Raw genomic sequence first — 144179 nt, 5'->3', positions numbered from 1 at the left:
TGTTTCGTATTTATAATAAATATGCATCATTGTCAGGGGGTAAAATAAATATGAGGAAATGCGAAGCATTAAATTTAGGACGCAGTGCAATAACATTACCAGGAAACATTAAACAGACCGAGCATATGCAAATATTAGGCATAAAATTTTCTACAAGTGGTGTTTCACCTCACACGTGGCGAGACATTATCAGCTCTATTAAAGCACAGTCGGAAGCAGTGACTGCGTCGCCACTACCACTAGCAGAAAGGGCTTTCTTTATTAAGAATGGTATTCTGCAGTAAACTGTGGTTTGCTGCAAGTGTGGCTCTTCCGCCGTCCCTAACAGTACGCATAGTAAACAAACTTATTTTCTCATGGTTCTGGCTAAACAAGACGCAATACGTAGCACAACAATTTTTGCGTATGCCGAAAGCCAGCGGAGGATGGAGCTTGCCGTGTATAGTTACATTTGGTAGACTGCTGTGCACTAAGAGTACATGTGACCTACTTGATGATGATGAGTACCCAGGTAGGCCACTTCTCCTTTATTGGCTGGGTCATTACCGTCGAACGCTTATGCCTAAAAGTTCAGGCAGCTTGCTTCCGACAGCGCTAACGCCAGCAGCGCAGTGTGCGGCGGCTGCGCGCTTACAAAGCCAGCTTGTGCAAGTAAGGAATACAAAATGGCGTACGACACCAGTTTCAAGGCTTTGTGAAATGTTGTGTGAGACGGCTGTGCCTCCAGGAGCTACTCCAAAAACATGGACAGCCGTTTCTTCACCTGATTTGCCTTCTAAAGTGAAGGATTTTCATTGGCAATTTCAGTGGGGCATTCTACCTACGAGAGACAGGCTTGAACGCTGGGATATGGTAGCGAATGATAAATGTATACATTGCGCACAAACAGAGACCAACACGCATGTAGTAAAGGAGTGCGGTGTAGCGCGCACCTTCTGGAAGCTGGTTGGAAGATTATTTGGAATATCCATCGTGCGGCCACCACGGCAGCGAGATCGGTTTGCGAGACTCGTCTACTGCAGCGTTAGCTACGTTTTGTGGTGCTTCCGCAACATTGCAGAACGATCCCGGCAGCCAAATAGAGCAATGTATCCCAGAGTGCGCAAACTACGGGTGATAATATGGGGTCATCTTGAAGAACAGCTCTCCAAGCTCGGTGAAACCGAGTTTCTTCGCCGCTGGTCTACGCGGTACCTAACCGTGTCTCGAGGCAAAGTTTTGCTACAGCCAGAATAATGCTCAAATTTTGTTTGTCTGAGTAGAAACTGTACTTGTGTGTGCTTCGGGTGTCATCCATGAATCCGAGGCTGACTTTTATGATTTTGCATGTACACTGTCGTAGTGTTTTTGATGTGTGGCAAGGTCAATGTCAAGCAGACGCAATTTACTATTTTGTTTGCTCATCTGTTTTGTTTACATCAAGTACGATGTATTGCATGTGTGGTACGTTATATTGTTCTCTACGTTTATACAACAGTTGTACGCGTGCCTATGGGTGAATAAATTTCCTTGTCAGCTGCATGTACTTGTGAATAAGCAAGTGTTACACGTTTGGAAGTGTTACAAGTTTGCAAAACGTGAAGCCTTCCAGCTGTAGAAGAAGACGACGAAGCTCTCATCCGGTAATGCAAGCCTTCTTGCAGGCTAACCTGGTTCATGTCCTGCCGGAATTGCTGGTGTCCTCAAATTCAATTTATAGGCCTTGTTTATGGAGGTTTATGCGTGAAGTTTATTTTTCTGTTTCTTTTCGGACTGTTCGTTTTTCTAAAGATTATTTGTTCACTGTGTCACGAAAAAATCTTTACAAAGATTTAATATCGATGTTCTTCCCGCCGCCGTTTTATCGATCAGTATACATCACATTACGAAGACATGATGTACTTGCAAGAGTGCGCAAAATGCCAGCTCCCCCTTCTACAAAAAACCTTGTTTTTTTTTAAATTTGCACACTGAAACCTCGCCCGTTAGAACATGACTTCAAAAAAAAAAAACAATATTTGGTTGCGTCAATTAACTGTCACCTCTGTGACTTGCCTGAAACCATTGAACACTGTTTTAATGATTGTAAAAATGCCATTTTATTCTGAGATGTCCTCCATAGAAATTTGCAAAATTCTTTTGATCTAACTTCTAACGCTATCCGATATCTTGTTGCTCCGTGTAATGATGTACCCTTCTAATTTTTTTTTTTTTTTTTTTTTGCACTGAAAGACCTGCATAGCCTATGGAAAACTCGTACACAAGACCGCAATGCACAAAGAACAATTTTCTCAAGATTTCATTTCGCTCAAATGATTACGCACTTAAAGGACATTTACGAAAAACAAGAATGTCAGCCGGATTGGTAGACACTTTTGATTAGGTGTTTGACTTCACCTTTCAAGTTTTGCCAAATTGCAATCTTCTGTTGTAAACAGCCCGGCAACTACACGCTCAAGAAGCTCAATTTTGGATAAAGTAGAGCTTAAGGAATTTACTTTGTGTAACTTTATTAGAGGCTAAGCAATTTTAGAATTCTGGTTTTATTTTTGCCCATTTTGCGGGAAGGTACTGCGAAGCTACGTTTAAAACTTAAAGTTACATGAATGAAATTTTGTGTCCTAAATGGAAATTCCTTGCTCTACTTTATCCAAAATTTAGCTTCCTTGAGCATTGTTGCCGGGCTTACAACAGAATGACGATTTTCACCTTGTGCTCTATATTTCTGCTACAATAGTTCCTATACATGAGACAGATCATTTCATTCATTGTAATAAATGCCACAACTTTATATCCTAGTAAAAGAGCCGCCACGGTTACTCCAAGAGTCCAAAAAAAGGTGTTTGAGGTGTTGCTTTGTGTGAGGCTTTATTTATATCTACTGCCTGTAATTGTTGACCTGTGATTGCTTATGACCACCTTGTGCTCATATTTCTGTAAATAGTTCCTATACATAGATCATTTCATTCATTGTAATAAATGCCAAGTTTCCAAAAAAAAAGCAGCCGTGGATTCACGGAGGCGTGCTCGTCTCGCGCCGCGAAGGCCCGGGTTCGATTCCCACCGAGATTTACTTTTTTTTTCAAAGCCACTAGTTTACTTTGTTTACAGGAACCTCAATGAGAAATGCGACGTAAAGCCGAGCATTTTTATACGTTTTCTTACTCTTTGCGGCGTCGGCCATTTTTCGTCAAAGCACAGTTTTGCCAAGGTCACCGCCAAGGGCACCGTCAACATAACCACTTAAGGCTTTCGCCTTAAATGTAACTTCATATACTATTGTACTATTTTCCACTTGAAGTGTTCTTGGCTTTCTCGTTTTCCTTTTCCCTTTATAGCCTTCACTTCCTTTTTTAACACGAAAGCGTTCTCTGCCAACTATCAGGGAAAGTTTGTCCCATGTAGTGCGCACGTCCCGCTATCATCATCATGCAAACCTCCTGGCATTCCAGCTGCCGAAGCGACAACCGGCGAATAATTGTGACATTTGATTTTTGTGCGTTTCTACGCTGCCATTTTAAACAATATAATAAAAGGCGTACGCCGCAAACGAAGATATTAAATTCTGTTGTTCATATCTCGTGAAGAGGTGAAAAGTAAATCGAATATTTAAGCAAACTAAGGCGATGGTCGGGCACAACTGTGAGGACTTTGTTTGAATGTGTGAATTAAGAATATTTATTAAGTTTCGCTCCATTGCATGAACGGTCTGCTGTTGCTCTTATCCAAAATGCATTTATGAATAAGTAACAAAGCCGTACACATTTCATTTTCGTGTTGTAACCAATTTTCAAGAAAGTGAGAACGTCACGTAGTACTACTCCTACCTTTTGGTAATGCAATGTACGTATGTCTGAGTAGAGCGCAAAATTATGTGTGTAGCGGTTAATGCATTTGTTGGTAGTACTTTGTAAGTTTATGTATAATAAATTTCGACGAAACCATCAAACTTGATAGGAACCTTTGCCAGGAAAACAACTGCAAAAAAAATGTTTCTTTTTCTAACCGCTCTTTATGAGAAATAAAGCGACCTGTTTAGAAAAAGAACTGACCAACTCTTCAAAAAAATTTTAAAATGGCGCAAACATGCAGAAAAACGTAATCTATATTAGCCAATTCATTCGTTTTCCATAATAACCAACATTTTTACGCCGCATCTAAGAATAATATATAGTTTCGAAAAAAAAAACATTTTCACCCTGCAGATTAAACCAACTAATGTTGTATTTTAGTGGATAATTAAACGAAGTTAGCATGTCCCCTTCTCCAAAAACACCTCATCGCAAAAAAAAATCCAAATGTACTGTGCATTCCGCATCACTGAAAACCTGGGTAACGAAATAAATATATAAGGGTAAGAACGCTCTTTAAAATAGTCCGACATCATTCCGCGGTCGTTTAACCTGGGAAAGACAAAGCACGAACATCTTATTTACAGCAGAAAATTATGACAAGACGCACGTTAAGTGTTAAATATGACTCATCGTTCTGCTTTTCTCGACCTCATTAGGGCAATTGCGAAACTTTCGCACGCGTAAGGTATACGCTGGTCAAGTGTCTGTCCCGAGAAACCGAAAAGCGCTGCCGAGCTGTGCCGGAACTACTTGGCGCAGTAACAGGTGTGCAAGAACTCCATCCAACAACTCCATTGTGTATTCGCCTCATTGCCAAAGACAAAATTAATGAGCGACTGCACTCTGTGAAGGTAGATGACCAGCGACGCAGATGTGACACACATTTTCGAACAGAGGCACGAACATGTTGTTACGGCGAAAGAGGTTTAAAATATATTTACGGGGATATTTACAATGCGGCCACTGGCATACAAAACATACAAGATGGCAAAAACCAATCCGCGCGACATCAGAGAGCGTCGTCGTCTTCCGTAGTGTCCTCAGCTTCGTCTCGAGTAGCACTTGGTAACATGACCCCGGAGGCGAAGGCTGGGGTCAAGTTAATCCCCTTGAGCTTGTGTGGGCCAAGGTCAAAAATGGCATCGCTGAGGACAACAGGGACTTCAAGCTGTCCACGGTCAACGCCATTTTGAGGGAGAAAATGAAGCATGTAACGGCGGAAGACTGGAGGAAGAGCATTCAGCACGTGATGGACTTGGGGGCAAAGTTCAGACTTGGCACGTCTGGGAGTGAGCACATTCAACTTATCATCATCCAGCTGGGTGAAGATGACACTGAAGAAGGCGACTCCAACTGTGAGCTGTCTGGCATTGAGCCACTCGACGAAGCATAACGGCTTCTTATTAACGAAAGAACAGCCCTTATTGCGGCTACCAAAATTTTGCCGGTGGGTTCGCAACAGCCAACCATCCATTCCGTGACCTTTAAAATAAATAAGGATAGGAATAAACTTTATATGTCCAACGGTTATGGCTGTTGGTGCCCGGGGCTAGGCTGCCAGGGGTCCATCGGCGGAGAAAAATCTTCCGAGATCCTCGGCAATAGCCCTGGCCCGCTGGACGGCCACTCCTGGTCCTCGGTTGCCTCGCTGAGGAGGGTGGCTTGCCATCTCTCAGCGAGGCGCCCCGCTTCATAGGGTCCTGCTGTTGTCTTCAGAGGGTCCTGCTTGGTGCTTCTTGCTCATGGCGTGGACATTCCCAAAGCATATGGGCCATATTAGCCCGTTCGTGCTCGCACCAGGGGCAGCCGGGTGATGGGTGCCGCGCAGGCCACAGGCGGTGCAGGTGGTAGGGGTTGGTGAAAGTGCCTGTCTGCAACCACCTCAGGTCGACTGCGTGGGACCTGTCCAGCCACCCGTGGGGTTGTGGATATTTCTTACGTTCTTTCTTGTAGTGACCAAGAACCTCTCGGTACGAGGCCGGAAACTCCTCTTCTTTCTTCTTTCTGGGGTTTTACGTGCTAAAACCAGTTATGATTATGAGGCACGCCGTAGTGGAGGGCTCCGGATTGTTTCGGACCACCTGGAGTTCTTTAACATGCACTACAATGCAAGCACATGGGCGTTTTTGCATTTCGCCTCCATCGAAATGCGGCCGCCGGGGCCGGGATTCGATCCCGCGACCTCGTGATCAGCAGCGCAACGCCTTGGCTGACTGAGCCACCCCGGCGGTTCTCGGCCTTTTGGGCTAAGATCAAATTTAGTGCCGGAAACTGCTCGATATCGCGGTTGGCGTCCCCGTGGCCCCCAGCTCCGCCCGCCGCGATTTGGGTTGTGTTGGTAACTCCTCCGTTGGGGTCCCGTCCCGCACAACGGCGGCGGCTGCCCTCTGGGGGATCGCGTCGCGGCGGCTAAGCTGCCTCGCGACGAGATGGGCGCGCTTGTTGTGGTTGGGCGGGATGCCGATGCGTCTTCGGTCGTTGGTATTGTTGTCTGTACTGTCGTTGTTGTCGGGAATAAATAAGCAGTTCCATTTATGGCATATTCCTTATAATAGAGGCTCAATTCTGATAAGCAACGTCCTGCACACATCGTGCTCGATTTAAGAAGTCGCATAGAAACACATTTAAATGATGGCGTATCTGAATTGACACACTATTGTTAACTCTGAGTATCGTTGGCGGGCTCAAAATGCTCATTCGGGCAGCCACCGTCGAGTTTAACGCGCCCCATAGTCAAATAGCAGAAGTCAGAGCACGCTTTACGGTTCTGTTAGCAGTCTGCACTGGAAATCACAGTCATGTCATAGCCAGTGCTGGTGAAATAGCAGAACAGTCAACACGAAACTGACAGCCACTGTTAGCAGCTTGCACGCCAAAACACATTCATGTGGTTGCATTGTTTATTTTGTTATCTGGCTCACACAAGTAATGCAATTAAGAGAACAAATATAAAACATCATTAGCTTAGTGAGGCCCCAAATGCTCATTCTGGCAGCCACCGTCGAGTTTGACGCGCCCCATAGTGAAATAGCAGTAGTCGGAGCACGCTTTATGGCTCCGTTAGCAGTCGGCATGCACTGAAAATTGAAGTGTTGTCATAGCCAATTTTCAATATTATTGCGATAACAATTATATGGACACTCAAAAGCAGATTTCTGCCGTCGCCGTCGCCGTCGCCGTCGCCGTGAGGTTCCGTATGACGTCATTTGGAGATGAAATCGTCGCCGCGCGCCGAACGCTGTATGTGCGAGTGAAAGGGCGCGAGGGGCGCGTCTTTCACGGGGAGTGAACGCGCGGCGGAGAACGAACGCGCGTTCTGCGCCGTGCTCGCTTAAGGGCTGCAGAAGTAGGCGTCTCTTTTCTCCTTTACAATCACCATATATGTAGAGCAAACGCGCCTTCTTCAGACGCGCGAGATGCCGTGGGGGAGGGGGAGGGAAGGGAGGCGACGTTTAGCTGCGGTACCAAGTGCCTATTTATATCAGAGGCTCCAGCAACAGTCACCAACGCCGCACGCATTTTGAGCTAACGCGGGCAAAACGCCGATGGCGTCGACAACAGTTCTGCGTGTTGTTGCTACCAAAGCCGCTCACCTTACTTCGTATGACATTGCTGTGTTGCTATCGCATTCATTGCTTCGCCCTTAGGGCGAAACTGTGACATTTTATTAATCTGACTCGGGCAAGTAACGCGAATGCAAGCAGAATTATTAACGTGATTAACTTTGCATGCATTTTTTGTCATATTTACGTACCGGAAAAATGCTCAGCAATGTTGAACGTGTTTTAGTGAGTCACTTTGTTCCTTGCAAGCCGTAGGCAAAGTGACGGACAGATTCAGACAGTGATATGGGTGAAGTAATAAATGGTGAAAGTTGCAAGAGCTCTCACAGCACTGCTTTGCTGGACTCCTTTCACTAGAAAACTGCGTTTGTAATGATGCAAACGTCAAGACCGGAAATGATACCCCACTGGCATCCATAAACTGGATGCCCGCGTGGATGATGCTGAGAACCGGTCAAGGCGAAATAATTTGATTTTTTATGGCCTCCCCGATCCATCTGCATCAGAGCCATCAAGCGAATCAGAAAAAATTATCTTGCGCCACTGCTCGGATCATCTGAAAGTATCGCTTGACCCTAAGGAAATAGAGCGAGCGCATCGTATTGGTCGGTATTCCCCTGATCGCAAGCGCCCAATTATAGTTAAATTTGTATTCTTTAAAACAAAGGAAGCTGTCCTTTCTAATGGCCGTAATTTTAAAGGCACTGACTTCAGCGTTGCCGAAGATTTTTCGCCGGCTGTTAGGAATGCCCGTAAACACCTTGTCGCCTTCGCAAAAGCTAAGTCTGTGCCATTTTCCCTGCGTTTCAAAACGCTATTCATAGGTTCCAAGCGCTACGTATATGATGAAGCTTCGCAGACGATTAAAGAAGTATAGCAACCACTACGTAACCAAAAAATAAATCGACGCCCCGGAATAGCAGTTGTATCACGTACTTCTATCTCAGTAATCTATACTAACATACGAAGCTTCATTGCAAAACGCGACCACGTGTCTAATCTTGTACTAACATCTAGAAGCAACGTGCTGGTACTCACGGAAACCTGGCTTAGTGACCATATTTCAGACTCGGAAGTGCTGGCTGATTTACCGAATTTTAACGTGTTTCGGAAGGATCGCACGACAACACGAGGAGGAGGTGTCCTTATAGCTGTCAGCCAACAATTATCGTGTTCTGTTGTTGGCGTCACATCCGACTTGGAAATCCTTTTCATTCATTGTCACGCCGCTCCACAATCAGTTCTTTTGGGCGTTTGCTATAGATCCCCTCGCAGTAGCCCAGATTTTGCCTGTCAACTTAGTAATGTACTCTGCCAACTAACTTTTCAGTACCCCAAAGCCGACCTCCTCCTCTTCGGAGACTTTAACTTTCCAGATATCGATTGGCGCAATATAGCTCCGTCTTTAGTAAATCAAACAGAAGCAGGAAATTTCCTTGATGTTTGTTTTAATTTTAACCTTGCTCAACTTGTATCTGAACCAACGCGAGTCACACAAGACACAGCTAACGTATTAGACCTAATACTAACAACTCGACCAGACAGTTTATCATCAATTACCTATCTGAATGAAATTAGCGACCATAAGGTTATTCACGCTTCCTTTCACTTTGCGCCAATTCCACGCCAGAAACTTAAAAAGACAATACATCTTTTTAACAAAGGCAACTACGAGGCTATACGCGATAATCTTTACGACTTCTTTATTTCATTCGAGGCATGCTTTAAAAAACACGATATCCATACTAACTGGCAAAGGTTCAAAGAAAAAATAAATGATCTAGCTGACAGGTTCATTCCAAAGATAACGTTTCGAACGCAACTTCAGAAGCCATGGTTCACCAATTCTTTGAAGAGACTTGAAAATAGAAAAAAACGTTTGTACCGTGCAGCAAACGGCAGGACAAGCACATGCGCCTGGAATAAATACTACGCAGCGGAACGCGCATATTTATCAGCTATTCGGGAGGCAAAACGGTCATTCTTTCACGAAGATCTACCAAACATGCTGGTTACTAATCCAAGAAAGTTCTGGCAGGTGATCAATCCTCGGGGAATAAGCAGTATTGCGTTAGTCAACGAGAACGGTGAAACGGTCGACGATGATGAATGTGCTAATCTTTTTAATACAGCTTTTGTGTCAGTCTTCTCCCATGAACCTAGCTTGTCATTTCCCTCTACAGTTAACGACTCAACTAATGTGATGTCGTCAGTAACCTTCTTTGCCGATGGTATTTTGTCTCTAATTGACAATCTTAAACTAACATCCTCAGCCGGAGTAGATAACATAAACTCAAAAGTGTTAAAAAATACTAAAGATATCAGTGCTGCTTATTTGTGCTTGCTGTTCTCGCAGTCACTCTCAACTGGCATCATACCACATGACTGGAAGGTGGGGAGGGTTGTTCCCATCTACAAATCAGGTGACAAGAACTCTCCACTTAACTATCGCCCCATCTCACTAACAAGCATACCTTGCAAAATCATGGAACATGTCATTTATACAGAAATTATGAAATTTTTAGACGTAGGAAACTTTTTTCATTTTTCACAGCACGGATTTCGAAAGGGATTTTCCTGCGAAACGCAATTGGCAGTTTTCCTTCATGATCTTCACACTAATCTAGACACTAACCAGCAGACAGATGCAGTATTTCTAGACTTCGCGAAAGCATTCGATAAGGTACCACATCAACGACTATTACTAAAACTATCTCTGGCGAACGTGCACCCCGATATATTGCGATGGATTGAAGCCTTCCTTAGTAACCGCTCACAGTTTGTCCTTATTAACAACAGCCCATCTGTTTCCCTACCGGTAACTTCTGGGGTTCCACAAGGATCTGTCCTCGGGCCTCTCCTCTTCTTAATATATATTAACGACTTACCTTTGCATGTATCCTGCAATATTCGCATGTTTGCAGATGACTGCGTCGTTTACCAAACAATTACTAACATGTCTGATCAAATCTCCCTTCAGGAGGATATTAACCGCTTGCAACAATGGTGCGATTGCTGGTTAATGACACTTAACCCAAATAAATGTAAAGTAGTGGTATTCTCCCGCCGACGTAACCCACTAGCTTACCCATACACAATAAATAACATAGACGTAGAAACTGCGCAGTCTTACAAATACCTTGGTGTTACCCTTACTAATGACTTGACTTGGAGCGCTCACATTACTAACGTCATATCATCTTCTAATAAATCTCTTGGTTTTTTAAAACGAAACCTAAAGCAAGCGCCCAAGCATGTGAAATTGCTAGCCTATAAAAACTTAATCAGACCTAAACTCGAATATGCATGTGCCGTATGGAGCCCTCATCAAGCATATCTAATCAACGCACTTGAATCGGTGCAAAACCGTGCCATAAGGTTCATCCATTCAACGTATTCCTATGATGTCAGCGTGTCGTCATTGAAAAAAGAATCCGGTTTGGTCCCACTCGCTAATCGTCGTCGCATCTCAACTCTCTCTCTTTTTCATAAGTTTTATCATACTTCACTTAATCAACCGCCATACATTATTCCCGCTGCCCGTATATCACATCGCACTCGGCACGCGTACCAAGTTGGCCGCCCTCGCACTCACACTACCACTTTTTCAGGCTCATTCTTTTTTCGCGCAGCAACAGATTGGAACAACCTGCCCCACCAAATTGCCGCCATAACCTGTGCACCTACATTCATGCAAAAACTAACAGACCATTTTTTAGAATAAAAAAAAATGTACGGGATCTATGCTATCTATCTGTGTACTAGACGGAATTATGTACCTAATTTTCACATGTGTTGTATTTAAAACTTGTACTCCGTTTTCCTTAAACTTATGTATAATAAATATATGTACGCCCACCCCTTATGTAATGCCCCTCTGGGGCTTTTAAGGTAATAAAATGAAATGAAATGAAACTACACAATGTTATATATGTGTACCACCACATGTGACGGGCAGCGAAACCATCTGTTTATTAAGACTGAATGTAACAACATAGCAAGCTGCTGTTTCACAATATGGCACCTTTTCATGTGCACTTCTGGCAAGCTGCCGTATGCACTGATGATGCATAAACACATTAAAAGGGGTAAGAGACGAAGTAACTGTGCAAGCCACGTGATGCTTTTAACATTTTGTATCTGTCAATGTTTCTGTTGTCACAGCTGATAAAACTTTCTTTGATGCAAGTTGGTTAATCACGTTGCGGCAACAGCACAAGAAGCAAGGTCAGAATAGTAGGAGAAAACAAAGCAAGGTGGCAGACTGAGGAGGCAAGGTAGACAAGAGAGAATAGCTTTAATGACATCGAAGAGATCAGCCCTGCTATTCACAGGACTTGGTGCTTTGAATGAGACGAGTTAATGGAATTGTCGAAAGTCGTGGCTGCAGCATGCTTACAAGAACAAATGTAAAAATAAAAGGATAGAAATAGGAACAAATACATACACGCACGGAAGAACTCACATATTCACACACATGAACACAAACGCGAGCGCGAAAACTAAGATCTAAAATACAAAAAAGGGCAAAATAACAAATATACACAAACACACAAGAAAACATGCACACACATTTAACGCAGACGCGAGTAGAACTATTAGGAGTCAGTTCGCAAGCAGCTGTGCCTACTTTGTCGTACTTTTTTTTTTTCAATGTACATATTGGCTCTGTTGCCTTCACTGTCATAGAATTTTTTAGTAGCGCCATATCACGACAATCGAAAAGCAGCGCAAAGCTGTGTTGTGGGATAGCAAGTCGAGCGCTGGCAGCACAACTTATGCGCGATTGTGTCACAGCAGGCATTCTACAGCTGGCGCGTGCAGTGAGCGAAGAGTTCTAAGCCACACAGCGACGCGAATTCATGCCAAGCTCCCTTTGTAACGGCACCAGTGTATCAGTCATAATTTTATATTAGCACTGAGGCTGACATTAAGGAAACAAACACTGCTCCCAAACGCCTGACCGTTAATAATTCAATGACATTCGCTCAAGCAGCGCGTGTTAGTAACTGATTGTTAGCATTGGTGGAAAGCAATCAATCGACGGTGCTATACACAACACTCGAACGACGCTGCTAGACGCTCGGCTACCTTATCACACTGCTGCCAACGATCGGTCGTTTGCACGCTGAGCTGGCAGCAACGAATCTTTGCGTTGGAGATTGCTTTCACAGATCTTTTCTGTTGAGAAACTCGCAGGTTGGTTTCATCCGCACGCGCTTTTCTCATTTATCCTGATAATGGTTTTGCTCCATCACTTCGCCACGTCCGACGAGAAACGCAGGGGCACAGTACACAAACACACCCGCCGCTCACAGTAGGCACCAGACTTTGGCGAACTCTCGTCGTCGTAACTTCACTTGGGAGCAAAACAAAACACCATGGAACAAACACGCACGATGTTTGTTTGCAGCGCTATGTCGCCGCGGGATCCTGGTTCCAGATGAAGCGCAGCGCAGCGTCACCGATGTTCGCTGCAATCTTTCTTCGCCGGCTTACGGCTCAGAACAAACGCACGCGGCACAAATTGTGCATCTTAAGCTCACAATAATATGTCCGGCGTGACAGACGCCCAAAAACAATTCGAATTCACTCTGACGAAGGGAGACGCACACAGCTGACGCGACTCGGCCCCGTTCGAAGTGAGGGCGGCCATATTAGGCATGTTGTCCGTCGGCGGGGTCACCGGCCGTCCGGCTCATGACGTCACCTGAAGTGCGCGCCTATTGGTGGAGGCTCGTGTGCATCCGCCTTTGAGGGGCAAATGCCGCTGTCTTCTAATGTTGTACCCGACTATAGGCTATAGAGCCACGCTTGCAGAACGTGCATTTATGCGAACAAAGATGGTTGAAAAAAAATGCAAAGTTTTTTTTTTTTTTCAACCTCCTTGATGTGAACCATATGATTGCGTTCGAGCGTCGTCGTCTTCGTCCACAGCTGGCGCGTTCGTACGCTCGTCTTCTGCGAGGTGAAGAGGTTTTGCGTAGGGTGCCTACATGCAACGCCGTTTTAGGGTGGTGACAGCCTTTGCAAGGGTACTTGCCGCCGCCAGCTAAATTGGCGGGTTAATTGTGGGGACCAAAATGGCGAAAGACCAGCCGATAGACCACACTTCCCGCAACGCTTGGTGACGTCAAATTAATTAACTTCTTTTAATAAACTTTGGCCTCAGCAGCCAGAGACAAATGGCGCGTCTGAGCGCCGTACCCGGCACGTCTACGTTTTATTTAAACAGACTAGTAAGGACAGTCTTTATTACAGCACACTTAGAAAATCACCCTTTAAATATTATGTACAACTGGAAGGCAACGACAATGCTTAATGCAGTTCACATTCTTGGCGTGAGATAATCCTACCACGAGCACGCCATCGTGCCTTATAACTTGTTGCTTTATATGTGTCGCAGGACGTGCAATAGAAAAGTAAGTTTGATGTGTTCAAATAAAAGGAAAAGGCAACTAGTATATTAAAGATGTATGCAGGTTTCTTGTGCACACTGGTGGAACACTAAATTAAAGAAATTTAATAGTTCACGTGCCAACATGAGTACATCAGAGCGTGACAAAAAAAGGCAGAAAGACTGAGGACAAAAATGGCTTCCCACCAAATTTGGCGGTAAATAGCAGTCAGAATTTTGGTGTTGTCACCACTCTAAAACGGCGCTGCATGTAGGCACCCTAGTTTTGCGCGCTATGAGAGCGAGAGAGAGAGACGCATTCACGGAGGGGGTCTCCTGGAACGCGGTGTCGGTGTTGCAAGCTGCGCTATGCAACACGCAGTGACGGCCTTAAGTCCGACACGCGCGAAAAGAAATTATCATCATCATGACTAATAAGATGAAAAGTTCGCGCACTTCCGGAAAATGCTGGGCTACGATCGCCCAGCTTCGCTGTTTCAAGCACTGCACGGCCGATTGCAGAGTCAAGCGGTTTTAACACGAAAGTGTTCTTTGCCAACTAGTAGCAGTAGTGGTTTATTAAGGAAAATGGAAAGTCTGTCTCATGTAGTACGTCCCTCCTGCGATCATCATCATCATACAAATTTCCTGGCATTCCAGCTGCAGAAGCGACGACCGGCGAATAATTGTGACATTTGCCTTTTGTGCGTTTCTACGCTGCCATTTTAAACACTATAATAAAAGGCGTACGCCGCAAACCAAGATATTAAACTTTGTTGTTCATATTTCATGAAGAGGTGAAAAGTACATCGAATATTTAAAGCAAACTAAAATGACTGCCCGGCACAACTGTGAGGATTTTGTTTGCATGTGTGAATTAAGAATATTTATTAAGTTCGGCTCCATGGCAGTAGGAACGTACGGTGTCTCTTATGCACGTGTATTTATGAATAAGCAACAAAGCCGGACACGTTTCATTTTCGTGTTGTAACCAATTTTCAAGAAAGTGAGAACGTCACGTAGTACTACTCCTACCTTTCATTTATTGGTAGTACTTTGTAAGTTTACGTATAATGAATTTCGACGGCCCCATCAAACTTGATATGAACCTTTGCCAGGAAAACAACTGCAAAAAAAATGTTTCCCTTTCTAACCGCTCTTTATGAGAAATAAAGCAACCTCCCGCGATCATCATCATGCAAATTTCCTGGCAATCCAGCTGCAGATGCGACGACCGGCAAATAATTGTGACTTGCCTTTTGTGCGTTTCTGCACTGCCATTTTCAGCAATATAATAAATGGCGCACGCGGCAAACGAAGAGATTCATTTGCCGTGGAAATGTGAAAAGTATATCGAATATTTAAAGCAAACTAAAACGATTGCCCAGCATAACTGTGAGGGTTTTGCTTGGTAGTGTGAATAAAGAATTTCCTATTAAATTTGGCTCCGAAGCAGCCGTCGGATATGCTGCAACTCTAATGAATGTATTGGTGAGTAAGTAGCAAACCCGTACGCGTTATGGGGTTTTACGTGCCAGAAAACAAGGTGGGGTGATGAAGTTAGGAAATTTGCAGGCGGAAGTAGGAATCAGCTAGCGCAAGACAGGGGCAATTGGAGATCGCCTTCGTCCGGCAGTGGACATAAATATAGGCTGATGATGATGACGTGCCAAAACCACGCTCTGATTATGAGGCACGCCGTATAGTGGCGGACTCCGGAATAATTTGGACTCCCCGGGGTTCTTCAACGTGCACCTAGATCTACGTACACGGGTGTTTTCGCATTTCGCCTCCGTCGAAATGCTGCCGCAGTAGCCGGGATTCAATCCCGCGACCCCATGCTTATCAGGCCCGACACCATGGCCACTAAGGAACCACGGCGGGGAAATTCTCAAATCGAATACTAATGGAATAGCCAAGACAATTCAATTAGTTTTCGAGATTTCCAATATTCGCACGCCCTTGGCTTATCACGTTCTTAATATACAATTTGGCCATAAAATCCAATGCTGAGACGTGATTATATCTCCGGGCGGCCTTCGGGGCGTCGGGAAAATACACCAGAGCGATAACGGTTGTTACGTCACTATGTGGCCGGCATTAACCGTGAAGAACGAGAGGGAGGCGGTGGTGAATGCTGCTGGGGGAATGATCAAGAAGAAAACCACGTGACGGTGGCGTTCTGACAAAAGAGAAATCGGGATCACGACGGCTGCCTCGCCACCGAAGCGTGGAGAATTTTGGGAGCCCACAAAAGGTGGCGGGCGTGCGGGCGGGCCATGTGACCGCATCTCCGAGCTTGCACGTGCGCTTCTTTTCGTTTCTGGCACGCACGTGGGAAAGGAAAGGGGGGGGGGGGGGGGGGGGGGGGGCAAATGGACTGTCGAATAGTAGGAGCAGAACAAGATTCGTCGCGGTGCACTTGTATTCACGGTGAGACGTCGTTTTACGTATTTTGGTTCTTGCGATTCTAGTACCGCATTTTCTCGCTTTCAAGTACGCGCCCATCACTGACGGCGTTTCATGCTTTGATTGATAAACCGTTTGCTAAGCGTTATAACGTAGCGATAGTGTGTAAATCTACGAAGATTTGCAGACTGACTTCAAACGACACTTCATTCACAGCTTTTAAAATTTTGACCACAAAGGTCGTACGACTTCCACTGTGTTCTGTTCTGGACATACCACCCCTAAACTCCTGCATTTTCCCCCTGAATATAATGTATTATTGCGACAGCAATTATACCGACTCTAAATTTGGCACTTCGGATCCGGAGTTAACGACACCGAGACATGACACAGACGCGTTGCAGAAAGTCCACATTGGAAATACTGGACAATAAATGTCGTCCTTTCATAGACGAAGTAATTTGTGGAGATGGCTCATTGTTACGTGACTCAGCCATTGTCAGACAAAGATATGACCGACTTTTTTGTCGTTATTTACATTTCAACTTGGTTTTAATGTTCAAGGCATTAATATAGTTCCTGCTTCGGCCATGTTCTGGACCTGCACTATTGTATTAATTAATTAATTAATTAATTAATTAATTAATTAATTAATTAATAATTATAAATTCGCGCAGCACTGTCAGCGACGAACGAGAGATAAGGAAATAATGAGGAAACTTGTTAATTTGACGTCACCCGTGGTGTGTGGCAATTATTTCCTTTGTCTCCATCCCTTAGTTATTTTGTCCCTAGACACTCTTCTACGTGCTGTATTTTCATGCTCCAGCTTAAGAGGTTTTTCTCTAACTGGGGCTGTATTCTGAAACGATCCCCTTCGGCGGTAGTATCGCCTCGGCGACAGTGGTGCCGTCAGGCGCGCGCTGATTGGCTGGTTGAGCGAAATTGGATGACGTCGTGCTCAACCAGCCAATCAGCTTATCAAATTTTGCTGAAACAGCCAACCAGCGCGCCGTTGGCCAAGGAGATAGTATCGCCGAGATGGATCGTTTCAGAATACGACTCCTGAACACTAGTAATATTTCTGCCGATGCAGAAGACATAACTAAATGAGTGAACCTAATTGCCTGGCGCATCGTGGACGCGGTAACTAGCCGTCTGTCGAGGCAAAATTTTCCTACAGCCAGAATGATGCCCAAAACTTTCCCCGAGTAGTGTCTTTGCACTTGTATGGTGCCTCGAGTGTGATTTGTGAATTCTAGGCTGACAATCTTTTAAAATGCGTACGCAATTTAATATAGGCACTATCAAACAAAAGCATGTGCGTAGCGTTCTTTGTAGCAAGACTTAAACGGTCGATCATTACGCGGACAATGGCAAGTCGGATCACAACACTTGTAAATACATACCTATGGAAAAACGAACCACCACCAGTCAGAAAAAAAAATTATTTCGGTTATCTATAAACAAGGAACGACTAAGCCTGCGTAGTTTCGAATATATTTCGGGTATGCTAGTCATTAATACATGAAAGATAATTAGACACCGCAATTTTTTTAAGGAGAGATCTAGTAGCATATTGGCAGTATAAGCACGCTCCGGAAATACTTCGACACCAAGCAACACAAGGGACCTCACACAGAAAGCCATCGACATTCTAGAAAATTATAAGAAGCATGAAAAACGTGATAAATAGGTAATACGTAGATAAACAAGATTTTCGCATGCAAAAGATGAACGCACAAGAAGAATAAAAAACGTATAAAAAGTAACTGTCAGTCTGGTTTAGGATACCGATGCCGCAAGAAGTCAAATATTTCGAATGAAAAAGACGATGGGAAGATCTCCCTACAAAAGAGAGGCTATTCAACTTAGGCATAACTCCCAACAAAACATACCCGAACTGCCACCATAAATAAACAGCTAAACGTGTACTCTTCCAATACAACTGAGCCCGCCTAGATGGAGAATAGTGCGTCGGATCTTTAAAGTAAAGTTCAACATCAATAACATAAGTAAACATTTTTTTTTTCGAACGATTGGTTGCTCTTATCCCAACGTTTGTTACTTGGAAAAGGAGGAACATACATAGAAGAAGTAAGTAAACAGCCCAATAGAGCAGCGTTCCCCGCTTTGAAAAAGTTATGCTTCTACTATCGGAATTTCTTTCAAATGAATTAGAATAAGACGATGATATTGTTACGCGAACGAAGGATTAAGTACAGGAGACTATTTACAAGTATATTTGCAAAAGATAGCTGCAGCGCTGGCCAGATCAGCCGATAGCTCGAGAGCCCAGAGCAGTTCGTCTTCTTCGTCGAGGCGCCCGCGCGCATCGTCCAGAAGAAACACGCAATATGCATGTAGCATAATCCCCGGCGGCAGAAGCACCGTCTCGGTGCGTCTAAATATCAGTGCGAACAGGATGGTATAGTACGGTTTTAGGCGTGCTACATGCACAACGTCAGTGGAAGGCGGTGCAGACGAGGCACGGGTACTGACTGGGGCGATTTCATACGTAACTGGAGTCACGGCACCCAGCACTCGATATGGGCCTGTGTACCGAGACAATATGTCACCGTCGAAATCGGAAAGGAGATTCGAAAATCAGCTGCAATGCCACCAGCTCCTCCAGATAGTTCATTAGCAAGACTGTTATGCTGAGAACGCCGCAGGTCCTTCTCAAGCCTATGTATTTAGCTCTAGCAGCTCATTTATTTTGCTACAGCGATGGTTAGCTGCTTTGATACAGCCTTGTACGTTCCTCGTCTTTAGGAGCAGAATAGGGAATTACGTTCCGCCTCCTCGCGGTCTACGTTGATCCCACATCGTCAACGCCATGTTGACAACGCTGGCAAAGGCCAATGTCAGCAGCGCTTCGAGCCAATGTTGGTCCCTACTTCCTCTGTTACTCGGAGCTCTTTGCAGAGTCGACGCAATCAGACGCAACGTACCCTGGACGTCCCATGCAAGACAGGAAGATAAATCTTCGAAATGTTCACATTTCTCGGGATTTTGATCCTTCAAAAGCTGAACTACCGAAGTCATTACCGGAGACCCGGAGATGCTGGCGATTAAGTCACAAACAAAACAAAAAAAATACTGTTCAGGAATAAGCCCGGTTATATATCCTGGTTAAGCAACGTGGTAGGCTTAACACAGCTACAGGGTTCATGTGTGAGATCTGTGGTGTGGTTCCGTGCGCAAAAGCAGCCGTTGTGCCCTAGAAATAGAGTTCTGTTATGTAGAACACTATATCGCAAAAGTGAAACTCTACCAGCTGCTGCCTCTAGCAGTTGATCCCTACTCACAACTTCCCTGCAGAACCCTGTCCGAAATCTCATAGTATGTAGAGCTACAGAGAATTCTACCTTACACATATATATGGTTATGTATAGAGCTTTGGCACTGCAGTCGCCAAGGTGTATACAGTCTCTGCCGAGGCAACCGCAGGTGGGACCCGAAAAAAAAAAAAAGAAACACCAGGGCTACCGAGAGACGGAATCCATACTTCGTGCTTCCGATATGTCCACACTCTCTTATGCGAAGTTATCGACGAACGGAAGTTGCCAGGCGGACATAAGTGTGTGACAAGCGCGTAGGAGTTCCTGGAAAGAGCATTGGCCCACGCCATCGTTTCGTACTAAGTGAGGCCAATATGCGGCGGAAATCGTTAGAAATACATGAGCTCTATTACTACATGGCAAGGGTTCGCTAGCAAAGTCCACTGCGGCTTCTTGGACCGTTACTGTTGATTCGATTGTGTTCGCGTCAGTACCTTCACAGCACTTTTTTTAGAGCAGTTATGAGTTGTACGCTCACTAATAATTAATTTTAACGCAGAATTCCAGAATTCAGTGTGCAAACGTAAATCACGAAACGTTCAATTGCGTGTGCTGTTAAATCTATGGATGATGTTTGGGAAAGCAATTTTGGACACGCGAAATTAATTTTGGGTATTTACAGAAACAGATAATTTAATGCATAAGCATTCCTTGGCGAAGACCCCAGCAAAATCTGTCCGTCCCGTGACGCCTTATATATCCAAATAAATGCATAATTGGTCAAGTTAACTCATGTAATCGTTATAATAGCGTAATGGTAGATGATTGCTAGCGTAAAAAAAAAGAAAACTGGTTACGGCGTCGTCGCCACGTCAAGGTCGTACAAAAAAGGAAAATAAAATAAAAAGTTGTGGTGTGGCAAAAAAAAAAAACGGTAGTGACGGCGTTTCGGCTCAGTTGATACCATATATCTGCAAAATAAATGCATAATTAGTCAAGTTCACTCATGTAATCGTTATAGTGGTGTAATCGAAGATGATTGGTAGCAATGGGTAGACATGCATAAGCTAGCTAAATAAGTAAGCAAAGGCGAAGTAGTAGCCGAGCCAACAAATGCTTGCGCATTAGGACGGAGAGGGGGGAGGCTGGGGCTGACTGACCCTGTCAGTTCCAGGAGCCGCCAGTCTGCACTTGTAACCAAGTAGAAAAAAAAATGTTTTTACTCCTAACGTGTCGCGATTTACAAGAAAAGTGCAGTACAGTTGCCTGACTAAATGGCTACCGGTACGCACAGAGGTACTGTGAAGGGTTAGGGCCTACAACAGAACTAGAACCACGACAAAAACAAAACCGCCTTTATGTTTATGACAATGAAACAGAACACAAAAAGAACAATGTACAAACTAACTGTCAGGCATTATAAAGAAGAAATCTGGTCTATCTGTTGTTATTCATGTGCATGCAATAGAAAAAAAAAAGTAAAAGTCGGAACATTTAAAGCCGTTCCGACTGGGTCAAGTGGGAATACGAGTCGTTTACACAAAAGTCGAGCCTGTTCAGCTAAATTTGGGATGGTTGGCAACCTTAACTGAGAGACAGACTGAAAATTGTCGCGCGCTACACATCGAACTTATGTGCTGTTTCAAGGCGATTAGCATTCTTATCGTACTTAGCAATCTTGTCTCTTGCAATCTTGCAACTTCAGCGTCCGTCCGTCCGTCTGTCTGTGCTCGGATAAATAACTTGCTGCTGGCTGCTATTTGAACTATATACAGTTCTGCCTTTCATTTAATGTTTTCTCTCTCTCTCTCTCTCTCTCTCTCTCTCTCTCTCTCTCTATGGTCACTGGGTAAGTACCATGTGCTTGAACATACACTTTACACTCCATAATTACGTAACACAAACATAACGATTAAAATATCGAGCAATAATGAATTTCTCATCGCCAAATTACACATGCACGAGCACTTGAATGCTAATCACATTGAAGTGGATAATCGTCACCATTCACATTTAATTCTATTTATCCCTTTCCTTAGCGCAGGGTAGCCGGCTGGTCTATACAGTTTCTAACTTCCGCCTTCCTCGCATTATTTCCTCTTTTTTTTCTCTTCCACATTAAATTTACAATACAATATTGTAAGGCATCCGATGGCTCGCACATTGAACGCCTGGAGTACTCGATAGCGCCGAAGATTTTGTGCAGAGGGCCTTTCTCATCAACGTAGGAAAAACTAAAAAAAAAACACGCTGCAGAAGAAAGCGACGACCGACTTGACGCATTCATAATGCACGTTGCGTGCAGACGTCGCCGCAGCTTTCGTGTAACATCGTCACGAACGCGGGGAGAAAAAGAAACGCGCAAGGTCAGGTTCACGCGACACCAAAGAACGTTTCCTTTGTTTTTCTTTTTCTGTTCATCGCGTGAATCCACGTGTCCCGCGAAAAAAAAAAAAAAAAAAGTCCCTAAGAGTCGCACGCAGATCCCTTTTTGCTGAAGCTCTCGATAGATGTACTACATACGTACACACGTGTACATACGTAAACTGCGTAAATGCGCGCCGAAGTGGTGGCTCCACTCTGATGGCGTGATGGAAGAGCAAGACTATACGTAGATTTACAAACTTGTCCCAAGTGTCGGTGTTGCGAAGCTTTCAGCAGCAAACGCGTTTCCGCAGTTGTCACTTCTTAACTTCGAAAGCTTAGGCGAAGTTTGGCAACTAAGCAGGCCACTTCTCTCGGCACCCTTAGGTGAGAAAATATATATACGCTAAGAAGGGTTTCCGTCCGTTTCGCGAACCTCCCTCCACCTGGCGGTCTCCCGGCGAACTGATTATAGTCATATTCTGTGTCCCCGTGCTTCGAGTTGTCGATCAATGTCCCATCGTTCTGCGATCTACTACAGCTTCCCAGTTAGCTCCGGCGGCAGAGTGACCGGCCCGGAAAGGCGTTGGTCCTGCGTTCGATCCGCGGACCTGGATAAATTTTTCTTTAACTTCGAAGCATTCTTTCGAAGAAACCTGTACTGGGTTTCCTTTGTAGCCTTGTGTTACAGCCGAATGGATGACAGTTTTTCCCTTTAAAACAGAATAGAATAGGTCACAGTACACTACGAAACACGCATATATACAGACTACGTCAAGGCTCCTTCTATGTCACCGGCATGGTGAAGACCTAGTATCTCAACCACGGGGCTGATTTCCCGGAATGGACTATTTTCAAACAGCAGCTTAGGCAGATTTTTGGCACCCTGGCGGTTCATTCCGCCCTCGCAAAAAAAAAAAAAAGACCCCCGACGCTCGCGATCAACACCTCGACGAGTCTTATACCTCGTACATCGAGGACGTCCTTGCTCTTTGTCGCCTCTTGAACGCCGCCATGTCCGAATCTGACAGAATTCACCACATCCTTATGGGTATTGGCGCCATCGCCTTCAACGCACTCGCAATCGAGAACCCGGCTACCGTCGCTGATATCGTCGGTACGTGTCAGCGCTTTGACGAACTCGAAACTATACGTTTGCAGCCGGATCGATTGGAAAACCATCTCTGTGTCGATCTTTCGTTGCGTGCGATGATCCGCGCAACAATACGAGAAGAGCTGCAGTCGTTTGTCGTCTCAGTACTTCCGGTCACTACTCAATCTTCAGGCACCACTATGCGCGGCGTCGTCAAGGAGGAGTTAGCGTCAATGACTGGTACTGCGCGCCCAAATACTCCAGCCCCTAGCCCTCTGCCGACATACGTGCAGGTTGCTACCGTGTCTCCAGGCATTGTCCAATCGATGCCTCCTGGGCCTTCGTCGGCCCACCTGGTCGCGCTCCCTTATAGCGCAACGAGCCAAGCCTACTATCCACCCTGGCGTCCATCTCGTCCAGTCTGCTACTACAGTCGAGCGCCTCTACAACGAAATGACCTGTATAGCGAATGAATATTTATATCCCGGTTCTGGTGTGAGCTGTGCGTCCTTTACAACGAAGTGGCCTGTATAACGAATTATTTCGGAGGCCCGAGCCCTTCGTCATAAAGGCGTTCGACTGTATGGGGGATATCGCGGCCATATTTCACGTTTCTGCCGCAGGTGGCAACAAGACGATCGTCGTAGTTCCGACATGTATACTAACGGGATGAGTTTTCTGCTGGGACCACTTATTAGAGATTACTGCAACCTGACTGCAGTCGTGGCGTCGAGTCCTCTGCAAATTGTGGAATGTCTGACTGAAGGCCGTGCCAACTGCTCTTTGTATTTCTCTTTGCTACAGCACAGAGCACACAAATCAGCATGATGTTGTTGCCCGCCGACCACCGCTTCTACCACTTCCTGCCAGACACAGATGAACGAAACAAGAATAAAGAAAAAGTACACGGACCTAACGATGGGAACGTGAAAAGCCTCATAAGAAACACGTCCGAGATTACATTATACCAAGACACGAACGGAAATAGCCGACACAAGCGCAGTCTTGAGGCATGATAAATGACCTGTCGTCTTCTGACGCTCTGCCCGCACCTCAGCGCGACGACCCAGTCGCTAGGCTTCAGCGGCCGTGTGGTTTACCGAGATGCACACGTGAGGTCACGAGCGACTCGCGCCTCTCATAATGACGTCTGTGTTGACCGACTCCCGAACGCATCAGTGTATAGTATGAGAATCTCTCGGCTCGCTTCATATCACGCGCCAGCAGGCGCGAAGTCCGCATCCAATCCAGAACAAGAGACAAAATCACGAAAGTCGAATCCAAGGGTACCGACCGCCTTCCAGACGATGAGCTATACTGGATGCCAAACCGTGCTTCAACGTATGCCTGTTCCGGAGTCGTGTTGCAAAGAACGGTTGTATAAGTCAATGCGTGTTGCGTGTTTGTGCGTGTCTCTATTCGGAAGGCAAGCAATCCGGAACGCTCCGTGAGCAGACGACGCGACGTCGCCGTCGTCTGCTCAGTGGCGCGGGTCCACAGCAATGGCGGCTGCGGAGGAGCGGGCTCCGGGGAGGCCGTACAATGGCGGTCGCACGTCCGGGACACCGCCGCAAGCGGACTGGAACAGCGCCTGTCCTTTCTTCGCGCCAGCCCGGTTGAATCCGTGCACACACATACTGACACGCTCCCCTTCTGTGTGCGAGGCGTGCGCACGATGCCCTACAATACCGAGCGACGCCTTTCTTGCTGTTTTTTTTTTTTTTTTTTCTCTGACCCTGACCAGAAGACGGTGCAGACGCACACTCATCTGCCAGGCCTACCGGCGGCGGTGGTGGCGTAGCGATCAACCCGGCGGGCTCCGTGGTGCGCGACTAGAGGACGCGTGGAAGACGTCGCACCCCACACGGCGTTAAGATCGGGTAACAGATAGGACCACTGCTGAAGCAACACGTTGCGGTGCTCGGATGGACCCAGTGCGCTGAGCTGGACTTAGCCGCGAGGGAATCGCCGCACACGTTGTGTCCTTTCATATTTTGTTCAAGGTGAGTGTTCAAAGTGTTTCGTTATACTTTCTTCGGTCGATCGATGTTCTTTTCAACGCAGCTCTTCGGCCTGGTTGTTCTATGTCGTTCGCCCATACCTCGTTGACCGCTAAGACCGTGCCACTAGCTTTATTTCTATAAAGAACTCACCGGTAATATAACGTGGGAAATCGACGCCGAGTTTGGCTCGGAAGATAATTTTCCGTGCGTTCGGTTAGCAGTATGTTGACGTCCTTGTTCGAGAAGATCTTCCTGTTCGGCGAAGCACTGAATCTGATATGTGTCATAATAATCCGCAATAAGCTTGATGCAAAAGTACTTGATGCGATGGTAAAAAAAGGGAAAAAAAGAAGTCTAGCGATTTACGTACGTGCTAAACCTATGGTATGATTATGAGGCCACCGTAGTGGGGGGACCGGACTAATTGTCACGACCCGGCCGGGGTTCTTTAACGTGCACGTAAATCTAAGTACATGAACGGTCTTTTTTTTTTTTTTTGCCTTTCGTCCCCGTCTAAATACGGTCGCCGCAGCTGGGATCGAACTCACTACCTCGGGCTTTAGCAGCTAATCGCTACCAAGCTACCGCGGCGAATAAAGGTCGAAGTAACACAGCTGACTAACGCTGCTTATCAAGCCTTTTATGGCTTTATTTTGAAACGTTCTTAAATAACAATGACAAACTAACGCTGCTTATCAAGCTTCTTATGACTTTATTTTGAAACATTCTTAAGTAACAATGACACGGAATCCGCATTGCCGGCTTACTACATGTTGACGTCGGCTTGATTGACCTCAGCGCGTCGGCTGTTTGACTTCGTGCAGTAACCACACTGTTATCGCTGCTGATGCGCTTGACTTCTTTGGTCAGTACACTAATCAGATGTGGTACGTTTAAACCGACATTACAGAGCGTTGATCGAGCAGCGCAAAACGAACCGGGCCCGACGTGCGGCTATCATACACTGTCTATGTAGACGACGCATCAAACAAAGCTGCCCTCCCCCTTTCCACCACCCCAAAACTCCCAGACGTGATCTTTGCAATATGATGCTGCCAATATGATGTTTTTATTACTATAGCAGTCATAGGCGCATTTATACGCTACCGTCGCCTTTATCGTGCTGCACCGCTGACGGCGCATGCGCGGCTAGTGCGCGGCGATCTCGGAGGCTATGAAGCTAGCATAGAGTTTCCTACAACAGTTACCAGATGGAACTCTGGCGCTTCGATCGTTCAGCCACCCTGGGAATGACGATTAGTACACGGATTGGGTCTAATGTTCGGGCTTGTGGCTTCAGACGGTCTTGTGGCTTTATTTACGACGCTTTATCCGGTTTCAGTGGCCTAAGTTCCAAAGCAATCTATACTTTTTTTCTAAATTCGGAAGGCAACAATACTCTGCGGACATGCATAATCGCGAATAACTGCTGCGGTTCCGCTTGTCAAGGGGGCAAATCGAAACGCGCCAAGAGTATCAAAGCGCATGGCTTGCCCGCGGGGAAATCCTTGAGGTTGTTTTACATATGCCACTTCTCGACGCAGGCGGCGTTATGGTTTCGATGTCTGGCTTCGGTGCTAGAGTTCCTCTGCTCGAATGCGGCCATAGGACAGTTTTATAGATTTTTATAATCATTTATAAGGCAGCACATTACTGAAAAAGTAATCAGTTTGCAAAGGCGTGAAGCCGTTTCAAGCCAGAAAGACGAAGTTTATGCCAATCCATGTACTAACCACCATTATTATGTTGGCTTAACAGCATGAGAATGGCTGACAGCAGCTGAGCTGCTGTTCGTATGCTGCGTAAGCTCTGGTCAGAGCAGTAAACGCCAAGCTAACGTTATCTAACATTTCACTGGGTAGTACTGACTACCTAGTAATGCTTCCCGTCGGTCTGATCTCGGCCACCGTCGAGGCGCGACTGCGTGCAACGCCACTGGTGGCGCTCATCATCGCGCCAGCATTCTGAGACGCCTGGTAGCGGCCAGGACGCTGTTTCTCCGACACAGCAGAAGTTGCCTTGCATGCGCTGCTCACGCGAACATATCGCAGGAGGCCAATAGGGCCCTAACCCAATCACCCCTCTGCAACCAGTTTATTAAATGTTTTTCACCACCACCACCACCACGACACCGTCCGAGGAGTTTAAGCGCAACGCTAAACCATGGGTCCTAGCCATGGGTCCTGGCCATGGGTCCTCTGCTATCGCTGTCACTGCTTCACCATTTCGGCAAAAATACTTTTTAGCTTAACATTTTCTTTAACGTACTTCAGGAAATTACTCTCAAACTCGTTATGATAAAGAGAACACGCAGTAAGTGAAGTAGTGCTCCGCCGCTTTGTTATTGTTTGCGGTTATAGCAAGTTTAAAATAAATTTTGAATGCAAAGTCCGAACGATTGCAAAATAACTATGTAGGGTGGTTATGTTGAGTAGCCTGAGGCATTGAGCACGCAGATATGGGAGACATATAAATGGTGTTCAAAGAAATCGCCGCCCAAGCACTCCGTACAGATGGTTAACCAGCGAAGCTGAAACGTGCGGCCCCGGTGTTTATCACTGGGTTAATCCCGACGGTTCATTGAAGTCTTTCTTAATTATTCGTTACGTCTTTGTGTTTCTTAATGAGGTTACACGCACGCAATCCGCCATTGTCGCCCATTGCGGCTTGCGATTCTTCCAAATTAAATCTGTCCGTCACGGAAGACAATGGATGGCTCAACCCCCTTAAGCAATGGCTCATACCCCCGTAAACGCGGCCTCCCCATTAGGACGACAGAAGAGGAAGAGGAGTAAAATTTTACGCTGGAATGATGAGCGGCAACCGAGTCAGCTGTGGAAGACGACGACGACGCTCGAGCCATTGCTGATGATGATAGTTTCTGCGCACATCGGACGGACGGATTTTGGTTTCGCCTAGCCATATACAGCTTCGCTGTAATCATATTGCTGGAAGAAAAGTGGAAGAGCTTAGTACGAAGTAGTTGATTAAATTAAACAAGTTAAATTAAATTAAACAAGAACGATTGATTAAATTCTAAGGTTTTATGTTCCAAAACCCAGACACGATTATGAGGAACGTGTTAGGAGGGTGACTCGGGAATAATGGTAGCCGCCTGGCCTTCTTTCACGCGCACCTAATTCAAAATACACGAGTGGTGTTTTTTTTTATTATTATTATTATTTAACCCCCATCGAAATTTGGCCGCGGCTCAGATGAAACCCGCGACAAAGTGACCTTGAGTGATGGCGATGGTGGCGCGTGCTACCAACTCCAGAGAGACTAGCAAAACGGGGTGGGGTGTTGTGCCATGTTCACGCTGCCTTTATATTTGTCAGCAATCAAAAAGCAGAGTGGCACGATCTGCTTGAACTTGTAGTTGCACGTTCACTCTGGACGCTTATCCACCGCATGTTGAGCGTATCTTGCGTATAAGCGTTGCAAGCTCGATTCCACCCGCGACACCAGCGCCGATCGCTCCCCTAGCGGACAGATTCGAACGTAGACGGTCATGTCCTGTCTCGTCGGAGCAATTTCCCGTCCGTATTGCTGTTTGTTGCGTTTCACGTTGGGAAGTGCTACCTACGTCGGTATAACGTAAAACTATTCCAATCTGTTTTTTTTTTATTCCAAATCGGTCATTAGCACTCATTGATAGGTCAGAATAGTTCGGGTCCAGCTTATATCGGCGGACGCCACGCCCATGTGGACGGAGTTCAAGCCATACTGACCTATCACGTAGGGCCGATTTGGAATAAAAACAGACTGGGATAGTTTTACGTTATACCAGCCGTACTCATCCCCCAAGCCTAGCATGTTGCTGTTTCGTTCAGTGCTAAAACAGATATGAGAATACGAAACGCCGAAAATCTGCAGATAGACGAGCACGCAATTACCCGAAGAGTCAAATTGCGTATTTCTCTTTTCGCGTGTTTTGCTTTCATCCGTGCGGATGCGTTAAATTGAGTGACCTTTGCGTGTTCAGCGAGAAAGCTTTGTAATCATTGTTACGTACAAGCGCGATGTACTACGTCTGCTCAGTGCTGGCCCAATTCAGGATGAAGCGGATTGAATGACGATATGCTGGAGAACATTAATCGTGGTTACGTCCACAGTGCAGTGTTCTTGAACCACTGTAAGTGTGATAGCGTGTTTTGTCTGCAATGTAAATTGCAAGAGCATGGATATTTTCCGTGATCTGTGTCTGTGGTCTCTGAGGCGGCGGCGTCTCATAACAACGACAGAAGTATAGCAGTATAAACGATTAGCTATTGCGCGTACCTCGAGTGTAGTGCGTCGTTAATCACATAATCTGGTCCATTGTCATGCGACACCGCGCGATGAAAGGGTGGGCGTCGTAATTTTTACTGCGAAGCATTTCTTTTAAAGGGTCCTTGAAACGATGTTGTCGATTTTGTACAAACGTACTGAGGCGTTAGGGTACGTCCTTCTTGTCATTAAGTTACACATTTAAGCGCTCCGCGTACGTAAAGCATGCAATTTATTATGAGGTTTTAAAAATGTACATCGCTATCGATCGCAGCGGCGCCGCTGCCCTCAGTTTTCAGCAGCGCCGTCCTCTGCTATAGCGGGGCCACGTGACGTCAGTCGGGCGAGCCATCCGATTGGTTACCCAAGTTATATTATCGGTAATTTTTCCAACTTTACGGTGAACAAATGTTGGTCGTAATAGTTGGAGTATTGTTTAACTCATTTCGCTAAAAAATGTAACAAAAAATTGCCCGCCAGTCCACCCTGTGAAGGTGGTTGGAAATCGAAGCTTTTTACGCCACTCTCACGGTGACTGCGGCGCACTTGATATTTCACACACTACAACGTAACTTTAACCACGGCCTTTATTATTATTTACTTCACAACAATGTTCACTACTGCTTTATGATCGGTGTGATATACACTCAAATTTTCAGTTTTCACTGTAGTTACATTCTTTGCCAAGGTTAAATCAACGCACGTTCCGCGAATAGTGGTTGGTTGTTTTGCATTGGTGAAGCACACGAGTGCTAACTCTTTCCGTGGTCTACCCATAGTGGGGTAGTCTAGAAAATGAACCGAAGCAGTTACTAGGCTGGAAGGGTTTCGAATGACGTCAACCCTCTTTCAAGCAGCTGCATAAGCTTTGCAACAGCTGCAATCTAATCTTACGGACCGCGCCGAGCCTGTTTCCGTTGTTTTCCCGCAGCCCTTATCACCCATCATGTTGGCTCATCACTTTGAAGCTTGTTTTTGTGGTTTTTCTTGCGAAAACGAGTGCTTAGTTGTACGCTGAATGCCTGAACTCAAGTAAGCTATACTGCTATACCTGCAATTGTTAGCGGTTCGTCGGGATCGTTTTTCGATTACAACGACGGACACGACAGAACCCTTGGCTGGTAGAGGTACAAAGCTTCGCTTTAAAAGAGAATGCACAGCGACAATTTATCAGTATACACTCAAGCACTTCCGGCACACAGCAAGTGCCGTTAGCCTGTGTTACGTGTTCAGGGTTGGCGCGAGCTGCACGGTCAGAGTTGGTCTCGAGGTTTCTTATCGCGAACACCACGAATCGCCCTTGTTGCATTGTGGGCTGCAAATCTAGCTATACTGGCGAAATGTCAAGCTGCGACATCGTCTGCAAGGCAACAGGCGAGAGGAGCGGCTGCAGCGCATCGGGCTGTCGGTATCCTATCGGTGGCAGAATCTACGTGTACACGGCCGTCACTTCACGCCGGAGGATTGCTACCACAATACTGTACACGTGCAACGATTGGGCACTGCGAAAGAACGCTCCCAACGCCCGCTGCTTGAAGAGCTCTCGCGGAGGACCGCGGCCAGGCGGCTAGCGGATAGGTCGAAGAGGCTTCGCGGGCTGGCTCCAAGACACCGGAAGTAGACGACACGACGTCACATGATGACACAGAGCCAGTGAAGGTAGTGAAGGCGGAGCTTAGTCCCGATCGCTGGGCGAACGAGTTGAGGAGGAAAATCGCGGCTATTGGAGGAGGGTAACTTGTAATCGCCCGTAGTTCCCTTGATATGAGACGCTTCACCTAAATTGTGCGAATGAACGTTGTACTGTAGCGGTTCCCTACGCGCCTACAAGATTTGTCCAAACCGTTCCTTCAATCATACCAGGCACGTTGCTTAAGTAGGCAGATGTGTGTCTATCCTCATTTCGAGCCTCTTAGGTAAAAGAAAAAAAAAAGTCAGGCCAATAATTCCTAACGGGAATTATCCTAAATGTGCGAAGCTTGTGCTCGTCGGTACGACTAACCTGTAAAATAATTTACACCCTTAAAAGTGAAAAATGGTGCAAATTTACACTTTTAAAGGTGTTTACAGTGTACAGTACTGCCGTTGGTTGCGCGCCTCTTTACCTAGTGGCTTGGGCGCAAATTACTTGCACAAATTACTTGCACACATATCACAGTGCCACGCACATCACATGACACCACTTGCGCATGCGTAGCGCCGCCACCTGCTGTCTTCGAGACTGTCGCGCCAGCGCGACTTTGACCATAAGCAGGGCACAGGGTCCCGTAATGCGACCCCGCGACATCGTATTACGGCTAAATGTACTTTGGCACACTATAGGAACACTTATAGCGTGTCTTTGCACCCATATCTGGCTCCTAGGCCGCACACTCTTCACCTGAAGCCCATTTTTGTTGTAATGAGAGTTTTAATTCGTTCGACAGAAAGCCCATTAGCACCCACTGTACTAGAACTAGTATACTTGGTTTCGCATCCCTACCTCTTGAACAGCCGAATATTTCCTTTTGTTTGTTACCGTTTCTTGTACCCAGAGGGCGCGCACATACATCCTAACACGGTGTAAAATCTACTGTTTCATCCATGTGTAACAATTTCGCGCCCAATTCCAGCAAAACCTTTCCAGCAACGAACTATGCTGATTACTCGCTTTTCGTTTATTTCTCCTTGCCTGTTTTATACAGGTATACTTGCGCTGTGTTTTTTTACGGTGTTTAGTGCATATGTTAGGAGTGTTAGATACAAACGCTCGAATCTGCGGCTTTGTTTCAAAGAACGGGACGCGCATTCAAAGTTTGATCTACTAGATATAGCACACTGGGCGTTAGCAGTTACAAATCGGCGCTTTCTTTTTTCAGGTGTGTACCAGCATGAATAGAGTTGTTCTTCAAAAGAAAGTAATTTTGTTGTTTGCGGGAACCTCTGGATGGAGTTGGGAGTGCAGAAAACACAGAATAGGACATTTCTATCGTGATTGTTTAGCCAGAACCTGCTGAAGATACGGGTAAGCAGGAAGGCGACGACGAGGACATCGATACTTTCTCCGTGAACGACGTCTGCGGTTATTGTAGGTTAGCAAAGCTTGCAGCAATCTTCCACGAAAATTGTTTCATCGCAATAGCGTTATTGAGGACACCTTAGCCGCACTCAGGTGTCATTGATGCCGTGCTTATTAGGTATCGCTACTATGTGTGTTTGGATGCTCAATGGTGGATGGTCACGGTCGCTACCGCGAAAAAAAAAATCAAAAAGCTGCTGCGATGCAGACCTTGTCACGCCCAAGCATAATGGAGATGTGAGAAGAGCACGGCCACTTTGCGACTCGAAAAAAAAAAGGGACCTTCCAGAAATTTCGTACAAGGAGGCAGTAGCGCAATGACAAGTGGATTGGCCATTGAATCTCCATGCGCCCAGTGTACTAGATGTAGTACGCCACTGCAACTTGAGAATGAATAAATATTTCTCGGTAATTTTTTGAAGACATCATATTTGTATTACTCTTGCATTATTCACCAATTTCCATCAAAATCGCATCGGCTGTTTTTTTTTTCTCTGGTTATAATGGGTTAACGAGAGCACTCTGGAACGCGAAACTTGCCTATGGCATTCCTCATGACGTATATTTTATATACTAGGCCCGTTTTGGCAACTCTTGGCATGCTAAAGTGGTTCTTTTGAGGCTGACCGAAAGCTTTTGAGCTGACCGATAACTTTGTTAAAGCTAAATGCTTTAAAAAAATGTTATCTGAACAAATGACGACACGAACGCTGCGAGTAAACCGCCAGGGCGGCTCAGTTGCTGTACGACGTTGCGCAGCTGAGCTCGAGGTCGCGGGTTCGCCTCGACCGCGGCGGCCGCATTCCGATGCGCGCAGAAGGCAAGAACGTTCATGTATCGGTGTCTCGGGTGCACGCTAAAGAACCCCTATATAGGTGGACAAAATTAATCCAGAGTTATCCAATACTGCATACCTTATATCCCACTGTGCCATGTCATTACGTCAGACCCCACAATTTATTCGTTTTTAACTTTCCGAGTCACGATGACTACTAAGCACCCCGGAAAAATACAAGTACTCAGCTGCGAACTATAACTTTAAATGACTCTTGTACACAGAAACGTTTGAGTGCATGTGATCTATATAGTATATAATTGCTACTTATACGTGCAACCTCAGAACTCAAAGATGCATAAAAATAAATTGTGATTACATGCACATGATCATGAATACGTGTATAGGTTGTGTATACAATAGATTATGTAGCAGAGGCAATTTATGTATTAATGCAGTGAGGCAGTGAGGTGGCGTATCTCACATTACATCATGGGCACATCGAAGCATGCACACACAGATATCGCGACTGTGCTGGGGTGCACTTTGAAGACAAGGACAGAGTACTATAATGCACACCGGTAAACATATATGGGAGCTCTTTTCGCAAGTGACATTTATTGAGACTTATTGATGCATGATCGTACAGCCACGTGACGCATCCTACCAACTTACTGACACGTTAGGAAGCATATTTGTTTTTCCGACAACAAAGTTAAATGATGTCGTCTTCGCGTTTTCTCAGCAATTTCCTCCAGAGAACGGAGACAGTCATTCCGAGAAGATTCGCGTCTAACTCTTCGTCTTGCGCATCATTACAGTGCCTACACATTTCGGTAGAACAACTCATCAGAGCAATAGGAAACTGGACAAAGGCTTCGCAGGAAGTATCCATCGGCTTATACCAGCATTCCCAATGTTGACACCAAATAGCGAGGTTGTTTTCTGTATAAAAATGCACTGTCGGCCATATAGGCAAGCCATAAAAAAAATTAAATGCATGTGTCTTGAGCAAAACATGATACGAAATTTTACATGCTGACTTCGCACCAATTCTTTCCCAAGCGAAGCTTGTATACGCTAGCCTGCGCCGGCGATGTAACTCTAAAAAAAAAAAAAAAAAAAAAACTACTCTCAGAGCTGCACAGGTGGTCGGCACGCGCTCGTGCCACTGCTCCTGCGTTCGTCGTCGTCTGCTTCCACAGCTGGCTGCGTTGCCGCTATTCATTGCAGCGCAGAATTTCTCTTCTCTTCTGTCATAATGTAGGGGGGGGGGGCGCATTTACGGGGGTATGAGCCATTAGTTAAGGGGGTGTGAGCCATTCATTGTCTTACATAACGGACAGATTTAATTTTGAAGAAATTTCACGGAAATCCATCCAGAATGAACGCGCTCCGAAAAGGGCTCATCGTCGACGTACCGATTCTAGCTTGAGGGCTTCCGAAGCCCGCGGGCGAAACGTCAGCGAAGAGCCGCCGACCCCGAGATGCGGGAGCGCGACGTTGAGGCCAAACTTCAGCGTCGTCTAGCCCTCCTGGAACCCGACAAAGGTGGTGCACGCCTCGGCAACGCTAGCGCCAACTTCCTCGGTGCGACGGCCAGGTTTCAACGCGACCTTCTCAACCGGTACTTCGGAGCCAGCTGCGTGTGACCGGTTGTGGTTCGAGCGCAACGTGGTACTCATCAGCGCAATTCGTTTGGAGGAACGCCGAAGAAACGCACGACAAGCTTCGCTTACCCCCATTTCCTCCGACAGGGGAAGCGCTACTAATTTTTTTCAAGAATACTTACTGACACTTCTTACTTCATTCAACAAAACTGTCAGCCCTTCCACTGGGGCGGAGACGGAAGACCAGCGAAGCTGTACTATGGTGGGAATTATGTATTTCCAATTATGACTATTAAGATGTGATGGTGTAATTGGTTATCTGAACGCATAAAGAATGAGAAATATACATGTTCCGGTGGTTTTCATTTATTTGGTGACCACAGGGACCATGGCCTTATGGTGGCTATGGTACACCGCCACAGGGTGTACGGCAAAGGTTGGCGCACGTTCTTCATAAACACGTCACCAACGCCGCCGCCGTCGACAACAGGTCTGCGCGTTGCTGGTGCTGCTACATGTCCAAGTTTATGCAGCTCCTCAAAATTTTGAGAATGACAGCCCATAAACAAATGTCATGAAACAACACCGGCAGCGCATGCCGTTTGTGTTAAATATTCTCAGACTGAAATATTAAAAGTGCGAAACAAAAAATGCTCGAGCCAATGAGAGTTTTTTTTTTTTTTTCTACACGCGGACAGACCATCGGAGACTGGGCCCTTAACAGCTTCGCTGCAAAACTTATTGAAACGTCTTCGTTGCAACAGCAGTAGACCCCGTCATCTCTACATATATAGCTCGCGATATCCAAGCCCGCAAATTATCACTCGAGTTTCGAGAATCAAACTATACAGTTCAGTAGGGACGACAACAAGAGGCCTAAAGTCCGGCCACTCAGAAGCAAGCGAGCAAGCGGCGTCACCGTCGTGACGCCCATCGCGAGACGACGCCACTCCAACGTAGTCGCAGGATCCTGAATTTTTTTTTAGCACAATATCTGTTTACGTGCCTTTGGGACTGCAATATTCTACAAAATAAATTTAAAGGGTCGACGTTGAAGCTCAAGGACCGCCTTATCGCACAAGTGCTTTAAGATCTTCTAGCGCTATAAAAAAAATATTTGGCAACAATCTGCAAGGACAAGTTGGGCATTCACACTGGTTGCAGCGGGTGGGATGCGGGCAGCGCAATTGTAGCTCTGACCAACGTTTATAGATACTTTTTCGAAAAAATTTGCCGCGTATCTGCGTGCTTCGCTGCAAATGTCGTCGAAAGACGATAGTCTTCTGCCGGCCGTACTGCATGAGTGCTGGTCTGATACGCGGCCACCCGTGATGCTGTTCTGGTACCATTTCCGTCCTGGCATGAAGGTTTGTTTGAACAGATTTCATTTTACCGCATTATTTCATCAAGCGGCCATTTATGTTTTGCCCTGCCTCAGACAGCGCTTCCTTTATGTTACAGTCTACTAGTAGTACACTGTATTTATGTTGAATCGGCCGCATCTGGCTGGCATTGATAAAATTGAGGAGGCGTTGCGTGAGACATGGACGCCATCTGGCAATACATCGGGAAACATGAGCTTGTGCAGAGGGTTTCCTTCCTCCATGGCAGAGGGCGCTCGTCGGCGCGCAGTCGGGGAACGTCGTTCGTCGGCGCGCATAGCATGACATTTTCAGCGCAGCTTAAGAAACTAAGGTCTTTAGAGTTACGTATCTATGTATTTTCTATTAAAGGAACACACCTCCTAATACTTACCTAGTGATGTTGCGCCTCAGATATGCGTAATATTTACTTTGTGATCGATAACGTTCACAAGTATGAACAGCCGTACCAGTTTAAGTAGTGTGGGCGGTAAGCAAGTGGTCCAACTTTGGCCGGGTGGCTGAATTGGGTGACAGACAGACAAACAGACAGGCAGACAGACAGACCGACCGACCAAATTTTCAGCGTTTAAGTTCCCCAAGAAAGACTATCGTCTTTAAAAGTATCTATAAACGTTGGCTCTGACTGTATACTGCATTCCTGAGCAAACTTCATCGCCACTGAACAACAATGATACACTATTGGGGGCGAGCTCCCCCACTGGAAAAGCTGCCTCCACCGTCGGCGTGACGGGGTGAGGGATCACGTAGACACAGCGGCCGCGTCGTCTGCTTCGGAAGCGCCGAAGCGAGCTGAAAACGAAAGTTTAATCCCAATTGCGCTACGGTTCTAAATAAGTGAGGATGTTTTCCCACTTCGGGTGTCTGCTTTACAACACTTGAAAGCACTATAATAGGTAGTGGCTGCCTTTGAAGGCGTCCGACATGGTATATGGGCTATTGCTCGGTACCGCAGTGCCGGACGCGTACGCAGCGGAGCCCGGTGTCAGCCTTCACACGTCCCCTCAGGCCAAGAAGCTGCGTGTAGCTTGGATTGCGAGACTTAGAACCGGCAAGCAGCCGTCGGCTACAACTCGGGTGCGTAGCAAGCACTTCTGCGAAGAAGATTTTTGCTACGGCGTTGGGGCTGCGATGTTCGATAGCAGAAAGAGCGCACTGAGAAGCTCGCCCGCGCGCGCTGCCGGGTTAATGTCATGAAGATTTGGTCTTTGAACTTGTTGATGCTAGATACTGGCAAGTTCACCGGAATGGAAAGGGAACGCTAAAAAGCACATTCAAAAAAGGCATGGCATATGCTTTGGGTTAGCACCAAACAACAAATGTGCTGGATTAAGAAAAGGGGAGCAGTGGGAATTCTTCGTTGAGAAGACCGATAAACGTGCAGTGCGATGCAACTTGAAAAAAACTGATATTTAAAACTTCCAAGAACTTAGAAAGAAAAAATTTAATCGTTGCGACGGCACATCACAAGTCGCCGTAGGCGTCGAAGTCTCAGTTATAACGAAATTTATTTTGGACAGCTCTGATAGTGTCCACGCAACAACAGTTACTTGTGTACTGTGAAATGTTCATATGCTGCGGCCTAAAGCTCACGGCACGGTGCGAAAACGCGCCCGCGGCGAAAGCGAAGCATTGTGCGCGGACATGCATGCACACACGCAGTCGGTCGCCGCAAACCCGTGCGATCACTGCATTGAGTCTTCATTCTGTTATGCTCCATTTGGTTATACAGACAGCACACTATAAGAACATATTTCACATAGTCTGCTCTCAGCGATTGCCTACCTTTCACGCAAAAAGCTCGGTTCGGGGGACTCCATCACGGCGACCGCGCGCAATGGGCGTTCACTGTACGTATTCGGTAAAGAGATAGCGTCTGTAAACCATTCTGTGCTTTCTGTTTGCCCAAGATTATTATTTTGACAGCAAGAAGCTTCCCTCGTTTGGAAAGTACTTACAGAAATGTCCAGGAGGGCTCCCGCGTGGTGTTTTTATTGAGCGCCGACAGCCAAACATATATCAGGAGCGCGCCGCGTTATCCCTCATACTACAATGCCTAGAATATATTCTAGGCACTGTATACTCATACTACGCAAGCGAGGCGCTTCCAACAGATGGCGACTCCGTAACTTGTCGCCCCCAGTACTGGCGGACAACTTTCTGTAGCAATGAAGGGAAAGCTACGGAGGCAAAGCGCGCACAAGTGAGAGCGCTTCTGAAGAGAGTCCCGCGTTTTAATCCGCGTTGGTTTAGGCTGGGGAAGAGAAAACATAAAAGCTTATTAGCAACAGTTAAATAAGACAGAACACACCACTAAGTGCTAAAAGTTTACTTATTTTGCGGCTTTCCCCTTCCGCGTCTGGGCAAACGCGAAACCGTCGCACGTGCAAGCTGCGTCGATTTTAGCGTCTCTTCCGAGCAACCAAAAGCACTGTCAAACGCTGCCGGACTACTTGGCGCGGTAACACATGTGCAGCATCCACGCGCCCGTAGCTTTCCCTTCATTGCCGCAGAAAGTTGTCCGCGACTATAGTCTCGATGATTATTTTCTCCCAGCGACAGAGAGAGTCGTTGTGGAGTTCTAAAGAACCTGATCGCCAACTACCAAGGCGCTGGTACAGGGCTTAAAGTCTCCCTCCAATGAAAGGGGGGGGGGGGGGGGGGGGGTTCATTCCTTGATCACATGACATAACCTTTCTGGAGCTCTCCGAACGTTTCTAATTGCAGCCGACGTACTCCGGATCCTTCGTTGCGGCTGCAAGTGCCTGTCCCTCGGGGATGCAACATTGCTCTGTCGTGCATCGCTTGGTGTGGAAATTGCGAAAGGTTATTATTAAGGCCAAAGCCTTCGGGGTGTCTATGTTGGCGGTGCCCTTGGGAGTAACTGCGTCGTGACTAAAAATGGCCGACGCCGCAAAGAATGCTCGGATTGGCGTCACATTTCTCAGGGAGGTTCCTGTAAGCAAAGTAACTTAGTGGCTTAAAAAGGAAATTTGGTACATTTCGGTCTGACTGGGAATTGAACCCGGGCCTCCGGAGTGCGATACAAGCACTCTTCCCTGAAGCCGCGGCTGCTCTTTTTTTTTTTCTTTATTGCATGGAATTATTACTATTTTTATGCGAAAATTAGTTACGTTACATTTATACACACATGAAAAACAAATGCACACACGCTAGGCAGTCCAATGAAAGTTCAAAAATCAGGCAAACAGACACAAGCGTCCAGATACGAAATCCACTGAGGAACGGGATCAAAGGTTGCAATCGCACTACGCACTTGAGCTGCCTTTTCTCGAAAGATAGACCTTGTCGAGCGAGGTGGCTCGGCATGTCTGTCGATCGTTCGGCTTCTCCATAATGAATACAGACCTAATAACATGAACAAATCGTATGGTGCATTACTGATTGTCTTTTTGAAAGGAAGGAACCGGATACCTTAAGATGTCAGAGGAAATCCTTTTTTTTATAGTTCTTTGTAAAATGTCCCAAAAATAAAATGCGTCACGACACAGAATAAAGCAATGTTCTATTGTCTCAGGTTGGTTGCAAAGTCTACAGTTTGTATTCCAAGGTACATATAATGCTTTTTCATGAAGTCATGTTTTAAGTGGCAGGCTGGTAGAGTGCAGCTTAAAGAAGAATGTTCTCGTTGCTGGCATTAAACACATTCTACGGACACGGCAAAGAACGTCTTGACCAGGCACAGATACGGCTTTCGATACCTAGGGACAAAGAAAAGGTTATTTACAAGTGCTATATTTAGCGACGTTCGATGAACTCTAAATAAATATTCTAGCGTGAATCTGACTTTTAAAATGAAATAGTGTCGACGAGTTCTTTAAGAAAGCCCCATAACGGCAGTTCTTGAGCAGAGTTTGTCGTGACAAAAAGCAAAGGGAGGTGTGAAGCAAGACGTGTTCTATTTACCGCAAAGAAGGAAATGATGACGGAAGTTTTTAAGGTAAGATAATCACATGACTAACTGTCGCACAAACAAATGCACAAGACCGAGACCACCCTCCTCAAGTGAAAGAAAAAGATTGTCCCTTCTGGTGGCTTCCCATGATGAACGCCAAATGAAACATGCAAATATTCTATGAAATGCCTGAACGTGGATGCGAGAGCAGTGCGAGACCTGCAGAACATAAAGAAGCTGAGAAGCAAGAAATATATTGCATGCCTTAGCTCTTGCAAAAATGGAAAGGTCACGTCCCTGCCAGGTTGTCACCTTTCGGCGGATAGTGGTCATCGCGGAGGTCCAATAAGGTCCACTATTACGGAAGTTGTCGAGAGGCACACCAATATATTGCAGTTTCCAACTGATTCCGACGAATATCCGAGAGCACAGCGGGAGTGAGAGCCCACATGCCTAGCCAAAACTCCCTACTCCACTGCGGCTGCTCCATGGTTCTGGCTTACTAAAGTTCGGCCTATAGTGCGTGCGTGCTTGCACACGTCACGTCGCAGCGATCTCGCTGACTAAATGTGTGGCCTAGTGCGTGCACTAACATGCTGCCCTTTAGGTATACTACGTTAAGTGTCCCTATACGCGGCGTTCAGGAGGTCGCGTTAGTGCCACACGTGCACTTCCTATTGGGGCTCGTTATGTCTTACAAAGAAGTCTAACCCCGATTGTATAACTCCATGTATTACCAAACGTGCAGCAGACTTTCGCCTTCTTGTGTTACAAGAGTGTAACACCAGGTCAACTTTTTATCGTCTTGGCATGCCCGACAGCCTGGCGTGCGACTCCCGTGGGGGCGAGCAAACCATTAGATACTTGTGTATATCTGTCCTCGATGCGACGTCCCAACGCCTCTCTCTCTCTCCCGACAATTTTAAACCGGCTTGACTCGAGACCAATTTTCCGAGTCAGAGATACTCGGACCGTGGCCACATCCTGTCGCTAGCACAAAACGTTATTCGGGCACATTAGTGCACTCGTTCAAGTGCACCGGTCTGAGTGGCCGTTTATAATTGCCCTGTGTTGCACTCTCTCCCTTTTTTCCTCTCTTCATTCCGCCCCTTTCCCTTACCATCAGTGTAGGGTAGCAAACCGGACGCTCGTCTCGTTGACCTCCCTGCCAAATTTCGACTGCTTGCTTACTTCCTCTCTCTCTCGTGGACTAGAACTTTCATTTTAAAGCACACAAAAAAAATATGAGGTGGGGCAAATTTCATGTCATTACTCGTTTTAAAAAAAAGAACACGCGCAACAACTTACGGCAGACACCGGCGGCGACAATTCCACGGGACATACCCAAGCCAATCACGAGGCCAGCACGGCGCCGTAAAGCGTACTAATTACTTGACCGTCGGATTTCCCAATCGAAGTGGGTGGACGCACAAACTGCGGCTAATGACCATTTCTCTTTCCTTTTCTTCTTTGTTTTTTTTTCAGCGCGCTTTGCGGTAATTTACATTTACCGAGTATGTATCTACGTTTAGTGCGACGGATTCAAACGCACGCGCGCATACGTATAGTATAACTGAACAAGTAACTTAGGCGCAATAAAAAACACAGACACAAGAAAAGAAGACAAAGACAAGCGCTTGTCGTTGTCTCCCTTTCTTGTGTCTCTGTTTTTTTTATTATTATTATTATTGCGATAAGTTACTTGATCAGTTATGGAAAATCAACTAGCCCAACAATTAACTATTCTAGAACAGGTATAACGACAGTTCCGTCACAGCTGTTAGGCGCAGGAGCTATATCGTCTCAGTATACAGCAGCCATAAAACGCTTTAGCGTCGAAAACGAACGAATTAAAAAGATGGGGCTGTGTGAGAGTTGTGATTCGGGAACTCAAACTACATACGTTTAACCCAACACACACAAATGCGCGCAACACCGCGTCTTCCGCACCGTACGGGGCCACTCAGCTGTCAAAGTAATTGCCAGCGCACGCCCCGCCGAACTCATCACCGGCGGCCACAGAGAACAACGCTGCAACATAAAGAAGCATAAATAAACCACACACACACACAAAAAAAAATGAGGACAGCGGTCCGCACCACGTGGGAAGGGACAGACGGCGTTGCGCACGGGTTTGAGCCCCAGCAGCAGCAGCAGCAGCCCCGGCACCGAGGCTGGGCCCAGGGGAGGCTACTGGGTCACTGTCGCTCGGGCGTGGTCATTCTCCTCTCCCGCCCTTTCGCTCAGTACGCGTGCGACGCGTCCGGTCACGCGAATGGACTATACGTCGTCGAGGCCACGGCGCGGTTAAGGTCGCTGACGTTCCGCGCTACTTGGCGCCGTGGCTTCTTCTTTCCACGTGCGTATACATTTTACGCGCGTGCGACGGCTGTACTGCGCCCCGTTTAGCGTAGTGTGTGTGGCTGCCGCCGCAGCGCTGCCGTCGTCGTCTGCTTCGGCGTCGTCTGCTACCCTTGGCCCGTTTGCTCGGTCGCCCATCCCCTTCGCGTTAAATCCGGCGCTTCAGGCGCGAGCACGAACGGTAATTGTGTGTCTTGCGCTTTATTATCCTCGACTTCATCATTTGTTTTTGTTTTGTTTTTCATTGAGTGTTCTTGCTCCGCAAGTCCGAGACGACCCCTTTCGTTTGATTTCGTTTCTTGCGCGAGCGTGTGTGTTCGCAATTAAGTTGCGCGAATACTTTTTGCCATAACGTGCAAGTGAGAGTGACATCAATGTTATGTTAGAATGTATTTCGTATCTAGCGTTGGTGCGTTTTACGATGCCTTGTACAAAGCGAGGTTGGTGGTTCGATTCACGGCGGCCGCTTTTCCGCGAATATGAAGTGCAAGAACGCTCCTATACTTAGATTTAGGTCAAAGTGACTACTTCTTCTTGGGAAGTTGTATAGGTGCCTGACGAACATTGGTCTTGGGCGCCTCCTTCGTATGTCACTTTTCGCACCCAAAAACAACGTTTAAATGTTCTTCCTTGTCTTTTTTTTTTTTTTTTCCTGCCGGATCCCTCCAACGCGTCGTCTCTCAAAGCCATGGTGCTGGCTTTAGGACGTTAAACCCCATGCGTCAATCAAATACAGTCGAACCCGGATGTATCGAACTCGAAGGAGATTCGCGAAATAGTTCGATTTATCAATAATCCGATATATAAAAAATTTATACAAAAAATTTGGGGGGATTTTACGGCTATTCGTTATACACGATAATTCGTTATATCCGTGTTCGATATATCATGGTTAGACTGTAAAGCATGCGGTGTCGCCGGACGAGTGGAACGCAGATGCGACCCAACCGAAAGCGCCTAAACAAGCACTCTCGCCATGCGTATGCACACAAACATGGGCGCATGCATAGTGAACGCTTCAAGGTGCAGTCGAGAACATAAGTCTAGAGACCACGGCATCAGCGAAACAAAAATTGAATTTCTCCTAGCACACAGCCGTGCAACGTCACATTGACGCTGCATGACGCTAGTCAAACTGGTGCACGTAGGCAGTGTACCACTTGATTTCAGCCTTTATGCCTACGCTGCAAAGAAAAGAAAGAAAAAAAAAACATGTAGCGGCACCTCTGGTCCCCAAACTTTTGCTCTCGACTGCACACTGAAGAATGACGCGATATCACATTGAAGTGATAAAATAGTATGTAAAAGCTTTCGTATTCCTTCACATGGCGATAAGACCCTCCGGGGTGGCTCAGTCAGCTGAGGCGTTCCGCTGCTGAGCGCGAGATCGCGGGATCGAATCCCGGCCGCGGCGGCCGCATTCCGATGGAGGCGAAATGCAAAAACGCTCGTGTGCTTGCGTTATAGTGCACGTTAAAAAACCCCAGGTGGTCAAAATTCATCCGGAGCCCTCCACTACAGCGTGCCGCATAATCAGAACCGGTTTTGGCACGTAAAACCCCCGAAATAATAAGAATGATTTACTAGTACTAAAGAAAACCAGGGCCAGGCAACTTCCTTGCTTTTTTGTGTGCGCGTGCGTTACAAATATACAGAGTTTCCTAGAATTATTACTCAGGCGCGCGATTCAATTCTGCTACCATGAGAATGCATAATAGGCATAGCACATCGATCTGCCTGATCATCGTGCTTGCGCCTTGAGACGGTCTGGTGGATTTATTTATTTACGCTGTATCTTTCTAAATCTACAAGCAACAATATATATTTCTAAAGAGATCGATACGATACCTGTCTGCGCGCATGCACAATACCTGCGAATTGTTGCACTTATAAAAGAAATATTTTGTTAAAAAGTGATCAACTTGAAAAGTCACAAGGCCGTTTGAAGCCACGCAGAAAGGACGAGGTTAATTGGGCAAATCCACGCACGGCATATCATTGACACGTCGGCTGAACCACTAAACTTGCCGGTTCCCGTTCTAACTCTTAACTTTCGCAGAAAACTTTATGCCCATAGGCTCGCACCGTGATCCTCAAGCTTGCATAGACTTCTTTTACTATCCGGCAATTTCGAAAAACCATGGAGCAAGGAGGGACCGTCAAGTGTTGATTTTGAAGCCTATAACCATGCCAAAACTGCAAAGAAAAGGCTCACGGGAAATGGGCCCTCACCACGTGGCAGGCGAGTGGAAATTTCTAGCCGCCGATTGCGCGCAGAGTATGACGGGGAAGTGGACTTATGGCCACCATAGTAGAGCGGGGAGCTAGGACCGATTGTGACGAGGGTGTCATTGAGGACTATACCACGAACCAAGCAATGCTTTGTACAGTCCGGTAATCATGGACATCCTATTTCCCAAGATACAACGCGCAGATGGGCCCCAAAGGCATGGGCGGCGTCAAAGGAAGTTGTCTTGCCGAGGATATATAGCTACCTGACCTCGTGCTCGCTCATTTTGTATTCGGATAGCAATTATACGGACGCTTGAAGCGCATTCACGCCGTCGGCGTCGCCGTGCTGTACAGCTATCGACGGCTCATGCGCCGCTCGAACGCGGACGGTTAGAGCGTCTCCAGATACGCGGAGTGCGATTGGCTGCAAAAACGACGACGCGCAGTGGACGCATGCGCCGTCCATGCTGCGCTCAATTGGCTCGGCGGCCAATTTTAATCACGGGGTTTTACGTGCCAAAACCACCATCTGATTATGAGGCACGCCGTAGTGGGGGAGACTCCTGATTAATTTGGACCACCTATAGGGTTCTTCAACGTGCACCTAAATCTAAGTACACGGGCATTTTTTCTGCATTTCGCCCCCGTCGAAATGCGGCCGCCGTGGCCGGGATTCGATCCGGCGACCTCGTGCTTAGCAGCCCAACACCACAGCCACTGAGCAACCACGGCGGGTCCGACGTTCAGCCTTCTGCTGTTGGCATGAGCGTTGCACGCAGGTCACTGTGCGCATATTAGCATTCCTGCTGAGCTGCTGCGTCACTGGCCTTAGCAGTACGGGACGTAAACGTCAAGCTGCCGTCATCTAATATCTCACTGCGCGCTGAGTAACGCCGACGGCTTCCCGTCGGTCTCGCCTCTTGCACCATCCAGATGCGACGCCTGCAACGCCGCGGGCGGCGACCTCATCGCGACAGCGTCGTGAGACGCCTGTTATCTGCCAGGGCGCTGTTTCTTCTGCACGGCTAAGAGTTGGCTCGCTGTGCTGCGTCGCGCCAACATGTCGCACCCGCTTGGAGTTTTTTTTTTATTATTATTATTTTTAATTTCGAAAGCGGGCCCCTTATGCATAATATAAAGCAAATAAAAAATACACGAACAGACTTGACTCATGCAAAAAATTAAGAAGTGAACGACGATACAGTCCATGAATCCAACGTTCAAGGTCGGGTGGGCGATATAGAACACAGTCCGAAGCGCAGCGCTATAAACCTCCGTATTTGTGCACTGAAACGAAGACAGAGGTTTCTGCTCCAGGCTCGACAAGCGTGACAACCGTCCCCGTACGCAAAGTCAGTACTCCTGAACCCTGGTCACAGTTGATGTCAGCCCGAGTCTCTCTAAAAGCATCGGGACAGCTTGAAAAACTATGACAGCTTTCAAATGCATTCTTTGTGTTATGCGGACAGATTCTCTTAATACATTTTCTTTTATTAACATTTCTACCCTCCCCTCATCTACCAGTACAGCTACAGAAGACAACCAAACAGTTCATCTGGTTCACCTTTCTGCTTTTAATCTCTTCATCTCTCTCTCTCTCTCTCTCTCTCTCTCTCTCTCTCTCTCTCTCTCTCTGAACCTCACAATTGTAGCTGTCAACGCTTCGCCATCCGGGCGAAATAGACAATTTTTTTTTCCTTCCTCCGTGAGAAAAATTAACATTCTCATTCTTTTGCGAGCAAGGTCGACAGAAAATACGCGGGGAAACGCAACGCCCTATAAACAACTTTCTTTCGACATCTCTTTTCAGTCACCCCAGCTCCATTCGTTCATCATGGCCGCCTCACTCTGGGCTACTTCGCTCGTCTTACTGAGTACCTGCTGCTGCTGGACGCTGGCGTCCGGCGGCTCCTCCGCCATGGTGGGCCTCCTGGCAACGTCCCGGTCGCTGAACCCGAGCTCGCGGCACAGTAACAACACCGGAAGCAGCGTCCCCGCCAAAGTTGGCGTCACTTCCGCTTCCTGGAGCTTCCCCATAACCAGCAGCTTCCTGCCGTCGTCGGCGCCGCCCTACTCGACGACCGCCTCACCGTCCAGCTACCTCAAGAACCACGCGACGAGCTACTCCATTCCTTCGGTCCACGCTGGAAGCAAGAACCGTGAGTTCTTGCTTGGCGCATAAGGAATCTGTAGTGAAATACCGCCTGGTCGGTACACCCAGTAAAGTATTATTTTACCCTTATGGGTGCTGGTATGTCATCCCATAGTTGTAGAATCGTTGAGTTTGGCCTTACACCCAGACTTAGGCTTTATGGGGTTCGTGAAACCATAGCTGGCTTAAATATTAATTTGCGGGGTTAAAATTCTCGAAGGTTTAGACGACCCGTGTACGTGAAGCTCAAGAAATGGCTGCGGCTTAGCTCTTGCTAACCCTGGATATGCAAAGCGAAAGCTTGGTTTAGCCTGATTAAGTATTGGTTTCACTTGGTTAACCTTTGATTTAGCTGTAATTACTATACTTATGTATACACTCATCGTTAAGCCAGGTATAAATTATAAGCCGACAAGTCCAAGCGTTTTGCGAGCCGAACGGCTCGCTCTTCCTCAGTCTCCGGCGCTAGCTTCGCGCGCTTGGCATTTCGGACCCTCTCCAGTCAAGCAATTCGCCGGGCGATATCCGCGGGGTGGTCAGACGCCGGTCAGACGCCGGTGGAGCTCGGCGCGGCGAGTCACGTGATGCGTTGCAAAGCTACGGTGCAGCTGCGGTCAAATGAAGGTCAAATTGCTGTCGACGGCGAAACTCGGTTCGACTAGATTAGTAAAGCTGTCGTTTTAAAAACGAGCCAAAGGATTCGTAGGAAAATGGAAGATTTCAATTGGTCAACAGTGGGCGAAGGAGGGAAACTGAGCGGAGGCAACGTTCCGGGGAAAAAAAAAAAAAGAAAGTACTTGGGCACGTAAGTTTCCTTGTCGATGCACTGGCTGCACACTGAGTATTCTTTTGTTGGCCATATATTTGGCCATTCTTTTGTTGACCATATATGGAGAAGCACGGTACCGGAGGAAGTCTCTCGCATACAGAGGGAAAGCGCGACGCTGCGGTGCCGTTCTATCAATGGGAATAGGGCGAGCGTCATGTCATACAGCGAACATCTACTTCGAATAGCTAGCGGATGTGTTGAATAAGCAGACGTATTTAGCATTAATGACATCTAGTAAGTGTGCTTAGTACGTCCCTGGGCGTCACCTCGCACTTCCGGCGTCCTGTGGATATTCCTTAATTTGCACATAGACTGCGGTATATACTGCACGGACATGTCAGTACCTTTTGGACAGTGTTTGCTATAGTCGGATACAACTTAAGGTAAAGTCTGCAGTGAAGCCCCGCCCCCGCTCTCATAACCGCCAACCACTGTTCCTCCGCGAGGCTGCAAATAGTTCGTACTTCAAACTTTCTGTTACCTAAATAAGGCGGTAACCACAAAAATAAAATTACAAGCGCGTAATTTTTTCACTCGTCTATTATAATGGAATCTACAAGAATGACAAGTACAGTCGTATCAAGTACGATGCCATTTTGAAAAGGTCTCGTGAGGACGATTTTGTTTGCTCCTGTGATTGGCTGGCGGAGTAAGACAAGCCCGCGCGGTCCGTGTGCCTTTGTTGCTAAGTGCTGTTTTTTTTTTTTAAGTTGTATTCTACTATAGAGTTAATATTACATTGTAGGGATTACGGTCGTAGCAGTAGGCTATAAATAGCTTGCACATGACGTCACGGACGCAGCTTCTCACCGTGGTGGTCCTCCAATGTGGCGCCTGAGATGACATCAGCGTATCGTATTCACGGCCGCGGGTAACTTGCTTCCACGAAGTAGCGGAAGCTTAGGAGAGGCTCCTGCCCTATACCGGCTGTATTGGAGAGTGTTGGAGCTGCGCGAGACGCCGACAGACGCAGCTGCTCACCGTGCTGGTTCACTAACATGGCGCCCTAGGATAAACGGCAGTGCAAGCCTTACGATAATTGCAACGTCTTTCATTGCGAGCAGTGCAGGAAGTGAACGTAGTCTATTTGAGAGTTTTTGCTAGTCCGTAAATGTGTTAGCGGTTCCGGAATACCGTGTTACCTGAGAGGTGTGCGGAAGTAACTACACTGGTAGTAGCATCTTGCGACGCTAAGTTTAACCGGAGAGCCCGCAAAGATAATACTGCAGCGACTTACCATATAGTCTACTTAACTGCTGGTGTAAAGCGTTGGTAACGACATAGTCGCTAACCGTGCAGTCCATTTGACGTGGAACATCTTTCAGTTCGGCCAGCATAGGAGGTCGCTCGTTAAAACCGCGTGTAAAGAAAACGCGTAATACTAGTATCGCTTGCATATTTGCAACCGTACTATACATGCGCCTTACTTTGGTATCGTTGTGTATAGAGGAAAGAAGCCATTCCTCGATCATGCTTGTATCGCGCGCACAGATGGCGCAGTTGTCGCGCCACGCATGACGCAATAGGAGCTAAATTTAGCCTCTCGCTCGCCGTTCAGAAAGGCATAGATCCGCACGCAGTACGTTTGTCGGTCCGAGCGTGAGTGGTCGTGTTTGAGAGAGAGAGAGAGAGAGCTCTGTCACAGTAGCTATAATCCATCAAACTCAAATATGCGCTCATCTGGAGAAAAAGACTTACAAGAGTGCAATTTGTTGCAGAGCTCTGACGGTTGCTCGGCAACGAGACCTCCATGTTCAACGCGTATAGGGCCCACAAATGGCGTGAACAGTCTCGGGCAGCGAGACGGAGGGATGCAAATTCACTCTCATCACATTTGACCATGGTGGGCCCACTACGAATAGGGAACGAGCCTGATTGCAAGATTAGACCGTATACGAACTAGCTCTATCATAAGTTCAGCACGCAAGCTTTGTAATGCATGAATAAATGCCATTGCTGCATTTGTTTGCATTATTTATGTACCCTAGTGCATATACATACACCCTCAGCAGCACGGAGAAGACATTTCACGTACACAGCTGAAGCTGCCTCCCCGATACAGCCTATCCGATTTTTTTCCCCCTTTCAACGATAACCATCATGCGATCCGAAAATTCTTAAAACGCGTTGTAATGCGTTACACCAACCGTCGCAGTTCATTACCGGTTAAATCTTTACCGGCGATCTAAATCCATTGTGGGCTGTTCATTTTTGATAGATCCCCGAAACGGCACACGTGCCGTATCGAACTAATCGAACACCTTTCTTAATATTGTTCTAGGAAGCACGCAAGATACAGTGCAAGCTTGAGCTGTATAGGCAAGACGGCTTCAGATTATAAATTAATCATATTAGAAGACATATTTCTAGCTCTCTTCTTTTTTCCTTGTGAACCCCGCCATTGACCCCTGCTTAGGCCACTGAGCCATCCTTTTCATTAAAGTTCTTTCTCTCTCTCTAGCTCTCTCGAGAAAAATTGAAAGACCAAATTTCTGAGTGATTTATTATTCAATGTGCGGGCCGAAAAAGTTCCAGTAGTATTCTTTAAGTTCGACCATGGAGTTGGGCGCGCTCAGGATGTTTCATGTGTCTTTGAAGCCACGAATGAGTAGTGGGACGTGATTGGGATATTTCGGGTGAGAGAAATGTGTATTCTAATGTGTTCAAATTATATTCCGAAGCCGTCACGCCCCAGCTCATCTTTTTACGGCAATTTGCTTGTTTCCTTAGAAAATTATTTTGAAAAAACTTCAGCTAGTTCAATATGGCACTTGCGCCAGGCAGAGGGCCTAGAAAAAGGACAAGGCCATACTCGGTTTAGGTAGTTCGCAAGTTTTCACACTTTCCGTGTTGGACTGGACTGGAAAAACTTTATTTAGGTCCTGCAGGACGCGCTTAGGGCGTAGCTGGCGTCTAATACGTAGGGACCGACAGGGAATACCTGGCGGCCGCTTCGTGGGCCTGCAGGACGGCCCATTGCTGGTCGGCGAGAAGCGAGCTTCTGAGGGACTCCTCCCACTTGTCCGAGGTAGAGTCAGGATGAGCGTTTCTACACTCCCAGGGCATGTGTGCGAGTGTCGCCGTGTATCCGCACGAGGGGCACATGTCGCTGGGGTACGAGTCAGGATAGAGAACGTGGAGTTTGGCGGGGTTTGGGTACGTGTCTGTTTGTAATAAGCGTAGGGTTAGCGCCTGCGGTCTGTTAAGTTTGGGGTGTGGGGGCGGAAAGATGCGGCGTCCAAGGTAGAAGTGTTTTGTGATTTCATTGTACGTAATGGGTGCGTCCCTGGTGGTCTCTATCTCGGCGAGGTGGGGTTGCCCTGGGACGGCGCGGTCAGTAAGCGCACGCGTTCCGTCGTGGGCGATCTCTTTGAGGTTTGACGCGGCACCCGGCACCCGGCCGAGATCAGTAGATTAGTAGAGAGCTATACGGAGTAAGGATAGTAGTTTTATCAGCTATATAGGAGGGTTGCACTCTACGTCATCCGCTTGGAGCGCTAGCGGCGTCTGCAGTTGCCGCCATGTTTGAGGTCGGCATCCCGTCTGCCCTTTCGCGACGGCGAGCGGTTGTGTCCATGGTATGTCTCGACGGGCAAAACAATGATATTTAGTGCTCATGCGCATGACCTCCGGGGTCCGGAGAAAATTCGTTATGAGCAGAAAGTTCATCTTTGCGGCGGCGTTGGCCCATATGACTACGACGGCAACAACGAAGCAGTGTGCGACGCGAACCTTCTTCAACGTGTGGAGTTCGCGGACATAAAAGACTACCTCTTTCACGGCGCCAGTTTCGTGACCAGGGACGAACTAAAGGCCTACAAATTGATGGAGCTCCACAACTATGTTACAAGTGGATGGGTGCAACAGCCACGGGTGAGGGACCTCGGAGACGCCCGCCGCGTCGTCGTCCGTATCAGTTTCGGCCATTGCGTACGAAGTGCGTCCTGCGAAACGCAACCAGCAGCGATGTCACTGCTAATATGCTTAGCGGACTCGTTTCTCAACCAACCAGCGACGTAGCCCGCGCTCGTCTACCGATGCGTAAACAGTCGGTAACACGCTGCAGCTTTACACAGCACCTACATAGAGCAATACCGCTCCGTCAAATCTTGCGTATGTTCTGCAAACTTAACCAAAATAAAGTATTTGCCACACAAGCTATAGTGATTTATCGAACTGTCCAAGTCTGGAGTTGTTACTTTAACTGCTAATGGCGTTAAAGCGACTGTTTCGTGAGCAGCGCAACCCGCGACGTAGCGCACGCCCGTCTCCAGCTGCGTAAACAAATGTATGAAACACGCCGCGAAAGCTATAGCGTTTCACGGCAGCTTAAAGAAAAAGCCGACCGCTTTGATATTGCTGGAAAACCTACCGGAAAGGAAGTGTTTACCGCGTACGCGGTAATGGATTGCAGAGTTGTCCATGTCTCTCCGATTCATACGCCGGAGCCACTCCGATCTTTGTCGCTCTGTGACCTCTTTCGTATGCTTGCATTGATTGACGATGACTTTTGGGATGCAGAAAAAATTGTCGCAGTTTCACCCGAAAGGCGAAGCATCAATTGCGATAGCAGATTAGTAGAGAGCTATACGGAGTAAGGATAGTAGTTGTATCAGCTGTATAAACTAGGACATGCAGCAGCACCAGCAACGCGCAGAACTGTTGTCGACGCCGTCGGCGTTTTGCCCGCGTTCGCACGGAACGCGCGCGACGTTTTTATATAAATACGTATTTGGTGCCGCAGGTAAACGTCGCCTCCCCTCCCTCCCTCCCGTCCCCTCACAGTCTTTCGCGCGATGGCAAAAGTCGCGTTTGCTCTCTATATATGGAAAGGAGGAAAGAGACGCTTAATTCTGCAGCCCTTCAGGGAGCACGGCGCAGAACGCGCGTTTGCTCTCCGACGTGCGTTCGCTCCCCGTGAAAGCGCGCCTCCCTCGCGCCCTTTCACTCGCACATACAGCGTCCGATTTGGCGCTGAGCCGTGCTCCCTCAAGGGCTGCAGAAGATAGCGCCAACCTTTCCCTTTCCCTCAAGAACCACTTATCATCGGCGACGATTTCATCGCCGTTGACGTCATACGGAACCTCACGGTGACGGCAGAAATCCGCTTTTTAGAGTGTTCATATAATTGCAATCGCAATAAAACAACTTTGACACTTCGTATCCGGAGTGAATGATATCGAAGAACTTTGGCACTTTGTATCCGGAGTTAATGAGATCGAAAACGTGGGCAGCTTGCACTAGTGGTGCAAGGCTGGAGTAAACAGCTGAGCTGGTGATTGACCTAGCTTTTCTTCCAGCTTTTATTAGGCTTGGCTAAGTTTTGCTAGGAAATGCTTAGTGCTGCTAGGCACGGTATTACGAATCGGCTCGCCGCCGACGCGCAGATTCTCGCTTGGCCGCGCGACGCGCTTCAAGATGAGCAGCTTCTTCGGGTGTCCGGATCTTCTTTGGTCGTCCCATGTAAAGGGTACATGCACTCGCCACAGAGTCAACGACAGTTCTGCCGCCGTCGCAGCGGCTCCGAGCTTTATCTCCCCGGTGACGTCACGGCCAAGCTGCGCCTCCACACTTGCCAGGGTGTGGCTGGTCGAAACGTGCCAAGCCGATGCCAGAGGTGCCTGCTGCAGTCACCGCGCGCGTACGGCGCGAACGCGGTGAAACGCGGCCTGCGTCGGCAGCAGCTCTGCACGTTGCCTCGTTGGTGCTGCTACAATTTATTTCTCTCTCTGTGTCTGACTCTCATTTTCTCTTTCCCTCTCCCGAGTATTGCACGCGCCGCGCGCATGATCTCCTTCCCTCTCCTTAACGTCCCATGTCAAGGCAACATGTGCACGGCACGGAGAGGAGGCGAAGCACACGCCGCTCCGCGAGGTGGTTGCTAGGCAACCCAGGTGACTCATCGCTCAGCGATGTTTTGCGGCTCGCGGCACAACTTACGGTCGGCTTAAACAGCTCCGCTGTTAAAAACAACTTTGCCACTTCGTATCCGGAGTTAGACACCTAAAAACAACTTAGCCACTTTGTATCCGGAGTTAATTACATTAAAAAGAACTTTGGAACTTCGTATCCGGAGTTAATGGCATCGAGACTCGACATGGCCGTGTTGCGCAAAGTTCGCATTGGAAATATACAATCAGAATATCGTCCTGTTACAGGGGAGGTCATTCGACGAGATGGCTTATTATCCGCACGTGACACAGTCATCGTTTGACAAGAGTTTCGAACGCCTATTGTCTGTTTGCACCGGAGCTTAGCTGTAATGTTCAAGACCTTTATTATCGCATCCTGGCTCTTTGGGGTACGTTTTTAGTAACGCCAAATCTACAACATAATCTTCTTTGTGGCTCAGTGACCACACAAGAGGTTCGAGCAGCACTGTCAGCGATGAATAAGAGATGAGCGCCCCGACCTGATGGATTAATGGCAGGATTTTGCTCTTCGTTCTTTGAGATACTAGGGGATTATCTAAGAGCACTTTTAACAGCCGAGCTGTTTAAGCCGACCGTCAGTCCGTAACGCGTTAATAAAAAAATGGCGACGGCGGCTTAGCTCAGCTAACCATGGATATGCAAAGCGAAAGCTTCGTTTAGCCTGGCTAAGTCATGGGTTTCACCACTTCGTTAACCTTTGACTTAGCTGGAATTATTATACTTAGGTATACGCTCATCGTTAAGTCAGGCATAAATTATAAGCCGACAAGTCCAAGCGTTTTGCGAGCCGAACGGCTCGCCCTTCCTCAGTCTCTGACGCTAGCTTCTGCTTCTTCTTTTGGGGGTTTTACGTGCCAAAACCAGTTCTGATTATGAAGCACGCCGTAGTGGAGGCCTCCGGATTAATTCTGACCACCAGAGGTTCTATAACGTGCACTACAACGCAAGCACACGGGCGTTTTGCATTTCGCCTTCATCGACATGCGGCCGCCGCGGCGGGATCGACGCTAGCTTCGCAAGCTTGGCATTCCGGACGCTCTCTAGTGAAGCAGCTCGCCGGGCGATATCCGCGGGGTGGTCAGAAGCCGCTTACGAAAGCCTCCCGCGCAACGCTCAGAGAAGATGGCCCAGCCTCACCCTCATCCTTGGCGAGCGCGGCGTTCCTTTTAGCCAGGCGCGCGGCGAGTCCCGTGACAGCGACCCAGCTGCGGAGAGCGCATGCACCAAACCGGAGGCGGTGGCGGAGCTTGGCGCAACGAGTCACGTGATGCGTTGCCAAGGCGACGGCGCAGCTTCGGTCAAATGAAGGTGAAATTACTGGCGACGGCGAAGGTTGATCAGCTCGACTAGGTTATTAAAGCTTTCGCTTTAAAAACCTCGCTGAACGAGGACGTCATCGCGCGTTGCCTAGCAACCATCTCGCGGAGCGGCGTGTGCTTCCCCATAGCCTCCTCTATATATATATATATATATATATATATATATATATATATATATATATATATATATGTTATAGAGGAGGCTATGGCTTCACTCTCCTCTCCGTGCCGCGCACATGTTGCCTTGACATGGGACGTTAAGGAGAAGGAAAGAGAGCATGCGCGGGGCGCGCGCTGTGCTGGGGAAAGAGAAAGAGAAAATGAGAGCAAGAGTGAGAAAGAAATTGTAGCAGCACGAACGAGGCAACGCGCGGAGCTGCTGCCAACGCCGTCCGCGTTTCCCGTTTCCCCGCGTTCGCGTCGAAAGCGCGCGGTGACTGCAGCAGGCGCCTCTAGGCTGTTTCACATGGCGCGATTGGGGCGAAAAAAATCGTTCTGTCGCGCACGTCACAGAGCGATTTTCGCTGAGAGCTTTCACATGCGTCTGTGACAGCGCGATTTCCGTCGCAGCGACGCCGAAGGTCGCCCCCTGCTCACGAAGCACCCAAGCCTGCATCGCTAAATAAAAACAACGTGAAAACTAGTCACATAATAAAATGTTCTTCTTATTATTTGAAAATAGAATGAGTACACTATTTTTTAATGTTTAAATGCGTTGAGCCTTTACGATCGCTTAGTCTGCAACCGCGGCGAGTGAAACGCTGCACAACACAGCAAGTATGAGCGTGCGGCTAGTGCGGCGCGGTTTCGTTTAGTACCCCGTTGTTGCGGTAATATATCGAAGCCACAACTCTTCTCCTGGAGGAGTATATGCTTCTGCAGAAGAAGCGACCATTGAGTGTGTAAGCACCTGGCACAATTTGTAGCGATAAAGAGGTTCACGACGGTGACGATCAAGTGGGTACTTGCCGTATGTTGAAGGCGGCGTCTGCTCCTGACCTGGATTGCGTGCAGCTTCTCATTTTAAACAAATTGTGCGAGCTAGAGAAAACAAAAATTGTACATGAAGCTCCTGAGCCACAGGCGCTGGTGGATACGCTCTGTTAAAACATCATTGAAACTGGTGCGCGATATTGCTCCGCTGAGCTTCCAACACGCGGTAAAACAGGAAAGCGCCTATTTCGACGGCGCTTGCTGTTACGTCACGTTGCTCCGCCCACATCGCGCCGATCGCTGCGACTCAGCGACGGAAATTCCAACATGTTGGAATCCCGTCGCGGAGAGCCCGCGGCGTCGCGGCGGTCGCTGAGCGACGGAATTCGCTGTATCGCTGTGTGAAAATCGCTCCATGTGAAACGGCCTTCTGGCGGCCACTTGGCAGGCTTCGACCAGCCACGCCCCGGCAATTGTGGAAGCGCAGCGTGGTCGTGACGTCACCGGGGAGATAAAGCTCGGAGCCGCCGCGACGGCGGCACAACTCTCGTTGACTCTGTGGCTAGTACACGTAGCCTTGACATGGAACGACCAAAGAAGATCCGGACACCCGAAGAAGAAGTCGCTCATCTTGAAGCAAGTCGCGCGGCCAAACGAGAATCTGCGCGTCGGCGGGGCAGCCGATTCGGAATACCACGCCAACCAGCCACTTAGCATTTACTAGCAAAACTTAGCCAGGCCTAGTAAAACCTGGAAGAAGCAAGGTCGATCACCAGCTCCGCTGTTTACTCCAGCCTTGCACCACTAATGCAAGCTCCCCACGTTTTCTAACATTGTTGGCACTTTTTGTCATTTGTTGAAGGTGTAACAGTGTTGTCCTTTAAGGAAGGCCGCATCGTTCTTGTCCGGAACGTTAATTCCCCACATGGCGACCCTAATTCATGGCGTCCCATAACACTTCTTAATACGAACTACAAACTTCTTGGTACTATTCCAACTAGACGTTTAAGAATTTTTTTTCTTTTTCAGAATTTATTAAGCCCTTACCAAACAGCTGCTGTACCAGGATGAAGAATATTGACATCGCTCTCTCTCACTCCAGGCATCTTTGCCTATGCTAGCTCGAAGTGGCGTCTCTGTATTGGTTGATCCATCCGATGCTTTCGATAGCGTTGAGCATAACTACCTTTATTCTTTAGCGTTGCAGTGTCTTGATCTCCCAGTCGAAATCATTAATAATATAAAATATTTGTAGTAGGAAATCACTAGTGAATTTATTTTAAATGGTGAAATTTGTTGTAACTTTGACGCCACCCGTTGTGTGCGGCAGGGATACACTTTTGTCTCCATCCCTTATTTATTTTGTCACCTGACCCTCTTCTACGTACGTGCAGTAGCTTCATGGCACACGGGGTTTTCCACTAACTGGACGAGACACTTAATGTGTTTGCCTATGCAGACGACATCTCCTTGTTCCTTCGTGACTGCTGCAGTTTCGAACACTCTCTTTTTTAATATTCAATGACTACAGAGTTATCTCAGGCGCCGTGCTCAATTCATTTAAGAGTTTAGCTTAGCGGTCTGGGGCTTTCCGTGACACACTATCAGGAGAAGTCCCCTTTGCTGGCAGAGCGAAACATTCTTGGTATTATATTTGAACCAACCGGCGTATCACCGCGAGCTTGGAATGAGGCCATTTAGCGTGACAAAAAAGAGCTTTTCGGAATATAACGAAAATGAACTAAGTACAAAATCATTTGTGGCTAAAACGTGTGTTGCGGCTTACGCGATTTATGTCGCGTGAATTTCTGTCATGCCTAGAAAATTTGCTGTTACGTTGGCCTCTTTAACAGGAATAATCTTATAGCATGGGAAACCAGCCCTTGTTTTGAAGACCTGGTCTCTGCTTGGCTCCTAAACTTGGAGGCTTGAGCATGCCATCGCGGTAGATAGGCGTGTACTCGGTGTTCATTTCTGCTAAAAACTGTTCCTTATCTAGTATCGTATCAGACATATCTTGGAAGATTTCTACTGATGTATTGGCTTAGTACGGCTGGCTCATTTTTTTTTTTTTTTTTACCATACCGTAACCTAGGCCCATTTGCTCAGCGTCCGTCAGCTTATTACAATGTGGCGGCCAATTTTAGGCGTCCTTTAACACAGCAGTTCCCAGATTTAGATATTTCAGCAGCACTTGTTGCTCGTATTGGTGGAAACGTATCTTCCTTTGGGCTGGACAATACGGCAACGCCTTCACTGTCAACCAGAGAAACGGGTGATCTTAGTACGAGGTCGTTTACCACGCGAGCCAAGTGATTTTGAGTGACGGCGCAGACGTGGCACGTGCTAAATAGATTAGCAAGATGGGGCGTTGTGCCTAAAGTCCCTGGAAACTTAGTTTCCCCCTCTTCGTGCTGCCCCCTACCGTCGGTTACCAGAAACACAAAAGCATTATCTGCGCGAATGTGTAGTTGCAAGTACACTTTGGACACTTATCTATCCCATTTTCAGTGTGCGTACAGATGCTTGCAGAGGGAGGACGCGCTCGTTGTTTGAAAGGTTGGTACTTGGAGCCGCAATGTTCGCTTAACGGCGGCGCCGCGTTCCTTCGCTGCAATCAGCGATAAGCCACAACGAGCAATAATCCTATCCTCAAACGCATTACAATTCAAATCTGGAGTTACCTAGAGGAACAGTTGGTTGTTGATGGCGAGGAACGTTTGCTAGGTCGCATGGTCAAATAAAATCTTAACTGTATTGAATGAAGCGGTGCACTTAAGACATGTTCTTTACTATAATATAATGGTAGTTACTTCTTTATATATATATATATATATACACTTTAAGCCACTGAGTTTTCGTTAACTGTAAGGTCTATGATGCGTCCATATTAGGAACTGTGTTTAATGTCTGCAGACAGGTCCAAGTGCTTAAGTGCAGCGTTTTCGTGTCTTAAGGTTACCTTAATTTTCTTTGCACTTGAATATTGTTATAAGTGGGTTCGACTGTAACTAAAGATAGCGCTTGATTAACTGTCCTAATTGTTCTATTTAGTACACGTTAAAATAGTACACGTGAATCCGAGCCGTACTGCAGCCATTTCTCATTCGTATAGACATACTAGGACCATAGCACCATGCTTCGAATATCCGTCCCTAAAATCTGCTAAAAATGAATTCGAGTTCCGGTTAATGTTGTCCAGAACTGATTGACGCACGCTTTTAGGAAACTGCAACTGGATCGCCAACGTGTTTTGCAGCACATCTTCCGGTCGTACATTTCGAAACTGACGCTTGTCGTACTTCTGCTGAGCAAACATGACTTCACTACTGCTCTTCTTCAACTTCGCAATGGAGAGGTGTGCCTTAACGTGAACAATTAAACAGTTAATTACTAGATATTTTGAATTATCTGACTGTATCAGGTAATTACCGCCTGTTCTTGAAATTCAATTCAATTATATTTATTACACGTAGTATAAGTACATTTATGTGCACTTGTAAAATCTGTACAGTGCTATCTGTTACCTGCAATTTTTTAGAAACATATTGTTCGAACTAAAAAAGCAAGTGGTATGTAAGATTTTGTTCGTAAAATATAAGCACTCAAGCTAGCGTACATACGGAAATGCATCTGAACGCTTGTCGTGAACGCGCCAAAGGAAAGGCAACGAGTGTCTAGAGCACGTTCACGCTAGCGCCATTTAGATTAACCACCGTATTCAGAAATGCCACTTAGCTTGAAGCCCATGCTTGACTTGATTTAAAGGACGCCTGGCGTGAACATGCCCTGGACATTCATGCGTTTGCTTCGGCGCGTTCACAATAGGCGTCACTTAAGTCAAGCACGGACTTGAAGCGAAGTTGCATTTCTGAATACGGGGGTAAGTCAAGCATGGGTCTCAAGTTCAGGGCCGCGATTTTGTAGCGAGGCATTATGACTTATTCCACTCTAGTCTTATCATACACTACTCACGGCCGGCTGATCCCGTTGATAACGCGAGCGGACCGTCGCTCCAACCACTGACAAAGCGCGAAAAGGCATTATTACCGGAAAGGCATCGCTACAAAACACCGGCCCAGATGCTATTGTCTAGCCGCTTCCGCTGTCCTCATTAAGGCCACATTATGTACCATAATGTACCACATTATGGCGTATAACATCCGTACACCCCCCCCCCTCCTCCTTTATTTACAGCCCCGCACAAGTTGAGCTCTGCAAACTTGGTCTACACCGGCTCGGCGAGCAGCCAGGCCGCCTACGCCGCCGCCGCTTACTACGCCACCTCATCGACGTCCACCACAACCACTACGACGACGACGCCGCGACCATTTGCGTACAACCTGCCGTACAGCCCCATCGATTACTACTTCGACAAGAACACCGCAAGTGGCGGCAAATCGTCGGCATTCAAGCACGGGACGACTTCGACGTCGTCCTTCAAGCAGCCGTCAGGCGGCGGCGGTGGCTACTACACCTCCGACGACTACGAAGACGAAAACGAGGACGCGGAGGAAGCCCACAGGGACCGGTACCTGACCAGGAACGACGCGCTCAAGGCGGACTACGACTCGGCCGAAACGTCGCCGCCCACGTACGTCAAGACGAAGTACGGCTACACCTCGCTAAACCCGCTGCTGATGGCCAGCGAAAGTTCAAAGGTCTCATCGGGCCTTCACCGCGGAGACATGGACAAGGGTGCCGCCGACGGCGGCGGCAGCGGAGGAGGCAGCCGGCTGGGAGACAAGGACGTCGGAGACAAAGGGTACGCGACGGCGTCCAGCGACCACTACGACTACAAGGGGGGCTTCGTGGCGGCCGACTACGCGGACGACTTCGGCTTCCCGGACCTGGACCACCATCTGCCGTACCTGCACCGGCGCAAGCACCACAGCGGCAAGGGACCGCTGGCGCTGCTCCTGGGGCTGCTGCCGCTAGGGCTACTCATGGCGGCGCTCGTTCCCAGCGTCATCAACCTTCCGGTGGCCGCGGTCGGAGCCGTTGGCCCGGCGGGAAGGAGGCGCAGGGAAGCCGCGGGGCCCGCTTACCGGAACCCGATCCTCGACTCCATCGCGAAGTTCGGCGTGAACAGTCTCGAAGACCCTCACTGTCTGCAGCGCATCTTCTGCGAGGTGACGGCGCAGGGCAAGGCGCCGGAGTCCCTGCCGGTCCAGAAGGTCTTCTACACGCTGTCCACACTGTAAGTGCTCAGGGGAAAATGGTGTCTGTACGCCTAGCTCACCGTCACCTCCTATATAACAAACGGTCTGCGCGCTCTGAGCCATGACGTTATGCGGAAAGGCTGATAGCAGGGGCCGGAAGCTCCCTATACCTCCCTTGTAGACTCTCTTGGGACACTCGGTCCCATGCCGTTAGGGACTTTAGTCGAGCCGATACGCGGTGGCAGCGCCGCTTCCACCGCTAGCGGTTGCCGGATATCCTACTGTAAACAATTCACAAATAAAGAATGCCTCCATGACGTCACTGATGAAGTCAGAAGGTAGAGGGAGAGGGCGCGCAGCTGGGAAGAGGAGGGTTGCTGCGGAAGCCCTCCTTTCTCACTTTGCATGCAAGTGGGCTGTGTTCGTGGTTTCTTGCAGGTCCGCTGGCCGCGTGGCAACATATATAATATTGGCCAAATCATGAAGCAGAACCCGCTGAAGTGTGTCGCGTTTAGGAAGCGCTTTCTTTATGCCGCGTTTACCTTGCAAGTTTCTATGCATATTTTAAGTCACTAAGGCATCGCGCGTACACACCAGCGCCAAGCAGTTATAACGATAAATATTTATACAGCAAACCGTTGCTAACTACCAATATTCGCTGTTGAAATGTTGCATTTCGTCATTTCGTGAAAGTAGCCGCTTTGAAATTTCGAACTTTTGGTCACGTTTAGGGCTGTGGTTCAACTAGTACGCGGTATACAAGCGGGCTAGCAAAAAGAAAATCGATTCCTGGCACCATCGTTCGTTAATTTTGTTCGTGTGTTGTGAAGTGGATCAACTATAAAGCTGGCCAATTTCTCAGTCAGCCAATACTGATACTGGGGTCTTTACGTGCCAAAACCAGTTCTGATTATGAGGCACGCCGTAGTGGAGGGCTCCGGATTAATTTTGACCACCTGGGGTTCTTTAACGTGCACTACAACGCAAGCACACGGGCGTTTTTGCATTTTGCCTCCATCGAAATGCGGCCGCCGCGGCCGGGATTCGATCCCGCGATCTCGTGCTCAGCAGCGCAACGCCTTATAGCTGACTAAGCCACCGCGGCGAGTAGTCAGCCAATACTCAAGACAAGTAAAAGACATATCGTACTGGAAAAAGACTGGCGTCCACGCAGTGAGGAAGTGTTAATCTACAGAAGCAATTTTCATTCACAAGAGAAATTTGTACATAATGAGCGAACAAAGATTCCAGAATATCCAAACCAATGCGAAAATTATTAACCACCACGGCTGCGTCTTTCTTTCTTTCTTTTCTTTTCTTTTTTTTTAAACCTTGGCTGTACATGTCGGCATAGAGTGAAAAAAAATGTATAGCCCAAAAAACACGCGCTCAAGCCCTTCATTGCAAGTATTTCACCGGCAGCAGATCGGCTGCCGTCATGACGAATGAGTGGAGCGACACTTCTCTTACGTCAGTCCACTCAGGCTTGCACAGAACTGGTTTACTCATGCAAAATGAATACCTGCTCAGAAAATAGAGTGAAATACTTGTGCTTACCTGTGGTCATTAAGAAACCTGAAAGAACTTCGCAGAACTGGAAATCCCGGTGTTAATACACCACGCAGCCACACAACACATGCGATGCCGCGACTTAGCCATCTTCGTCTAAAGCTTCGTTGGCCTGGTTTTCCGTTCCTTGCACGATTTGACAAGTTTACCTGTCTTATATTTCCCATCTTCATACTTGACATGACAACGGAAGCAGGTGAATGAGCGCGATCCAACTTGTGATATCGCTGAGCGAGTGGCAAGGGTGAGCGGAGGCAAGCTCGACGGACGCACGAAGACAATCACTTCCCGCGCTTCGCCCGACATAAAATTCGCAAAAAGAATTTTTTTTTTTTTTTTAAGTAACTTAGGATGTCCGGCAACCGCTAGGAGCGCGCATATTCCTTGAAACCGAAACTAGCACTCGCCTTCCGGGGGCTGCAGATAATCTCTACGTTTCCATTGACGAGAGTCCCGCACGCTTCTTCTTCTTTATTTTTTTTTTATCAAAAGCGCAGTTTTCTAATGGGGCTCAACCGCCTTTCTAGGTGACGTCACAGTCGGAGCGATAGCATTCAAACGCCTAGTAATGACTTCCAAACTTGCGCATCGCGTGGTATTGACGTCATCTAGAAAGAAGGCAGCCCGTACAAAAACAGCTAGTACACCGATAACGCTCTGCGTGTGAACACATTGTTCCTTTTTACAAAGCATGGCATATGGTACGCGTGTAGTTGGAGCATCAATCTTCGCGGATATGACGACACTTTACGTGGCGTGCAAGTCAGGACGTGTTCTCGGATGAAACTATGCAGCTAAATGTATTTTGCGCATCATCTTTTTCTTAGGCGAACAGGTGAACAAGTCGGCTCGACCGGGGCTAAACGAGTATATGCAGCAGGGATGGTTTTAAGGGTCGGACAAGATGACTGCCTGACGAGGAACCGCCGAAAGGCAATCTGCTCGTGCTTCGATAGACGTGCAGTGACGTCAGAACTGTTAACAACAAGGTGTGAAAGGTTGAAAGCTGGCCATTCTAGGCTAACGTCGCCTTTACCTCTTCGCTGAAGCCTATAGAAGCGATAATGATTTATGTTCTACATGCGATTCCAGTTTCGAAAACATGTCATGCGTCTTGTCGGAAATGTACTTATAAAGACGTACTCTATGACGTCACACTAAACCTATTTAGATTGGCTAAAGCAATGAAACCTTACTCTAGCCTCGTGAAAAGTCTGCTTGTTCGTCTCGGCGCTCGGGCCAAGTTTGTATCGGATGTTTCGACCAGCGTCATCAGGAAGCATCATTTTACCAGCCGGGGTGGCTGAGTCAGCTAAGGTGTTGCGCTGTTGAGCATGAGGTCGCGGGATTGAATCCCGGCCTTGGCGGTCGCATTTCGGTGGAGCCGCAATGCAAAAACGCTCGTGTGCTTGCGTTGTAGTGCACGTTGAAGACCACCGGTTGTCAAAATTAATCCGGATCCCTCCACTACGGCTTTCCTCGTAATCAGAACTGGTTTTGACACACAAAACCCTAGAAAGAGGAAGAAGGACACATCAGTTTATAAACATGTCCCAACTAAATGTCAAGAATTTTTTTTTAATACGGAGCGCTGAACGGCGATCACTGAATGTTGATGGGCGTTGCCAATGGTAGTAATAGTGTACTTCTTTGCAGTTTGCACCAATGATTATTTGAAGTTTAATCAGCTAACTTACTTAATTAGCTTTGTCAGTGCAAAAGTTGTGGAGATATGACCGACAACAACCTTTAAAGCAACTTAGGTGTTGTGCGGTCCTTCTTTTAACAGCGAAGCTGTTTAAGGCCAGCCGTAATTTGTGGTTCGTATCTAGAAACGATGAAGGAATAAGAGAAAGAAACTTTCTTGCCGAGGCGGAATTCGAACACGCGTACCCCCGGTCCCAAGGCGAGCGTCGTAACCACTAGGAATGCAGCCACGCTTGCAGAACAGGCATTTATGCGAACCATATGATTGCGTTCGAGCGCCGTCGTCTTCGTCCACAGCTGGCGCGTTCGTACGCTCTCGTGCTCTGCGAGGTGAAGAGATTTTGCGCGCTATGAGAGCGAGAGAGAGACGCATGTCACCTGTGCGGCGAGTTAGCTACGTTCAGTCACATCCTCTGGGACTGCGAAGAGGATCCCCCTCCACCCGCTCTCCTGGCCTCTCCCTCACCTTCATCGTGGGAGGAAGTGCTGCTTAGCTCCAGTCCGGACGTACAACTCCGAGCCGTGGAGCGAGCCGAAGAGGTCGCCGTCACGCATCGCCTGGCGGCCATCTGGCCTTCCTGAGGAGCCCATGAACTAGCTCCCCACTCTGACGAATAAAGTTCTCTCTCTCTCTCTTCACGGAGCGCGTCTGCTGGAACGCGGTGTCGGCATTGCAACGCGGTGTCGGTGTTGCAAGCTGCCCTCTGCAACGCGCAGTGACGGCCGTAAGTCCGAGACGCTTGAAAATAAATTATCATCATCATGAGTAATAAGGTGAAAAGTTTGCGCGCTCTTCCGGAAAATGCGGGGCTACGATCGCCCAGCTTCGCTGTTTCAAGCGTTGCGCGGCCGAATGCAAGGTTCACTGTAGCAAGGTTAAGCGTTTTTTCTATTTTTCACCGAACAAAGAAAAGCCGGAGCAATTTGGAAAGGTGACGTGTCAACGCGTCAGCGCGCCATTGATTAAAGCGTTCTTCAAACGTAAACCTTGTAAAATAGGAGCCTATGAAAGAGCGGCCGCGCTTTCCCCCGGCGCGCAAGCAGCTTTCGGCACGCATCTTCTGTAGTTATGTAACGTGAAGCCCTGGTTCTGAACATGCGTAAGATGCACAGTTTCAGTTTATTCGTAAAAAATAAAAGTTACAAGATGCGTCTATATAGACGAGGATTCCGCAGAGCATAGCGATATCGAAAACGCGACCCTCGGTTAGAAATTACAACAAAATTTATAATTGCTAAAGGTCAGCAGTACTTATACATCACAGAAGTACATCAGCAGAATGAACTAATGAAATATAGAACACATCAAAAGTCAATGCTAAAAAAAATCAATTGTCGCAGTTTCACCCGAAAGCGAAGCATCAATTGTGATAGCAAATTAGTAGAGAGCTATACGGAGTAAGGATAGTAGTTTTATCAGCTGTATAAACTTGGACATGCAGCAGCACCAGCAATGCGCAGAACTGTTGTCGATGCCGTCGGCGTTTTGCCGCTTAATTCTGCAACCCTTCAGGGAGCACGGCGCAGAACGCGCGTTTGCTCTCCGACGTGCGTTCGCTCCCCGTGAAAGCGCGCGTCCCTCGCGCCCTTTCACTCGCATATGCAGCGTCCGGAGCGCGGCGACGATTTCATCGCCGTTGACGTCCTACGGAACCTCACGGAGACGCCGACGGCAGAAATCCGCTTTGGAGTGCCCATATAATTGCTATCGCAATAAAATGTCCGACGATTACGATATTCCCTAATGCGAAATTTGAGCGCAGCTGTATAGTATTTTCATTTCGTGATATATTGAGAAGAACTTGAGACCGAAATCACCGCACCGGCTGGCAGTGGGCCAGTGTCGTTAGCGCCTTCGTAGAGGGAGGATCAGTATGGGAACGCTGGCACGAGGAGCGGCATCGGAGCCAGCTGTGGAAGACGACCACGAAGGCGCGAGCAGTGGCACAAGCGCGTTCGCGCGGTTAAGCCGAGGGGCACCGAAGCCTAACCCAGGAACGGGCGCCTGAGAGCTGCCCTCTAAAGAGTCATCAGACAACGTTATACTGCAATACAGTAGAAATATAAGAAACAATGGAAGTGGCAAAAAAGTATACAGTTTTTTTTAGATGCAGACAAACAAATATAATAAGAGCAAACAAACAAAAGCTGCTGGCGTACGTAGTGTAAAAAAATCGAAAAAAAGAGAAGAAAAAAAATTACTCCATCTCCCGCTAAAGGGAACCATGTGTGGATGCGAAGCAGCGGGGAGATGGTTAGCTTGAGCGGGAGATGGTTTCGCGACCGAGCGCTCATCGCGGCGCTGCACAGGAGAGAGAATGAGGCGCGCGCGCTCTGTCATTTTCATACTGCAGAACTACCGTGGCGCCCCCAGCGGAGTATGCAGCTGTCGCACCACCTGTCGAGCGCGCCGCTCCGTATTCCTAGAAGAGAGAAAGGGGGAGCGTAGGAGAGGAGAGGGGACGCGCATGCGCTGTGGGGGTGTGGCACGCGGGCGCCGCTCCGTAGAGTATTCCTTGAGAGATGGGGGGAGCGTAGGAGAGGAGAGAGGGGGAAGGGGACGCGCATGCGCTGTAGGGGTGTGTGACGCGGGACAACAGACAGAGCCGCCGGCAAGAAATGCTTCGCATTTAAAAACAGACGACGAGATTTACGTTTGACACCGCTGCTATCGCTGGCGCACCTGCCGTGGTTGCTTAGTGGCTATACGGTGTTGGGCCAAGGTCGATCCACATAGGTCGCGAAGCTTCGGGCGAAAAGCGGTTCAAAACCAATTGTCACCGACATCAGCAAGGGTGGTTATGGGAGCAGCGATTGAAGCGCGACTATGTTTGGAGGGAATAAACACTGGGAAAGAAAAAAAAGCGTTTTTAAATTAAAGCGAGACGCAGTTAGATTCATTCAACGAAAATAATATTCCTAATTCATTTTATATACGCATGGCGAGAAAAGATACAACTGTATTTTTCTAGATCATTATCAATAAATACCTTTTCTTCAGGTTCCACCAGCGCCCATCGATAGTGGCGGGCGTTGACGCCGCTATCACTTGCAATGCCATGCAACTCTTGGAGTGCGTGGAAAGGCGCGCTCGTAAAGTTCACCTGTTACAATACGCACCCCTCACATTCTGTGTTGTTTTGCATGTCGACGTTTGTCTGAATTAGGTGACGCGGGTAGTTTTATTGTTTCTTAAACTGTGCAGTCAAAAGTAGTGAGTTGCGACCGTCAGATACTTGTTTACTTTAGTTGTTTTCGTGCAACAGCGCTGGCCGACGGGCTTGGCGTCCGACGAAAGGACGAACACGCCCAATACGTTCGTCGGCCTCCAAAGAAAGTACGTTCTGTGCAGCGATGCGATTTCGACACCCGTACGGCTGATCTTTTCCGGCATCGCTTTTCACGCTGAAAACTCGGAACGCTCATGAAGTCGAATGGCGGGGCAATTGAATATACAGCTCTAATGGCAGGCCTCCAAAAACAAATTTCGCGCCTATGAGAACAAAAATGACGTCACTTCTGTTTTTGACGGACATGACGTCAAATTATTTTTTCTTCCACCGGAAGTGTTCCCTCCGCACACAGATGGCGCTAAGCCCCATGAACCGCCGGTAAGCAACCATGTTTTGAACGTATGGGCTTCTATGGAAGCTTCGCTACCAGATGTATTTACCTTGGTTGGGCTGCTAAGCACGAGGTAGTGGGATCGAATCCCGGCCACGGCGGCTGCATTTCGATGGAGGCGACGTGCGAAAACACCCGTGTACTTAGATTTAGGCGCACGTTAACGAACTCCGGTGCTCAAAATTATTCCGGAGTCACTACGGCGTGCCTCATAATCAGATCGCGGTTTTGGCACGTACATAATTTCATTTTTATCACTGGCGCGCGGACGCGTCGTCAAGTGGCATATTTTTAAATATCGCGCGGGATTTCTTGCTGGAATGAATGCATGCACAAAACCTATAGGTTGCTTGAAATGCCGTTATGGGCCATTTCTCGCCATTTTGACCGGTTATAGGGAAGCTACAGTTGTAAATTAGATAATTACAAGACTTCTACTCTGCCAACAACCGCGCTCGTCGCTCCGCCCGCACCGTCTCTTATCTCCCCACGGCTCTGACCTTTATGCGCCGTGCATTCGCCGCTCAGTTTCCGTTGAAGCGATAGACCGCACGTACCTTCGCCGCTGCGGCGTATGCGCTTGCTGCCAGCCATATATGTGGTATGAAGAACTTTATTTGGGTCCTGAGGAATCAGTCTGGGACTGATGCGGGCCGCTCCCACGTCGGGACAGAGAGGCCGAGCCCCTCTGCCGCCAAACGGGACAGCCCCGAGTTGGTCCGCTAGCACTTCACTATGCAGCATGCGCTGCCACCACCATAGCCTCCTATATATATATAGGAGGCTATGTGCCAGCGTTTTGACAGTCGTTGTCTGCAGTCATTCAGTGTGATCTATTCATGTTTGTGCGCGTTCACACCACGCTTGTTCATTCAGTTAGTAATAGTCGGGCCACATTTTCCAACGCACGCTACACATGCAATGCTGCCCGGATCGGCAGTGCAGCGCTACAGGTGTGTCCCTTCGCACGCGCTGCCCACGGGAAGCGCTTCTCATCAACACCACCGTTTCACACGCGCCTTCTCGTGGTCATCGAGTCTCTCTTCATGTCGGTCTACTTACGCCGCAGAACACCTGCTTACTTAATCAGCTCATGTTTACTACAATTCATATTGCTACCAAAGCCGCTCACCTTACTTCGTATGACATTGCTGTGTTGCTATCGCATTCATTGCTTCGCCCTTAGGGCGAAACTGTGACATTTTTTTTATAGGTGAAGATGGACTCGATTGCATTCTAACGGAATAAAAAAACTGAACGTAGCGTTTCGAGAGCGTTCACGGAAACCACCCTGTGATCAAAATACGAACAATTATTTTGAAATATGTGACGTCACGCTGACGTACGAGCGCTGGAGTGTACGCGCGAAATTTAAAACAAAAATGAAACATTGACATTCACTTTATCGTGTAATAGTCAACTAATTACCGCGCAATTAATGAAAATGATGCTTTGATAGATACGCGCGTGTGTTCCTTTATTTTGACGCGCTATGGCCGATTAGGGTTGTGATGTTGCGCAATATGTAAGCCAAAGTAAATGTTTTCGTCTGCTCTCGCGTGCCTCCTAACTATATGCGCGCACGTACTTTACAGGACGAAAAATAAGGGAAAAAAATCACACAGCGCTTTCTAACGAGCCAGCCGTCAACTCACAGTTTATGTGCAATCCTCTTTACAGAGTCAACGACCTGTGGGCCGAGAGGCTGGGCCTCAAGGTCCTGTTCGGCGCAGTCAAGAAGGGACAGTGCGACGTGTTCCGGTGTAAAGCGGCAAAACCGACCAAGCAGGGAAAGCGCAGGAGCAGCAAGTTGAAAAACAAGGGCGGCACGTTGAAGGCTTCCAAGGAATAAAACGTGTGGTTACGACTTACTTTGGGAGTTGCGTCACTTTTAAGGCACCCGGCGCAGCTACAGTGGCTTAATTTTTCGCATGTATACGCAGCTATCTGCACTCGCGCACATTTAAGGACGAAGGTTCACTTTTCGGGGGCAGCGACCCCGCTTGTATACGCTGTTCACGATGGTTCTTCCACGTTCATCGTTCCAGCAGCCACACGTGAATGAACAATGCCCCCCGTGAGTAATAATCCCCAAATTCGAGAGTCTACAGGGATGATAAAGTTACTAACAAAGCGAATCAATATAGCCACTAGCTTCCCGCCGTTCGAGCGGCAAGGTCTTTTATGCGGTCCTGTCGTAATCCCTCTCGTGACGCGTAGCTTGTGTCATGTGACCATCTCCAAAACGCTTCTAAATATGCTCTCACCTTCTTGTGTATATGGTGGTTAGAAGGCATGTTGAGCGGAAACCCGACTGAAGCCAAACGAGTCGGCCCAACACGTGATCGTCACGTCAGAGTGCGCGGTAGGTTTTAGTGCTAGCTTTCTGCAGTCAGAGCATGGAGGTAGGAAAAAGTTAGGAGGGAGCATCGCGCAACGCGATGGAAGCCAAACGTGTCGGCCCAACACGTGATAGTCACGTCAGAACGCGCGGTAAATTTTAGGGTTCCCGCTCTGCATGCAGCGCTGCAGCAGGGCCCCCTAAATGCACACGAACAAGCGCGAATTGATTAAAGACCTACGGGCACCAAGCGTCTAGGCAAATCTCGATTCTTGCTCCGTGATCTCGACGCAAGAGGTCACGTATTGGGCCGACACTGAGCAAAGCGGTAGCAAACGGACTGGCGTCAGGGAGCGTTCGCTGGCCAAGGCTGGCTGCGTGACGTAATGCTCCCTCTTGGTTTTTAAGGCGAAAGCCTGAGATCTTTGTTTCAAGGTCGCGCCGTGAGGTACAGAAAGTCACCTGACCCAAGGAAGGCCAGAAACGAAGCAAAGCATGTCCAGCCGTGTATAAGAGATTATTAATGATTAGCAAAGTTAATTAACGATTGATTAATAATTAGACCATGATCCTAAATGTGGAATAATTAGGATTATGGTGCATCAAGGTGGATTAAGGTGCATTAGGGTGGATTAAGGAGGATTAGGGTGGATTAAGGTCGATTGAGGTTTAAGGAGGATGAAGGTGTAGAAAGGAGGATTAAGGTGGATTACGGTGAATTACAGTAGGCTTTACAAGGCTTTCGCCTTCGCGTCTTTTAAGCAATAGATAAGCACAGCTGGGAATTTTTCCCTTCATGAGTCAGAGGCACGACAAGTCTATACTCGGTAACTCTACCCCTGTGTAGCTTCCAGCGTGCTAACGGAGACAAAAGGCGAGAGAAAGCCGTGCATTGGTGCGGTATTTACCTCTAACTCCGCTTATACTTGAACGGTTCGAAAAATATTGCGGCAGGAGATTCGTGGGGCTACGTCCTTTTTAATAGTGAGGTCACTGTGTTTCAGAGTCAATTTAAATTTGGCAGACATGGTGCACTTAAGTTAATTTACTTACTAGCACCTTAGTTTTCGCAAGACGCATCCACTTGAAAAGAATTTCCAGGATGACACCAGTTTCAAGATATTATTTTCCAAAGTGGGGGACGAAATACAAGGGCGTTCCAGTTACTTTTGTGCTTCATTGTATACAACAGCATTTTGGTAAACAAGTCGAACAACAGTGCATTTTTACGGCGAGTTCTGATGGCGCATATCTCCAAACTGGTGCCATCCTGGAAATTCATTCCAAATGTATGCGTCTTGCAAACTCACCGGCTACAATTTGTAAATTGCAATATGTGCCATAAAGTAATTAACCAAGAAGTTAATTAGTGATTTTTTCAATTGGTTAAATATGTGTTTCGATTTCTCGTGCTACTAATATCCGCCTCATCGAATAACCCAGCTCAACGATAAGAATTATGCTACCTGCCACAGGCGATTTCTAAAAATTCCGTAAAACGTGTACTTAAAATTGAACACCCTTTGTATGTACAGACACCAGTAGCGCACCCAGGTTCTCTGCCAGGGGGGGTTGACAGTTTGCCAATACCATCTAAACAGCACTAATTTCGATTTCTTCACTGGAAATTGTAAAAGAAAATGCGCTTTTTGCGAGTGTGCAGACGATTTCGCGTCTTACATCTTAGTTGCAGCACTCAAATGCGTAAGGAAAGAAAAGGGGTTAAACAAAGGGGGGGGGGGGTTAAGTCGGCCTCAGGGGGGGGGTTACAACCCCCGAATTACCCCCCCCCCCCCCGGTCGATGCGCCACTTGACACACACTGTACAGGAGCACATACACTAGCCGCATTCACTCGGCCTGCGCAGCCGAGCGTTCATGCGGCCCGCACTCCGAGTGTTGGAGGTCACGCGACCTGCCGCGGGTGCCAGGGCGAAAGGCGAGCAGAGAAGGCTGGCGGCTATAATGTGCGCTTGCATGCGCATCTCGGATAAAGTTAACTTTTCTCTTGGAGGCGCAGCACAGTTGAAATGGTGAAAAAAGCGGCAGCACAGAAAGTTCACTTTGAGACAAGCATGTGAGCTCCCTGCTGCCGGCTTGGTGCGTTTTTAGGCGCACGACACCATGCCTGTTTGTACGTGAATGTTAACAGCAATTTATACTGCCCACAAAACTACTAGCCTTCGCGTAAGAGGTCTAGTACGTCGCTACATCACTGACCAAGCTTCGCCTTTTGCGCGAAACTGCGACCTTCTTTTTCTTTTTGTATTTTGTGCAAATATTCGACATTTTTTATTGCTGGCTTCTATGCCAATCTTGTGCACCGCTAAAACACGAGTAGTCTTGTTCATTTCAGGCAGAGTTATCTTTCAAGGCATTCTCATGAGTTCAGCCCTTATATGGAGACAAAGACGAGAGCGAATGAGAGAAAAAGAAAGTTTTTTTTTTTATTATTGTAGACAACTGAGAGCAACTAGGAGCAAAAAAAAAAGTGCACCTCACTTATGACGTGCCTCAGCATGTGTAGAGCCACTAGAACGAGGAAGATTTACCCGAGGAGCTCCTATCTAAATACAAACACATGGTAATGGAGAAATGGTTTTGCTCAGCTTCCGCTGCACTGAATTTGATTATGTTCATTAGCTACCTCATACACCCAATCTGTCCGCTTCAGATGACCTAATAGATGCTGTTAACAGAAGTGCGATATCTGTTTTTGGTGCAAAGTTACAGGTTAGCAAATTTTTGTGCCTCTGTGCTTATCATGTATCAATTTGAGGCAATTTTGTGCATTTTAGTAACTATGGAGAGAGAAATCGGCGCTCCACTCAACCCTTAACTCAAAATTCTGCTTCCTACAGTCGGCAGAGTGCAGCTTTTCTCAGCACATTTCATCCAAATCGAAATGCATCCACTTGCTCATTCAATCCTGCACCCGCATGGCTCGGTGTCAATGAACAGCGCAGCTCAATTTCCTTGTTACACAGAAATGTCACAGCGAAAGATCCGCCTTGCTGGGCTACCGAGCTCAGTCGTTACATTAAGCAACTGGATCCTTTTAAAGTGACTTCTGCCCACCGGTGAGCCATGTATGACAGCTTGCTGCTCTACCTTTCTTATACAGGGTGTCACAACTATCATACACCAAGATTTAAAAATATGCATATGCCACGTAGCTGGACAGAACCAAGGCAATTTTGTTTGCCGTGGCTTGGAGATACTCAGGTTATTTTTTGCATTCTGCCTAACAACATAATTAGTCTTAATTAATTAATCACCTTCTCGAATATAATACATAATTCAATATAGTGTCAATGAGAAAATTGTAGAGCAACATGAAAAACTCCCGATACAGCTTTCTGTTGCTCAATACGTGCTTTTCCGAGTGTGAAAAAAGCCTGTGAATACACGCTAAGTGCCTCGAGCGGACAGTTGCGCGGGAATTTTGAGTGTATTCGCAGGCTTCTTTGATGCTCGGAAAAACACTTTCATGTAGCACATGAACGGTTTACCAGAGTACCGGGTACAACAGTTAATAAGCGTTTTGCTCTCTCATTCAAGTCAATCTAGCGGTAATTTATTGATATCATTTCTGCATTTGACATGTATTTGTATAGGGAAATGGAGTTGGCCCCGCGGTAAATTTCCCCCTCTTATCATATGCTTGTGGTACAAGACATGCACATCTCAATAGGAAAAAATAAAATTACCGTGTTACACAGCTGGGCGGAATGTCAAGTTTATGAGCGAGAAATACATGCATATTGCTTGCCGGCAGCCTCTCTTGCGACCAACTGCTACAAGTAAGCATATATGCTGGATGTATAAAAAGGGGTTCAAAAATAGTCTACCGTTTTGCACCAGAAGCTGGCAGATCAACAGGAAATACTGATGCCGGTGACAAATGCCACTTATGACGCTTCACACACACTCGCACCTAAAATGCAAGCAGAGCCGAAATATCTCGCATACATTCAACACCACTAAGCAAAGTGGACCGATTTGCTGTATTTTCAGGGCGTATAAGGCAGTCACCAAAATTCAAGAAATTCAAGATGCACGCAAGAGGCTTGCGTTGCGTTTGCACACGCAAGTCGCTTAGGTTTTAGCAAAACCCAAGGGTTCTTGGGTACGTGAGGTGCAGGAAACTTGAAAAAGTCCGTCAACCTATGGCAGAATACCAGAACACTGGAGATATTAAGAGATTTTTAGCACGTCCGGTATTTGGGTAAACGCAAATTGACTGTTCAGTGACTGTTTACTGGTTCAGTGAAGGTGCACATGAACGGTCTGCATGGTGCCAGCCAGCTCGTGGTGCAGAGCTCAATCAGACAAACACAGAGCTAATATTGCAGTAACCAAGTGTATCCTATTTCGCTTCTGGTGTAAATTTTCGGTAGCGGGGTAATCGGTGTTGCTGCCAAAAATTTACACCAGCAGCACAGCAAAATAACTTGGTTATGCAATATTAGCTGTCATTGTCTGGTTGAGCTCTGCGCACCAGGTGGCTGCACCAGTGCAGGCTAGGCTGCTCACCGTTTTTGCCTCCGCCCCTCCGGTAAAACGCCCAGTCCACCTGCGTTTACCAGAGTACTGGATAATCTAAAACTCTCTATTGAAGGCAGCAACAGTGCTGGTGGCACCTCCTTCTGTGTTTTGAACACGAGCTATGAATGTTATAGCGTTGCGTCATTGTTCTCACGGGAATAAATAAATTCACTGCATGCTAATGACTGTTGCTACTGACACCACTGAACTAGCAGATAGGTAGCAAATTATTGTTGCCTCAGAGATCGACTAGCACATGCCTGATCTCGGAGTCTATGTTCTCTGCATTTTGGTTGGCTTCGATGTCACAAGATGGCACCACCAGTGCTGCAGCACATGTCTCTCTGTTGTCCCGGTATTCCATAAACTGCAATTTGTTTATAGATAGGCTAAGCACCTTTTTTCCCCTTTCCAAGCACTTAGTGTACAGATTATGTACCAGGGAGGGTTATGCGAGAGAAAACGTGGTATATTCCCAATACATCAGTGGGCACATAGATACCATTTTGGCAAAATGAGAATGGTGCAAATCAACTACTTATGTGAACGACAGATCTTGTGTTCGAGAGCGGCAGATAGTGAAAGACATTTCCTATATGCTAATAATGCTGGACGGCCTATATGCCAAAACTCTGCAACGTGTTCTGCTAATTGCATTTACTTGAAGCCCATTTAACTTAGATTATGTTTTACTAGCGGCGTGCGACACCAACACAGGCAACATACTCGGGGGTCAACCAGGGAGAGAAACAGCTTTCACTCATCACTCGTCCAACTACAAATAGATACAGAACACAGTATTGCATACTTTGTTACAAGTGTTTTTCAAAGCACACAGCATCTTACTGGATTACATTTTTCTAAATAGTGCTACAGATGTCCAAAATAGAAGGGCAGGGTTATCTAAAAATGTGGCCCATTTTAAAACCCGTACACTACTAGTCTGGTAAAGCTCACCCTAGCAAAAACTCGCTTCACTGCAAGACAGTTTTGTGGCTATGAAAAAAAAAAAGAAAGTAACAAGAATGCAAAACTACTAGGTTATTGCTAGGAGTACATGGACATACAAAGTTTAGAATATGAATGAAATTATTCTATCTCTGATTGATGTGTTCAATTCAGGAACTTCACATTCCATTACTTTGAATATTCAATCACGGCTTAATATTATGTGGTTACTACGATCATCCGAATCAAAAAAGACCCATGTAGTCTTGCCATCAAAAGCTTGCAGGGTGTGCAATTCATGAAAAGACAATCTCTTGGCTTAGACACATAGCCTGCAGTTCAGAATTGGTGTCTGCTGCAGTACCGTATGACTAATGCTGTGTTCCACTAACTTAACGCTGAATGCAGGAAGTGAGCGGATATTTTTGTCTTTTTGTGAAACCCATGCCTTGCAAACATTTAACTCCGACTGCACCTGGTCAACTGACAACTTTGCATAGCTATCTGAAGCAAACCAAGAGTTGCCAGAACTTTTCACTTAATGCTCACTTTCACACAGCCCAGATGAAGTCACTTCTGAATAGCAGTGCATGGATTGAAGGTAACAAATAAATTTTTTCCCTTAAGTTTCTTTTTCTACCTTTACAAGTAGAAAGATACTTAGAATTTTGATCATTATTTGAAGCCCACAATTTCTAAATACTTGTATTCGATTTAAACACTTCGCTATTCGAAAAACTCAAGTTATTTCATGCGTTCAAAAAACATCGCAGAATGTACATCACTATAGCCGTTCAGAAATCTACAGCTATGTTATCACACTCAAAAAAAAATACAAAGAATAAAGGCAAATGAGACCCTTATCTTACGACAAAGGCTTTCCCAAATGCTACACTTGCATGCTTGAACCATTTTTCTAATTTCCGCACACCTAAGTGTAGCTCGTCTTATCATAAGAACAACAACAGAGTGAGTGATTGTAACAAAGCACAACTTTCACAACATTTCTAACGTTCAACCAAAACAGCCTTTGAAGCAAAAGCACCGCTATTCTATCACAGTACTGGTTCTCGAAAACAGAGCTACCACTCAGGTGTGGGAACAATGAGGTGTTTCCTAAGGCAGCAAGCAATATAACAGAAGTGTACACTTAGCATCTGACTACAAGTTTTAAGAATTGGAAAGTTTGTGGCTGTTGCGTAATGGCTAGTATTGTGTAACCAGAAGTTTACTTTTTCCCAGTGTTGATATAATGAACACGGACCATATTTGTTGTCTAAAAATGGATTTACTGCCTGAAATGAGCAGTACCCATAAAAATTACCGAGTACTTATGCTACATTGTTACGGCGATTGCTGCCACATCTACTCGGTGTCCAACTTGCTGGGCAGCATTACGGAAGCTACGCAGTGCAGGCATAAAAACGTATCACAGTGGGCGTTACATTTCAAGACGATACAGGTCCGTGACACCACCTGCTCTGCATTTTTGGCAGAGCACATTAAAAAAACACAAAGACAGGAGAAACAACAAGCGCAGAATACTATCTTCTGTCTTGCCTTTATCAATATCTGTTGGCATGTTAAAAGTAATGGACTACCAACACCGCCCTACCCTTTATGCATTCTTGTATTAAATGTTCATATAGTACTGTGGCTATATGGAGTTATTGCTATGTGGAGCCCTATAAATACTGTCACATTGTTCTGTTTCCAATACATGATTCACAATTTTTTAGACCGAGTGCAGGCAATTTAGTGTAGAAACTGTGGGAATGCAGGTTGTGGAAATGTATTGCTGCACGTTTTGCTGTCTTTTAAATCTGTGATGCCATACTACGACATAAATCCTTTATATCTTTCTTCAGATAACGAGGCATACAGGTAATATTATGTTGAACCATAGGTTTATATAATTTTTTTACGTATAATTTTATGCTATTGTATGCAAGTAGTGCAAACAGTCAATCCAGTTTGCCTGTAGTATGAAACCAACTACACTCATAGGGAACCATCAAACAGTAGTAACTCTTAGTACAATGTTGTTGCTTAGCTACGCAACTTCTGAAGGTGTCTGTATGTTCAATTTGCCTTCAAAGTTTGGCAATTTAAAACAATGTGATGACAAATTAAATTCAGCTTGAAATAAGATCCCACAGAAGTCGCCACGTCTTCATCCCTGTGACATCCCCCAGCATGCATCGCGAACATGTTGTATATTTTCATGCAATCAATGAAATTCGCTTGATAAGGTTTGCTGACACAATGCAAGAGTGCAATATTTGCCATAAAATCTTGCTTTCTCAGTACGAACACCTACTGTTTACAAGTTCTCATAAAAACTGTAGGCACTTGTCATTTGTGTAAAGGGCTAAATTAACAATATGTGTATACGCACTTGCTCTCTTACTCGACGATTTGCTCTATGATAAAAACTTTACATCAAGATCTCTACAAAAGCCATTATATCAGGCAGGCTACTTATGTTTTCCCGTCTACGCTTACGTACGTACAGCGCACTGTTAAGCTACAGGATTTGGGACTTCGAGGCACAAAGCGAAAAAAGGGGTGAGCAATACTTCACTGTCTTTTCTCAAGTCAGCATCGAATGCCGCTGCATCGAATTCAAATCAGCATCGAAACATTTCACACCAACATTCCTGTGAACGGCAAGCTGTTTAGGCAGTCAACATTAACTTAGCATTTGAGCATGCGAAATTCAGCTTAGCTGTTCTCAACTCCCTCACGTAAATGTGGTGTAAATGCAGGCATATTCCAATGAGACGACGACAAAGAAAGAGCAACAAACAAAAACAAAACGGCACATTTCAGTCCTAGGACTCCACAATCACATCTACTTCATTGTATCGGTGCGTAAAAAATAAATAACTGTGCAACACACCCCCGCTTCACCTAGAAAAGTTCATGGGGCCTAGAAAACAGAGGAAAGCATTCACAAAAATATGTGACATAAAAATACTCAAGAAAATATAAAACACGCACCTTTTAAGGCTACATAGTATATACCGAAAACACAAGTAGTTCATCTAACCGCATCCTCCGTATAAAGAAAAACGAGGAAGTGGCCATGCCAGAAGTACACTCCAGCCACTAAACACGGAGATAAGGCCTAACAAAGTTCAAAATGTGAGCCTTACAGAATATATACATGGCCCACACATTAAGACCCCTACTGCGATGTCACGTACTAAGGCTTGATGCAAAACGCAGTTTGCCTTGCAGCACACATGTGTAGAGTTCACATGCTTCAATGCAAGTGCTACAGTTGGTGTCAGAAGTTTCTGGGGCGCCAGGACCTGAGTAAAACTCGACAACAAATTTCCCCAGCCTGAGGCACAAAGCAAGGACTTCCAAGGCTACCTGTGCCAGTGTTTTACTGGCTGCGAGATAAACCTGGAGTTAGATTTGGCTTTCCCTTGAGACCTGCGTCCCACAAACTTTTGACGCCGACTGTACATCACCCCACTTGCGCACGCTATTGCAGCAGCATCATTTCAAAGTATTGCGCATTAATGCCGCTAATAATAATGCCAGCGGTGAAAACGGAAGGAAAAAAAAAAACGGAGCATAAAGCTAATTTCTGCGGGAAACGATGACTCGTAGAAATGCCCAAGAAGTTTGCGGGATGTTCTAGTGAGGGTGTCAAACAAGCTCCCATCCGTCCATGTCGGCGTCGGTCTTTTCGGCAGAAGCGGAGAGCCCTAACGTATCCATTTCGTTGATGCGAGATGGCAGCTCGCAGGTGGATAGCTGCAGTGCCGAGCCATCGGCGGCAACGGCCCAGAGCCTGTCGTCGACGGACACTGCACACAACAGAATTGGCGACGTCAGGCAAGCTAACACTATCACAAAACAAAAGTTACGAAAATCGGAAAAGAATTGCCGCCCCTTCAAGAGTAGCAGAAGGCTACAAAAGAAAAACATGCGTGGCTTGTTTTCTGGCCGTGCCCGATTCCTGAACCAGGACGAATTTTTCTTTAAATGCAAAGCTTCTTTTCTTTCACAGAAATCCTTGTAGGTTTCCTCTGTAGCTCAATGCTACAGCTACTATTATTTGATGACCTACAATCATATAATGACCTACCTAGACACAAAGAAACTGCTCTTCGAAAACTACCGTGGTTTCAGAATAATCGATGGTGTTTAACTCAGTTATATAATCTAATTACTGAACTTCATAAGTCTCTTTATGCTGATGCCATATTCATTGACTTTGCCAAAGTATTCAACAGAGTGCCTCATCAGTGTTTAATTTTCAAAGTTGGAAATCCATACCTAGATGCAAAATTCAATGTGCTGGAACCACGAATTCCTCACAAACAGAGTTCAAACAGTTAAAATAGGTGAATCTGAATTTAAGCTATCCAAAGTTTTATCGGGAGTGTCTCAGGGACCAGAGTATTGGATCCCCTCCTCTTCTTAATATATATTAATTACTTAGCGTCTGAACTAACCTCTTCCGTTCTGCTTTTTGATGATGATACAAAGATCTATGTAATGATAATACTATATACAACAGTACTGCAGTAGACTTTAATGAAGCTAAGAAAGTGGTGCCATTTATGGCAAATGGATATTAACACTGACAAAACAAAACATGCTAAATTTTGCACAGTCCACAGCCAACCTGTTAAATGCTACTCAGTAAGTGGGTTAGGTTTAGCGGCAGCCATGGCACTTGCTCGGCAGCACTGGGCAGAAGTGAGCCACTTGCATTGTAGTGCTCTCCGTAGCTGGCGAGGCATCAGTGCAGCACACGGTAGCGGGAAGCTTGCGGCTAGTGTTTTAAATTATGGGGTTTTACGTGCCAAAACCACAATCTGATTATGAGGCGCACCGTAGTGGGGTACTCAGGGAAATTTGGACCACCTGGGGTTCTCTAACGTACACCTAAATCCAAGTACACGGGTATTTTCGCATTTCACCCCCATTGAAATGTGGCCGCAGTGGCCACAGCTAGTGTTTTAACGCAAAAGCATTAAGGGCCTCGTGTCGCAGAAAATCCAGCGTCAGCATCCTAGCCGGCCTAGGCGTCCCGTCCCGTAAGCGAAAAATATTCTATATGGCTCTAAAGTTCTTCTTCTATCACTAAAGTTGCTCATACCTTGTCTTACATTCTTTACAAAGTTATTCCTTGGAATTTTTAAAATGACAGCCCACAAACAAATGTCATGAAACAAAACACCGACAGCACATGCCTTTTATGTCTTCTCAGACTGAAATATTAAAAGTGCGAAACAGAAGATCGGCCCACGCAAGAGGCCGTGTTTCTACCAGAAAGCTCGCCTTTGTGCATAGCGTTCGTCGCCAGTGTTTTCCGGTGCACATTTCAGTTACATAAGCTGCAGTTGCCAGGAAGCGTGAGAAGCAGTTAGGGACCTTTGAATGCTATCGCGTTCCACTCTTAAAGACGAAGCTTAAGCGTCCTCTGAATTTTATTTCCAGCATTTTTCGTTCCTTTTCTTCTTGGTGCAGATACCCAGTAGCCAGATTTGATTGTTATAACCAATAATGCGGCATTGGAAGCTTGTAGTATGCGCTTTATTTTACCATAGAACACCCATGAAAGTTTGTCACGGTGCCGCAGCTACTCATTGTTATATCCAATATATCGTCAAAACCGATAGTTGTATAAGTGGGTTCAATTCTACTTCTTTCTGTCTAAATAAAATGTTTTATGTCTGTCCCCTCCGTTATTCATTCCTTAAATAAAAATACATTTCTGCACATTTTGCAAGTGCCCAAAAATAGTTGCATGCAGCAAACTTCCGCTAGCATGCGTTGCTGCTGAAAAGTGCATTGTATATGCACCATTTGGACAATACCTGGCCAAAATTTTGGATGTTGTAGCCGATACTCCGTTAAAGCCAGGTCAGTTAAAAGCAGAATTTGTTGCATCAATAATATAGGCAGACCAAACTTAGTGAGAAGAATGTTTGTTGTATGTTGTATGCTGATCCATTGTAACGGGCATGGACTGTGTCAGTTTAATGAAAATTTTTGGGAATTCATGCGGAATGCTCATCAATTAACTCTGTAAAAATAATGTGATAACATGCGGACTTAGTGGAGAGCACATGGAAATGCTTCAACCGGAAGGCAGAATCAAGAGATGGAAATTTTCATTAAGCCAGGTTCCAATTCTCGTCCCAATTTTTTACTACAATTTGACATCACGTGAGAACAAGTGTTAATGGAGACCGCAGCGAAACAGGTGGCTTACCAGCCAGACACGCAGCATGGCCCGGTATCCTCTTCCAGTAGTCGCCAACAAAGTTGGTGTTGCAGATGTTGAAGCGCCGAAAGATTTCACCCGACGGTGTCAGCGCCCAGACAGCCTTCTCGCTGACACAGAGCTGGCGCGCCTGGACGCCCGGAACTTCTACCCAGCTGGTGCCAATGTGGAGCTCGGGGTAGATGCCCTCGCGGACGTAGACGTGCTTGCGGTTATCCAGCGCCCACACCATGTAGTTTCGGGGACCCACGTACACCTGGAAGGCCGGTGGAATGCACTCAACTGACACCAGAAATGCACAACGCTGGAGCAAAGATGCAGGACAACATATGCAAGGAGGAACAAAAGGACAGGCGTGGTCACCCATAACGTACAGCCTAAATTTATGGACACGAAACTGGCAACACAACAACACTGCAGCCAGCCATGGCTGGGATAACGTGACAATCTTATTTCGATCTTTTTCCTTTTCATGCTTCATCAGGGGTGCGAGCTCTGCTCTGCCTACGTTATCGTCCTGATCGGCCAGTCGTAAGAAAGGAATAGAATTTAGCAAAATCGATCACTGTGTTATAACGACCCACACGTCATGTTGCCTCCTTTGTGTACTGTCTGTAAATTGAAGCTGTACACTACAGTAATCATGAACCAAATTAGCTCAAAAGGCACCGTCGTTGGACACACAGAGACCCGTACAATCAGTCCGTGTTTTGTGCCGGTCCCTGGGTGTCCCTTAGTGCGCCCTAGTCAATGTTGCACTGCATCTCTTATTCAGCGCAATGGACCAACTAGCCTAGAAACGAGTCTTATTAAATGCAGAACCATCAAGCACCTTTTCCCACCACAGGCAGTTAGTATTCCAAGGCCAAGTTGGTTAAGAAAGGAAAAAGCAGGTGTTAGCAATGAAATATGGTTAGCCTAGCAGGCTGAAAGTTGAAGCGACAAACATTAATGGCAACTGTTGTCAAATATGGCAATTTCTTGATTTTGCTCTGAAGGAATGCGTATAACGAAAGAATTGTAATCGAGTACTAAGGGGCATTCTATGAATGCAGCTAGTACTAAGTAGCGACATCCCTAGCAGCAACAAACACGACCAATGCTCACCAATGCCATAAATTTCAACCTACATTGTCACCCCCTTCCTATGCTAATTGTGGTGGAACGCTGCCATTAATTATAGCGCTGTGTTCACTTTGACGTTACGGTTAAGCTAACATTACAGATTACAGTTCTCCAGTTTAACTTTACATATGAGCTGATCAAAGCAATGACACGAGACAGGAACACGCAATGCCCTTGTGTGTTTCTGTCCTAAAGCGCCCGTTTCCAAAAGTAGTAAATCCATTATAATTTCTTTGAGTTGCTGCTTTATGCAGATTAGAATCAACAACTGATCTTCTGGAACACTCTTGGCCATATTGCTCAGAAGCAATATTTCACTCTACAAAAGCTTTTGTTTCTAACAAAAAGAAAAAGAAAAAAAATTGCAGCAGTATATCTCTCCTCCAAAATTCATAAGTGCTCACAATTGGAGTTATGAGAAGAAAAAGAAAGAGAAAAAAAAGAGCGAGAACTACAAATTATATGAAAAATAAAACTAAAATAAAAGAACTCAAACAGCACTAGTTTCATGTAGTAAATACTGTTGTGTGGAAACACTCATACAGATATATTTATCAACAGACATGTTGTACTGGCTAAAAGGCAACAGCCAGCACTAGCTCAAACAAAATCGTTGTATTTTCAGACTCAACCTTTTCATCCGCAATGAAACTGGCCTGTAGCCAGTGGCGCACCGACGAGGGGGGGGGGGGGGTTCAGGTGTTGTAACCCCCCCCCCCCCCCTGAGGCCGAGTTAACACCCCCCCCACGCGTCCAGCCACACCAGTCCAATGTGTACCTTCAGCGCTCTGTTCACATTGTCATTCCAATTCAGGAGGTGGCTTGAGGTCGAATTTTCCTGATTAACAGAAACACTCTATCACTGTCTTGTATTTATTCATTCACTCTTAAATTACTTTGAGTAAAACGCTGAAGAAATAAACATCGTCATCATCCTTGGTGTCATTATTATAATTATTAGGCATTTTATTTGCTGTTGGATTCCTCTGGCTAAAGCAAGGAAATTGCATATTATGCAAAGTGCTTGCTTCCCCCCCCCCCTCCCCACACAAAAATTTAACTCCCCCCCCCCCTGGCAGATATCCTGAGTGCGCTACTGCCTGTAGCAATACATTTATTAAGAAAATAGTTTTACAGCAAGTTTCCCTTTGAACACAGTAAAGTACGTCGATGACATGATGAAAGCACAACACAAATTTCCACAGTTCGAGCGACTTATCTTCATCAACAGAAAAGGCTAATGCTATTCTTGGTGCAACTTTAAGAATGCAACAATCGGTACTCTTTTGTAGCTGATCAACCAATGCTCTACACTGCATGTGCAAGCCTTTGTCTGCAGAGAAAGAATAGGTAGACATGCGACCAAGCTCCCTCCAGACGAACCCGAGAGATGTCAGCAGCATGCGACCTCAAAGAAGGGGGTTAGAGAAGTCAACACATGCGGAAGAACGTTCGTGTGACGCCCAACATACCTTGGTGAGGTGGGGCTTCAGAAACCTTGAAATCTCAAAAGGCAACGAAAAGGGGTTTTCTGATGCAGACTTCGGTGACCGGACGACGAAACAGAAACAAACATGGCCAGTGTAAGCAACTTGAAAACTGCTTTATGTCCCTCTCACAGCACATTTAGTTTATTTATTCACTTGATTCTGACAAAAACCTGACATTTTACTATTGGCATGGCGGTATGGACAGACAAATAAATAAATAAGAAATAAAGCAAAACAATACTATGGGACAAGACAAGACGATTGCAGCTGCACCAGATGGGAGGAACGACGACAACAAAACAGTAGAAGCAAAAATTATAATAAAGGGCTGCTGAAGTGGAACATACATCCTGTACACATTTATCAATGCGTATTCAAAAACGGTGTATCCTTTTCATGTTACTGACGTAGGGCTTTATTCCTTAATGTTCCTTATTCCTCCTTTCCATTATGAGATTGCTATATTTTTTGCACATGAGGAAATCTAAATTTTGTTTCACTCACGTCAAACAAGTTTTATTCCCTGCATTCATCTTAAAACTTCATTCCCCGCCACTTCGGCCTGTTTTGGAAAAACAGTGGCCCCGTTCAGAGTCCCCTCAAGCTACTGTTGTAGTAGTAGCTCTTTGTTCTTGTCGAAGTATTCACTCTTTTCTTTGTAAAGAGGAAGGAATACTAAATAAAGGAATCTGAATTTCTGATGCACTTTTCACTCTTTTTGCTCTTTCCAATGTAATATACATTGTGAAAACTACCTACACTGCGTGCAACTAATGTTCCTGCTTACTAAAAAATTATCATTTGTCGCAGACAACTGCAAACACACACGTACCCAAATCCAGTGATCTTTCGTCTATGTTACCCAGATCTTTATTCGACGGATAAATGTAGGGCGTGCGATGCCAGGGCCACCCTGGGACACATGCTATGGGAATGCTCGAGTTTAAACGACGAAATACACAGGAACCACGAGGAGGCAGTCTCTAACCGCAGGGCGCGCTGGGAGGCAGCTCTGCTAAGCTCCGCATTAGAAGATCAACTCTGGGCCTGTCCAGCGAGCCGAGGAAGCCGCCCGAGCCCAAGGGCTCGCGGCCGAAGCCTAGGCCCGCCCCGAATTAACTTTGCAGGACCCTCAATAAAGTTGTTAATTCAATTCAATTCAATTGTCGCTATTGCTGAGTTGCCAATTAGTAAGTGTTACACTTGATATTGTGAATACATACAAACAGAAGGTCCGCTTGGCAGTTACATAATTCCCAAACCTCCTCCTGTACCAATACTGCTGCAAATAAAATAAAAATATATACAGCAGACTTCCAAAAATGAAGACAAGAGGACCTTAATACTTTCTTAGTCTTATCAGAACTTCACAGGTTTCACAGGATCTATGCAAATGACCCTAAACTACCTAGCTTATCACAGAACTTGCCTTCCCATAGCTCATCCTACAAATTGTAGATGTTTGGGCTCGTTGGTTTAGCGTTTATGATAACCTAGCACACAGACACATAGATGGACAGAAATAGGGACAACAAACAAATGCTAACTACCAACAAAGATAGCAGCAATAACTACCAGCCTTCGGTGGTAGTTGGCGCTAGTGTGTCTCTTTTTTCGGTCGGTATGGGCGTCTCTTCGCCACGATTTATCATAACCATCCTAAAGAGAGTCCACAGTCAGCAGAAGCTATATACATAGACACATTCAATCTGACATCACGAAGGCTTTACGACATCATCGATAACTGCCCCAAAGCTACACACAGCAAATGCAGTCGGTACAGGTCCACTCACCGAGGATATGAACGGTGACTCCTCCTGGTAACCCGACTCGATTGGCACCCAGGCCGGTGGCAACGTACGGGGAGCCGGCGGCCGCAGGGAGCCAATGCGCATGTAAACTGTACCTTTGGTGTCGCAGGCCCACACCGTCTCATAGCTGCAGCTGAGGTGCGTCAGCTGGACATCACCTGCGTCAGTTGAGTGGACACCGTATTGTCAGCGTGGCGGGCATCCGAGTCAACCACGCTGCTGAAAGAAGAGGACAGCCAGGCGAACGGCCATCGCGAACGTCAGTCAGCACACTACAGTCGGCACACCACACATGCTCTTCTATGAAGAGCGCAGATGTGAGGTCCATGTATCAGTGACACCCTGTTGCATTCCTTCTTCTTTCTTCTTTCTGGGGTTTTACGTGCCAAAACCAGTTCTGATTATGAGGCACGCCGTAGTGGAGGGCTCCGCATTAATTTTGACCACCTCTTTAATGTGCACTACAATGCAAGCACACGGGCGTTTTTGCATTTCGCCTCCATCGAAATGCGGCCGCCGCGGCCGGGATTCGATCCCGCGATCTCGTGCTCAGTAGCGTTGCATTCCATCCACTGTGCTGTAGATTTTTTCTCAAGGTAGGCTATGCAATGTGTAGAACATAAGTTTCCTAAAAAAACTTACTGAAGGGTATTCAAGCCCTGTGATTGCTCAATTGCCTTGGGAATGAGGGGTAGTACCGTATTTACTCGATTGTAAGTTTTTTTCCAGATTTTTGCTACCTGAAGTTGATCCTAGCGTTACAATTGAATACCGAAATTCAAGTTGTCTAAAAAGTGCAATGATGCACCCAATTCTAATCAACGAGTGAAATGTGCGAGTGAAAGTGCGTGAGGGACGCGCGTTTTCACAGAGAGCGAACGCACGGCGAAGAGCAAACGCGACATCTCGGTCGCACGAAAGGCCGTGGTGGCATGGGAGGGAGGGAGGGAGAGGAGGCAATGGATGCATATCTTGCATCCGGGCACAAGGGGAACTGGCGACTCCCACGCGAAAGGAGGAAAGCGGGAAGGCAGCGCGGAAGGAAGGGGGCTTCTACTCTGCCACCAACTGTGTACTTGTACTTTGCGCGACTGAGGGCTGTCGCGCGCACCGTATCTTGAAAGCGATCTCCACACGGCTTTGACCTTTGTATGTGCTGTGCTTTCGCCGCTCAGTTTTCGTTGAAGCAATAGACCGCACGAACCTTCGCTCGTTGCTGCTGGCACGCTTGCTCATGCCAGCGTTTTGACAGTGGTTGTCTGCGGCCATCTAGTGTGATCTATTCATGTTTGCTTGTGCGCGCTAACACCATGCTTGTTAACTCAGTTAGTAAGCGAATGTGTCCAAGTTTATACAGCCGATAAATCTACTATCCTTACTCCGTATAGACAATTAATGCTTCGCCTTTCTGGCGAAAACTGCAACTTGCTTATGCATCCGGTGGTCTCGCGTTAGCTTTAGCATTTTTTTTTGTGTGTGTGTTTGCTGGATGCAAGAAAAAGTCACCCCTCGCATTACTTATGCTGGTTTTATCTTTTCTTGATAGACACAATGAAAAGTCGCCCCTCGTGTCACAATCGCAGGTAGCGTTACAATCGAGTAGATGCGGTATGCGGATTTGTCTAACTCTTCATGCCATATGGCATCAGATGTTTTTACGGTGATATTCATCACGCTTTATCTTTTGAAAGTTATAAGAAACTGCATGTTTCTAAACGCATGAAGGCAATAAGTTTTGGCACACAAGTTCAATTATTGCAAATTGTTGCAGTTGCAATGCAATATTTTGTGCAATATAATCAATTTGCAAAGTCACAAGACCGTCTAAAGCCAAAAGGATGAACTTCAGGCAAATCCATGTACTGGCCAACATTCTCATGCATGCTGGCTGAATCGACATGCAGCTCCCATAGTCATTAGTGCCAGAGTTCCTTCTTGTAATTTCTAAAACCCTATCGTGTAGAACACATACTCAACCTCAACATATGCAACAAAATTCTGGTGACAACACCTTTTAAATTTAAAGTCAGTTCTCATAGTCCACCGGTCTGTTGTGATTCTGAAAAGCTACTTGCTTGATCAGGTTACAAAGGCACATGCATGGATCAGCACAATAGACTTTCCAGTGCTCAGATAAAAGCGTTTTATGTTTTCCTAAACACATAGATACATGTCTTATATCACATGGTGGTCAATCACAGTTCGCTTTTCCTCCAAGATAGCGGCAGTCATCTGGTGGCATTTGAAATGTTTCAAGTTCGGTTTTTGTCATCGATGACGATGCAGCCAGTGCATCCCATAAAAAGCACTAATTTTCGCCAAAACCAGCGGCAACAAAATTATTACACTCCTAACACGTGGTGTCGCCTGCATCTGGCTTTAAGTTACACCACACCATTTTAGCTTCCTGTTCCTGGTTTAACTTTGAAAAGTGACTGAAAGCCGTTGCCTACAGGGCATGTGGACAAATAGGTTCAAAGAGGTTAATTTTGTACCCAGCTGCGAGGTGTCCAGCGGGATCCAGGTGTCGCCCATTGGTTGGTGGTGGGTCTGTCCGGTGCGCACCATCACGTCGCCGTTGGTTGTGAGCACCCAGAGCGACTCCGGCGAGGGTGCGATGCAGCTGAGCGACGTGCCACGGGGCAGACCCACGGTGTACCACTTGCGCAGACGTGGAGACAGTGCCGCCAGCTGGCCACCCGTCTGCAGGCCCCACACGACGCCTGGGGGCACACACGAAGTGATGCAAAAATATCAGCAAACCAGCAGAAAGACAACACCCACTAAGCTTGCAGAAAGCTTTGTGGCAGTCATTGATCCGTATTTGATCCGTATTTGATCCTTATTCGATCCGTATTGATCGGTATGCGATCCGTATGCGATCAGATAATTTACTATTAGAAATTGTCAAATATTTGTTTCTGTTAAAAGATAAGGCATTAGAACACTTACTGGAGTCTCGACAGAGAGAAGTTGATGCAATTGAGGACTGGTACGACTGATTCTACTGTAGGGGAGTCGCAGTTGTTGAACACAGACACCAGCTTCTGAGCGAACGTACATGGGAGATTACTTCCGCTGAATAATTTTTATTCAGTCAAGAAGCATGCCAACCTTTAAGGCAGGCTATGCACAAATTGGTTGTGTTGATTGAGGCGAAGCAATTCATGAGTTCACCAGTACTGCCACACTTACATCCCTTTAAGACAGCGTGCATTGCTGTAGCATTGAGATTCTCTCCTTCAACAAACGCAACATTCCATGTGCATCTGGTTATCTGATCTGCTGTTTCCTTGTTTCATCACTGTCATGGTGAACCAGACAGCTGAAAGCAGTTGTTGCTCATTTGCAAGCTCCTCAGCTGTGAATGGCATTACACGAACGTATCAAATAATGTATATATGGGCCCAATTCTTTTACCAATAGCACTTCAGACGCAAACATTAAAATTGACGTTGTTCAGAATCGAGAAAATATTCTGTATTCGAAGGCCATTTTTCTCGAATGTTCGTATTCGATTCGATTTGAAAATTTCCCTATACGAACACTCCTACAACGTACACACAAACATCTTCACATTCCACTCCCATTGAAATTTAGCTGCCAGGGATGGCACTTGAAACCGAAACCTTGTGCGCAGTTGCCGAGTACCACAACCACTAAGTCATCGTGGCAAGTGATATGAAATGAGGCAACACAAGTGTCTCACCCTCATCCTTGAAGACCCCACCAGCAGCGATGTCCGTCCATTTGGTCCCCGAGTGCAAGAGATTCACATGTGCCTTCTCCCAAATGTAGCCTGCATGAAAAAACAGCGAAAAAAAAAACATTGTCGAACAGCTGGTCTTGATGAAAATAATGTGGTGCTGATGCTGAAGCATTTACCTCGGACTAACAAAATCCATCTTGCTAACTAAAATGAACGTGAACATTTCAGCTAATGCCACGCTTATGTGTGAATTGGTGCTAGACAAAGCTTTCTTTGATGTTTGCGCAATTGTTGTGCAAATGCAATGCTATTGAGGGAAATGTTTGTACAAAATGACACATGAAATGAAAATTTACGAAAACGTAATCCTAATGATCATCACTTGTCTTGATGAAACTTATGTGGTGCTGAAGCATTTATTTCTGCCTAACAAAATGCATTTATAGTTTGCTTACTAAAATGAACATGAAAAATTCAGCTAATATCAAGCTTATGTGTTAATCAGTGTCAAACTAAGCTTTCTTTCAGGTTAGCACAATTATCAACGCAAATGTTACACAACAATATTGATGGAAACATTTGAACCAAATGACACATGGAATTTAAATTTATGCAAATGTAACGCTAATGATACAAATGCAATGCAATGTTTATTTAAACTTAACATGGTCACACAAATGTAGCATAATGACGCAGATGTTCCAAATCAGGTGAAGCCTCCATTCCAATGCAACACAAATACGCATTAAGTGCACACATTTTCTTTACGTTATGCATGTTAGAAAATGTCAGTGTTCGTAATCGGAGACGCAAGTTAAAAGGGCCCCGTTTCATATGGTCGCACAGGCGTCGTGTCAGGACTGTATGGGCTGCTCTGAGCGAATTCGTGCCTCTCATATTCTCCAATCTTTTCTTGTCCTTTGGTGTTTGTAGGTGGCTTGGCGCAACAATGAGAAGCAGAACTAGCATAAAGAAATACGAGACGTAATTAGAGACGTTCATAGTCTTGATTCTTCTGCTGAACGCCTGTTGGATCGCAGGTATACCCAGTGCGCACATGCCCATGCGCCCATACCCAGAGACCCAAGTTGTCTACTCGGCAAGACAGCACCCAGAAAGTGGCAGGATTCGGCAAAGAAAACTTCTCTTCAAAAGTCAGATCAGGAGTCTGCTAATTATCAGTGGCATGCGAATATTCGAAAATTCGAATGATTCGAGTCAATTAGAGTTCAATTCAATTCGAAAGATGCTTTCACTACTTTAAATATTCGAAGCCACAAAAATTGCTGTTGTCGGTGTTTTTAAGTCAGCTTCGCCGCAGTACAGCCGTGTTATGCAGCGAAGCGTACGGAATGTATTGCAGCGAAGCATACTTGCCGTGCAGCCAAGCATATCAAAAGTAAGAAAGCGGGCACTGTCATGGGGTCCCTGCTGGTGCTTATTGCTACCCCGCACTTTCAGCTGAATCACCCATGCTGTGCTGCCTCTCCATGCAACTGGACAACATCAGCCACCAGGTGGAAACCTCTGTGCCTAAAAACATGGTTTCCATACCAAACATTTGACCAAGTAGCGAGCTTGCAATGTTTTTAGACCCTCATTCTAAAGTAGTTGATTACCACCAGGATGCTTCAATGGCAAAGCGGATTGAAAACATGGCTTTAGAAGGAGCAACGAAAATTTCGACACCAGCAAACCCAGATATGTCCTCAACAATGACAGCTTCTGAAGAGGCTCCTTCCATATCAGCACTGTGGAAAGACTTTCATATGCTCATCAACCAGCAGCAATTTTCACTTCGATGTGGCAGCAATTTTCATTACCGCAAGTACAGGTTTAAAGATATGTGCATGATGAAATTTTGGGCGGGAAAGAAGGTCCGTCTGAGTGGTGGTGTAAAAACGGTGCCCACTGTTGGCTTGGTTTGTAAAGAGATATCTGCCGGCACTAGGAATTAGTGCGTCCACTGAGCGGCTCTTTTCGATGTCTGAAGGAACTGCGACATGCAGGAGGGTGTCGCTGCTCCCCGAACATGTCGAACATCTTTCCTTTACAACCATTGTGGCCTAATGGTTAGAGCACTGGGCTACTATATTGAGGCACAGAGGTTTAATCACACCATCAGGCACGTAATAAATTTTTTTAACGCCTAAGCATTTCTATGACTACCCAACGAGAAAACCCGTTTGTCTGTCCGTTGTCCGCCTGTCCGCACGCACCACGATCGCTTTTAAGCTAGGGCCCGCAGCAGCGAGTGAATTGACCTTCGTGCTTCCTCTAGCTTCAAGGCAAACTAAGCAGCGAGAACACAGCACACACGAAGCTATCAGCACTCAGCACACTCTGTCCACATCGCTTGGGCCCACGCGACCACAACATACACAGCCGCCGCCGGAGTACGGTTGATCACGGTTCATAATGGTTTGACGCAGATGGATAAGGCGCTAAAGAGCGATAACGGCTTATGATGATCGGAACGTCATCAGCGCACCTGGCGATCGCCACTTGCAGTAGTATACTTGCGTCATCAATTTACCTTGCGCTGCCATCTGCAGCAGTTCGTGTTGCCGTAGCGCTGTCGTTTATATTGGTCGGATAAAGTTTCATAACAGTGATAATGACACCGGGCTGCGTTGAGATGAGAGAGTGACACTATGCTTACACATACTTACACAACTCCCAGAGGAGTTCCTGCGTGAATTTTTTTTAATGTGAGCTTATCGGCAAGACATCTGCAACACCCAGCAGCCACAATCAGAAAAAGACGAATAGGGGTTGCAAACAAAGCTTCACTTCAAAATCGAGCTCCTTGGCTCCCCTCGATTTTTCTTGCTCATTGCTCTGGCTATAAAAGTTTTTGGGTGACAGTATGCACATGGCTACAATTTACCTGTGATGTTTCGCCGACAAGAGTTGAGATGAGAGGACATGCTCTCACAGAACCAGACGCCATGCTTCCCGGCCACCAGGTGCCACTTGCCCTTGCTGAGGACCTTGTGCGAAATTGAACTGAGGTTCTTCTGCATCTTGGCCAGAGGTGGCGACACCTGGTAGACAAACTCGTTCAAGTCCACCTGAAAGTACAAACACGGAGCAAAAATAAAAATTATGCTCAACGCCTTTTGGATATTAACTGCTTCACGTCAGGGGCTCCCATCTAAATACATAGGAACAGACAATTTTTCTCTCGCCACCAACTGTGCCAAATTCGATGAGGTTTGATGCATTTAAGGAAAAGGTAGAATCTACACATTTTATGAAGCAGATTTTCTTGAAATTCTTGCTTGAGAATAATTTCTTTTAAATTGCTGAATATCACAAAACCTTAAAAAGTTTACAACTCTATCACTGAGCAATAGAAGACAATATTGCAATCTGCACCGATTGAGACACCTGAAGCGGACAAAATTGACTTATTATACACCAATCTACAATATATATCACTAATTTGCCAGTACAACTTTTGCAAAACCCTCATAAACATTGTAGAAATTTCAGGCAAGTCGTTTACTCAATATATAATTTCTCCACTTTAGAAGCACCTACAGATGTAGTTCTTTTTCATTTGTTTTTCGTGCAGAGATATGAATTTGTAAGCATTGTGCTTTAATTTTTTATTATTATATTATAGCAATCTTTATTTAAAATTAAAGTCCTAAAATGAAAATTCACCTTCCTATGTCTACGTGAATCAGCTTTCTCTCTAATTGCAACAAATTTTTACTGAAATTAGTCCAACAGTAGTCTAATAAAAGCATTTCTGCACTTCACGCACATGTGCATAGGGAAAGCAGAGTTGACCCAGAGGTAAGGCTTCTGAAAATATATTTTAGCCGAAAGAAAAACAGTTTCATGCAGAAATTAGCAAAAGTACACCAAATTTTAGAAACAAAGAAAATGCTATACCCTACTTGTAACGAAGTCACATCTAACACGAAAATGCAGTGAAACCTCAATATATACGCCTTGCAAACTGACCGGCTACAATTAATAAATTGCAATGCATGCCGTAAAGTAATTAATGAGAAAGCTAATTAGTGATATTTTTAAATTAGTACAATATGTGTTTCGATTTCTCGTGCAAGTAGTCTCTGCCTCGTTGAATAATCCAGCTCAAGGACTAGAATTGTGTTGTCTGCAAGCGGCGAGCTTTAAAAATTTCGGCAAACTTAGAAGTGCTCACCCCGTATATAAAGCAGGTCCAACGAAATTTTAGATTTCCTCCACGAAATTTGATAATTCTTTATATCCGCGTTCACTATATCCAGGTGTGACTGCATTAGGGCTTGATCGCAATTCATACGAGCAGTAACATATTGCAGACAAGGAAAAAATGAAGTAACAGTGCATATCATAGTGCAAAGTGTAGTGCTGAGTGTGTCTCGTAGCTTCTGTTTCGTCCTTGTCTGCACAAAGCACTACATTTACTGCCCATAATGAATAAAACTGAGACAAAGAAAGACGTGTAAAAGTCGTCTAATCACCTGCCACCACTCCTTGTTGTAGCCACACGGGACGCTGTTCTTGAGGTTCGTCTTAAAAAACACGCTTCCCTCGCTGTCAATCAACCAGCCGGTGCTGTTGTAGCCCAGTGAAATGCAGGCAGGGCTTCCCTTCGAAGGCAGGCTATATCAGAGAAACACACATGCCCAGTCAGAAAAAAAAAAAAGGGTTGAAAAGACTTGGAACAGAATTGAGTTTAATTAAATTGTTTGTCATGACAATGACAATGCAATATTTTGACAATACAGTAGACATCCGCCTATTCGACTCCGGTTAATTCGATCCCGTCTGAAGGTACTGGCCGGCGACCATGCATTTCTATGGGCCCAAACTTTTGTTATTTCGATCCTAGAATTGGCCTTTGCCAGATAATTCGAATTTGACCAGTCAGCACGCACGTGCCTGACCCCTATGGTGACCTCAATAGCAACCCCTTTAGTGGCAGCATCTGCCTTGGCATTGCTTAGAGGACAGTGAATGCGTTGAAATCGTGTCAAATCTCCCGTCGAAAACACCTATTCTCGGCCTGCCCTAGGAAGGTTTTCAAGCAATAACTGTAGCTCACAATTTGTCATTACGGTATTTATCCAATTCTAACCCAAGCCATTATTTTTTTCAAGAAAATTGGGTCCAAAATAGTCTGCGCTGTGCAATCAGACACGATACCAAAACCGACTTGGCAACACTTATGTGCTTAACCGCACAACACGAATGTATTGGGATGAAGCGTACTTTAAATATTGTGAGGCGAAAAGACTTTAGAAACCTGGCCACCATTGTGCAACACATCTTAGACACTTTCCTATTTTTCTTGCTGAAAAATCGAGTGCGCGTTAGCTTTCGACTTAGTTTAGGACGTTTAATGTCATGTCTTAGTTAGTTTCCCCTTTGAACACAAAGAAAGCGGTCGTGCGTTTGATTCCGGGGCGTGCTTGAATCGGGAAAATGTTGCCAAATGAATCAGCGCTGTGTTTCGGACTTTTTTCTGTTATCTTAATTAATCGACCCACTGGATAATTCGATCAATTTCGATCCTGTTAGGGTCGAATTAACGGAAGTCGACCTGTACATGAGGGCATGATTGTCATGCTGCTGAGGCAAAAGGTGAGGACACGAGTCACCTGACGGCGTCTAGCACCACATCCATTTGTACACAGGCAGCGGAAAAGTAACAGAATATTGGCAAGAGTGCAGCATCACACAGGACAGATTTTAGCATAAAAACAAGATAATATATGTTTCATAATAGCATATATGCTATTACAGGAAGGCCATGCACTAAACATATAACTATGCCTAAAGACAGCACACTACTGCGTTTTAATTTGGTGTGCAACGATTAGTGCTCAATTACACGCATGCATTTTTTGATAGATGGTGACAAGCGACAGTAGCGAGCAACAGGTTTGGCCGTTGCGCAGGGAAATCCGTTGCCATCGGTGGTTTTTAGCAACCAAGAAAATCTTGCTTGCTGCCTGGAAGTCCACACGGTGGCTCCCGCCAGTTATAATGATTGCCGAACAACATGTCAGCAACCAGGCCGCCCACTTTCAATCGAAATTTCGCTGCTTGCTCTCCACCGTGACGGCAAAAAATAAATGGTAAAATCAGCCATCGCTTAGTATCATCTCATGCCTGACGACAATGTATTTGCCACATTTTGCCCATATTATTGAGACTAGCTGTTTGCTTTAACGCTGTTAGGCCCACAACATCATCGGGAGCCATGAAATTGTTTCACTTTCCACCTGTGAGACAGCACCACATGATTTAATGCTGGTAATGTGGGACGCTTTTTTAGTGGCAATAACGGAATAATAAAACTAGATCTAGCACCCTCCGGTTTAAGAGTTGGTCTCATGTCACAACTGCATATTTTTTTATGGCCGTAGAATCACACTTAATCAGGTATCAGGTATCATTAGAAATTTGTCGCTACTTCTTCCGATGTTGCATCCATGTGGTTGCCGCACAGTGACGAAGCAGCATGACAGCATTCGCCCTTCACGTCACTTGTCGCCGTCACTTGAATACTGTCGCATGCCTGTGGGCTGCCTCTCAAAAAGCAGAATGCTGGTTTTGGCGTGTTACGGTCACTTGAAGGCAAATGGCAAGCAGGACTCACGGTATGTCGACCCAGCTTGTGCCTTGGGGTACCTGCGGCGAGATGCCGATGCGCGCGAGGAGCGTGTCCTGTGTCGTGAGCACCCAGACGACGTCGTCATAGCAGGTGACTTGTTGCACTTTGAACAGGCAGCTGACGCCGTAGAACGTCACGGGCTTCCCTTGAATCATCACATCAGGACACATGAACACGTCGCCTGAACTGGTCACATACCTGCACGACCGAAAAAAAAAAATTTTTTTTAATTGTCGAACAAACAATTCCAGTAGTACTTGCACCATAAAGGATAGTTCGGCCAGTTAGTGACCAATCATTTACAAAAGGGGCATATTCGAAAGGGCAGAAAAGGGGATGTGAGAGAAGGAGCCATAATATACACAATGCAACCACTGCCCTTGCAACTTGGCTCAAATTATAATTAAAGCCGTATAATTGCTACCACAACAAAGCACATCCCTCACCAGGCTGTCGCCTCGGTGACACTGACGCTGACCACATTCATGGCGACCTCGTCCCAGCCCATGGCGAGGGGCTCGTTGCTCAAGGGCGAGCGCGCTGCGTACAGCTTCTCCTTGTAGATGGCCCACAGCACACCGCCCGACGGGGACAGTGCCACCCGGTTCATGGGGCGCGACCCGCTTCGCCACGTGAACTCGCGTCCCATGAGCCGAGAGTAGTACACATTGTCTCGGCTGTCGACGCAGCAAAGGTACCCGTTGCACGCAGCTAACGACACCACGGGGCCTGGGCCTTTGACCTGAAGCAGAGTGAGTGGTGAGAGCAGAAAAGTTCAATTGCAGAGCTGAAAGGTCTTAAAGTGCACAGTAAGTTTTTGCATTTTGCCCAGGTCAGAATGCGGCTGCTGCAGTTCATATCGACCCCATGACCTCACGCCCAGCGGCACAACACTATAGCCACTGAGCTATCGTAGCAGGTTTGAGCAAAGATAGTGAAGATAAAAGTTTGGTTTAGCTGGAGTCAGCATAGACCTATTTGAACAAGATGTCAGTAATGTTTCTGTGTAGAGTCACAGTGCAGAACAGTGCAAGGTTTGCGGCACTCTCTCTGTGCGCGCCGTCCAGTCATCACCATTGACAGGCGCGCATTTCCGGTTTGATTGCGCTGTGCGATGATGTACCCCCTATACTGCGATACTTTTGTTTCTATTCTACTTCTCTTTTATTTGAAAATGAGAAAAGGTGACGGCGCAGTAATGATGACAGAGCAAACTGTACTAATAGAAACAAAAATATCTCAATATAGGGGAAGCATCATCGCGCAGCGCTGTCAAACCGGATGTCAATGGTGATGACTGGACGGCACGCACACACTATACCTTCAGTTATGCTTCGGCCACGCGCTCCGCTGTTCGCGTTTCTTTCCATTGCAATAATACCTCCATGTGCAAGCAGGGGCCTTGTTTTTCTTGCTACTAGCATCTTTGCCAGTACAGTCAAACCTCAGTGAAACGGAGCTGCATCCAACATGGTGATTCCGTTGGCATCCATTAATTTGACCTTGACAGGCCGACGAAACTGATCGAATTATCCGGTGGGTCGAATCAAACAAGATGCAGAAAAAAAGATGCCACAACACACCACTGATTAATTTGACAGCACTTGCCCTGTTATAACACGCCCCCGAATCAAACGCATGCCCACTTTCTATGTGTCCAAGTAGAAAACTAAAATAGAAATGACATTAAAGCTTCTAAAGAAAGTAGAACTCTAATGCAAGCCCGACTTTTGGCGAGAAAAATGGGCAACGGTCTAATACTTGTTGCACATAGAGGCATAGCAATAATAAGCATAGCATAGCAATAATAAGCACAAATAAAGCATAGTACTATACCAAATTTTACATTTGGTTTGATATACCTGAAACTTAATTATATTTGTGTTTGTTATATCGGGGTTTGGCTGTACTATACCATTCATGTTACGTGCAAGTCAGATGGCACCGAGAAATGACCATCTGACAAGTGTTTTCATGAGAAAACTTGAAACAAGACACAATATGCTGCGACAAAGCTGGCTCTAACAGAAGATCTTTGTTTTGACATCAAACTTCTGATATTATATACATGTACCACATAAAGGATGAAGAGGGCGCAAAACCCGACTCAGCTCCTACTGCCTATGAATAGAAAGCCCATAAGATTACAGGCAAAATTTTGATGCTAGCAGCAATGATGTCTACACATCACCTCACAGCATGTTTCAAGATAGTATTTGCAGCGAGCAAGTTATGAAACTTACCTGGGCCCAGTGAAAGTCGTAGCGGGGAAAGCGTGGCTCCACAATACCATGAAACACGACATCGGGCACAGATGACTCCACTGACTCAGACGAATCGCTCGCAGTCTTTGTTCTTGCTGTAAATGTCCTCGATAGACAGTTCTGGCTCTGAATCTGGACTGTCCTCGGGATCCGGATTGCTGTTGGCACCGTCTTCTGCACTGACATCGGCGCTGGCTTCGAGACCAGTTTCTGCAGCTCCACTCGACACCGAAGCTGGGGACGGAGACAGATTGAGGGCGTCACTAGGCGCCAACGTACTGCTGCTGCCTACGGGAATGTCCAGTGGCTGGCTAGCGTCCGATTCGTCGTGGCGCTGGCGCTGCTTCAGCTGGCCGTAACGACTGAGAATGTGAGAGACGAGCTCGTTCTCCGAGGCGCTGTACGGTGGCGGGCACTCGGACTTTTTGTTTTCCTTGTTCAACATGCTCTGGCCTAAGGGTGAAGTGCCGCTGGGGCTGGCAAAGACCTCGTCGTACGTGGGGACAGGAGACGGACGTTCATCTGATGATGTCGGCAAGACCAGTGTAGGCGTACTTTGTGCTGCACTCGTAGATGAACCTGCAACAGAAAGAGTGAGACCACAAGTGAGTGATGAAGTCGATAAGTGATGACCTATTGTTGTGTATGCACAGGTTGGCAATGCAGTGTGCCATTGCAGGAGGCTCCAAATTAATAATAACTATCAAGGGTTCTCTATATTAAGAGGACTTGCTGAGCGGCTGGTTGGTGCATACTTGATATAGTAAGTGGAAACAGAAACACACCACCACATTTTGAATATGTCATGGTGTATCACCAAGACTTAGCCAAGACTTTTGCTTTTCACATTTTTATTAGCACACATTTTATTAACTTCTATGGCACGCCGCGCAATAGGAGTGAATGCACTAATCTTTCGCACCGCCGCGTGTAGCCGCCCAGCATGGCACGGCTAGCGTGCGCTGAATAGCGTGCAAGAGAGAGGTCAGTGGAGACGTGCGATAGTGAACTGCTACGTGCACAGGCGCGCAGCTACGCATGGCGGTGAGTGAGCCTCTTCTATTATCAGTTCCCGACAGTCCCGAACTGCTTGGGACTGCTGTCCGGCATTCGATTTTCTCGAACTCCTTCGGAAGCTCCGCCCACCAGTCCGAGAGCAGCCAGAATCGCGTTCGTTTTTCATGGACCGGAAGTCGTTGACTGTCCGCGGACTCTTGGAGCTGTCAGCAGATTTTTACTCGCACAATTGCAAGCAGCTAGCAGACGACGGCTGTCTTGAAAAGATGCGTGCGGTGTTTGACGCCATGTTCTGAAAGATGCCGTGTGCTTCTGCGTAGGTTACGCATTTCAGGTGGCAAAAACTGTGCACTCAGCTATCGCATCTTTTACAATGGTGCTTTGTGTGCCATCATGCGAGTTTTTCACAAGCGGTCTAATTGCTGCAGCTTTAGTCTTCGTGTTCTTTAAGAGAGAAGCACAGCGATCAAGTGCACATGCTTGCCTTTCTTGATGTGCTTCACGAAATATGCTATGCTCAGTGCTGTATGCATAGTAAACAGGTAGATTTCGCTTTTCAGTTTAGTGAAACTGGTGTGCGAGGAAGCATATGGTGTGCGGGGAAGCGAAAGAGAGGGGGGGGGGGGGGGGGGGTTTGTACTCTGGTAGCAACTGTGTAGTTGGCGCGGCGGTGCGCGCCGTATCTTGACAGCGGTCTGCAGATGCGACAAATTCGGGGCTGGCCGACTCGCGGTCAGCTTGCCGCCGCTTGCGTTGCCGCTCCATCCTTCTCGCACGGCGCTCGGGACTTGATCACGAGAAGAACCCGGCACCTCGATAGCGCGCACAGAACACGTAGCAATTACATCAACCAGCACGCTTCGCGTGGCCATAACATCGAATCTGATTTTGACGGCAGTTTTCCCGGGGGGGAATGTACATAAGTCGCACCGTTCTACAAGACGCACCAATGAAACATTCAGAAAAATACCGTGTCTTATACACCGGAAAGTACGGTACTTCGTTATATCCCGTTTCGTTACAACGAGGTTCGAGTGTAGTCGCTTTCGAATCGAATATTGAATAGAATATTGACACGTGTACTTATTTATCCTTTCCTCTGGGACTGTATTTCACTCACTAACAAAGTTATCGCTCAGCGCAAGATGCGCCTGCACGATTGGAACTTACTCGAATGTTATCGCATGGTTCTATCCATTGTCTGCTGTCACTGAAGCATGTGTAATCTGATTGCATGCGCGACGCGAATTGTGTAGTAGTTTCTGGAAGACACGGGGGCACCAGCGATTACTCTGGAACCTTTGATGACTCAGGTATAAAAGCCAACGCGCTTGACTGGCAGATCAAATTTCCGACGATCACCGAATGTGTTTGATGCTATCGTTCTGCTTTGAGTACAGCCTGTTTTACTGGGCACAGGTTTGCCCAATAAAGAGTTACTTTTTCCATTCACAGTTTTGCTACTCTGTTCCTTGCAGTCACTACTATGTGACAATATCAAATATCAAAAAATTTCACCCAAAGGTTAATGCTTACAAATTTTAAGAAAGAAAACACAGTACTGCATAAGTTTGTGAGCATACTCACATAACAAGAATGTTGCAAGCTATGCATAACTTGGACACCTTGGAATCGAGGTGTACAGTATGGCGTATTTTTATTAAAGAAGCTCTGAAACAATTTTCCAACTAATCATCGAATAGCCTCCCTATTAATGATGGACGTTATCTCACGAATATCATGCCGCAGACATTTTTCATATCCAACTATAAGTGAGGTTATCACACCAATACCTGGCTTGCCTCTCTCTTTTTCTCTCCGCTAACCCACTGGAAGCTACACAGGAAAAAGCCAAGAGGGCGAATCCCCAGCCAAAAGTTGAGTGATGCGGCGGCGATAGGGCTCGTCGCGGCACGTCGTGGCTGCCGTGGTAGACTACGCTACACAGCACACCGCTGCCTCCTTGGAGGCCATACGCAAAAAAAAAAAAAAACAATTTAATTAAATTAGGCGTTTTTCATGCCAAAACCATAATCTGATTATGAGGCACGCCGTAGTGGGAGACTCCAGAATAATTTCGACCACCTGGGGTTCTTTAACGTACACCTAAATCTAAGTACACAGGAGTTTTCGCATTTCGCCCCCACTGAAATTCGGCCACCATGGCGGGATTTGATCCTGCGACCTCGTGCCCAGCAGCCCAACACCATAGCCATTAAGCAACAATGGCGGGTAGGCCACGTGCAGATATGATGCAGCTACATGCAGTGCAAAGATGAAATAATTTTCATGTCTTGTTGAGATCGCAGAAATAAGTATTTTTCATTTATTTAACTTCTGTATTCTGTATTACTGAGAATGCTCTCGTGATCACAGAATCAGCCAATAGCGTTGGTGGGTCCAGGTGCTTTCGATGGCACTACGTGACGCATTATGGAAACGAGAGCAAGCTATTTTTTGCTGTTTTTGGCAGAGGTTGTAAATTGGCTGCTGCATGTAGTGCAGTAATATTTGGCTCACATGTTCACAGCAGCCTCTACGACAGATTAGGCAAACATTTTCTTGCTATGTTCAAAAAAGTGTTTCAGGGCCCCTTTAAAGGGAATACCGAATTAGCATTCAGCACTGATAACAATTTAGATCATATATGAAGGTCTGGAAAAGTTTTGTACTAATAAAATAGAATGTATGTTGAATACAATCAAGTGTGATTTTCCCTTTGAAGCTCAAGAAATAGTTAGGTCCTGAAAACCAACGAGGTTTTCAGTTGGGTAGTGGACCATACTGTATTTCAAGGCAATCATTTATTTGCTTAGAAAGTGTTGCTTTCTAGTTTTCCTCCAGAAAGCAGGAAGGTTTTCCCAAGTTTACAGCAGGTAGATTGTGCGGGTTGTCGTCTGATCATTAAGGCCAATCTGCGCCACAGCCGAACCGCAAATCACGTGACTCAACACGTGCTAGGCACAAGCGCTTGTCCTGGAAGTTTTACACCTCAGCATGCAAACTGGGACATGAAAGGGACACTTGCAAACTAAGCTGTTGCCTGTGGCAATAAATCAAGATTTTGTTTTGCTAGCCTTCTGATAATGAAAATTTTAGTTTGACTGCAAACATTCAAAACTGTATCTATCAGCCTTTAGAGCAGCTAGAGCTGTAATTTTTGTTGTAGCATGTAGCTGAATCTGAAGAGCACCCAATGGTAGGAGTGAATATTTTGGTCTCTGAAAATGTTTATAAAATTTCACTTTAAACAGGAGCATGGAGTGGAAATGTTTGCAACAAAATATTCAAACTGATATAGAGTAACTAAAAATTGTCAGAAAAGTACTCCTGCCATTGTGTGCTTTATGCTTTGTAGAACCTAGGCATGTGCCAATAGTAACCCTCTAAGAAGTTCTTTTTTTGTGTCATTGCACTTACAAACAACAGTTAATCAATTTAAATTATCTCCAGAAATAATTGACCTATAGGAAACATAACTCAATTTTTCAAATCATCATGAAGAACTCAACGAGATTAAGTTTCATTAAATCAGCAGACTTTTTCTTTTAATTGGTCCAGAGCAGTGTGTGCATCTGTTAAAACCTGTAAAACATAGGAATCCTACCAGGACTGGTCTGTTTATTAGGAGCAAGGCTTTGCTATATGCAAATTATAGTAAAGCCTTGCTATATTAAGGTACCGTTAAGTATAATAGTGCTCTACCCTACAACTCCCACTTCACTTACCAGGTTTCGACTTGCGCTTCCTGGCAGTAAAAACTATGTCATCTTCGCCCTCCGATTCGTTGGGAAAATGCATCGACTCGAAGCTCCTCGACCGATGCGCGTACGATAGTGCTTCACCAGGTGGCGTGGCTGCCGTTTCGACGGATGCTTGTTCACTGTCCAGTGCCGTTTCGGTCACGCGACTGTTGCCGCTGGCAGTGCTCCCCCGACGAGCCGTGCCGCCGGGAGAACTGCCACCACTGTCGCTTCCGTGCGGCCTGGGTGCCTTTTGGCGGAACCAGTCCAGCACCGCGCTTCCGTTTTTGTTCTTGAAGATCTGCAGCACCTGAGGGTCGGGCAGCCTGGTATCCCGGAGGAGCGCCGTGATCTCGGCCAGCGGCGTGACGATGGTGTTCTTAATGGCCGTCATGTCAGGAAGCAGCGTCTCATTGTCTGGAACGAAAGGACACGTCTGTTGTAAGGAGTCTGCAGGACAAAATGAACTCCTTCTGGTGCTGTGCACACAGCTGCGTTTGCCGAGATAGTGTGTCAAAAGCAATAGTGCTGATGAAAACAATAATACTTAAAATGTGTCACATACATGTATAAGACACTTCTGACTGGACCTGTGCTGCAAGTTTGAATAATATGCTGTAAAGGGCTCTAGTAAATGCTCATGGTGTCAGTATGTCGTCACGCAGTGGATTCACCTCTTTCATTGTTTTTCACAATGTTTTACATCAGGCATATGTTTCAAGTGGCCTGGATAGGTGCTTTTCAAGTATATGCTAGACGTGAAGTAGTAGATGTTCTCATATCCAACATTCCCGTAGAGAGCTGTTGCACGGAGTGCAGATTTTGTAAACTTGACAAAGCACATTGAATTGAAAATTCTTAATCCGTTATGCAGCTGCACGCTTTTCATGATTGTAAAGATGCAGGAAATGAGATGAAAATTAATATCCGACTTCCCGAGGCACTTTCGATCGTGATCGAGCCCAATCAAGACTGAATTCCCCGACTGAGATTGGCTTTCTCCTGCAGATTGCAAAAAGGAGCCAATTGCAGTCAAGATATTAGATCATTGATCGGGTTTGACCGTGATTGAAGGTGCGCCAGTGCGACTGGGGTATACACTTTTTGGATAGACAGAATTATTTGGCACCTAAAAGGTTAAAGTTCCAAGTAAGAAACAAAACATGAAAACGGCATTTGCTGTGGCGAGGTATGGTGGTGCCATCTAGTATGCGCTCAGCGAATGACAGCTCTTGCCTGCAAGATTTCGCTGCACAATTTAATGTCAGCTCCCTGCCTTATTCTTCTGCTGATTAGACATATGACACACAAAAGGCCTCAGACAAGATGACAAGAACCAGTAAAAACACCAAGTATGACTTGCTGTTGCAAGTAAAATGCACAATGGGACAAGACAGGACAAGGATGTCGGGTGCGCAACTTCATTCTACTTGTTTTGTGTTCCATGTTTAATTTCACGATTGCCTTCGGTCCCCAATCAACCACCCTTGTTCTTTTTTTGTTTTGTTTTTTAATCTGCTAAAAAGGCAAGAGTGTACATCTGCACCGCACACATGTAGTTTTTATTACTATGTAGTAGGCCTGCACAAACTCCGTTAAGATGAATTCTCTGCCAGCTGAAAAGTTTGGAGGACCTCTACTTGGGTGCCCATCGCTTTTGTGCAAGTGATAACAGCTGAATTTGTGGAAATATGAACAGACTTCCAGGCTCCTTCCTGTTAGTATTCTTAAAGGGGGTGAGCAGCGTACATTTCTGGCTTTTATTTGAGACCTGCACTTCTCAACACCATGTTGCCACTGCTAGTCTTGACCAACAGATATTCCTTTTGAGGACATTTAATGTAACACATTTTGAATTTGTCATTGAGAGAAACCCTGAACTGAACTGCTGCTTGTGCAACTTCTGTGAAATATTAAATTTTATTTTTTTACTTGAGCCCTTGAGTTTATCTATCTTGTTCAATGAACTTAACACTCTGTGGTGCATTTTTATACCCCACAATGTAACAGCTCGAAAAGGGCTCACAGTAATGTGAAATAACAGCAACAACATTGGTACTATATACTACTAGGACTACTGCTAATGATAGTAATAATAATAAATGAAATAAAAAAAGAAAGATATTTCTGCACAAGAAGATAGGAAGTACCTTCCGGATGGTCCCATATGTCCTCCGGGTGGCCAGCAAGCCTGACAATGTGGCGCTTTGCCTGCAAAACAAAGATCTCTTCTTCGCAGATCGCTATGTCGGTGATATTTACAAAACCGGGGCACACAACCACGAAGGACCTCACAGCGGGGTCCACCACAAAAAATGTCTCTGAGCTCCACGTCAGCAGCAGTCGCTTCCGGTACGGCTTCAGCAGTCCAAATTGAGAGTCGGGAAGCTTCTCCAGGTAGGACTCCTAAGTGGTAGAAGACAAGGTAGTGCATGACATCGAAACAACATTCTTGGTGGTAAGTTTGAATTACAAAAAATACACAATTTTCTTACTTGACTAAGCATGTAATATCATTATCCAATTACTGAAACCTACCACTGTGCTGAGAGCTGATATAATTTGCTTCAAATTGTTTGGCAAGGAATAGCAGGGTGGATTTATATACAAAAAAAAAACTTTTTTTAACGCATAAACCAGGATGGAGCACACTGTCTTCATAATCTAGAATACTTCGGTGTCTTCTCGACCACCTTGCATGTGCTCTCCTTCAACACTAATCGTTATGCGACCATATCTATGAATCATGACCTCAATGTCTCAACCGCGCATGCTGCTAGTTTCTATACATGCATAGAGTCGAACTCGATATAATGAACACAGATATAACGTATTATTGGATATAATGAAGTAAATCTAAAATGCTTCTTGCCAATATTGGCATGCAACGCATCGCATAAACAGATTAAGCGGGACGTGCCTGAACGGGAACTGTCGAAGATATGCATAGCATTATATGGTGGTCGGCGTGATGCATAATGCATATGGTCTGCAATGTAAACATGTGCATCTCTCTGCTCATATTCCCTCAAGCAAATATAAATAAATAACAAATACATCAGCATCACACCCCCACATGATTACCACGCATAACACATTCCGCACCACGCCTACCGCCATATAATGCTACGCTTATCTTGAACAGTTCCCATTCAGGGAGGTTCCGCTTAACTTTCTTTAAACATGTCGAAACATTAGTAAATCGTAGAGAGCCCAAATTCATAGACTTTACGAAAAATTTGGGGTAGTTGAAAGATGTGCACGATGGAGACAAGTTTAAAGGCTTTTCAGTCATTATCATTGTAAACAACGGTCAAAACCCGAGTCTTACTTTTGGTAGGCTCAGCATCTGCGGCCGAAAGTACTCCTGCTTCAGAGAGTCTCGAAGCAACAGCGTCTCTAAGACAACGCCATCTGGTGTGCCTTTCCATAGCCGCATTCCAGGACGACACGCCCAGACAGTCACCTGCCGTTCACCGTATGACTGTGGGGGTGCAAAGCATGCTCCGAAGTTGCTATTGCTGCAAAGAAAAAAAAAATTGTGTTCAGCAATTCCTCCGCAACTTTCTTTTCAAATTTACTAACACTTTCAGAGTGATAGTGATCGACGCGTATGTTCCCTCCCTCTTTTGCATGCTTCCTTGTTTGGCTATTTTGAGTGCACTGTCACCAAAATGGCAATGAGAGCTGCTAAGGACTATCTGCAAAGCTGTGTCATGTGGTTACAGTTTATCTGCACTTATTTTTTCCGTCCCCATCTACATTATTATTCTTTGTCCCTTTTCCTCCTTTCCCCACACAGAGTAGCCAGGCAAGAGCATACTAGCTCAGGCCAACCACTCAGCCTTTCCTTTAGTACCGTATTTACTCGATTCTCACGCTCCCTTTGATTGCAAAAGCACACCAAATTTTCCCGGCCAGAAATGAAAAATGCAATGTCCTCAAATGTAAAATGCATCCAAGTTTTCATACTTATTCCATTCAATTGTATGGTCTAACGTCCTAAAACTGCCCAGTGGGCTATGAGGAATGTTGTAGTGGAGGACTATGGATTAATTATGACCACTGGGGTTTTCTTTAACGTGTGCCCAAACACCATGGTACAAAAGTGTTTTTGCAGTTCGCTCCAATTGAAATTCAGTTGCCGTGGCTGGGATATTGAACCCACGACCTTGTGCTTGTTTCAAATGCAATGCTCTTGATGGTCGGCTCACCAGTTCTTCATGGTAATAGAAAGACAAAGACCTGTAACAATTTCTTCTCACTTTGAAAAAGAAAACTTAGTGTGTTCAAACTACAGTAGACTGGGCATTGCTCATCGTCACTTTCGCAGGCCTCTTATCGCTATCGCTCACAATCAACCGGTTAGAGCATCTCATTTTCGGTGTCGCCAGTGGCATTTAAGGTACTGTATTTTGAATGCCTTGCATACCATGGCAGCCTAATATAGTGCCTAGAATGTACTACAGCCTAACTGAACCTGACGAAGCGGGCACAAAGCTACTGAAGCTTCTACGGCAAGCAGGGACATGCAAAGTGTACTGCAGTACAGTAATTTTTAATGTGAATGACTACAGATTGTCACTATTGTAGTCTTTGTTTCATGCTCGAAACTAATGTGGGTGCAATTGTTCATTTTGTTTTTTTTTGTTTTTTTTCTGGAACACCAAGTTCACATCAGAATCGAGTAAATACGGTACAATCTCTCTCTCTCATTTGGCCACCGTTCCAAACAATGAGAGTCTCGGCTGGAGACAATGTTTCAACAAGGGACTTGTCTTGTCAGCTCAAAACGGTGGCTCCAGTCCGAGGCATCCCCTGTTCAGCCGCTGCCGATCACTTCGAGTCTCCAATCTTCCCGTGAACATCTGTCTCGTTTGAATTTCACCATGAAATGTGACGTGTCTTCATTTTCCAAGTGTGCTTAGGAAAACGATAGTCAATCGTCAATTAGCAAGAGCATCAAGATTCCTTACGACTTTCTCTCGTGATTACCGAGCTGGACCACTTTGGTGCTCTCCTTTGTGCAGTGGCAGATGACCGTTCTTTTCGTTGTTGAGATTAGGAGACTCTGAGGCACGTAGTCGAGCTGGATCACAGGGTGCTCTTCCTTGTGCACCTCTTTGCTCCTACACAAATGCTGGCGAGGAAAATAAATAAGAGACCTTCGCTGTAAGACACTGCAACGGCTTTGCCAGGATGCACACCTGCTAGGCACAAGGCAAATAATTTCTCCCATACTGATTGTTGTATCAATAGGAGAACCAGGTGCGCATGACTTCTCCTGCTAAACCGCCTGGCTGAGCTCCACTCAAATTTTGCACAGAGGTACGTACCATTTTTGCATGAAGTTAAGTTTAGTACTACGCTTGTGGTCATTACTTACAAGTTTCATTAAAAAGGGGTCCTGAACCCCCCCTCGGGCTTGGTGAAAAAACGCAGTCCACGTCTCAGCAAAATTTTGCAGTTGTCTCAGCCAAGTTTTCTGGTCGTTCGCGGCGCGCGGAGCTCTCAAGCGGAGCACGAATTCACCATTTTCTCAAGCGCTCTCTTTTCAACAGAAGCCTTCTCCTCACTCTTTACGGGCTGCTTTATTTCGTAATATAGCAGATTCCCATAAGCGGCTGCTATTGGAAAATAGCTGACATCAATCAAGAAGGGTGTTTGGATCCGTGCGCTTCTTCCTGTTACTGTGTATATTAAACAGGCTCAAGTAAGTGATAATCTGCTTTTGAATTTCGATAATAATTACAGTGGAACCATGATTATACAACTTACAGGAGACCATGCAAAACCGTCGTATAATCCGGGCGTTGTATAACCGAAAAACTAAGAATATAGGCAGTGATGCTCAGTCTTGCCCAAAAAACGGGTACAGACCACCTGAATAAGCCCGCGGCATGAACCTGCACTGCACCAAGGAAGGTAGATTAAATTATTAAATAATTACAATATTTATTGATTGTAATGCGCATATTTTAATGTGCACAGCTGGATTCACACGACACGACGCCATCGTGGACAAATCAGTCACGTGACATCTGACGCAAATCGGATCACTTCGCAGGCGCAGCCAGGATTCACGCATTAGAGGATGACAGTGCGGCCAGAGCAGCACTTGCATGGGCAACGGCGATTTGGCTGTCAGCCGTATCACGAACCGCTTCGCGTGAACCGAGGGAGCGCCGCGGGAACGGGTGACGTACGAGTTCACCAGCGCCGCGTGCATTATTCGTTATACGCAAAATGCCGACTTGTAAAAAGGAGGGGAATGGACGATCATGATGAAGGCAAGAAGGGATCTTCAACACGCAGTGGTGGGGAGAGGGTAGGATTCCCTAGGAGATAACGAAACTAAATGGCGGAGAACTTTGCTGCCGGATTTCTCGGTACCAACGTTTTCAATCAAGAAGACAAATAATTACCCAATAGAGTTACGCTTCTTCTCATCGGTTCATGGAAAACACGATCTTTCGGCACCAACATTTAGTACACCACCAAACTGCTACCGCATGATACGTTTTCTGGCAGCTAGATCCCACGTAAACAAGAAAAGGCATGCAGAATTGACAACAGTACCCACTCGCCGCAGCCGCTTCCCTGCAATACTCGACCGCCCGTCTTATGGGAAAATGCCGGCGCACACCCAGTTTCCTATTGTGGTACAGTCAAACCTCGATATAACGAAGTTATACTTGCATCGAAAAACTTCTTTATATCGAGAATTTCGTTATATTGAGGTTTCGTTAATTCAATAGCACTAAGATGGGGAAATAAAAATAGTTTGTTACACTGCGAATTTCGCTAAATCGAGGTTCATTATATCGAAGTTTTACTGTACGAGCAAATATCCTCTCGGGTTGTCACACGTGGGATTCATAGTTATCACCGCCTACCATAGGGCAATAAGCATCTTCCAATTATCTGTCACACAGCACACGGAGCATAGTGCAATTGGAAGCGCGCTGCACATAACTCAAACGCGCAGCTCATTTCCTACTGCAGGTGACGCCAAGTGAGCGTCACGTTTCGCCCCGGTGGCATAGCAGACATTGTATTCCGGTGTCGCTGACCAGCTTCATTTTGTTTCAGCTTCCCGTCATCATCTTAAAACACTACGGTACAGAAAAACGACAACATGCATCTTCATTTGCACGGGCCCTACCAGTTTCACACACGTTGGCGTCTCATGCCGCAATGATTTCAGCCGAGAGGGCACGTCAAAACTTCCCGCTCGAAGAAGTTGCTGACCCAAGCTGAATTCGAGGAGCGTAAACATAAGCTTGCCGAATCAGCAAAACAATGCACGTCTCAGGTCTCACCGGCTCGCGGGTGTCAGCATCTCGTGCTGCAACAATTCGCGCAATGCTTCGCTTTACATAGATGTCAACTACAGTTCAGTCTGTCAAATTTTTTAGTGACCATCGGGTCGTACGTTTTCCCGGATAGTACGCTTTTTCGCACGTTTCTTTCTCAAAATCTTATGAGCAAGGCTCTACTGTCTGCGTTTCTTCATTCAGCAGCACAGCACCCCATTGCTCTAGACAGAAATGACAAACGCTGCACTTCCTTAACGACATCACTTGGGGCACTTTCTTACAATTTTCTCCATTCAAGCAGGCAACATGCCAATCTACATGGTCTCTCTCTGGACAGCTCCAAACACACTTACCTGCTCATAGTCTATTTCTGTACATGTGACGCATCCTCTCGCATCGCCGCTGTAAAACTTCATGGCGTTTGGACTCCAGCAGACACACGTGACGGGTGCGCGGTGAACGTCTTGGATTATGTACTTCTCCATCTGAAATCAACCAGAACAACCCTTCAGCTAGAGCTAAGCGGCACTCATTTAAGCCATTATTATCAATGCCAGCAACCTATTTTAAAGCCCATCTACCAATTGCATTTCAGACAGCATAAGAACTCTAGCTACAAATAGTGTAGATACAGCAACCTCCAAGCAAAATTTTATGCATGAAATAAGAGTAGATATGTCCCAAAAAACAAGCACAAGTAGATGTTTTTTTTTATACCAATATGCATGAAACACGAGTAGATATGTCATGTAAAGCTAGCAAGAGTAGATATTTTTATACCAAAATTTAAAAAATGCTACCATTACTACTTGCTGCAAATGTTGCTACATAGAGAACCAGTTACCTTCGAGATTTGCCAGTGCCTACAGCACACTGAAAACCTCGAAGGTGACGAACTCGGATTTGTGTCATATCTGCTAACCGCTGGGTGCACACGCCTACTTAGTTGGTATTGAAAGGCCATAACCAAAAAATTAGACCATTATTGGCCTTGCAGCTTTGTCGAGATTGCTTCAATAGTATATACTGTTCATTTATAATTAAGTTAGCCAAAGTAAAATTTCACCGCAGTTGACCTTTGAGCTGACAAAGAACAATATGCCTGTCAGAGAGAACATAAATCATCCACAGATGCATATAAACAGACGCATACACACAGATGCATATATAACAAAAAAATTACGCGATCCCACACACTGCAGGAAACGGTGTAAACGAAGCTTTCTGTGGTGTTCGGGTCAATTGACAATGATGATGGTGGTGAACGTTTAAGTTATTGAATTAAATTAAATTATGGGGTTTTACGTGTCAAAACCACGATCTGATTGTGAGGCACGCCGTAGTGGGGGACTCCGGAAAATTTGGACCACCTGGGGTTCTTTAACGTGCACCTAAATCTACGTACACGGGTGTTTTCGCATTTCGCCCCTATCGAAATGCGGCCGCCGTGGCCAGCATTCGATCCCGCGACCTCGTGCTTAGCAGCCCAACACCATAGTTAAGTTATTGAGCACTTGGCACAATACGAGTGGTGAAGTAATGTTCCCCTTGCTTGCACCATTTGTGTTTGTCCACAAAGTACACAGAACACACAGCAAAATATGCATGCGTGAGATGCTGTAGTGGGCCATTGTTCATAGACTGGTGAGAAAGCACTATCATTGCCTCACAGAGTGCAACGCATCGTGGCAGAAGTGTTAACCTTTAATTAAGCCTTATGTACCAAAACCACAATCTGATTATCAGGCACACTGTAGCAGGGGACTCCTGATTCATTTTGACCACCTGGGGTTCTTTAACATCCACCTAAATCTAAGTACATGAGCTTTTTTGCATTTCGCTTCCGTTGAGATGCACCCCCTGTAGTCGGGATCGAACCCACAACCTGGAGCAATGTCATAGCCACTAAGATACTGGGTCGGGTACAGAAGTACTCATTTGATCGGTGGTCGCTTGTGTAATGTCGTCTTGACGCTGCGGTGCTTTAATGCGGCTTTGCGTCAGTTCACGTCTTTGCATCAGCTCACGGCAGGACAAATATGCACCATGTTTATTCCTCATAAATAGCAGGAACATGGCCTACAGTACCTACAGTACTTTGAATTTACATTTATCCACTATTTCTCAACTGATGCCACTTGCAGTAGTAGCGTTTTCGTTATTGAAGAGACCCTAAACAATGCATGCTTTCTAACATCGCACTGCCTCGCTCCCATGCCTTGTAGGCGAGCTGCCACTAGCGAAGAGTTGTAAGGTTCACTCGTTTCGTGACTGCGTAGGTGACTGAATGGGTAAGGCATACGGTTCTAATCATCCTCTGATTCCCTTCTCTACTACCTCTCCGTACTGTTGCATGTGAGCACAAAGGCAAGCACAGCAGCTTCTGCAAAGCTGTTGCAGGGAGAAGGCATTGTGGCAACTCCCAGAGAGCTGCAGAGGGCATTGTGGCCATGCTCCGACATTGCCTATCTCTTCTCTAGCACTCCTACCATGTGCCTTCAACACCTCCTGACGCAGCGTGCAAGACAGCAACCACAGCAGTGGAAAAGTCAAAGGAAGAGGCAGAGAAAGCTTCGCTTTAAAAGCACACATGACGATTGTTGGACTAACAGCATCACAGCAATCTGTACGCTTGCTGCCAGTTTATGCTGCACTAATAAGGGCTTGTGACGGGAAGAATGAACAGCTTAATAGATGACACTTCTCTTTGCGTGCTCTGTGAACATGCACTTAGCACCGACTGTCTCACAAGTTCACTTTTTCGTAAGGTGCTGGAGTACGGAAATGTCGGCACCGACGTGGGCTAGCTATATATGTTTGCCCAACTGTACCAGCTTGCCCAGCACTTGGCCTCGAACATACCTTTGACTGCTTCCCTGTCATGGGAATCTGGTAGGCCACGCAGAGGCCACTTTGGCAGCCCACACCCAACATGAAGTCCACGGATGATACGAGTGATATGGAGGTGATGGCATCCAGCATTTCCTAAAAGAAGAAGTGGTTTCAGTTTGCTCATCAGATAGAAAACAAGGCTGAACTCTCATATTCACCATCATCATCAACCCAATATGTCCACTGCAGGACAAAGGCGTCTCCCATCGTTCTCCAATCACCCATGCCCTGCGCCAGCCGACACCATCCGATGACTGCGAATTCCCTAACTTCATCTAACTGCCTAGTTCTCTGCCAGCCCCGACTACGCTCCCCTTCTCGTGGCACCCATTCCGTGACTCTAAAAGACTCCTGGGTACCTGCCCTATGCATTACACGGCCAGCCAAGCTCTATTTCTTCCTTTTAGGAGAAATAGAGATAGAATATGGGCTACCCACGTTTGTGCTTAATTAACACTGCTGTCTTTTAATGTCCTAATGTTATGCTTATTATTTTCCGCTTCATCCCTCCTTGTGCAGCCCTTCACTTCTCCTCAAGCTTCTTTGTTGTCCTCGAAGTTTCTGCCCCAAGTGTTAGTACCAGAGGAATGCAATGATTGTGCACCGCTCTTCTCAAGGATTGTGGTTAGCTGCCAGTCATGACTTGGTAAAGCCTGCCTGTATGCACTTGACCCATTTTCATTCTTCCTTAAATTTCCATGTCAGGATAAGGGGACGCCGGTGACTAATTGACTTAAATAAACTCCTGCACAGATTCGAGAGGCTGGCTGCCAATTATGAATTCTCGTTCTCTTGCCGGGTTATTGAACATTGCCTTAGTATTATGAATATTAATCGTCAAGCCTACTCTTGCCCTTAGACGGCTCAGGTCCTCAATTATTTGTTGCAAGTCATTTCTAGCATTGCTGAACTCTCACATTATATATTGTGGGGAGCACGCGCGGCCATCTTCTCCCGCGTACGCTCGTCGTTGCATGCCCACGTAGCGCGCGCAGTGGGAGCCGGGCGGACACGAAAGAGAGGCACTTTGCCCTCTCCCAGTTCTCGCTCGCCTCTCGCGACGCGCGTACCCGCGCGGGAAGAGGGAAGGTATCCGAGGGGCGAGGAGGACATTCCTCTCGCGAAAAGGTATAAAAGAGCACGACCGAGAGACCTCCAGGCCTCTCTGACCTCGCTACACCGAACCTGCGGGAATGGATTTTACCGCTGTAACCCGTGAGTGACCTCGCTCGCGTGACTATCACATGCAACGAGGCAAGCCTATTTATTACTTATTATACAGAGCGGACTTCCCTCTGCCAGTGTGCTTTATTGCCCGCAGCAATAAACGTTGTTGAGTTGACTCGCTTGCTGCCTTATTCGCCCGAACCCTACATAGCTGTGATTGCACGTGCTACGGGTTGGGGAAGACCCCCACAATATATAAAAAAAGTAAAATTTTGCAATGCTGAATTTAGGTGTTATGTCCACCTATAGGCCTTCTATGTTACATAGAAGGCCTAGTCCTACATAACCACATTATGTCAAATTAGACAATGACAGTTTTTAAATCAGGTCTTAATAATGACCAGTATATTATAAACATTCAAAATGCATTGTCTGCTCAAATATCATCGTTAGATGTACAAAGCAGCATCTCTTCGTAAGTTGACAAAACAACAAAAATGCCTTTATTTACCTAAATAATTACATGAATGCATAACCTTATGTGGAAGGTTCACATCTTCTCCCGCGTACGCTTGTCGTTGCATGCCCACGTAGCGCGCGCAGCGGGAGCCAGGCGGACACGAAAGAGAGGCACTTTGCCCTCTCCCGGTTCTCGCTCGCCTCTCGCGACGCGCGCACCCGCGCGGGAAGAGGGAAGGTATCCGACAGGCGAGGAGGACATTCCCCTCGCGAAAAGCTAAAAAGGTATAAAAGAGCGCGACCGAGAGACCTCCAGGCCTCTCTGACCTCGCTACACCGAACCTGCGGGAATGGATTTTACCTGCTGTAACCCGTGAGTGACCTCGCTTGCGTGACTATCACACGCAACGAGGCAAGCCTATTTATTACTTATTATACAGAGCCGACTCCCTCTGCAAGCGTGCTTTATTGCCCGCAGCAATAAACGTTGTTGAGTTGACTCGCTTGCTGCCTTATTCGCCCGAACCCTACATAGCTGTGATTGCACGTGCTACGGGTTGGGGAAGACCCCCACAATATATAAAAAAAGTAAAATTTTGCAATGCTGAATTTAGGTGTTATGTCCACCTATAGGCCTTCTATGTTACATAGAAGGCCTAGTCCTACATAACCACATTATGTCAAATTAGACAATGACAGTTTTTAAATCAGGTCTTAATAATGACCGGTATATTATAAACATTGAAAATACATTGTCTGCTCAAATATCATCGTTAGATGTACAAAGCAGCATCTCTTCGTAAGTTGACAAAACAACAAAAAATGCCTTTTATTTACCTAAATAGTTACATGAATGCATAACCTTATGTGTAAGGTCGATACATTGATGCTGTACTTCATCCGTGCTTTTCATCGTCAGAGACAGTAAACAGTCTCACAGTAAGTGGTCACTTTTCTAAAAGGGCAATAGCAACAACATAATTATACCGATGATTCAGTTATGAAGTGAATTTTCAAGGTCATCACATATGGCACGACTTCTGAAAAGCATTAAAGTCAGTGTTCATTCTGTGTGGAACAGGCATCAGGAGGATATGGAGTCAAAGCTCAGCTCATTCAGCCCTTCTATAACTACACCGGCCGCAAGGTTTATTTTCATTAGCAACAACAAGCAATTGCAATGCAAACATCCGCCAACAATGGTAAATTTCTCGCAACTAGCAATAATTAGTGGCCATGACTGTGATGCATATTTCTTACTGCTCAATGCAAGAACATCTAGACATGTGTGCTGTGCATTCACTCAGAGCTCAGCTTCACTCAGCCCCTTTATCACTACACCTGCCGTGACAATTTTCATTAGCGACAATGAACAGTTAGAACGTAAACATTTGCCAAACACAGTCAAGTTTTTTTTCAACTAGCAACAAGTGGTCATGGTTGTGACGTATGTCTGTCAATGCTTAATAGCAAGACCATCAAGAAATGTGCGCTGTGCATTCCAGCCGAGGTTGGGGGCCGTATCCTTGGTCGACCAATTTCATGGACAGTTTTGTGGTTGTGTGATGTAACATGCAACATTGCAACATGATGTTAAACAGTGATCAGTGATGTAACATCCATCACTGCAGCAATGGGTTTGCTGGCTTATCCAAGGACTGCGCACTGAAATTTATATTTCTAAAAGTAATCGATCAGGAATACAGACCCCGGAATAAAAGGCCTCAATTCAGTGCTGCATTTACGAATGTAGCCTAGTGACAACGATCACTGGCAGCTGTGTCAAAGCCAAGGCCTGTTTACAGTTTTACTCGGTGGCGTAGACTAGATCACTGTCATCACTTACTGCACATTTTAGCCTCGTCACGGTGTTCTTGGTCCGGTCGAAGAGGAAAACGACCCCAACATTGGAGCCGATGGCGATGTACTCGGCTATGACGTCCAGGCACGTCAGCTTGACGTCAATCTTGCTGAGGCCCCTCTGCGCCTGCTGAGGTATCTGGCTCAAAAGGTGGGTCAGTGGTGCGAACTCCTTCAGAAACACCGGAAACGTCCGTTCGTTCGCCGGCATCTTGGCAAGGCCGTTTCGCGTACACCCATCTCCCCTAGCTGACGCCGCGCCTGCTTGCGCAGCGTCTGGGGATGCGAGCTCCATCGGCGCTCGCTGTCAGCATGGTATCGTGGGAGATCTTGCGGTATGCATCTATGGGCAAGAGAGATATATTACGATCGATAACAAAATACAGTCGGACAACAAATCACGCTGACCCCGACCTAATATCGATAAGCGTGCGAACTACTGACCCGGCCATCTTCATTACAAGTTTCAAAACCGGTAATCATACCGAACGGGTGATAGCAATGTTATCTCTGCGGTACGTGCCCTAGTGGCATTGACGCTGTCGTAGCAAACAGGGGGAAACAGCTCACGAGCCAACGTTACGCACAAGTTAGGAACGCGAGTTTCATTTGAACCGCAACTGCAATGGTAGTGAGCACAGCTGGACATCTGCCTATCGTAGCTCCTGTAAGCAGCCTCGCTGACACGCACCCACAGATGTCTTGAGTGAAGAGTTCTGCATACGTGACAGGGCCTGTCAAAACGACGACGGTCGATGTACCCGTTCTGCTGCTGCAGGCTTTCTGTCGACACTGACAACTGAGCGCGCACGGAGTTTTCTGAACAGTCTCGTTTGGCATGTTATTATGACCCTGGATCTGTCATTATGACAGTACGGTGTACTGACACGATACAATTACGCGCGATTGTTCTTTTAAGAGGCCGAGAAATCACTATACTTACGGGGCTTTTTTTGTATGTCGGGACCGCCGGCTTTACGTCGTCGATCTATGCGTCGGGCGACGCGTAAAAACCGGAGGTGTCTGCTTGTGAAGAAAGGGGAAGCACACTTGAGCGCATGCACGCCTCGGTGTGGATGCACGATGCTGCGCGGAAATCGAGACACGGAACTAGAAGCTTCGCTCTTTGGTTATCCCGATCACGACTCACCGTCAAAACAAAACTCCTCCCGACAAGCATCGGAAGCGACGTAGGCGCCCCCTAATCAATCACTAACATCACTGTTTTACAATGTGAAGCTAAAAGGGGGAAAAATATTGCTTCAGACGTAACTTCTTGCTGCGCACAGACGTGATATGTTGTTGTTGTTGACCTGAGTGGTTGTGGTAACAACAACAACAGTTGTTGACAGCGCCCTTTTTTTTTTTTTTTTTCGGAGAGATAAGTTTGTTGACAGTAAACTCTGAAGCGTTTTTAAATCACAAAACACGCGTATTATTTGTTCCCATTTTGTAACGCAGAGGTTTTTCATTATATTTGAAAACTTATGAGGCGTATGCCACAAAATTTTGCCGCAAGCAACCTTGGGGGTCACGCACCAGCCGCCAGCACTGTAGCCGATGGATCAAAACCACTCCGTGATCAAAAGTAATCTTGGAAGCCATCTAGTAACGGTGTTATGGATAGCATTGTTGAAACCAGTGGCGCATCGACGGGGGCCGGGGGGGGGGGGGGGGTCGGGTGTTGTAACCCTCCCCCCACGCGTCCAGCCCCACCAGTCCAACGTGTACCTTCGGTGCTCAGGAGGTGGCTTGAGGTCGAATTTTTCTGATTAACAAAAACACTCTATCACTGTCTTGTATTTGTTCATTCATCTTAAATTACTCCGAGTAAGACGCTGAACAAATAAGGATCGTCATCATCCTTGGTGTCATTAACTTAAATTATAATTATTAGGCATTTTATTGGCTGTTGGATTCCTCTGGCTAAATCAAGGAAATTGCATATTATGCAAAGTGCTTGCTCCCCCCCACAGAAAAACATCTTTTTCAACCCCCCCCCCCTCCCCCGGCAGAGATCCTGGGTGCCTCGCACGCGCGAGGACAAGCGGGTGCGAGAGAGAAACGATGGTAATGCTAAAATCATTCTTTTGATGATCCAAATATAATCTCACTATCAGGTAGGGAGCAGTCTACCTGACTGGAGCTGTATTTCTTTATTTGGGGTGTTGCTACGCTGCGCTCCGCAACACTCCAACGACCGCCGCTTCGCGTCGGCTCCCGGCACCGCGGCTTCCGCCGCGACACCGGGGTACAAAGGCGAGCAGTATCCGCTCGCGCAAGAGCGGACGCAATTTTCTCTCTTGCACCCGCTTGTCCTCGCGCCTGCGGACAAACGACTGGCGGTCCCTCCAAAGACCGTCTCGTGCCAGACCAGTACCTCAAAAGTCCCTAGGCACCTATAGGAGTTCCGCGATTGCCATGACAACACGTGTTAAGCGGAAATCACGTGACCCACGGTGCCACGCCCCCTCTGTCCCTACTAGCAATCGTAAAGTCGCGACCCGGGCTCCGCGAACGAGAAGCCCTAGAATGGCGTCAACGTAGAGAAGCAACCATTCTGAACGGTGGAGCCACAGTTCGCTTCAAGCGGGAATTCCTGGATCGAGACTTTGGTCACAGTTGCAAGGTCTGCGACAGACTGCTTGCGATGTTTCACTTGCATGGTGTCACACTCGGTCTAACACAGTTTCGCTGTTCTACCATCTTCACGGAGTGGAAGGGGAGGTGATTTTTAACAGCGGAGCTTTCTAACTCGAGCCTTCGCCATCTGTCCGGTGTCACGCTCGGGGGCAGGTTCCGGAGCTCACGGCCAGAGGACGCGCCGAGGGTAGTCGCGATTGGGAGCCTACATTCAAGCGCTGTTTTGCGGCGTTGCATGTAGGCTCCCTAAGTAAAACCCCTGCGTTAAGTCGTGAGCAGGGCCTCTCCCGGATGGGAGCGGACCAATCAGAGCGCTCGTCGGGGGAGGGCAGAAGGAGTGGGGTATAAGAGCAGGTGTTTCGCCGGCGCGCGCCTATTCGCCCCAAGCATGGACTCCGCTCGGCGCGATCGGCAGCGGGAGCTCGTGCGAGAGCGGTAGCTCCAACGTCGCACAAATCCCGAGCTTCGAGAGCGAGAAGCGCAAGCCAAGCGCCAGCGGAGGTAGGGTCACAGAACACGTAGGGTGGCTAGAATTGGGAGGTGTGAAAAGTGGCCGCGGAAACCGGTCCTCAAAGCGCGCCGGTGCCGGAGGGGCGCTGTACGCGGGGCGCGCCTAGGGCGCCTCGATGCCAGCGCGAGGCTACAGTGGCTAGAATAGGGGTGTAGCGAGGCACTCTAGAGCAGACGGCGTACTGCGTAGCGCTGCTCGCGCCCGAGGAATCTCGCTCGTGCTACTTTGCGCGCACTAGTTCTGAGCAAGGTGTTACATTGTGGTTCTGAGTATTAAGTGTTTTAGAAGCGAGAGCATCTTATGCTCGGGGCAGTGTCCGTTCTGCGGCGTCCGCATCCATACTGCGCATGCGTAACTCTCCCTCATTCTCCTCTCCTACGCAGGTGTGCGCTCTCCTCCTCCCCTCTCCGTCACAGGTGCGGCGCAGCAAATCATTGCATATAACTCACTCTCTCTCTCTCTAAGGGTACGCCGGTAGGCGGCGCAAGTGTCGCGGCGCAGTAAACACGCGTTCGCTGTGCTTCTGTCCCTGTGCAACGATGTGCGAAACGCCATGAGCAACGTCAACGTCGGCGCTAGTTGCAGCGGCAGCGCCACCGCCGCGGAGCAGAGGAAGGCTCGGGAAGCCGAACGTAAACGTCAGCGTCGGCAAGCGGACCCCGAACTTCGGGCCAGGGAAGCCGAATGTAAACGTCAACGTCGGCAGAAAACTTCTACGGAAGCAACACGGGCTCGGCACGCCGAAGTGCAACGTCAGCGTTATCAAGCCGACCCCGAACTCCGGGCTCGGAAAGTCGAAGCGCAACGGCAGCGTCGAGCGGCAGCTCCCGATCCCGAAGCGACGAGGCAACGTGAGTCTGCGGCCAGAGCAGCAAGACGTTCGAGGCCATTACAACGCCCGGGCTTCGACGGTGCTGAAACGGAAACTCGAAGCGCACCCCCCGCGATGCTTTCGCATCCCATCATGGTTGCCCGTAGGGTGAGATGATGTGATTTTATTTCTTTAAATTAAGCATTCTCTTGGCACGAAATAAGTACTACGGAGTTTCTGTAATGGTGGTTCTTGCAGCAGTCCGCGCGAACCTTATGTTTCCCTTTAGTGCCCCTTTAACAATAACGGGCCTGCTAGATTAAGAGGGGGCGGGGAGTGGAACGAGCGGCGCGCGTAGACAAAAATAGGAGGAAGGAAAAACTCCATGAAAATTGTCGCGTCGTTGACGTCACGCGGTGGCGGTTGTGGCCGCTTGTGGCGAGTCGACAATATAAGTTGGTTCTTTATTCTATGCAGTCGACTGGAAGCGATCGTGAGAGACTGCGATGGAGGACGCGTGCCCACGCATTATCGGATGGCGCGGTAGGCCGCGGAAGTACGCTACGGCCGCTGATGCTCGCCAAGCGAGAAACGAGGTGCGACGTGCGAAGCGGCGGGAGCAAGGCGTCCGACCGCGAGTGCTGCTTACCCCTGCCGAGAAGATGCAACGTAAAGTCGAAGAGAAACGTCGTTGGCGCGATTCTGACCCCGCTATACGAGCGCGCGAAGCCGCAGCTAACGCCGAAAACGAGCCGAACTGCGAAAGCAGCAACGTGACGATGCGAGACGGCAACAGGAAGAGGCCAAGGCTCGGCCACCGCGCAAGTCGTGCGCGGCGGCGACGAATCGATTTCGGAAGGCGTTCGTGGAGAATCCGCTTGGGAGTGTGTGCGACGTTTGCGATAGACTGTGGTATGCGAACGATTTGACCCGAGTGAAGGCAGCGTGGTGTGAGCTTCTCCGTCGGCACTTCCCAACGAGAAACGTGGCGGAATTTAACGTGTGTCGCACGTGTGTCGATTCACTTCGGCAGGGGAAGATACCAAACTACTCTACGACCAACGGATACGTCGATCCTCCAAAGCCGCCTCATCTGCCCCATCTCAACTTGGTGAGCGAGCGCATATGGTCTCACCCCCGTGGATTCGGTTCGTGCAGATACGACGGCTTCACTACACGGCGATCAACGTGCCCATCAGCGTTACCGAAACCGTTGCGATGCTGCCGAATGCGCTTTCAAACGACTGGGAGATTCATGTGCACTTGCGTCGCATGGTGTACAAGCCGTGTAGCAGCTAGGGTTTCGCCTTCACAGGAGTGTAACGTGCTGCCGAACTTCTTAAGGCGAGAGAGTGATCAAGAGAAGGAAATGACGCATTCTTCTGCAACCCCTGAAGGAGCACGGCGAAGCATTGTCAGGGGAGAGGGAATGGGAAGTAAAAGTGGATAGAGACAGAGGTTGAAGGGTAATAGATTCCACTGTGCCCGACAGGTGGTGCTCCTCAGCAAAGGGACCACTTTAAGCGGGTAGAAATAACCAAACGGAGGTTATCTGATTGGTGGCTAAAGTCAAGGCAGGGGTGAAATTTCACCCATCAGAAAGTACAAAATATGTTAATAGTCATGGCTAGGTGGCGTATGCCACCGCCCGATTTAAAGGGTTCAGCCTCATCCATCCATCCATCCAGCCGTGTTGTAGCGGGCGCTCATAAGGTGGCGATTCCTGTTGAGTCCACAAACTACACAGGCATTGCAGCACAGGAAATTCTTTTTTCCTTTTTTTTTTTAAACGCGAGAGCCTTGTGAGGTACAGAAAAACGGAGCACGCCGGGAAAGGGAAACAGCTGCGCTGGAACAACAACACCTATACTCAATGTCGCAAGCTGTTGTCAGCGCTGTGGAAGCTACACGAATTCTTAGCCAATAGGAAGGCCGAATGCCCCTCGAGATGTGCTCATCTGTGCCACGTCGTCTGCTCAGCGTCTGCTTGCCATTCATTCACATGCTCCATGTTTGGTGGACTGATGCAAAAATATTTTAACGCAGTAACCATAAGCTGCATTTACATGCATTGCGGCAGCAGGGCGTCGCTTTACCTGTACGCTTTCCGTGCAGTTACCTTGCAGCCTTCTTAGCGAATAATAAGGACGAACGTCCTCATAAATGTTCACCTGCGGCACAGCATCTGCTCGGCGTCTATACTTGGCGTTTGCTCGCTACCGTCATCCAGTACCATGCTAGGGCGGGGTAGTGAATTAATGATGCAGTGAACAATTAGGCGTTTATAGCATTCCACATCGTCAATGCATCACAATGATAATGCTGTGGTGCCACCTGCTAACTAGAAATCAAACCAGTTTTACGGCTCGGTGCCATGTCTGTAGTCCTAGCATCGTGAAAACAAGCCGATCTCAATAATTACGGCAAAACATACCTAATGTTTTGACCTCATCTTGAGATGAGACTTGGTGATGATAAATTTTGCCCCTTGTTTCTTGCTGACATGTGCGCTGCCATGTTGCTGTACGTCATCGTGGTTGGGGTGGCTATTACGGTTACCGGCGGTAACTTTCACAGTAATTTGTGGTATACGCCATGCATGCGCGAAGGTCCTAATGTGTCACGTGTCACTATACCGTATCATGTAGCGAGCAAAAATAAAACTCTCTAGTGTAGTCAATAATCAGCCATTTACTCCCGGAACTGTATACCGCTGCGCAAGGATATTGCCTGTGTACGCCTCAGTACCTTTGGCAGTGCTGATAACAGCTTGTGAAATGGAGTATAGACTAGAGAAGGCCTGAGTGCTCGTGACTGACGTCGCGGAGATTGTAGGCCAGCGGCGCACTGGCGGATAGGAGCCAAATAAAGGTATTGCGCATTTACGCGCAACGTTAACCGGTGTGCTTGTTTAGGCGTAGTTGAACATATGGCACACAGAGGGTGTTCAGGATGGTTTTACACCATAATACATATCTCATGACAACCTCACTGGTGTGTCCTTCTCCACATTCGTCGAAGTCGCAAAACTCCTCAGTGGCAAGCAGCTCCTAAGTGAGGTCTGTTACAAGTTGCCGCTGATTTGCTACCCACAAAAAAGTCAGTTTTCTGGGACAGCTTCTGTACAACAGCGTAGCAGTGGGTAACAGCATTCACGAGGCATTGCAGGAAACACGAGGCCACCTCGGTCTAGTCCATTTACAAGTTCGCAGTGTGTGTGCGCGACGGCAACATTTCTGCGCTTGTCTATCGTCAGCAGCGTCCTGCATTTCAAGCAATGTAATCGTTTCAATGCTGCATGAGTGGCATAGCCGGCCACGTATACGAAGACAGGAATGATGTCTGAAATTTTTGACAGCGTGTCGGCAGTCACTACGACATTCCACTTTGAGCTGGGTGATTTCGACTGACTGCAGAGATCTTCCCAGCTATCGTCCCATGTACCATCAGCGCCACGAGATGTAGGGATCATGGGCAATGAACTTTGCAGCATTAATTTATTCTCTCCTGCATACAGCTGTCGAATGGACACGTGGTACTGAGAGCCCGCCAGCTGCCTGTATTGCCCGAAGCGCTCTTCTAAGCTGTCAGTCTGGAGCTTTCCCAGAAGTACGTAAGAGAGACCCAGCTCATTGAAGCAGTAACTGGCGATTTCTAGCAGCGCCTATGTCGGGGTTTGGTGAAGAGCTGCGTGGGTTTCCTTGGTGAGCATTCAACTAGCAAGGTCCTTGCTTCCCCATGTGTCCAGCCAGTCGGGAAGCTGATGCAAAAAGACCACTTTGGGATCGTCCATTGAAGGAAAAAGAGGTTCCTGAAATGTGTCCTTGAGCTGCTTCCCCTTGTGTAGTGTTTTAACGTTCACAATCTTCCATCACTTTGTTATAATATCCACAAAATTTGCAGTTTCATCGTAGAAAAGCAAATTGTGCTTGGCTCCTAGGGTTCGTAGGGCATTGGGCAAGGACTCATTAAATATTTGCAATGCAAGTTTCATGTTTTGTCTTTCAATGCTTGATGGACAGAGGGCCTTTCTAGACAAACTATACCCATATCTCAGCAGCTCTTAGCACTCCAAGCTGTATGGATCCCAGATTGTTTGGAAAGAATCAGAGCACATGTGTTGTCGTTGCGCTTCTTCCGTGGGAAACTCGAGGAAGTAGAAACAGTACTTGTAGTTTTTTGGATGGAGCCTATTGTTTCAGGACGCACTTTAGTAAGTGCACAGGATCGATGACAAAGAACAGCGGCCTTGAGTGTTCGGATGGATGAGGGAAGACAATCTGGTTGCTAGGAGGCAACTCAAACTGAGACATTGCTTTCCGATTCACTGAATTGTTGTCACTGACGACAGCAACAACTCTATAGCCAATATTCTCAAGGCCACAAATAATGTCTCTCACAAGATTATGCAGAAACTCTGCATCAGCTCTGGCTTCGTTAGAATTATGTGCCACACCCGTAATGCTGCCACCTTTATAGTCGAAATATAGCTTGATATGGATTTTATCCATCATTAGACTCGCGAAGCGTTGGCGGTGGTCAAGATCCGTAATTCTCCTTTTCATGTAGTTCAGGAATATGGCATCGTCGTGCTCTATCTGAGGGTTCATTCCAAAGGATGAGCAAATGGATCGCACCGTTGTGGGGTAGGGTGATGTTGCCGCAGCTGCGAATATATCTGTATGCATGTGGCGATATAGTAGAGAATGCAGGAAAATATCATGAATTCCCCGAAGTACCGCCTGCACTCCCTTTTTGCAGTCAAAAGTTTAAGCTGCTCTCGTAGGAACTGTACAACACAGGCTGCGTTTTCTGCAGGAGACCACTCTTCAAGAAGAAACCGAATACTGTCGTAAACATCCATTTGTGTGTCCTCAGTGTTTGAAAGCAAGTCTGCGTCCCATTTTTCGATGTTTTCAAGGAACTCTAGAATTTCTCTTTTGCTCTTCGCAACAGCTGGAACGAGAATACATGATGCCAGTCTTGTCACAGATGTCTTTAAAATATTTACAGTGCCACTCATGTCGTCTTTCACGACTACAGAGTATTTAATAAACGATGCTCTGTCTTCAACTACGTTGGCCATGATAAGGCTTTGGTTACCTTTAAACACTTTCCAAAATTGTGACTTTCTTGCTCTTATGTGGTCATACAAGTCATCGGCACTGGAGATCTTGTCTGCCTCCTCTTCGCGGCAGTAAGTGGCCGCAGAACCTTTGAGGGCACGTTGTAAAGCAGCTGATTCAAGACGCCGTCGCTTTGACTTTGGGCTTTCTCTTGCACTTTGTTTGGTTGACAGGTAGTTCGGGCACTCCGGAAACTGCAACGGTACTGCATTTGCACGAAGCCGGATGTGGGTTAACGGTGCAGTAACTGTGCGTCCTGAAGCGGTGTCCACGTACGATGTGTAGCGGACGATGTCACTCTCTGTGAAGTGAAGTTTGCAGACCTAAAAGAGAGGGACAGCCAGCTTAAGTAACGCATCCACTTGCGAAACAGCAGCTTACATCTTTAGTAAAGCTCTTCCTCAAGACACTTCTGCAGTACATCTGGCGATATTGTCATTACTCCTATAAACCTCAAAGTTCAATTACGACAGATTGAAACTTACTCTAGTGTGCTTCGTAATGACGAGGTTTGCTTTGGGATAGCTCTGGTCCATTTCCTGCAGAGATCCTCGTCTTGAGGAAACCTATAAACATGAAGCTTCGGTCCCGCCGCTTAATTACCACGGCACTTCAGCACACAGCACCTGTACGGCATGTTCACGCAAAACCCTGTCGAGTCGAAATCACAAATGCGTGCAAACACAAAGAATTAAGAACGTGCTTTCGCAGGTGCAGCACTGCCTCACACAAACGAGCTCGAAGAGCATGCAGCACAGGCAACCTCAAAAACACGTCTGAACTTGCTCGTGCAACGGCCACGCTGCAACGCTAGCACAGCGTTCCTGCGTGCACTGGGCACTGCGCAAGACGGATGCTCGCATTCTTGCACGAACGCTGCTAGCGTGCCCACGGTTCGAACCTCGCCGCCGCTCACAGTGGCCTACTCCACGTGACGTACGAATGACGTCACTGCAGAGCACTCGGGCCTTCTCTTGTTTAGGTGGTGTTGGCTGGAGGAGGGTCTGAGAAAGAGCAACGCGGCACTGTAGGGGTGTGGAGGCAAAGGGCAACAGTGGCACTGCGGAGGAGGAGGGAAATGTCAGCAACAGCGCAGTAGGGGCGGGGCGTTGAGGGCAAGCACGTTGGCGGCGCTGGAGAGGAGTGAAATGTCAGCGGCGGCGCACATAGAATGTTCTGGAAACGGCGACAGCACGCTCGCGTGCCTTGTATTCATCGCCGCATGGGCTCAAAGCTTCATTCCACATTGCTATGGGTGACGACGCTCCAGCCCCTAGTCGCGGGCGGGGAAGACCGAGAAAGTACGCCACGGCGGAAGAGGCTAGAGCAGCTGAGCTCACTTGCTTGAGTTGATCCTGGCTTTTCAGGGGCATGTGTTTATGGTTCGAGCATTGTTCTGTGTGGTGAGCCAAGGTTCGACACTGACATTAGACATAATAGAACGCAGCTTTTAGGTGCCCGTTCCTGCGTTGAGCCATAAGTTTTTATGTGGCCAACTATTTGCTGTAAAATGGAGCCAATAACCTGATTTTTATGTCGGTGCAAGCTGTCGTAGCTCCTGTCCACACGAAATGCCTTGTTAGAACCAATGATTTGGACAACATGCTTCATGTGCCCTTGTCTTTTAGATTGATAAAAGTCCTTGCGATTAACAAACCTGCCTGAGTATCCTTCTTAATACGCTTATTTTCGTTTGGGGCAGGCCAACTGAGAATAACATTTGTTGAGGTGAGCTTGCCCTTAAAACATCAATGGCAGTTGCAATTGGTCACTTTAATAAGCTGTGTTTACCTGATGTGCAGGATATGACAGCAAACTCGCTTACCAGTTTCTCTTTACCCACACTTCTCTTTTGCTCATTCAGGACAGAAAGAAGGAACCTGCCTCTTGGTGCACTCATGGAAAATCAACGAAACCTGTGCAGACTGAGGCCTCATGGCTGTTCAACAACAGTGTGGATGTTGCAGTTGAGACATCAAGAAGCTTTGACATGTGCACACAAACCCAGACGTCACCTGTTGCTGTCAAGGTGCACAGGTGGACAGAAACCACAGATCTCGTTGAATCTAAGGACAGTGACACCCATGTGCAAGAGTTTCCTGGTAAGTGCTCAAATTTGTCCCTACAGGCCTAAGGTGAATACACTTGAACCTAGGTACAAGCTGAGTGTGCCGCATGATCACCTGATGCAGGTCTGAATGTACTAAATGAAGAATAAAATTTAACTGAAAAGAGGTTGGGAAAAAGAACTCTGTATAAAATTTGTTGTTCTTTGCCTGCTAAGAAGAAAAGTCATTCTTTACTGATGCTATGCATCATGCATGCTAAGACTGCCCAAGAGAAACATTGTGCCGCTTAAAATTCTGTTTCTGTGCAACATTCTGTGCACAATAGCCCCAAATAATATGATGCTCCTTTCTGAGTAGAATTCCCCGCATAATGTCTGTACCCTGTTTCATACATCATACACAAAGGCAACGCTACACTTGTGTACTTAGATTTAGGTGCAAATTTGGTGCAATGTTGTGCAAGTATAGGTGTAATTTTGACCACCCCAGGTGGTCAAAGTTAATCCAGTCTCTCCCACTACGGCATGGCTCATAGTCACATTGTGGCTTTGGCACGTAAGTTGCAATTAAAGAAAAAAAAAGTCCCCAGAATTAAATAATTAAGGCAACACTACGAAGGCTTAAAAGACTTGCCTCATTGCTCACACCTGTGACCAAGAAATAGTGCTTCACATGTAAAAGAAGAATATAGGGCCGTTATTTTGTAGCGATGCGTTATGCTTTATTCTATACTAGTCTTATCATCCACCGCTCACGGCCAGCTGATCCTGTTGATAACGTGAGCGGACCGTCACTCTGACCACTGACCAAGCGCGAAAAGGCATTGGCATTGGAAAGGCATCGCTACAAAATAATGGCCCAGGTATGCATAATCTAATTTGATGTTAAGTTATGTCTCCTACTTTATTGCAAAATGTCACGTATTTATTACATAAAAGGTGTCTGAGATCTGAACTTATTTACCACCAAACGAGCAGACTGACCAGAGGCCACAGTGCATCACTTGCTCTCGCAACCATATCATAGTACGCCGCATACTAGACACCCAAAGGTACAAAAATATATCATTTGACGTTAACTTGAGTCCACAAGTTGTAGTTGAAGCATATAGAGTAGTTATTCCATAGAAAGCATCGCAGATCAGAAACAACTGCACTAAGAAACGGGTGCAGTGAGCCTTTTATGACCGCACTCTCACATAGCTTCCGCACCATTGCCTGCTACGTATGAAACAGAGTATAGCTCACCTCACCATCTTGCTTTTTGTTGTTAGAGAAAGCGCCGATCACCGAGCACTTCAAACATGTAATCGCTTCACAGAAGCAACAAGGGTGCCACTGACAATACAAATTGCTTGAAGCTTAGACCCATGGAACAACCAGTGTGCTACTTTGACATCAATATTTGCTGTCAGTCGTCCTGACCAGCAGTGCTTCTGCATAAAAGCAGCATCACAGTCCAGGTGGCATGTGCCATTTATGCTAAAATATTATATTGCAGACTGTGTTTACAGAGAAGCAAGGGAAGGGTCAGGCGAGCACACGACAGAAGCAGTAACTAAACTCGCTAAACTTATCATCGACCTCACACAGTTCTTACTAAGGATACCACCAATGCCATATGGTCTGGTCAGGTCTGACCTTAGTCGCAAGGTTTAAAAGAAAAGCTTTGTACACTAGGCGCACATGCCGTTGCGTGCCCTCAGCTGTGTTCGGTTATTCTAGCGCTTCATGACAAAGGTAATAACTTGTGCCATCGCTCAACGAGGCGCGAAGACAACTTTTTCACAACACCCGTGGCCCCCTCGACTGTCTCCGTGGGGGCAGTTTTTCTCCTATGAATTTTTGTTCCGTTGCCGAGAGACAAGCGTGCACAGCCTTGCTGGCCTCGCTCGCTGTGCACTTCATTTGATTGCCTCAAACGTTTTGTGCTTTTTGTGTAAGTTGTGGGGAGTGCTTACAAGTTGCTAAGTTATTTCCTTGTCGTCTTGACGGCAGATATGTTGCGATATTCCCCTTGGTTTTGTGTGCATTCTCTAGTGTGGCACCTGACCCAACTGAACAGAAAAGGTAAAAAGGCTTGGCACCAGGCGACACTCTTCATACTGTGAAAGATACGACCCTACTTTTATAACCAAGTAATTGCGCTAGGACACAAGAAGGCAAACTGTGAGAAACGACGAGAAGACTACTGCGGGAGTTACGCGTGGTTTATAGCTCCATGCATTGGATTGAATGAACGTTCATGCAGGCATAAAGTGTTTAGTGAAATTTTTTACAGCTGCTTGGGCAACATTTCTATTCGTTTTGTCTATGAGATTTTCCTCTCCCTCTAAATGTACCATCCTCTATATTTGCAGCAACATGACGGCACATTTGTGGATCGCTCCACTAGCTCTACTGCTGTGCGAGAGCCGTATTACAGAAGGTGCATTGAGCGCTGGTGCACCAATAGGTTGAAGACAAACCCAGGAAGATTATTCCATGTTTCTAAAGAGAACAGGTGAGCATGCAGTTTTTGTCCTGGCATTCATTTGTGCTAATCTTGTGTGCAGCCATATGTAGCTGTCTTGCTGTGAGCCAACATTGAATATTCGTATAATAAAGCTGATTTGAGAAGAGCAAGATGGTGGTATAATGGCGTTTTGTCAACAAGCAGCGAATATAAAGCACTTGAGACATAAAGCTTTACTTTTGCTTCGCTCACCGTTATTTAAAAACACATTTATGAGACTCAAGGTAGAACTACCACAAAATGCACTGTGCCAAGGCAACAAAACGAGCTCGCTCTTGGCGGTCTCCTCACTTTATCTCATTGGTACGTAGAATTAATTAAGCAAATAAAAAATCGGTATTTTTGTATTATTTTTGGCCTAAAATCTCGGTAAGGAAAGGGTTAACACTGTGATATCCATGCTTTTCGAGAGCTGACTACGACTTCCCCTGTATTGACCACACACTCGGTGGCAATCAATCGCAGCTAATTGCCCGATGGAACCCTGTCCTTATCGTCCAGCAGAACATAGTCGCTCAAGCACTCGCCCAACCTCGAGCTTGTGAAGGCCGTGTCTCCCGGAGCCACGTTTCTGGGTCCGCCGCTCCCAGATCGCGAGGACTGCCTTCTGCTGCTCTTCCTTCCAGTTTCCTCGAGTTGTCGAAGGCTCCACGCCGTCACTGCGACGATTGTGCCTCCCTGAGCCATGAAGAGGAGCTCTGCTAATCCTGAATCCACACAAGTCACTCTTCCCTCCGCAGTTTACCTCGAGCTTGCAAAGGTAGAGAAGGAAAGCGCAGTCGTGAACGGCAGAAAACTAGGTGGGGTGATGAAGTTAGGAAATTTGCGGGCACAAGGTTGGAATCAGCTAGCACAAGACAGGGGTAATTGGAGGTCGCAGGGAGAGGCCTTCATCCTGCAGTGGACATAAATATAGGCTGATGATGATGATGATGATCTAACTTCTTGCGCCATCACAGCAGCCCAAGTGATTTTCCAGCTAGGGCGACTGCCTGTGTGATAGTGGCCGTGATGCCGTCGTGTTCTTCTAATGTCGTAGTCACTATAACGTCATCATTCCAGCCTTGTCATCCGACTCTCATCATGCCATCGTTGTCATACGGTCATCGTGATATCGTCGTGGTCCTTCTATAGGCTTGCAACTATGCGGCGAACACCCGGCGGGCTTTGCCTCTTTTTTGCTTCATGTAGCACAAGCCAGTGAACTTTGTGCATCATGCTGCCACGTATTCATCCGCCGTGTGAAGGTCGCCCTGAACGGTCACTCCTTGTCGCCAAGGCTTAACGAGAAAACTGCATAGGAAAGAGACGCGGGAACACTCGGTTGAAATCAACCGGAAGTAGACAACACTTGTTTCACTCCAAGAAGCAGGTGAGACGTAGCGATGGTTGCACGGTGAAAAAGATGAGGCGAGGGCTATGCTGTTTGAAAAGGTAATGGTTTCACCACTTGTACCTGTGTTATAGCACGCTGACACAACTCTTGTGAGAAAGCATTCCTTGAGAGATACCCTCTGTCTAGGCATGCGATAAAAGCTGTTGCAGGGACCCTTTAATTCAGAGTCATTCACTTGTTGGAAGTACTAAACGAGAAAAAGGGGGGAAACCAAGGGGCCCAATTTTTGTTAGTTGCGACCATATGAAGCCAATGAAACATAGTCAAAATCATTTGTCCTTTTAGTTGTAATGTAGAAATGATTAGGTAAAGGAAATGAAAATGGGCGAAAAAACAAATTGTCATTGGTAGGAACCGAATCCTTGTCCTCCGCATTACGTGCGCAACACTCTACCATTGAGGCACAGCAACGGCTGTTTCGACGTACACATTCTTGGGTATTTGTGTACGTATACAAGATTTGACCCTGGGAGTCTTAGCGAGTGCCACTCATGGCCATGGCGGTGAATGTAACACAAAACATAGTGTGGATGCAGTTAATGCCAGTGACCTGTGCTCTTATTCTAGGGTAACTTACAAGCATATTTTGCCCTCGTTACTGCCACTTGTCCTTGTTTGCTGCTGCTTAGTGCAACATTCATTAGTGTGAAGTGTGAACTGAATGACTAAGCTTCTGTATAATTTTTTTCAAGGTGACGCTGCCAGCCCTGGCCACCTGCGGGAGCCGCCGCCTCAGCCATGGCTGTCTGGGATATGAAGAGGTGAGCCCTTTGTTGCACCACATTACAGAGCATAAGTGTGGGTTCAAGATTTGTCTATGTGAAGTCTTTTCATCATCAGTTCAAATTTATATTTTACAGACCCGATCAAGTTCCCCTGCTGCTTTAGTGAGGCCACTTCCCAGTCAACACAGGCAGAGCAGCTCCCTTGGCCGAGGGTCTCCAGGGAGATGCAGTCAGAGATCCAACATTCAACTACACGGCCACTCAGTTCACTCAACAGCAGCAGTTGCAGCCCCATTCAGTCAACAGCAGCAACAAGCAGTTGAGTCAGCAACCATGGCCAGAGGGAGGTGCGATGCGTATTTTCATGCAGAATTGCTCTCACTCTTCGTTATTGCAAATTGCACGCCAATGGCGAGGCAGTTCTGCTATGCTTCAGGACCTGCGAAGCAGGGTGTAGAACCAGAATGTTTTCATACTTTTTTGTTTCTTTTGAAAGAGTTCAATTTTGTGGCAGTTTAGGAAGTTCAAGATTCATACTATACATGACCACGAAAATCGGATATTTTTTCTAATAGGAATCTTGCATAGCAGAAAGAAAAAAAAACTTGCTTGAGGATGCATTGAAGAAAAAACAGGAATATGTAGCAGTGCACAGTATGGGATATGGTAATTGCAATCTTTCTGCACAGCTGATGGGGTATTCACAAGGGGCATTGCTTACATCTATGATGTAACTTCTCAATTGCAACAGCTGCTCTTTTTCTTCAGATATTGGGGGCAGTTGGCGAGGAACTGTCACATGAACACAGATTGATGTAAGTTAGGCATTATTAACTGCACCATATTTTTTGTTTAAAACTAATTTATATACATTCACGATTTTTAAACCGATAACGTTAAGGGCGCCATGTCGCGGAAAATCCAGCGTCAGTGTCGGTGTAGTCACGCCGGCGTCCGTGGCTCAGAAAATAATCTCGAACCACCCCGACCACGCAGGCCCTCCGCGTGATGCGAAGTTGTTGGTAAACTAATTGAATTTCTCAAAATGAAATCCGTCAGAAAAATCATAAAGTGCAACTTAACCACAACCTACAGATATGATAGTGTCGGATTGTATTGTGAATGTACAAGAAAACATAATTCTGTTATGAGGAAACTCAAACACAAACCCCTTTTCCAGCATTTCTACCATACCAACAGCGGTACGCCCGGGTAGGTTACTTGCAAAAACACCGTCCAGATGGCGCTCGCCTGCTTGGCAGTGTAAAATGGCAGCGGTGCGCAGAGGCGAAGGTGGAGAAAAAAGAAAGCTGCAGTTGCCGGGAAGCCTGACAAGCATTCAGGGATCTTCGAATGCTATTGCGTTCCACTCCTAAAGGCGAAGTTTAAGCGTCCTCCAAATTCTTTACATGAATATTATGATGTAAAAGAAGACCACTTTTACAAGCGGCACTGCCTTCGCAGAAGCAAGTGTAATGGCAGAATGACGACACCTTTTATGGTGCTGCACCACACACAAGTACGTTTACACACATTCGAGTACGTTCGCATGAATGATATAGATGTACACTGTGTACTATTTAAATAACCTTCTAAACATTGTAGTTGATCTTCTTAAAGCAACATTGCCTACGAAATTGCCTACAAAAACATAGCCAACATGGTTGATGATATCTCACCTCATTGTAAATGCTCTTGTAAGCGTAGCTAAACAGATTGAGCAGAGAACCATTTTATTGTGTAACTATTGCTTGACACAGTCCAACCTCGTAGCAAAGTCACACGCAACACTAACTTACGTTTGTTATATCCAATATTCATTATAAGCAGACATTGTTAGCTGCTGATATTGGGGAGAAAATGTTTAGATTTGTGTCATTACAGTGTCCGATAATTCGTTATGTTCATGTTCGTTATATTGAGGTTTAACTGTATTATACCATTTCTTAGCATGCACATGTGCAACTTGCTAGTCCCTGGGGCATGCGGTAACATATGAACATATTTTCACTGCTACAAAGTTCATTTTGCTTGCCACAGAGAAGGGGACCTAAACATTTTGGATAGGTGGGCCAGTTGGTATTGCATTGTAGTAATGAAACTTGGAGTGCCCCAAAAGACAAAGAAAGGGACACACAACACAAGCGCTTACTCGCAACTGATTTTTCTGCATGCGTGCGATTTTTTGGTACTGCACATGCATGCAGTGAAAATCAGTTGTGAGTGAGCACTTGGGTTGTGTGCCCTTTTCTTCAGTCTTTTGCTGCTGCTCGGTGTTTCATTACTATAAACATTTTACACAGCATGCAAGATTAACCATAACCAAACATGGTGCTGCTATTTATCTTCCTGAAACGAGCATGCATCACTTTTTAAAAATTCTCAGTTGTGTCAAGTTGTCTGCTGAAAATAGAATATGTTCAAGGTTTAGCAATAGTGAAACATATTCCTAGTAATGTGCAAGGCCTGTAGCAGGGAAACATGGGCTAGTCGGTGAAAATTAATACTTGACAAAAGTGCGCCAAAATGTACGAGAACAAGGAAACGCAACGCTCGTGTGTGTACCTACCTTTCTTCAGCCTCATCTCTTTTACTGCTGTATTGTCGAGTATGGGAAAGGCCAGTTGTTACAACTTGTAACCAGTGTTGCTGAGTGTCAAAAGTATCCATTTGACATTGCTTAGCTGTGGCACATCACAGTTTATATGTTCTTGCACTTTGCACCAGTTTTTTCACTGTTAGTAGTAGTATTCATGTTCACTGGAAATATTCTTTGTCAGCACAGGGCACTAAAATTTCTACTATATTTCAGGTATGATTCTAGTCCCCGTGAGTTTGACGGGAGCCAACCTTCAAGGGGTGCCAGGGTGTCTTACAGCTGATGATTCCTTCTGCCAGAGGCAACTGCCCAGCGCAAGTGGGAACCAGTGCCATTTTTTTTGAAGAGGAAATCTCTCCTGTTGCCGCAGTGAAGTGAACGAGTGTCGCATACGTCTGCACATTTTACTTGCAAGCATTTCGGGAGATAAGATCCCTCGCCGCCCATGTGGAGGAGTGCCCGTGCTCGCAGCCATATCAGTGTCACTTGTGCTCTAGTCATTGCTCAGACTGGAACAGGACGCAGATCCATCTCGGGGAATAGGCAACAACGTGCCCTTTTTGCCAGCATACAATTGACACAAGGACCTGGGAGACGATGCCACGCATAAAGCGGCACGTGGCTGTCGAGCAATTCATGTGCAGCGTCTTCCAATCATTCATGAATGGGTATAATCTTGTTGCGCACGTTCGCTAGCGCCACCTGGTGCAAAATTTATACAAAATTTATACAAGTGCGGCTGGTATCCAAAGTCATGTTTTATAAGAAAAGTCTGTGAATTCATGTTTGTTCGACTCACTGGTGATCAGCTTGGCTGCTTGGGTAGCTTTGAGGGCAAAGCGACATTCCGATGGCACATGTGGTATCATGATTGTTGAGAAACAGCAGTGTACAAGTGTCCTGTGTCCTCACATGAGCTTGTGAATGAGTGGAGCCAATTTAATCGGGTTTTCAATAACTTCAGGTTCAAGCTATTCATTTCACAATATTTTGTGCAAACTCAGAACTGTCTCAAAAATCTTTTACTGAGCAGAGGTTCAGCTTGATTCCTGACCAGCCTCCCTTTGCAAACAAGCCGCCCAAATTTAGTTTGTATTGTTTTGAGTTGACTGTTAATCGGCATTTTAGGGTGTTGATCAGTAAGGTAGCACCAGGTATGTGCCCGTCTGGTATGGTATAGCAACTGCGCATTGTGGTCACTGTGTAGAGAGATGTGCATGCATTGTAATTGCAGTAATTTTCTAATTATCACTTGTGGGGGAGTCGCGGCGCTGAGGACCCAGGCGGCTGTACTCAACCGGCACTCTACTGTTGTTGTTCCTTGTCTATGCCACACAGTCACTGGGGCTGTCAGCTCTTGTGCACTTGACATCATCTCCCCACACATTGTAGTTGCTTATTTAAGACATGCAATTTCTTCCAAAATCTTTACATAGTGCAGCTCTTGCACGAGTGAGGCATATGGCTTTCTGCTGACACTGTGCCAAGACTCCTCGGGTTGTAGAACCACTGACGACATCTTTTGTAAATATGTAATTAATATTGGGTACCAATATTGTTGTTACTGAGATTCATTTCTTTTGATACATGCTTTGGTAATTAATTAATTAATTGTAATTAATTATCTAACTCACGAAGTACTGTCCTAATTATCAAAGTGTCAATGATAAAGTTGTAGAGCAACATGAAAAACTCCCGATACAGCTTTCTGTTGCTCAATACGTACTACATAAATGTGTTTTTCCGAGCATGAAAGAAGCCCGCGAATACAAGCGCAAAGTGCCTCGAGCGGCCAGTCGTGCGGCAATCCTGCGTGAATTCGTGGGCTTCTTTCACGCTCGGAAAAACACATGTATGTAGTACGTATTGAGCAACAGAAAGCTGTATCGGGAGTTTTTCATGTTGCTCTACAACTTTCTCATTGACACTTTGATAATTAGGACAGTACTTCTCGAGTTAGATAATTAATTACAATTAATTAAATCTCAGTAACGAAAAAATTACTGGCGGCTACTCCACTGTACTGAAAACAATACGCACTAGGTTGGCTTCGCGTAACGCCGTTCCTCTTTTTTAAATTGTACTGCGTGATAGCTGGGACACCCTGCATAGGTGTTCTGTGGTACTGCTACAAATGACAGGTTTACTAAAGGGACCATGCAAAGGAAATTTTCGGCACATGTTCAATGCTGTGTTCTGCCAGCAGTGGTGAAGTAGTATTTCTTTTATTCCTTGTTTTGCCTAGTTATTGTTCATGTGGTTTCGGCTGGTGATGTAAATCTTTTTATGAAAAGATGCGGCATTATATATGTACATCGAGTCAAAATTTAATTGCTCTGTATTAACAAGGGTTCGCTAAACAATGCATAAAGGATATTCCTGCCATCTTTGCGTCATTTCAAGAGAGTGTCGAGCTCTGCGGAATAAAATCATCTGACTTCGACACATTTATTGACAGCGCACCATAACTCATGTATGAATAGGGGCCGTGTACATACGGAGCGAGATCACATTTCATTTATGTAGTATTGCCAGTATTTTGCTGCAACAGAAAATATAAATAAAGTCCTCATTGACAAGTTCGACATCTAATCATTCATTTAAACAATTGCAGTATACAGGTTTGAGTGAAGCATTTTTATGCCTTAATGAAGCACAATTAAGTTACTGCATGATGTTCTTTTGGAAATATCAGCGCATTATTTGCGTGCAAGAAAAAAAAATGAGGACTTGGTTATTAATTATAAGCAGCAAACAGCTATATTACCGTATTCCAGTTGTAGACTTAGTTGTGCAGATTTACGTTTTATCTGCCAGTTGGCAACTGCTATATTAAAACAACATTGGCCGAATAAGAATAAAGAAGAATAAATTATTTTAGTCAATTTCTTCTTGAACTTTGACTACAATCTTTACCACCTTAAGTGTGTGTTGGATGTAATTATTTTTGAGACCTATCTTCACATTCTGCCTCCACCTCATCCACCTTAGCATCCTCAATTCAGTCACTTCTGTCTTCCAGACGATTTTATTAAAATTGTTTTGGTTCCATACAGTATTGCTGGTCATGTATTCTTACAAGTTTATTAGTGCAGATCTTTCAACTTGACTGGGACCTGCGTAACATAAATGCCATGTTGTATCTTTTCCGTTTTTCCAATCCATGTCAATTCTGCTGATTCTGTGGGCTGTCCCATTTTTCCATGGTGCCGTTTTCATTTATCATTGAACCAAGGCATCAGTCCTCTCTATGGCTAACCCTCATGGCTTCCCTTTCATCTACTCTGAGAAATTGACATGTGGCTACCAGATGTGGACAGCTTGCCTCACAACACAAGTACATGCTCAGCTATTTTTGCCCTAACCTTCGTGCTAGGTGTCAATCAGTATGGGCAAAACAGCAAGTGCAGGGAATTGTGCAATTAAGGCGGAGGTGCGAGCAATTACGGGAAGCCATATTTATGAGGAGTGTGAAGAAAAGTATTTAGAAATGTTGGGAATTTGCGGTTCCCGTTTATTGGTCTACATAACTGTCTCTAGCTTTTTCAGTAATATCATAACGTTTTGTAATTTTTAGTTGCAATATGTTTGCCTTAAGTGCTGCCACACTCAATACTAGAAGTTTGAGAACCTATATTTTTTTGCGGGTGAAAGAAACCAGCGGAAAAACATGAAGACAAAGAACTACACTGGACAAACACTGAGTTAACAACTAAAAATTTAATTTGTCCTGTGTACTTCTTTGTCTTCGTGTTTTTTTCCGCTGGTTTCTTTCACCCATTAATACGGTCCAACTCGCCCAGCAAATAACGTTACTATACTTTTTAATCACTTGGTTCTTTCATGCCAAGCAGAAATTTTCTCATTTTACAGCAGCTACTGAATGCAATGCCCCCGATATTTTCTCAGTCTGCTTCAGTGGGAAGTAGTCACCAACGCAGTGAATGATCATGAATTATGTGCATTTTTAGAAAGGGCCTTCATGTTTTGCAATGCATAATGCTATACCCAAGAGAGTATAGTACCGACTTCCTGACATGCAACTTCAAAAAATGAGGTCAACTGCATGACCTATTACAAGACTTGTCTAATTTATTCAAATGAAAAATAAAATCTGGTGAAAGCTTCTTGAATGATGCTGAGCAACACAGGTAAGTTGCATGTTATGTGGCTTTCATTCATGCTGCGCACCTCATCCAAATATATTGCGTTGAGAATTACTTTATGCCACTAAGAGCACAAATGTTTATTTCTGATGTTCTTCTTTCTCAATTACTTTCTTGGTTCAGTGCATATATATAAAGCAAGGATGCTGGCTTGTTTTTTCTTTGCATTAGCAAATTACATTAAGCGTATAATAGTGCACGAAAAGTCACTTGGCAAGCAAAACACGTATTTGTCTTTTTGAATATCCCAGCTTGTTTCAGCGTGTGCAGTTCGGACACGATTCTTGAGAAGCACTACCTAACTTTCACAAGTGTGTGACGTATAATTACTCAGCACAGCAGGCAGATCCAAGCCATTGCAGACTGGTAGTTGCAACACAATGCAGATCTAATCATGTCTCGGGATTTTTATTTATTCGCTTAGGTTGCCAGGCAGCATAATGTTGGTGTGCCTCAGGATTGTAGAGGTGAATGCCGAGTATATATGACGGGGGAGGGGGGGGGGGGCTTCGGCATGAACACTGGCAAAGGAAGTATTATTTGTTGGAGTGGACGAATATTCGAAGTGTTGAATATAAATATTACATACTAAAACTATCTGTATTCTAATATACTTCACAATTTGGCATTTTTTATGTAATAAAACCAGCTAAATATTTCGCAATAACCGAGTGTTAAAGTTGTTACTGTTCCCTGTCCTGGTAACAAAGTATCAAAAATTATCAGAAGTGAAACAACAAAGTTTTCGAAGCAACGCGGAAACAAAATGGGTAATGCAAGTGCTTTTGGTTTCATGTTGGAAGGCTACATGACAACCCATGATTTTTGCTTATAGTCTATCATTTAATATTATTGGCAGTCTAGTCATTCTTTATAACCAGTTATTCTTCCTTGTAATGCATCCTTTTACATGTGTTTACAGCAAACAAGTCCTTCAGCATCTTTTGTTTTCCGTTTTATTTAGCATTTTTTTACAGCTAGTCATACAGCAGCTATTCATTCTAAGAAAGCTTGTTTGCCACCAGGCACTAAAGATTTTGAAAGGCTGTGTAAGCAGGTTTAAGCATTAAATGCTTTTCGGCGACCTTCAAGTGACCTTGAGCCAAAAGCCAGAGCTGTTATCCGAGCACTCAAACGAGAACATCCAGGCAACCATTCAAAAGTTAAAAAATTGCAGTCTCTGACCCTCAATCCTTTGTACAGCACCGCATTACATACGCTAGTTACTGCCCTAACAAGTTACAAGAAATATTGTTTCCGATTTCTTCCTAATGTTCGTTCACAATATCACTCAAACTGCAACTTCTAGTACGCTGAAGTATTGTCATTTTCAATAGCGACATTCAAAAGGCAGATACAAGGCACCATACACTTGATTGTCATCTTTTGGCGCTGGGACAGGGTTGCCTGTGCTCTTTTGAATGCCAGCGGTCTGAGAGTCATGAGCAGTCTGCAACAGGAAGAAAAAGTAGCGACAGACGCCGAGTGCACTGCACTGTTGGAAGAAGAAAAGCAGTTGAAGGCGGCAGCACCACAGGCAGCAAAAGATGCCACGTGGTAGCCATTTTGCATCGACTCTCGATTACGGGAGAGCTTTCGTAACCACTCGACAAAACATTTTTTTTTTAAATGACAATTAGCAATCTTGCGTTTAAAAATAATCCTAATCTTCCCTGCTAGTTAGCAGTCTTTTTTTTTTTACTAGTTGGTGCAAGCAGGGCGCTTAATTATACCAAAATAAATATGCCTGCTGTATATATATGCATCTGCATTCGACTATTCGATACTTGCTGTTCATATTCGTTTCGTATTAGAAAAATTTGATATTTGCTTACCTCCAATTGAAGTAGTGAAGAGTTTGGCAAAAGACTATCTGGTTGAAAGAGGCATGGTAAGTAGTATAAAATTGGACCCTGACCACGAAAATTAAAGACAAGAGATGGTTTAACTGAAGCTTTGTTCACAATCATTGTGATTAGCAAGGCTCTCAAGTGGCCAAAACATCTCGTACTTTTTATTTTTGTGGCTGGCGTCCAGTATTCAACTGCTTACTATTATTTGCATTCGTCTAGCTCTCTGGACTGAGTAAATGCTACACACTGCATAATTTCTCAATGCATTTTCACAGCTACCTTTTATCTCTCTAGTTTCTCATTAAAGCCAGCATTTCTCTTGTGACCACCTTAAAGAGCTTGTGGTAATGTATACTTAACATGAAAGTACTGTACATATCTTGCCATAGAGTGATCAATTAATAAGTTAATTAGTGAATTTGTGTTAATTAGTTGAATATGTGTTTCGATTTCTCGTGCTAGTAATGTCCGCCTCTTCGAATAATCCAGCTCAAGGAAAAGAGTTACGCTATCTGCAACAGGTGATTTTTAAAAATCCGGAAAACTTAAAGATGAACACCTCACATATTAAAAATGCCCATCTTAAGGCAGATTATCTTTGGTCCGGTAAGGATGTCCTGCTGCAGCGTATTTTTGAACACAGCTTGCGGATAGCAGCTTGCACACTATGGCACATTTTTATAGAACAAGGTCTTGAGGTCAGCATTCTCTGATAATTACAGTGAATGCCTGCGCCGAAAGCATCATTTACTACAAGTGTGAAGTGCTTGGGAGAAAACCTTCTAATCAATGATGGGCAGTAATAGACCTGTTGCATAATAGCCCGTGCAGTTCACAATCTTCCTATGCACGTCCTACGTTCGCCTGCATGGTAGCGATGGCAGCAGGAACCCTATGTGAGCACAGGGTTGTCGGCACTGTGCAAGAGGCCTATTGCCAGCTAAACGCCATACCTCGCACTTCAAAACCAGTGCAAAGGCACAAGGTCCACTTGGTCTAGCACTGTCAATCATTGTAACAAGTCTGCTTCTTCTCATGTTAATTATTTCTGGTGCACCTCATTTCCCTCATAAGTAAACCGCAGCAGCAGACTCAATTCTCTCTGGTTAAATCACCACTAAAGCATGTTGGCAGCCTAGTTGGTTCTGATTCACAACTAAAAATGTACAGCGAGACTAAACAAAGTGTCGTCTTCTTTTTCCTTATTCGTATATAGGCGTGCTGCACATTGTAGTCATGAATTAACAGCTTCCTCAGCACTAAGTATCTTGCCATTATGTTGGGAGCATTACCTCCACACTCTGCATAAAGAAACAAGTCTTCGCAATTCAGCAGGCCAATTTCTGACTATGCAAAAGCAGAAGTGTTCCAGGGAAAAGGAAAACAAGACAAAATAAAAAAGTTGGGACAAATTTCTTTCATCGTGCACACCAATAAATGCTACCCAATTTTGCATGTTTATGAGGGTGGCGTATATTCCAGATTGCACCCTTAAAACGACAACTGCAGACTCCACGACTAGGTGTTGGTGCTGCTTTTGTAATGATTTAGTATCATATGTCAGAAAGTTATATGCAAAGAGAGAAAGATAAAAATGAAAAGACAGGGAGGTTAGCCACAGAACCTTTTGCTGGCTACCTGTTACTAGGGAAGGGGAAATGTGGCATGGAAGATGAGAGAAAATCAAAAATTACATAAGACTGTGTGGGCACACACTGTCGGTGTCACAAAGAGAGACAAAGCATCACATAGTGCACTATGTCACCCAGTCTCAATTTGTTGTCCAACCCGGCACGTTTCATGTAATGCAGGAGCACTTTTAGAGCCGCTGTTTCACTTTCAGACTTTCAGAACTGCTCCTCATAAGGTGGACGTGAACTGGTCATACATACTCTTTATGTTGTTTTGTTCGGCGACCAGCGGGGTCAGCGAACTTGGAGTATCTCCCGATTGCCTGTGACGAGTCGATTTGGGAAGCTGAAAAACATTCCACGGAAAAGATCAGCGGCGACACCATGCCTACTTACGTTTCAGAGAATACGTGGTTACTAGATGTTACCCGAGCGCCGACCACGATGCTAGGAGCAAGAAACTCTTGGAAAAGGGCCACTTCTACGACGCTTTCTCACGGCTGCTCAACCGACCTGCTGGCTACCAAGGCCGTTCTCTCCAGACAAACCCGTCGATGGCTGGCCCTTCCAGGGAACACAGACGCGCCAGTTCGAGTCAAGCGCGAAGTCACCTGTCTACGAGTGTCCCCTCCTTTCTGTGGGGGAGTGAGCAGTGTGTGCCCTAGGGCACTTTCCCGAATGTGTGCAGGGAACGAAGGCACCCGGGGATTATGCGCACCCTCGCCCTCAAGGCGGCCTGGACCCTTCGATGACTCTCGACGCTCCGA

The 144179-nt window shown here is 46.2% G+C and overlaps 3 protein-coding genes across 8 annotated transcripts; 2 read left to right on the top strand and 1 right to left on the bottom strand.

Moving 5' to 3' along the window:
* Positions 1-46248: 46248 nt before the first annotated feature.
* On the top strand, positions 46249-69629 carry LOC119458786 (uncharacterized protein DDB_G0271670). Its single transcript, XM_049671428.1, has 3 exons — positions 46249-46708; positions 59913-60915; positions 69458-69629. Exons 1-3 carry the CDS (start codon positions 46384-46386, stop codon positions 69627-69629), a joined length of 1500 nt encoding a protein of 499 aa, XP_049527385.1. The 5' UTR covers positions 46249-46383.
* A 2910-nt stretch (positions 69630-72539) lies between these two features.
* On the bottom strand, positions 72540-118542 carry LOC119457891 (tectonin beta-propeller repeat-containing protein 2-like). The gene is given in 20 exon segments (XM_037719655.2): positions 72540-79437; positions 81858-82125; positions 84467-84535; positions 86278-86453; positions 88791-89018; positions 90005-90094; positions 92895-93078; positions 94489-94630; positions 96633-96845; positions 97094-97389; positions 98891-98993; positions 98995-99490; positions 103657-104088; positions 105822-106077; positions 107003-107192; positions 108648-108811; positions 111344-111475; positions 113853-113975; positions 117355-117711; positions 118312-118542. Coding segments are annotated over 19 exon segments (4032 nt in total). The 5' UTR covers positions 117664-117711; positions 118312-118542; the 3' UTR covers positions 72540-79276.
* A 2494-nt stretch (positions 118543-121036) lies between these two features.
* LOC119457898 (uncharacterized) lies at positions 121037-138868 on the top strand. Of its 6 annotated transcripts, none has more exons than XR_007467764.1 (5): positions 128439-128561; positions 130888-131030; positions 133131-133199; positions 133299-133481; positions 135976-138868. XR_007467764.1 is itself a non-coding variant. In XM_049670514.1 (4 exons), exons 1-3 carry the CDS (start codon positions 121076-121078, stop codon positions 130893-130895), a joined length of 672 nt encoding a protein of 223 aa, XP_049526471.1. In that variant the 5' UTR covers positions 121037-121075; the 3' UTR covers positions 130896-131030; positions 131547-133122. The 6 variants fall into 6 exon arrangements, 1 of the variants encoding a protein (XP_049526471.1); XR_007467763.1 differs by having other exon boundaries at positions 133279-133510; XR_005193380.2 differs by having other exon boundaries at positions 133299-133510; positions 135976-138867.
* The last annotated feature ends 5311 nt before the right edge of the window (positions 138869-144179 follow it).

This window comes from Dermacentor silvarum, chromosome 7 (genome assembly GCF_013339745.2).
Source record: "Dermacentor silvarum isolate Dsil-2018 chromosome 7, BIME_Dsil_1.4, whole genome shotgun sequence".
Lineage (NCBI taxonomy): Eukaryota > Metazoa > Arthropoda > Arachnida > Ixodida > Ixodidae > Dermacentor > Dermacentor silvarum.
Note: the sequence above shows the minus strand (reverse complement) of the source record. Positions and strands in the feature narration are given on the sequence as shown.

Excerpts from the sequence above, each read along its gene's own strand:
- LOC119458786 (XM_049671428.1), top strand. The coding sequence starts at position 46,384 with ATGGCCGCCTCACTCTGGGCTACTTCGCTCGTCTTACTGAGTACCTGC. Across the intron at positions 46,709-59,912 it reads CCACGCTGGAAGCAAGAACC|CCCCGCACAAGTTGAGCTCT; the intron begins GTGAGTTCTTGC and ends CTTTATTTACAG. Across the intron at positions 60,916-69,457 it reads TTCTACACGCTGTCCACACT|AGTCAACGACCTGTGGGCCG; the intron begins GTAAGTGCTCAG and ends TCCTCTTTACAG.
- LOC119457898 (XM_049670514.1), top strand. The coding sequence starts at position 121,076 with ATGAGCAACGTCAACGTCGGCGCTAGTTGCAGCGGCAGCGCCACCGCC. Across the intron at positions 121,502-128,323 it reads CCATCATGGTTGCCCGTAGG|GACAGAAAGAAGGAACCTGC; the intron begins GTGAGATGATGT and ends TTGCTCATTCAG.